Here is a 144,179-nt window from a genome sequence, read left to right as displayed (position 1 = left end):
GGATGGAATTGATACTTGAACCCTGAATCCATCGCTACTGGTATGCTTCCTAGTCGCTTCACAAAAGATTCGAATATAAACAAATCCGTAACGCCTGAATCTAGCAATGCATGCGTGGCTACACCTGCAATATATATCCTCCATGCGACAAAACATACCATCATATCTAATTGTGTTGAAACTAAAAAAAAAATTTCTTGCCGGCAATTAACCCAAAATCCTCAAAAAATCACTGAATTAACCCAAACATAAATCCCCAAAATTCGAAATTCAACCTCAGAAAATCTAAAATTGCAAATTATCCCTCAAGAATTTGAAAATAGCTCATTGGTCCTTGAATTATTCGAAAACTACAATTTGACCCCATAAAATCATTGGTCGATAATTTTTTTCTCAAAATAATTACATTCTTAGTCTCAAATAGGTAGACCATGCATCCTAATTCCTTCTAAGTCATCAATTCCAATAATTAAATCCTCATACAAGCATAAAACCCAAGCAATTGTACAATAATTTAAAATCTTAAACCAAAGGGTTACCGGTAATAAGTGTCGAGTCTGGTGCTGCCTCAGCCTCCTCATCATGCATCACATAAGCTCGACCGATATTGGGGCCCTTGTTCCTAGGGAAATCCGTTTCTTTATGGCCCTCCTGTCCGCACACAAAGCATTTGAAGGTTCCCCACCTGCACTCGCCGAAGTGGAACCCGCTGCACTGGGGGCACGGCTGCCTGTCATCAGGCTTAGGTGCCCCTGGCGCCTGAGGAGGTCTCTACTGCTGCTGATGTGGCCTCCTAAACTGCCCTTGGGGATTATGATGCCTCGGCGGCCTAGTAAACTGCCTTTTCTGCGGCTGGAAACTGGGCTGAGTCTGCTGCCGCTTCCTAGGCATCTCGAAGTCTATGTCCCGCTGTGTCTGCCCTGCTTGAAAAGTACAGGAAGTGGCCTCATCAACATGACGTCCCGACGAAGAGTGGGTCTCAGTCCATCTAGGAAATGCCTCAGCTCTGGGCGGCATCCCCTGCTATCATGGGCACAAAATGGCAGCCCCTGTCAAACTTGCGGATAAAATCCGCCACAGATAAGTCCCCCTGTCGGAGGCTCATAAACTCCCTCGTCAGGCGGCCCCTGACGTCAGTTGGGAAATACTTCCCGAAGAACATCTTTCTGAATCTGGCCGATAAGTGCAATTTGTGCACTTAAATTATCCTTATAATTCGTATAAATTGTTACTTTTTGGGCGGAATTATGTGTCTTTTGTTTTTTTGATGTTCTTGCAGGAATCTAGGTAAGGCTACTGCATGAGCGTGAGAAGGAGTGAAAATGATGTTTAGAAGAAAATTGTGAGCATGGCCCAACTCTGCAGCAGCGAGACCCGCGCATATGCGCCGCTCAGAGGCGTGCATATACGCGAGAGATACACCGAAGACAAAACACAACAGAGGGCCTGGCGCATATGCTCCACTCAAGGCGCACATATGCGCGCAAAACTCCAGATGCACAAACCAGAAAGACCCGCGCATATGCGTGGAAAAAGGGCGCGCATAAGCGCGCGACGTGAATGCCAGATTGTTTAGGTTTCCTCGTGGGCTTTATAAGGAGTTAATAAAAGAGAAAAGAGTGCCGACATAACAGAGGGAAGGGAGAAAATTCAGAGCGCATGTAGTACAGAACGCGAAGAACGAAGACGCTTAATCCAGACACAGAGACGCACTTTCATCTCACTTCAAAACGTTTCTAATTCGGTTTTTTACTTTTATGTTTTTAATGGTTACAAACAGGTTTTGTACTTATTTAGATTTGAGTATGAACTAATTTTATTTTCTAGAGATAGAACCTATGTTATTGACGTTTTGAATTTTCATTTAATTAATTTATCGTGTTTATTTGTGATTTCTTGTCGTTAATGCTTTTGAATTACTGACCATAATTTGATTGATCAAATAATTAAGATCTAATACTCGAGAGAGGGGATTGAAATTAGGACAAGGGAAATCACATCGTTAGATGTTTATAACGTGCTAAAGACTTATAACTCTGACGCATACATAAAGAAAACCTTGTTTGCATTTATTACGTGTTACGTATTTTTGAATAGACATATTAAAATCAGTAATAGGTAATACAGTTCTATTTATCACTTGAAAAAGGGAATAGGAAAATTGCGAGTTCTTGGTTAGTAAACATGATGCAATTTAATAATATGTTTGTCTATTTTAATTTTGCATAGGGGTGACCAGACGAAATCATCTCTAGATTAATTTACTCACTAAATTTCAACTACATGCATAAGATTTACCTGATTCGTTATTTTATTTGAATTAATTATCAACTATCTATTTGATTTCTCTAAATAAATTTGAACTATATCAATTATGGTACTTAATATTTAGTTTTAAATAATTACTCCTTGTAGGATCAATATCTGTACTCATACCAGTACTACAACTTGACATCGTACACTTGCGGTAGTGAAAATACGCAACAAGTTTTTGGCGCCGTTGCCGAGGATTAAACTATTTAATTGCATATTAATATCGTTACTAAGTAGTATTGACTTTAATTTATATTTATTATTATCTTTATTTATTTTTTATTTATTATGTTAATCTGTAATCTTTTCATTTTTGCAATGCATGCGAAGATATCAAAATCCTGACTTGCTGATTTTTGATCCGAAACTCGAACGAACTGCTAGGAGATTAAGGAAAGCAAGAAGAGAAGAAAATCAAGCAATGGCTGAAAATAGAGAGGACACAAGATATAACCCGCCAGACGCTATACCTATCAGAGATCACTTCAAACCAGTGATCAACATGCATTATTCTGGCATTGCTTGGGGGACAATAAATGTCAACAATTTCGAGTCGAAGCCCGCACTAATAAACATGGTTCAACAGAACCAATTTGTGGGAACTGCCACTGCTGATCCTCACGTTCATTTGAGGACTTTCCTGGAGATCAAGGATACGGTAAAAATTAATATTATTCATGATGATATTATTAGACTGCGTTTGTTTCCGTTTTCTCTCAGGGACCAAGCAAGATGATGGCTCCAATCATTGCCGCTTGGGAGCATCACAACGTGGCAAGAATTGGCAAAAAAGTTTCTGTCTAAATATTTTCCCCCTGCCAAGTCTGTGCAGTTGAAGATTGAGATTAGTACGTTCAGGCAGACTGACTTTGAGCAGCTTTATGAGGCGTGGAAAAGGTATAAGGAGTTGTTGCAAAGGTGCCAAATCATGGTTTTGAAGACTGGGTACAAATTGAGATTTTTTATAACGGGTTAAATGGTCAGACACGAACAACAGTGGATGCAGCGGCAGGTGGCACGATTTTTGCCAAGTCTCCTGCTCAAGCCTATGACTCACTTGAGAAAATGACTATTAATAGCTACTAATGGTCGTCTGAGAGGTCAGGAGTAAAGAAGACAGCTGGAGTTTATGTCGTGGATCCTATCACATCACTCACTGCGCAAGTATCAGCACTGACTACACAGATAGCAACCATGAATAAATTGAGTACATCAAACACTGGGGGGACAATCGTTTTTCGTTGAAGAATCGCAAATTCCTGAAGAAGTGCAATACATCAATAACAAGAACTTTGGAGGCTATGGAGGATATCGAAGTAACCCTACCCCTAACACTTATCATCCTTGTTTGCGAAACCATGAAAATTTTCTTACGCAAATAATAAGAATGTGTTGAATCCTCCACCGGGGTTTAATACATCAAATGGGAAAGGGAAGCCATCATTTGAGGATTTAGTTGGGACATTCGTTTCTGAATCTGGAAAGAGGATGGCTAGGACTGACTCTAGGCTTGACAACCTAGAGACACACATGGCGAATATTGGTGCTTCCTTGAAAATCCTCGAGTCGCAAATAGGGCAGATAACGACTTCTCAATCAGCAGGTGCAGTACCAAAGACAGCAGATCAAAATCTGAGGGAAGTGAATGCCGTTTTTATTCAGCATGAGGAGATTGGTAGGGTAAACTTAGAAGACAAAAAGGCTGATCACACACCCATCCAGGAAGATAAGTCAACGCCGAGCAAAAGGGTCCGAGGTAAGTAAAGTGAGAGGTATGACTCAAATCAATGCATTAATATTTCTTTACTTCTCTACCCCCAGAGTTTTTTACAATTAAATGCCGAATTTCAAAAGGGAATGGGTCTTGAAGGTCTCAAGAACCTACACACTAACATTGAGTTTGCAGATCAGGTGGATGGTGAATTTACTGAAGTAACATGAACAAATCATCCTCATAAGCCGCAAGATCCCGGCGAATTTATTGTGCCATGTGAAATAAGGAGTCATTTAGTGGAAAAAGCTATCCGTGTCTCGGAAGCGAGCATGAATATAATGCTAAGTTCTCTCTATGAAAAACTTGGATTAAGCAGGATGAAGCCCACAGGACTAAGCTTACAGATGGTAGATAAATCGATCAAGACACCGTTGGGTATTGTGGAAGATGTTTAACTTTGGATCGATAAACTGAAGGTTCTAGCAGAGTTCGTGGTACTTGACATGGAGAACAGTCAGAACCTTCACGTCATTCTAGGATGACCATTATTGGCTACTGTTGGAGCCATCATTAACGTAAAACGAGGAAAGTTGACCATGGAAGCTGAATGTCAAATGGTTGCAATAAAGGCATCCAATAAATCATTGGACCCACCATGAAAAGGATTAGTTATAGTCAAACTGATGACTATAAACCAAGCACTGTGTGGGAGGCAACCCACAATTATTTTATCATTCTTTTTGTTTTTATTTTATTTTAATATTTTTTTTGTTAATTTTAATTTTCTCTATTCAAGTATTGATTTGAAGTATTTTATTTTTGCAGGTATTTTTAAAAATAAAAATAGAAAAATTGATGGACAATATGCTTCACGCACATGCGCGAAGCCCAACTCGGAAGGCAGAGGATGCCGCGCATATGCGTCACTCAGGGCGTGCATATGCGCGCGACCTTATTTAAGAAAAATAAACAAAGAATCGCGAACCCTTCCTCAGAAATACACATAGCCACCCTCCTCAGAAAACAATCCGCCTCCCTCCTCTAAAAAAACATCACCGCCGCTGCACACCTCGGAAAGCCAACCGCCACCTTCAATCACCGCCACAACTTCTGACCACACTCTGATTTTTGGTCACTTTCTCGTGCCAGTAAGGATTTCATTCAGATTTTGTTCAAATATTTGGAGTAGTTAGAAATTGGTTCGATTTAGTTGAGGAACTTGTGATATTGTGAATTTGGTACTTCGAATAGTTCTAAATAATTTTGTGACTGGGTTGTACGTTGCATTGCTAATCAGATTTGTTGGTGTGGTGAGATTATATTTGCTCTACTACTCGATTATTTGAATTTAGTGTGTGGGTGACAGCTTTGGATTATTAATTACATGGTGCCGAAAAAGAAATGGAAAAATGGTGCCTCTTCCTCATCAATTTTTGACTCTCATAGGTTCTGGAATGAGGAAGCCCAACAAGTATATGATAGCTCTATGACAAGGCCCATCATCCCAGAGAGGGAATTCAATTTGTCAATTCCACGTGGTGTTATAATAGAGGAACTGGAACGCCGCGGATGGGTTGAATTTGCACAACACCCTTTGGATGTCGTAATCTTGGTTGTGCGAGAATTCTATGCAAATATCTGGATTCGTCACAACGAGTCTAAAGTCTTGCTGCGAGGTTAATTGGTGTCATTCGACTCTCGAACGATCTATATGATATATCAGATGCCCAGCCTCGACCATGACGAGTACAGTGAATTTCTCGAAGCGAGTGTTGACTATACAGAGGTCATCCGGAGTGCCGGACCATATGTCAAGCCGGCGTTGCCTGGAAAATGAGCTCGAGCGGGCCTATTTCTTTAAAGAAATCCGACATGGGCACTAACACAAGTTCTTGGACATCCTTTGTATTAGCTTGGATTCTCCCGTCCTCGCACTATTACGATGTGACCAAAGACAAAGCTGCATTGGTCTATGCTATTCTGATGGGAAAATCCGTTGATTTGGGGAAAATCTTCTATGGATCGATTATGAGAGCCGACGCAAAGTTAGCCACGGTTGCTCTTCCTTGTCCTCTTATCGTTACCGAACTATGCCGACAGGCCGGCATATCATGGGCCCCTGATGAACCAGTGCTTAAGCATAAGGCCCCCATTGTTGCCTTCTTTGGAGCCGCCTCTTATATTCCCCATGAGTTTCCGGACGAAGAGGAGATCCCAAAGCGCAGCTTCCATCACGACCACCATCTGCAGCTGCCAGACAGAGGAGGGGAGACAGATATTGGCGACTAGAAAACGAGATGCAGAACCAGAGGAGGTTACTGGTTGAGATGGTATACTTGTGTTAAATATCTTTTGAATCAAATAATCACCAATAAAGTCCTTTTTAATCTGTGTAAGTAAATCTGTATGTTAATGAAGTGTGGGTTAAACTGAATCGAAAATCTCTTGAGTTTATAAGGCAAGTAAGTGTTGTGAACCTATTTGAGCAGTCGATTGGGTAAATGAGCATTGACGCTAACACACGCACGTGACTTTTGAGTAATCGTAAATTACATGAAAATAGATGAGTTGGAGGCGAATATCACTTTTGCATATCCATGACTTTATTTGTTAGTGTTATTTCTTCTGTGAATCTTATTTTTATTGTTAGTTTTCCTCAGAACTAGCAAAAGTTCAAGTTTGGGGGGATTTGATAAGTGCAATTTGTGCACTTAAATTATCCTTATAATTCATATAGATTGTTAGTTTCTTGGGCGGAAATATTCGTCTTTTTTAATTTTTGATGTGCTTGCAGGAATCTAGGTAAGGCTACAGCATGAGCGTGAGAAGGAGCAAAAATGATGTTTAGAAGAAAATTGTGAGCATGGCCCAACTATGCAGCAGCGAGACCCGCGCATATGCACCACTCAGAGGCACGCATATGCGCGAGAGTTACACCAAAGACAAAACACTACAGAGGGCCTGGCGCATATACGCCACTTAGGGAACGCATATGCGTGCAAGAAAGAAATCCAGATGCACAAACCAGAAAGACCCGCGCATATGCGTGGAAAAAAAGCGCGCATATGCGCGCGACGTGAATGCCAGATTGTTTAGGTTTCATCGTGGCCTTTATAAGGAATTAGTAAAAGAGAAAAAGTGCAGACATAACAAAGGGAAGGGTGAAAAAGTCAGAGCGCACGGAGTGCGGAACGCGAAGAATGGAGACAGAAGACACTTAATCCGGACAAAGAGACACACTTTCATCTCTCTTCAACACGTTTCTAATTCGGTTCTTTACTTTTACGTTTTTAATTATTACAAACAAGTTTTGTATTGATTTAGATTCGAGTATCAACTAATTTTATTTTCTAGAGATGAACGTAATCGTGGTTGAACCTATGTTATAAACGTTTGGAATTTTTATTGAAATAATTCATCGTGTTTATTTGTGATTTCTTGTCGTTAATGCTTTTGAATTACTGGCCATAATGCGATTGATCAAATAATTAAGGTCTAACACTCGAGAGAGGGAATTGAAATTAGGACAAGGGAAATTACATCGTCAGATGTTTATAACGTGCTAAAGACGTATTACTCTGATGCATCCATCAAGAAAACCTTGTTTGCATTTATTACGTCTTACGTGATTTTGAATAGACATATTAAAATCGGTAATAGGTAACAAAATTCTATTTATCACTTGAAAAAGGGAATAGAAAAATCGCGAGTTCTTGGTTAGTAAACATGATGCAATTTAATAATATGTTAGTCAATTTTAATTTAGCACAGGAGAGACCAGACGAAATCATATCTCTAGATTAATTTACTCACTGAATTTCAACTACGTGTATAAGATTTACCTGATTCATTATTTTCTTTGAATTGATTATCAACTATCTATTTGATTTGTTGGAACTTTTCAAGTTCGCAATCTTGATTTTGATGGTAACAAAATTTGTTAATTGTGTTACTAATGATCTACCTTAGTTGTGCAGCATCTAAGATCACCTACGAGTTGTTTACATCGCTGAACTTAAGACCCAACTGATCGCTCAAAATGAATCAGTTCAACTGGCTACGTCATTTGAGCAGTACAGCTGATTGACCAGTTGATAGGTGATTCAGCAGGAAAACCTCAGAAGCCTGGCCAGCCAAAAGAGTGTTCAACTGATGAAGAAACCCAGCTGATTAGTCCAATTGAAAGAGTGTGAAATCAGTTCAACTGACAAGTCAACTGATTTCATCAGCCCAACTTAAAGATCAGTTCAAAATGACCAGTTTGAAGAATCAGTTAGAATCGTTCAGTTATGGACGATGATAGATTCCTTCGAGTGGATTCCAGCTGTGCGAGAAGGTACAAAGCAATTGTCCAGTCAAAGGACAATAATGGACGTTGCATCAAAGCATTAAAGACAAAACGCTTCAGATGGACAGTCAAAAAAACGAGACAGATAGTCCAAGAAGCCGATTCAAATGCAACGAATACAATAAATGAGTCTCACTGTACAATCAGCTTCCTTCGTCTATATAAAGAGAAGATAGGTGAAGACTTAAATATGTGAGGGAGCACATATACAATACTAGAGAGAAAAGGGCACTCTTAGTTGCATATCAGCTTTCAGAAGCACTTAAGCCCAGAGGGAATTCTTCATCGTTGTATCAACTTAGTTTAGAAGCCACTTTTCCTCAGTGTGTGAGAACATTCTTGTTCAGTTCGCACACACATACTTACTCTCAACCACCCAATATAGTCTTGCACAAAGACGTTAAACTTGTGTATGTAGTCTCTCACATAGACGTTAAATAAGTGTTGACTGAAAGTGTTGTTTTCAGTCGTAGCTAGGAGTTTAGTTTAGGCAGTAGATAAGTCCTAGCTGAGTGGGCTTGTACACATAGTTGTATAAATCAAAATCTTCTAGTGTATCCTATCCGTGGAGATAGAAGGGGTGACGTAGGAGCAGTTGAAGTCTCCGAACATCCATAAACATATCTTGTGTATTTAAGTGATTAACTATCACTTTAAAATTGTTTTGATTAGTTAGAGTGTGGTAAAAACTGAACATCCATAAACATATCTTGTGTATTTAACTGATTAACTATCGCTTTAAAATTGTTTTGATTAGTTAGAGTGTTCGTGTGTTCAGTTGTTACCATAACTGAAATACAAGAATGTAAAAACTAATATGTGTTCTTTCAGTTAGTCAGTTTACAAAAGTTAAAATATTTTCTAACATTTCAGTTTTCTTTACGAAGGATTACTTCGAGTTTCTTCCGCTTGGTTTAAAAACAAACTCGATTTAATTCATCGGTGTTAATATTCTCAGAACACGAGCTATTGAAGCTCATTGAAGGTGGTTGTGTGCGAAATGCCTTCGAAGGCGCTAACACACTCGATCCATCATGATTTCTCTAAATAAAGTTGAACTATGTCAATTATGGTACTTAATATTCAGTTTTAAATAACTACTCCTCGTGGGATCAATATCTGTACTGATACCAGTACTAAAAATTGACACCATACACTTGCGGTAGTGAAAATACGCAACACTAGTCCACGTGAGAGCAGCCACATCCACTGCATGTGCAGCTCCCTCCCACCATAGGGACGCATCATCCCTCATAATATAAATTACGCAGCTGGCCCGATCGCCATCCCTCATCTGCAGATACTCAAAATGTAACTCAAGAGACCTAATACATCCATCTGAAACGAATGGATCGGTGGTAGCCCCGAACTTGTAAGGCCCGAGATTTCGATTATTGTAATATGCCATGAATTATAGATAATTGAGATGCAATTATAGATGGATATGAATAGACTGAAAATAAGGAAGAAAAGATGTAAATATATGTGCAAAGAGGTGTACGCGACGAGATGCGCGAATCATGCGCGGAGTGGGCAGAAGACCCCGCGCATATGCGCGGCGTGAGGACGCGCATATGCGCGAGGTGTCCAGTAGCCTAGTGGAGTGCTCGGCGCATATGCGCGACGTGAACAGTGCATATGCGCGAGCAGGGCAGAAAGGGCGCACATGCGCGGCAGAAGGCGCGCATAGGTGCCAGTTGATGTGTGCGGAGACAGTGGGTCTCGCGCATATGCGCGAGTAGTCCAGTAGCCGGACAGTACTTCCGGCGCATATGCGCGGATCTTGGGGGCGCATATGCGCCAGTCATGCAGAAGGAAAAATTGACATTTGGCCTCTTGCATGCAATGTGTATATATATATATATACGTACATTGAATTCGGCAGAAACAAAAGGAAATCGAAGGAAAGAATCGTGAAGAAAGCTTCAGAGAAAGAGTGAAAAATCTTTACGCCTTTTGTGAGAAATCCGCCCGTCCGATTTTGAATCTGACTTCGGTACTGAGTTTCTACCGACGTAAGCTACAACTGGACGTAAGTTTTGCTACGTTTTGATATGTTTTGAAATTATGCTATGTCCAGAATCAGATACGATTCATATATAGCGTTCTTGACATGTTAGACAGCGTAGAATCGAAGTCAGATTAAGAAACGGACTGAGTATGGAATCGTTATAATTTTCAGAATGAGATTGACTAGAATTGATGTCAGATTTGTACGGTGGTTGATTGTAAATTATGGGAATTAGTATATACTAGTTTGATATCACAGATATCGCAGGATTGTACTATTGTACTGTCAGAATTTGATAAAACAAAGGTATAGTGATTTGATTAGAATATTGATACAGTATATGGATATTGTCATTGCCAGATTGAACAGTGACAGACTTTGAGTCGAGACTTCGATTGTATCAGAGCGACAGCAAGAAAGGTATAAATAAATGTTGATTCGGGATTGCACAACTCGAGTTAGGTTTGACTTGAGTTTCCCTAAATCACATACTTTATTTTATTGCATTGATATTTGCAGATTATCAGATTGATATGTTAATCTATTGACTTAGAGCAGAGTCAGAGTTTGAGTCTAGGGTAGATCAGCCTAGCTAGGGCAGAACCGCCGAGTCTTTGTCAGAACCGCGAAGACTCTAGACTTACGGTGTATCGATGAGCTTAGATGTAGATCGACGTCTATTGTAGACATTCGATACAGCATATCAAAGTGTAAATTAGATTGGGATCCCTAGGTTAGAGATAAGATAAGAAGTCATTGGCTTAAATACAAATTCGTATTTGTTCATGTAGTCAGATTGGATACATGTTTTAATGATTGTTTATTGCTTTTATATATGTTTTATATGATTGCATTGATACATTGTTTATACTGGGATATTTATATCTCACCGGAGTTATCCGGCTGTTGTCTTGTTTGTATGTGTGCATGGCAACAGGTGTTACAGGTTCAGGGTCACAGAGGTGAAGAAAGATCGAGATTAGAGTGGTGACTCCGGACTTGGATATAGATAGGTTTCGTTACTTGATTGTAGTAGTTGAACCCTAGTTTTGAAACTAGATGCATGTTATACAGAATTTGTATTATTATACTGGTTTGTATAATAGAGTGATTCCATTACCTTCCGCATTTTAAAAAAAAAATTTAGACCCTGTTTATTTTAATTGATTAAATTAGTCCCAATGACGATTAAGAAATGATTAGCGTCCGGGTCCCCACAGAACTCCTTCGAGTTGATCCTACGGAGCTGCTCAAAATCATCTGTCTGAGGCCTAGGAGCCTGCTGTACCTGCTCCAGTAGCCTAGGAATACCCTCCAGAACTCGGGTGGCTGGTTCCCCTGGCGGTGGTGGTCGTGGGCCTCTGCCACCTCCTGGAATATCATCTTGTCTATCAATGCTGGGGTCGCGTCTGGGACGCATGATTTGAATGCAGTCCAATTTATAAGAGTAACCCATTATGCAATTAATCTAGTTTTTAAAATAATAAACTTTAAATCGTAAAAATGATTAAAAAATTACAGTAAATCATCGTAAATCGTAAATCATATAAACATGTAGGTGATAACAGTCAATTGTTTAAAACATTTAAAACATAAAGCTTATAGACATGAGGCTTGAAGACTGAGTGGCAGAAGCTGACGGTGGCACAACCCTATACAGGACCCTTGCTCTTATACCAGCTATAACATCTACTCATTTTAAAAGTGCAGAAATATATATTTTTTTTTATAAAAAAGCTCGCATTTCCAGAATAGCATTTAAAATAATCAAATTTTCACTGACAATAAAAATAGTGTAGTTTAAAATAACCAACATCATCCAAGATCAAACATAAACATGTACGAGTAAAAAAACGTAATATCATCAACGTATAAAAATGTTTAACTCCTCAAAAAAACTCATAAATCAAATGTGGAAAAACATGCGGTCCTCGGGTCATCTCACCGTATCAAGGCTGCCTGCTCAGAGTTCATCGCCTCCAGTCTCCTCAACATCAAGCTCACCTACATCACACATGCCTAGTGAATCTAAAGACTCAACACACATGTATCAAGAATAACAAGTACATATAATGGCACACAACAGTGAAAAATATCATACTCAACATATCTTTCATGAACATAAAAGCATAACGTACGTGTCATGTAAAATAATATCCTATCAAATCATGTCATCTCGTGTATCATATAAGTTATACATTTTCTTTTTAATTGAATTCAGATCATTAGTTGTGACTTTCATATCAACTCTATCGATGGATCCATCTACATGTAACCACGGTACCGGGCGGCGGGGACATCAGCGACAGAATTACCCGTCCACTAAGCCTTGGCCTCAGCTCATCATATCTCATGTCATTGTATACATATACATATTCAGCCACAACCAATTTTCATACTTCAAAAATATCATCATATTCACTACTTAATAAAAACATGCATTTTACGTAACCTTTCCTTAAAACCATGAATGCATCATTTATACCATAATTGCATAAGAATAATAAACGCCATGCATAAAAATTTAAAATATCATAAATTTGTGCTTAGGGAGCTGCCTGGACCAAGATCTCACCCCGGGTGCAAAATGACCATTTTGCCCCTGGAAATCCAAGAATTACCGTTTTACCCTGGACCTCTAAAATTTACTCGAAACTTACCAAACTTCTTAAAATGTCCCAAAACATATTTAAAACCATTCTTAGACATAATCCCGAGCACATTCCATAACTTAACCTAATCGTTTTAAAATTTAGACCGATGTCTCGATTTTAACCTGAATCGACTCGAAACTTAACCGAATTTTACCAAACTTAAAACATGACTTAACAACACCATACCAGACCTAAATCCACTCAATTCAAACCCATTAAAATAAGCAATCGTGATAAAAAAAATTTGATCATAAAAATGGTAAATGAACTGAAGCATGAGGTTCTCGGGTTCCTACTACTGCCGACCCAAGATGGCTCACTGGTCCCCGCCCTCAGTCCCGACCTCATCAGTACCTACAACAATCAAGTCTAGTGAGTCTAAAGACTCAACATGCATATATCGTAGATAACAAGTAAATATATCATAAAATTTCATGCCGTGTAAAAATATCATGTTGTAAAGCGTAACGTGAAAATATCTTGTCATGAGTAATTTTAAATACGTGCATAACTGAACTGAAAATCATAAGTGAAATGCTACTCGATAGAGCCCTGTCATGAAATAGCATATAATTTTCTGTTGATAAGAAGTTCAACGCAAGTGGCCCATAACGTGAAATGAATCGTCTGATCAGACTATACCACATTACACTGGACGATAGAGATCCACCAATACATGAAAATGAACCGGTCAGTGACCACCGGATGAAGTGATAATCCCATGATAAGCTGCAATCCCATCAACGTGAAGTGGCCACAAGCAATATCGCATATATCTCAAAAATGAACATTTTATATTTTTATGCACGTAATATAATTAAATGTCCTGTATTATTTTACCAAAAGGGTTGGATCGTTCCCAGGCTCGCTGTGACGTAATTCTAGCATGAAAAATATGCGAATGATTTAACTTGACCAAAACTTCGTAATTGAATCCAAAAACGAGACAATTACGCCCAATGACTTAGTATTTAATCATGACTCTGTGCCAACCCGAACCAACACCGAACCATCATTTAGTCATGATTAAAATACACCTAAAATGATGACATAATACTCTTAAAATTATAGTACTCGAAATTTGTGGAATGGAGGCCAAAAACATAAAACGCTCTTTCGAGAGTTATTTTGGCACATTGCACCGTAAATTCTCGTACGGCCTCTAAACTTAACCGAATCACAAACGGCCAAAAACATGACCTTTATAACTAGATGAGGCACTGTACAGTCCAAGGCCATAGTCTAAAATCCAACCAAGAACTCACGAGCCTCTGAACCGGAGCACCAACTTGCTGTCAAAAATACAGCAGCAACGCTTACGCTCGCATTCTTCGTTATCGAGACTATCGGCCATTGAGGCTTGAACCACCAACCAAAGCCTCTTAGCAACATCCTAAGGTATGGTTTTAACCATGGCTAAGGGCCCTAGGCCAGCCACAATCCAAACAACACCAGAACAACCCGAACTCTTCACCCGATAACCGCATATGCACGCGTGGGGTGTTGCAATTGTTCTTGTTGTCATGGACCATTCAGTGGCCATTTGATTGACCATGGCATGATCTAGACATCAAGAGGTATGGTATGAACCATGGCTAAGGGCCAGAAGCCAACCAAGATCCACACCAAACCAAAAAAACAAAAACAAACTTACACAGAAAATTAAGAAAACAGAACCCTGGATCACATGCATTGTTTTGTTTTGAAACCGGGGGGAACCGTGAACCAAGCCATGAAAGGGCATCTTGGTCATGTCTTAGACATGCCAAGGAGAGGTTCGGACCATGGCTATAGCCCCTAGGGCAGCCGAGATCAGAACACACGCCTTAGCCACGCAAGATTCAAAGTTTAAGACTCGAAATGGCAGCCGGGACAGTTGCTGTCGAAACGTGCTGCAGTGGGCTAAAGTGTTCAAACCAACGGACCAAACTCTTTCTAACACGCCCTAGGACATGACCATAAGCAGCCTTGGGAGCCTAGGATCGAGCCAACCTGTAAATCAACCAGAACGAATACCAACGTGAAGCATGAAGTGAAACCGAAAATCTCTACAGAAATTCGAAAGTGTTGCTGCCTTGTATCGGTTTTTTCGTGATTAAATCATGCACATGTGATGTTAAAATTTCAGTATATGACTTGATTGAGGAGTAAATAAAAACATATACATGCCTGGATGTGTTTTGAAAGAAACACAAATGAAAACAACGACGCGGTGCGGCGGAGACGGAGTGTTCTTCACTTTCTTGTTTCTACTCGATTTTCCCTCTTGTTTTATCAAGGCTCTCTCACGATTTCTCTACTGAAAAAGGCTCTGAAATTTCGAAAATGGAGAGAAGAAAGTGTCTAGGAAATGAAGGAAAGTTTGCAAGATAAAAGGGAGAAATGAAGCTTTCTATCTTTCTAATGTGTGAGATAAGGAATGATTGGTATCAAAAGATTTTTGAAGGAAAATAAAGGTTGCACTTGGTCGAATTTTTGGTCTAGGAACAAGGGAGAAAATTGCTTAATTATTTATTTGTTGGTGATTTAAAAGTGGAGGAAATTATCTACCTAGAAAAGATTAAGGAAAGATATCAAGGAAATGAGTTGAAAAACAAATTTTAAGTCTAGAAGGGAGGGGCCGATTTTATAAGATAATTGAGGTGAGAATATTGCTTAATTATTAATTATTGAAGATTTAAAGTTGAAGGAATTATCTATGTCAAGAAGGGAGAAAGAAAGATACCCAATATTATGAGTTGACAAATTTAAATCCTACAAAGTGAAATGGCCAAAAATTGTAGGGTAATGGGAGGGAAAATATTGCTTACATAATGTATTTTAAATGTTTAGTATTTTATCTACTCTTTAAATATTTTATTGAATTAATAAATTAATTATGGTATAACATTACCTTACATGCATGGCTAAATCTTTAAATTACTTAAATAATTCCTTAAACCTTATTTTACATTAAATTAACTTATTATTTATCTTAAATAAATTCTAGGAATGTTTTCTTAATATTAAATTTTATCTCAAAACTCCAACTCCAGTCCGGCCTCACTTATTTAACCGAAACGATAAAACCATACTTAGCGATTAAAAATAAATAATCATGACTAACAACTTTAAAATGCTTTAAATAATAAAGAAATATTTTTAATTCAAATACTAAAAATTATGCATGGCTTATACGTAGTGCGATCTACGGGTTCTACAACTCTCCTCCCCTTAAAAGAAATTTCGTCCTCGAAATTAAAACTTACCGAATAACTCGGGATAACGACTCCTCATCTCTGGCTTAGACTCCCACGTAGCTTCCTCCTCTGAATGATTAATCCATTTGATTTTAACTCGCTTAACCAGCTTGTTCAAAAGCTTCTTCTCCTGTCTGTCTAAGATCTGCACTGGTCTCTCTTCATAAGACAGGTTTGGAGTAAGCTGCAATGGCTCAAAGTTCAAGACATGCGAAGGATTTGCCATATACTTCCTCAGCATAGAGACGTGGAACACATTGTGTACTCCGGCCAGATTCGACGGAAGAGCAACACGATAAGCTAACGCCCCAACCCTGTCGAGGATCTAAAATGGTCCAATGAATCTCGGACTGAGCTTTCCTTTCTTTCCGAACCGCATGACACCTTTCATAGGTGCTACCTTCACAAAAACATGGTCGCCCACGGCAAACTCTAAATCTCTCCTCCTTTGATCCGCATAACTCTTCTGTTGACTCTGAGCAGTCCTCATCCTATCACGGATCTTGCCACGGCAAACTCTAAATCTCTCCTCCTCTGATCCGCATAACTCTTCTGTCGACTCTGAGCAGTCCTCATCCTATCACGGATCTTGACTACTACATCGGCAGCCTGCTGAATAATCTCCGGACCCAATTCTGATCTCTCTCCTACTTCATCCCAATGAACAGGAGATCTGCACTTATGACCATGGTTTACCAAAACGGGATCGGAACGGCCGGAACGGCCGTTCCGGAACTGGAACGCTGCCTACCTTGACAGAGTTCCGGTGTTTGGAGGTTTATGATGTGGGTCAGCGTTCCATGCATGAAGAACGGGGATTTAACGGGAAAACGGAACGGGCTAGGCTTTAAACGGAACCGGAACGCAATTCGCGACGGTTTTGTTACGAACGGTCGCTAGTAGCGACGGTTTTATGTATGTAGCGACGGTTCTGTACAACCGTCGTCGATTTATATAAATCGGCGACGGATTTAATATAACCATCGCTATATTTCGCGACGGTTAAAATTAAACCGCCGCTAATTTAAAATCGACGACGGTTTTATGAACACCGTCGCTAAATTTAGCAACGGTGTTTCATAAAACCGTCGCAAATTCGAATAAGCCGATTTAATAATGCACGTATCTTTGCTTTCTAGTACAAATAATGCAATTATAGGTCCTATTGCACATCGTATCTTTGCTTTGTAGTACAAATAATGCAATTTTGAGCACATGCATTGTTTGGATAAAACCGTCGCAAAATTAAATTTCTTATTTAAATCAAATAATCTATTTAAATGATATTTTTTTAATTTTTATATTTCTAAATATTTTCCAAATTTTTTAATTTTTATATATTTATAATAGTTTTTTTAAATACCCGTTCCGCGACCGTTCCGCGAAATTTCATTGTAACTGGAACGGTAGCATCCGTTCCGATCTCCGCGACCGTGACTGCGAACCATGCTTATGACCATACAGTGCTTCAAACGAGCCATACCAATAGACTCCTGGAAATTGTTGTTAGAGGTGAACTCTACTAGTGGCAAATTCGACTCCCAACTCCCTGAAAAGTCGATGACACAAGCACAGAGAAGATCCTCCAAAATATGGATAACTCTCTCTGACTACCCATCTGTCTGAGGGTGGAAAGATGTGCTAAACAACAACTTCGTACCCACTGCTGAATGCAGACTCTTCCAAATTGCGGAAGTGAATCTAGGATCTCTGTCAGATACTATAGAAACGGGAATACCATGAAGTTTGACTATCTCTCGGAAATACAACTCTGCATACTAAATCATGGTGAAAGTCGTCTTAATAGGCAAGAAGTGCGCTGATTTGGTAAGACGGTCAACAATCACCCAGATAGCATTTGATCCTCTGACTGACTTCGGAAAACCGGTCACGAAGTCCATGATAACATTCTCCCACTTCCACTCGGGAATAGGAAGAGGCTTGAGCAAGCCTGCTGGTCTCTGATGCTTTGCTTTCACTAGCTGGCATTTCAGAAACTCGGATACAAAATGCCTGATATCCTTCTTCATTCCGGGCCACCAATACAACAACTGCAGATCTTTGTACATCTTCGTACTCCCAGGGTTAATAGAGTACGGCGACATATGGGCCTCGGATAGAATATCTGCTCAAATAGAATCACTGCTAGGAACCCACATCCTGTCTCGGTATCTCACAATCCTATCGCTAACTATATACAAGATACTGCCCTTGTCCTCATCCCTCTGCTTCCACTTTTCCAACTGCTCATCTGTTGACTGACCACTACGAATACGGTCTAGAAGAGAATAGTGAATCGTCAAAGTAGATAGACGGGGAAATCTACCTCGAGTATAAGTCTCTAGGTCAAACCTCTGCATCTCAGACTGAAGAGGCCTCGAAATCGCTAGATGAGCCATCACTGCGACTTTCCTGCTTAGTGCATCCGCAACTACATTAGCCTTACCCGGGTGGTAGCTAATGTCACAGTCATAGTCCTTCACTAGCTCCAACCAAAGCCTCTGACGCATATTCAGCTCTTTCTGCGTAAAGAAGTACTTGAGGCTCTTATGGTCAGTAAAGATCTGGCACTTCTCTCCGTACAAATAATGCCTCCAAATCTTCAAGGCAAAAACTACGGCGGACAACTCTAGATCATGGGTAGGGTAGTTCTTCTCATGTATTTTCAACTGTTGAGAAGCATATGCTATCACCTTCCCATGCTGCATCAACACTGCGCCTAGACCGAGCTTCGAAGCATCGGTATATAAAACAAATTCTCCGAGCCCTGACAGCATGGCCAATACTGGTGCAGAGATAAGAGCTTGCTTCAAAGTATCGAAGCTCTTCTGACACTCGTCGCTCCACACAAATTTAACATTCTTCTTTGTCAACGACGTGAGTGGAACTGTGATAGAGGAGAATCCCTGAATAAACTTCCGATAATATCCTGCTAGCCCAAGGAAACTACGGATCTCTGATGCATTATGCGGCACAACCCAATCTCTGACTGCTGAAACTTTCGCTGGGTCTACCTCAATACTGCAGCTAGAAACGATGTGGCCTAAGAACGCCACCTTCTCTAACCAGAATTCGCAGTTACTGAACTTTACGAACAACTTATGCTTCTATAGGGTCTGCAAAACTGCGGTCAGATGCCTGCTGTGATCCTCATGATTCTTAGAGTAGACGAGAATGTCGTATGTGAATACTATCACAAACTGATCAAGATACGGCTGAAATACGCGATTCATGAGATCCATGAAGATCGCTGGCGCATTTGTCAAACCGAATGCCATCACAAGGAACTCAAAGTGGAAATAACGAGTCGTAAGGCAGTCTTGGAAACATCGGAATCTTTCACCCTCAGCTGGTGATAACCGGAACGCAGATCAATCATAGAGTAAACCGAATCTCCCAGCAACTGATCAAATAAATCTTCAATCCTCGGAAATGGGTATTTGTTCTTCTATGTAACCCTGTTCAACTCCCGGTAATCAATACAGAGCCTCGTACCATTCTTCTTCTTCACAAACAAGACTGGCGCGCCCCATGGTGAAAAACTCGGGCGAATGAACTCCTTGTCAAGAAGTCCTGAATCTGCTTCTTAAGTTCTGCCATCTCTGTCGGTGCTTTTAATATTGGATTCGTGCCTGGCATAAGCTCAATAGAAAACTCCACCTCTCGCTCGGGTGGCATACCGGAGACGTCCTCAAGAAAAACGTCTAGAAAATCTCTAACAATCGGAACATCTGAGGCTGACTGACTGGGTGCCTCAGGGACAGATATAAAAGTCTCTAAAAACGCCCGACACCCTCTATGCATGAGCTTCCTAGCCTGGACACAAGATATCAAACGCGGTAAATGAAAGCACATGTCTGGTTCGAATAAGAACTGCTCTATCCCAGGCGGTCGGACTAGAACGGATCTCCGCTGAAAGTCGATCAAAACTTTGTTCCTTAGTAGCCAGTCCTTACCCAGAATGATATCAAACTCTGGCATCGGCAAAACGATGAGATCCGCATAAACAAGATTGCCATGGAGCTCGAGGTCTATGTCTTGGATCACATTAGTAGCTGCCATCTTCTCTCCCGAAGGCAGTACTACTGAATAGACTATATCTAGCCCAATGGTCTTGACCTTGAAAAAATTAGTAAAGGTCTCCGAAATGAATGAATGAGTATCCCCTGAATCTATCAAGGCTTTCGTAGCTGAACCCGCTATAAAGATTCTCCCTGAAAGGTTGGAACGTCAAGCTGAACCCAATAATTACTAGAACTAACTTATAGACATGGAAAGGTCAAAGTTCTTCTAACCTAATTCCTGAAAGTATCACTGATTAGAGCATACAATCCTATCGCAATTTCTAAGTTCAAAATCTCAACCCAAAGCATAAATTCCCAAAACACTGATTTTTGAATATTAACTTAAAGTTTTAAGATACCTGTCATGAGCATGGTGTCTGGGTTCGTCTCCGCTGCATGGAGGGCAAAAACTCTGCCTTGGGTAGGCAGACTCCCCCGAGGGCACTGCTGCAGTAGGTGGTCTGGGCTACCACACTTATAACACTTCCCTGAGCTATACATACATGCTCTGGCATGGCGGCGTGTGCACTTAGGACAGACTGGGTGCTCAAAGGTCCTCGGGCCTGCGTGTCCCTGCTGCTGTTGTCCTATGTTTCTGGGCGGGCCGTGATGAGGCCTCTTATGATGTGGCTTCTGCTAAGGAGGAGGGCGGTGTGGCACTGGGACTGGTCGCTTGCCCTGGCGATCCCTCTCAATGTCAATCTGATCTTGCTCTGCAGCAAGAGCTCTGGAAACAGCGACTTCAAAGGTAGTAGGGCTTGCCACACTAACATCACGGTGCAAGATCGGCCGTAAACCATCCAGAAAGTGCCTCAGCTTGGCACCGACATCGTTCGCAGGTCAGGGGCACAAAATGACAGCCCCTCTCAAACTTACGGATGAACTCCATAACAGTCAGCTCTCCCTGCCTCAGGGTCATGAACTCCCTGGTCAATCTAGAACGCACTTTGTCAGCAAAATATTTGGAGTAAAATACCTCTGTGAATCGCGTCCAGCTCAGCGTAGCCAAGTTCAAAGCTACTGATGCTCCTTCTCACCATAAGCGGGCATCTCCTCCAAATAGATATGTCGCACAACGAACTCTGTCCACATCCCCAAGCTCCATAAACTCAAAGATAACCTCGAGGGACTTGATCCAGCCCTCGGCAATCATAGGATCGGAAGTCACTGAGAACTCCTTCGGCCTCATCTTCATGAAGCGCTCATAGGTAGTCTCGGGCCCTGTCGGCCTGGCTGTCACCGCGTTGTTCCCCGAAATCTGTGCAAAGAACTGAGTCATCCCAGCTAACATCTGGCATTCATGTCCGGTGGAGGTGGTAAATCTCTCTCCTGCCTCTGATTCTCACCGTCCTCCTGGAGAGGCTCATCCTCTTTCGTGCGCTCAAGAATGCATCTAGGAGGCATACTGTTCCACACATAACCCATACGTAACTAATATGCATAATCTCTATTATTTCTTTAAATTTAAATAAATACTACATAATCATAATCTTGACATAAAGTATTTCGTGAAAACATGATGTTCAAATATTTCATGCTTTAAACAAAATGCGTAAACTTAAAACTTACAGCCCGAAGACGTGACTTCGTGAGTTTCTCGAGATCAGTAGTAGTACAACCCTTTCAAGAACATAGGCTCTGATACCAGCTGTAGAGGATCGAAATTCGTATTTGAAAAATTGCGGAAAAATTTAATATTTTCTTTTAAAATAATTAATATGCCTCATTCATAAAATTAAAATGATAAAAGATTTAATGTTCAACATAGCAGCGGAAGTAAATGTCTGTTTTGAAACAACAAATTTAAAATAAGCAATCGCGATAAAAATGGTAAATGAAATGAAGCATGAGGTCCTCGGGTTCCTACTACTACCGACCCAGGATGGCTCACTGGTCCCCGCCCTCAGTCCCGACCTCATCATAACTACAACAATCAAGTCTAGTGAGTCTAAAGACTCAACATGCATATATTGTAGATACCAAGTAAATATATCATAAAATTTCATGCCTTATAAATATATCATGTCGTAAAGCGTAACGTGAAAATATCTTGTCATGCTTAATTATAAATAAGTACATAACTGAACTGAAAATCATAAGTGAAATGCTGCTCGATAGAGCTCTGTCATGAAATAGCATATAATAATTTTCTGTTGAGAATATGTTCTATGCAAGTGGCCCATAACGTGAAATGAATATTCTGATCAGACTAAACCACAGTATACTGGAGGTAGAGATCCACCAATACATGAACATGAACCGGTCAGTGACCACCGGATGAAGTGATAATCCCATGATAAGCTGCAATCCCATGAACGTGAAGTGACCACAAGAAATATCGCATATATCTCAAAAATGAACATTTTATATTTTTATGCACGTAATATAATTAAATGTCCTGTATTATTTTACGGAAAGTGTTGGATCGTTCCCAGGCTTGCTGCGACCTAATTCTAGCATGAAAAATATGCGAATGATTTAACTTGTACCAAAATTCGTAATTGAATCCAAAAACAAGACAATTACGCCCACTGACTTAGTATTTAATCATGACTCCGTGCCAACCCGAACCAACACCGAACCAACATTTAGTCATGATTAAAATACACCTAAAATGATTACATAATGCTCTTAAAATTACAGTACTCGAAATTTGTGGAATGGAGGCCAAAAACATGAAACGCTCTTCGAGAGTCATTTTGGCACATTGCACCGTAAATTCTCGTACGACCTCTAAACTTAACCGAATCACGAACGGCCAAAAACATGACCTTTATAACTCGATGAGGCATTGTCCAGTCCAAGCCATAGGCTAAAATCCAACCAAGAACTCAAACGAGCCTCTGAACCGGAGCACCAACTTGCTGTAAAAAATACAGCAGCAGCGCTTACTCTCGCAAGCTTCGTTTTCAAGAATATCGGTCATTGGGGCTTGAACCACCAATCAGAGCCTCTTACCAACATCCTAAGTATGGTTTGAACCATGGCTAAGGGCCCTAGACCAGCCACAATCCAAACAACACCAGAACAACCCGAAACTCTTCACCCGAGAACGCATATGCACGCATGGGGTGTTGCAATTGTTCTTGTTGTCATGGACTATTCCAGTGGCCATTTGATTGACCATGGCATGATCTATACATCAAGAGGTATGGTATGAACCATGGATAAGGGCCAGAAGCCAACCAAGATCCACACCAAACCACAAAACCGAACACACACTTACATAGAAAATTCAGAAAACAGAATCGTGGATCACATGCATTGTTTTGTTTTAAAACCGGGGGGAACCGTGAACCAAGCCATGAAAGGGCATCTTGGTCACAGTCCTAGACATGCCAAGGAGAGGTTTGAACCATGGCTATAGCCCCTAGGGCAGCCGAGATCAGAACACACGCCTTAGCCACGCAAGATTCAAAGTTTGAGACTCGAAATGGCATCCGAGACAGTTGCTGTCGAAACGTGCTGCTGGGGGCGAAAGGGTTCAAACCAACGGACCAAACTCTTCCTAACACGCCCTAGGAAATGACCATAAGCAGCCTTGGGAGCCTAGGATTGAGCCAACCTATAAATCAAACATTACGAATACCAACGTGAAGCATGAAGTGAAACCGAAAATCTCTACAGAAATTCGAAAGTGTTGCTGCCTTGTATCGGTTTTTTGGTGATTAAAATCATGCACATGTGATGTAAAAATTTCAGTATATGACTTGTTTGAGGAGTAAATAAAAACATATACATGCCGGATTTGTTTTGAAAGAAAAATAAATGAAAACAACGACGCGGCGTGGTGGAGACGGAGTGTTCTTCACTTTCTTGTTTCTACTCGATTATCTCTCTTGTTTTCTCAAGGCTCTCTCACGATTTCTCTACTGAAAAAGGCTCTGAAATTTCGAAAATGGAGAGAAGAAAGTGTCTAGGAAATGAAAGAAAGGTTGCAAGATAGAAGGGAGAAATGAATCTTTCTATCTTTCTAATTTGTGAGATAAGGAATGATTTGATATCAAAAGATTTTTAAAGGAAAATAAAGGGTGTACTTGGTCGAATTTTTGGTCTAGGAACAAGGGAGAAAATTGCTTAATTATTTATTTGTTGGTGATTTAAAAGTGGGTGAAATTATCTACCTAGAAAAGATTAAGGAAAGATATCAAGGAAATGAGTTGTCAAACAAATTTTAAGTCTAGAAGGGAGGGGTCGATTTTATTAGATAATTGGGGTGAGAATATTGCTTAATTATTAATTATTAATTATTGAAGATTTAAAGTTGAAGGAATTATCTATGCCAAGAAGGGATAAAGAAAGATAACCAAAATTGTGAGTTGACAAATTTAAATCCTACAATGTGAAATGGCCGAAAATTGTAGGGTAATGGGAGGGAAAATATTGCTTACATAATATATTTTAAATCTTTAGTGTTTTATCTACCCTTTAAATATTTTAGTGACTTAATAAATTAATTATGGAAGAAAATTATCTTGTATGCATGGCTAAATCTTTAAATTACTTAAATAATTTCTTAAACCTTCTTTTACATTAAATCAACTTATTATTTATCTTAAATAAATTCTAGGAATTTTTTCTTAATATTAAATTTTATCTCAAAACTCCAACTCCAGTCTGGCCTCACTTATTTAACCGAAACGATAAAACCATACTTATGCGATTAAAAATAAATAATCATGACTAACAACTTTAAAATCCTTTAAATAATAAAGAAATCATTTTTAATTTAAATTTTACTAGAAATTATGCATGGCTTATACGAAGTCCGATCTACGGGTTCTACATTCTAGGAGTGTGATATTCTATGGGTGGCGGTGCCTCGGCCCATGCTAGACCGTGCTAATGACCCATGATCAGTAGTGGTGCATGGATATGGGCCGAAACCTGTGTTGGTTCAGCCTAATGACCCATTATCGTTACAGAAATAATTAGCAAGCGGGGGCCCGATCGAGCACATACATAACAATATACATGATTTTGAAGGAAAGAACATATCATGCAAAAAATAATTTCCTACAACATACTTCATAAACATAAACATTGAAACGTCTATTACTCGTTTTCTTAAAAAGTACTAGAATTGTTTTTCTATCCTACAAGATTCGGCCAAACTAAAATAGATACATATATACTTTAAAATACCTTGCACCATTTTAAAAATCAAAAAACTAACTATATTTGAAAATCCAAAGGAAATAATTTAAAAATATAAAAGCGTCAAACGTTTGCAAATCCTAACTTAGCTATAAATCTAAATCTATAAACATCTCAAAAACCACTAAAAATCATAAAAAAAAGTCGTGAAAATCTTTAACATAAACTTAAAATCATAAGTGCAGAGATATGTGTACCTTCAGTCCAGTAAGATCAACCATCAAGATCTCCACTAGCATCAACATCATACTCACATGCATCGATCACACCTAGTTAGTCTAAAGACACAGCAAACCATAATCTTGATAACAAATAATGCGTATAACATCACATGCAACATTGAAAATAATTTTACTTAAAATAACATTTCATAATCATGCATAAACTTAAACATTTTCATATCATCATAAACATATTTATATTCATCATATACGTATATGTATTCCTTTTCGTTGAATTCATATCGTTAATTGTGACTTTCATATTAGGGGTCGATAGATCCATCTGCATGTTACCACAGTACTAGGTGGCGAGGACATCAGCGACATGCTCACCCGACAATTGATCATTGGCCTCACATATTACCATATCATCGTATTCGTATTAGTAACAATTACTTCACTTCCTTCATCATTTCATATTTCCATCATTTATTAAAATTCATGCATATAATAATCATTTTTCTTTTGAACCAAGCATGCAACATATTTTTTAGCGTTAACGATTCATCACAAAATTCCATAAAAATTTAAAATAATCATTTTAACATATAAAACAACATTCAGAGCACTGCCATGACGTTTACTATTTTCTAAGTGTAAAATAACCGTTTTACCCAAGACTTAATATTTCTCGATTTTGAAATAAATTCCATAAAAATTTAAAATAATCATTTTAACATATAAAACAACATTCAGAGCACTGCCATGATGTTAACTATTTTTTAGGTGTAAAATGACTGTTTTACCCCTAGACTTAATATTTCTCGATTTTGACTTTTTCTTGCTTTCATTGACTTTAGACCATCCCAAATAATTATTTAAGATTAAATTAAATTTCTCATAATTTTATTTAGCTTAAAGTCTAGGCTTTCTAATTATTATTTAATTATTAATTCGGAGAGCGTTTAATTCCCGAATTAATTCAAACTTTAATATAAAATTTCCAAATCTTAAACATAGACTTTTTAATATTTAATTTACCCTTATGAACCATGATTCAACCCCGTTGAACCAAGTGTCAAACCTTAACCCATAGAAACCCTAAAATCGAACCATTCTGGCATACCTTCGAACCAACTCACGGTTTTATCGAGCCAAGCCCGAGCCACCTTGAGACATTTTCTAACCAGACCTCCCCTTACCATAATGAACCCATTGGACCCCTAGGGCTCGACCCTAGCCCGAGCCGAAGCCACCTACACTAGAAGCAAGCTGCGGTCGGGACACCCTAATACACTAAGACTCTTGTAACTTGGCTAGGACTCCTACCCTCGAGCCACCAACGAGCCCAGTCCCCACGTGAACCCTCTCAGGACCTTAGAGACATAACCTAGCCCAGCCCAGCCATGACCACCCTGACAGAGCCCCAAACCCATGCGCACAGCTGCACATCACACGAGAAGGCTCGAGAAGTGTCCTAGCTTGCTTGGACTCTTCCCAGCCGCTTTTCTCATGCTAGGACTCCTCTCCTGACCCAACCATGTCCCAGCCAAGCTCAGGTCGAGCCAAAGCCAAGCCATTCATGTTTGTTCCCTCAAAATCGAGCCTTGACACAAAACATGCAATAATCGGTTCCATCTTGTTCTAGTTCGGTGCTGCTACAAAACCGTGCATCTTATGACCCTTAAAATCATGTAAAAACGTTCCCTATTGATCCTTAATCATGATAGCCCCTTCATGTAAACATATATAATGTTTTTGGAACACAAATCAAACTTTAAACACATGTTTTATGCATAAAATGAAAATAATGAAAAGGGGTTCATGTTTTTCATGCAAATCATGAAAAAATACATATTAGGATGTGATAGATGAGAAAAGAGAAAATTATGGAGTGCCTATGAAATTACGTTGACGATACGAAGAATAGCGACGAGAACCCTAGGCTGAATTCCTCTTGCAAAATTCGAAGATTTTCCTTGAAAAAAATCGAGTGTCTGCCATGTGTTTGAGGGGAAAAGAGTTTGTGTGATGTTGGAGAGGTGGGCGTGAGTTTTAAAGAAAAATGAGGTAGGGTTTTAGGCTTAAAAATTGATAATAAACTTGTGTGCAAGCTTGGGCCCATTAGCAAGATATAGTAGGCCCAAAAGTACATTTAAAAATTATTTCGTTTAGGAAAGTTAGTGAAATTATTAGCCGAGTTGTCAAAAGGTTCGTATTTTTGTTGAAAATCGAATACCGATAAAAATTACGTCTCGGCATATAAAATCACATCAAAACTCATTATTTTCAAAAATAACAAAAGCATCAACCTTATTTTAAATAATTAAAAACAATTATTTAATAAAAATATTTTCCATTTTTCAGCCCTCGTTCTTCGTTCCTCGATTGCAACTCGAATAACCTTTAAAAATATATTTTCAAGCATTCAAGTAGAAAACTTCTTTAAAATCATATAACCATATCAAACAAATCATTTTAACAATTAAAATAATTTTATTAGCTATTTTTCATTTTCACGAGATTCGCGTGCAGTTGGATTACGTTGTCTTAATTTTGGACCTTATAGACATCCTTTCTTATTCTTAGGCACTGAGATTCATCTATTTTCCATGGTTTACTGACGTTAGTCCCTAATTTTATTCCTCTAATGGAGCGAGGCAATATAGCGATTACATCCTCACTGCATAAAGGTCATATCATATATTTGGGATTCCCTCCCATATCCGGTGGAATACTCACAGTGTCATAAGATAGTTCACATGATCGTCATGTCAAAAAGGGAAAAACAAAATAACAATGGTTAACCGAAATTTCAAAGAAACGAAGGAGTTCATAACAATTTAATGATTTTAAATCAAACCCACTTATAAATAACAAGCGTGACAAACAAATACTCGCTTACGAAAGAATATATATATAACAAAAGCCCACTCACGAACGACAAGCGTGAAAATTATAATATAGCAAAAACCTACTTATGAAGGACAAGTGTGCAAATTATAATATAGCAAAAACACATTTATGAAAGATAAGTGTGCAAACTATAGCTAAATTCCACTTATCTCAGATTTGGATAGATAAACTTGAAGGGTTTATGTACTGGTAGTTCGAAATTCCTTGTGGGTCTGGACTGCAAGAGGGCTTCACTACTCGGCAGAAATTGGAGAGGATAGTTTCGAAAATTCTAGAGAGAAATTTTGAATTTGAGGTGTGAAATTTTCGAAGGGAATGAGTTAGTAATTATAGGGATGGGTTCAAAATCTTACCATAATTCGATTGATGTTCCTTCCAAAATTTTGAGATAATCATTACATAATTTGAGATATCCATTCTATACTTAAAATCGAGCCATAATTAGTTAGATTTTGTTTATCTCATGTATAAATTTCGAAATTCGCTCATGGTTGAATGTAGACTACTTCTCATACATATTCATGACGTATCTGGACCGTATTGCAAATTTGCTAGATTCCTTATTGAGAAAACTGACTTGTATGCAATATTTCTTTTCAATTATGTTGATATCCATCACTAAATTCGAAATTAAGGTGTATCTCTTGCACTGGATTTCGAATTTAATGTACTTATTGGCTTGGAATCTCAAATGACATGTATTATTTATTATTTTCGAATTTATTATAACTCGAAAATAAATTATTATGTATGTCTATATTTAATTAATTAGATGCCCAAAATTTGGGTTCTCACAAGCTCAGGTAGAGCTCCTAGGATTGAAGATGCATTCGTATTTTGTGACCTAGGCTTTTTGATCATGTGCAGTGAGGGAGTTTTCTCTGAATCACTAGTTGACAGAACCAGTTTTCTCTTAAGCTTCAGAGCAACAAATTTAATCTTGACAATTTTCTCCTATTTGATAGCTACCTCATCTTCTCCATCCTTCTTCGAATGAACATTCTGACATTATAGATTTTGAATTTCGTGACTGTTGAGGTCAATTCTAGAGGAAGCCCAGAGTTCTCAGTCAGCCTGCTCAGCTGAAGTGCAAATCCTTTCGACTGCTTCGTCGATTGCACCATATTCTTCAGAATTGTGAACAAGATAGATGACCAGTTCATCTTGATGCCTTTGACAATGGCTGTCATTACTTTAAATTTTTCAATGGTTAAGGCTGCAAAAGAACCATCCTTTGCCAGGATTCCCTTGGCAGCAATGTCCGCCAACAGCTGAAATTCTGGCTTCAGTTCCCTTTTGGCTTTATATACCTTGACCATCTTCCCACTAGCTGAGAGAAAGGTATGTATTTGTTCAATATCTGCAGCATCCACTTTGCAGAAACTTGAAAGGCCTTCATCTGGTAGAATAAAGAGGTTTCTGAAAAATTCTTCATCAACAACCATGTAGTGATTGTTGACCTGCATCTGTATAGATGGATAAAAGCTCTGGAGAGTAATTTTCTTGAGTTTTCAGCCCAGAAATTGACCAAGTCTAGTGGATTCGATCTTCTAAAAGATATTGTGAACTGATTCATCTATATTGAGGAAATCGATGGCAACATCATTCAGCAAATACGCAGAGTCTGGGTTGCCATTGCATTGAATTTTCTATAGACGGAGAAGATAATTTGCAACTGATTGCTCTGTAGGTTTGAGAGTTAGAAATATTGAGAATACTTAAAAGTAAAGCTGAGAAGATGGTTACAAAACATGTTTCGTGACTTTAAAATTTTCGGACACCTGTCAGTCTGTGAGTATTTTGATCTTAAATTCAGGTTTTTCAATTTTTATATTTATTTTAAAAACTGAAATTAAGCAGTTACGCAATAACGTGATTTAGTTAAAAACAATTTTGAAATAACGAATTTTAATCAGTCACAAATCTCATTGCAGAACTTAACTGAGCTAAAATTCCTTCACTTATTTGATAATATCATTTGGTTCGAGTTCTGACTGATCAATTTGAAACTGGCTCAGTTCAATTCAAAAACAATTTACATCTGTCTTATTATTTAACTAAATAAAATTCAACGTTCCCCCTAAATTAAGCATTAAGACGAGTCAATAAGCCTTAAAATATTTCTAAAGTAAGAAAACTAGTCTCAAGTAAAGACTTAATGAATTTGTCCACTGCTTGCTGTTCAGTTGATATGTATTCTAGCCTAATGTTCTTCTTTAGAGCACGATCTCTAATGAAGTGATGTTTGACGTCAATATGTTTGGTTTGCTTGGTTCTGGAATGGAGAACTAGATTGTATGTAATGGTGATTTTTCAGCAGTAACTCTATAGTCTTTCAGTTGTTACTGAATCAAGAGCAGTTGGTCACAGCAACTTCCAGCAGCTGGGTATTCAGCTTCAGTTGTGAAAGTTGCAAGTGGATGTCTGCTTCTTGCTAAACCATGAGATCAATCTGTCTTCTAGATATCTGAACTGAGTTTTGTGATATTCTTGGTATAACTGAATTACTGAAACTAATAGTAGATAAAATAATGTAAAGATTCCTATATATTCAAAAATAACTTTTCATTGAGTTCTAAAGAGGTAAGTACAGATTCATACCAACATTTCAAATGAAAAAATACAGACGTCCCTCAAACTATCAACTGACTTAAGACACTTGATCGACTCTTTTTTCTTTTCAACTGGTCCTTTATCAGTTGGTTTGTCTGGTTCACTCTGTTTCTTGCTACTTGTTCCTGTTGCTACTATCTTATGTTCTTCCCTTTTTTTGTCAACATCCGTTGCTTTGGAGAAGATAAGGAATGCTGAACTAACCTGTGCAGATACCTCAACCAGCTGATTTTATACAATGCCAATCTTCTTTGATAGGCTTGTATGTACAAAATCAATCTGGTTGCCGAGTAGTTTCTGGGATGAGAGCAATGTAGGGATTGTAATTGATTCTCTTTTCATCTTTTCTACTGTATCAAAGAGAGAAGATACATCCTTAGTCAGATTCTTCATGTCCTTCAAAGTGTGATCTTTCAATGTGTCCAGACTTAAGGATTAGACTTGAGATATATTTGATCCAAGATCTATTAGATGTGATAAAATACTGTCCATCATCACATCAGCTGCTTGTGGGAGTTCAAGGGAGAATTCTTCAGTAGGAGCCTTTTCTTTTCCTTTTCCCTTTCCCTTCTAAGTGAATTCCACTACGGCTAACTGACCTGAGTTTGCATCTTGGTCTTTAACTTCTGCCAGTTCTGCTACTATTTCTTCTTGAACTGATTGACTCTGAGGCTGATCCTGGGTATTAGTTGTAGCACTAGATGGGAAACGTTCACTACTCGTTTAGAAAACGTACTAGATTTTTTTTTTAAAACTTCACATGAAGATCGGTCGAACATACGTGTGTGTGTGTGTCTATATATATAAATATATATATATATACATACTAGGAAAAATCACGTGCAACATACGAAGAAATACAAATAGGGAAAAACAAATTTTTTTTTAAAGAATAACTTATGTAATACTACTAATGTGAGAAGACACCAAATTTGTTTAAAAAGAATCATTCATATAATACTACTGATGCCAAATAATTAAGAACTATTCAATATTTTTCCTATTACACGCCGCTGGATATTTTTTCAAGCTTATCACTTTAACTTTTACTTCAATGCACGTCTTCTTCTTTGAGTAAATGCAGCAATTTTCTTGTCATCTTCGATTTCAAAACTTCCATCTATTGCACGCTTTGGTACTTGTATGTCATCTGACATAGTTGTACTTTTTGGTGAATCTGTATTTTTTTCCTTTTGCGATCCTGGAAACTGTTTGTCGTCGTTTACTTTCCAGGCTGTTTGGTGTCGAAGATATCTAGGAACGTCCTTTGTAAGGCTCCCAATACTATAGACAGTTCTTTTTTCTGTTAAAAATTTCTTGATCCATCTTGAAAAGAAACACATGCTCTTCCTTGATTGAGTTGTCAAAAGCAATGTGAAAATTTGTCTCATCCAGTCCCTGTTATTAAATAGTTTCAATGGGAAGTTTAATAATAAACATTTGGAAACTTGACAATAGGATTTACACCAATTATGTATACTTTATTGAGTAATTCAATATATTCATTCACTGAGTATTTAGTTTAGCTCTTCTTATATCTACTGTTAAGCCATCGTTTCTACTTCGGTAAATAGCATAGCCATCTTCCCCTTGAACGATTTTTTCGCAAAACTTTCGTGGATAATGACTCTTACATTGTCCGGCAATCATGCAAGAGTTTGTTCTATTCAAATATCCACAAGGTCCATGCATCATACGCTGCGTTACAAGGTCAAATAACCTTGGATTTTGCTCTTTGTTAGGTAATTCAGCCGAAACATAATCGTCGAATTGATCAGCACTGTTTATCTTATATGATTGCTTCAAGATTATCAACATGTGGATATGGGGAAAACCTCTTTTTTTGGAATCCAACTACGTAAACATAGCTGAAACCAGTCCAAATATCGCTCTATGAATTATTTCTTTTTTCAAATCTTGGACCTTTGATCGAAAAACTTTAGTTATCAAATCGGGCCGATCTTGAGGTTGTTGACTACCCAATAAATTATATGTAATTTCTTTCCACTTTGGATTACAAGTCATTGTTATAAAGAGATCCGGTGTTCCAAACCTTCTTACCAATGCCATTGCATCTAAAAATAAGTTTTTGTATGTCTCTTGGACCTCCAATGAATGATGCATGAAGAAAAGTTATTTTTCCAATTTCATTTCCTCTTGTTTCTCCACAAGTGACGCTATCCACAATGCCTTGATAATACTAAGATCTCAATTCAGCTTTATTGTTTTTGCAATAATTCAAGTGTGTCGTTTCAAGTTTGATGTACATATCAACTGCATATTGTTGCAACAATCTTCTCGCATATAAAAAATGGATGGGTTCTTATTCCTTATCTAAAATTTGTAACAATAGTGCTCTCGGCAAGAAACCATCTTGTTGTTATAGTTTCTAACAGCTGTTAAGATAGTAAACATAATTTTAAAATTCAGTGTATAAAAAATCTATGAGCATGGAACATTAATATCAAATTTAGAAAACCACAATTTAAATTCAAACACATGGTTCAACTAAGATTCCCTTCAAATAATTTGTAAGTCATTCTATAGTGACAGTAAAACTTTCTCAATAAAAAAAACATAAACAATTACAATGATAAAAATTTATGGGAAATTTGAGGAAAATACCTCTCTGTTTTGTTTGAAGAATAGATTCCACGGAGGAAAAATTTGTTGAATTCACAATGGCATGATTTTACTAGAGAACAATACTCGCGTCCATAAATTTCGGAATGTTCTGGTGCCATCCATTTTCTCCATTTGGAAAAAGAAGTGGATATTGAAAGGGATCATAACAACCAAAATAATGCTTTATTATGTGTTTATGTCCATCAGTCGCATGAAGTATTATGTCTCTATCATATGAAATGATTATTTACCTCTACCCAAATATCAGCAACTTGATCAGCTGTAGGATTGTTGTAGCAACATTGATCTACTCCAGCATTCTTGCATATTTGAAGTGTTGCTTCTTAAATAGAGGGAAAATCATTTATTCGATGCAATAATTCTGCATATGGATTTTTTTTCATGACATCAATCAATAGCTTCATAGTATCTTCACAAATATCAGCATTGTCGAATACACCCATCCTATTAGTCAATTCGTTGTAGCTATCCCAAAAATACTGTTGGAAATGAGACGATTTTCCTTCATGGGGAGTTAAAGGTGGGAGTGTATGGAATACATGTCCTAACACTCTAAATGTGTAGATTCCACGTCTCGAAGAAGCAAGATTAGTATCCCTTTTAACACCAAAAGAAGTGAAGAAAATATACTGTTATATACTCTGATTTATTTTCGAAAATCCTCGGCTTCTTGAGATTGTGTGTCGATAAATAGTAAAAATAATTCGTGTGGAATGGTTGTGGTTGCTAATCTGATTTTTCTATTATCACAGCAAAAAGTGGGGCGCTCAAATTCAAATTTTTTTGCCCCGTAGTGATGACACACGAGCATTGAATTTATTTCACGTAATCCAATTGTTCCTACATGTAATGGGCAAGGGAAAAAAAATAATTATATGATAATTCCAGAAAACATAAGAATGTATAAGTATATTTGGTAGCGGATTCATGAGGGCATGAATGATAAATAATTAATTATTGTACCTTGATGTTTAACAGCTGTGAGTAACGTGACATTATCTTTCTCTTTTCTTTTCTTTTTTGGCTTTAATGCATTCTTAATATTTTGAGGACATGTTTGAAGCAGCAAATCCGAATGTTTGAACACCGACTTGTCTTTGTTTGAAGTATTTTCTGGAAATATTTCTGTAAATAATATAGTCTGCTGCATGATTTTAAAAAAGGATGTAACGGGAAATTTTACTATATATGAAACTTATCATAAAAATATACTTTGAGACACCTTTTTTTTTTTGGCACGTCATCAGCAAGCATAGAGCTATCATCATCAGATAGTACCCTTTTCGTATAATAAATAAAGGAAAATAAATTATATGGTAGCTACATATTATAGTATTAAAAAATAATAATAGTAAAAATGAAGAGGTAGAAGATAAATTTTCGTCCCATTTCAAACTTTTACATCGAAAATGGAAATGCATAGAAATGTTAATATAGGTGTAAAATTTTTTTGTCAGAAATAATATTGAGAAGATAAAGTACAAAATGATAATAAGAAAATAAATATAAGTATTTATTATATTTTTTTACAATATAACAATTTATCACAATGGGCAAAACAATGATGAAACAAAGTGTGGAAAACCTGCTTGACTTGGAACCTCTTTCTTTCCTTTTCTTTCTTGGATTAGATGTGTTCTCAGTCCTTATTATGCCTTTTCGGCACTTGCTACAAAATGGATTTAATATTAATACAGTTGACGACATCAAGTATAAAACGCGGGGCAATTAATTATTTTATGTGATCGGTGAGGCTCATAGTAGCCTATAAAGAAAAAAATATATCTTGGTATTTTGATTCTGATGGCATAGTAGCGATAGCCTTATAGCTATTACCTTCGAATAAAAACATGTTGATAAAAATAATTTCAGAATATTATATCATATCACAATAGTGACAATCATGGAGTAAGAGGAGATTGATTTGTGTGAACCCATTAGCTACTTCGTTACATTAGTGAGAGATAAATGCAAAATGTTACAATATTAAAATGATGATAAAAAAAAATGAAATATTTAAATAAATAAAAAAACTAAATGCTCCTTGGGAAAAATGTTAAATGCAAACCTTTTGGATGAGGCAAGTGAAGGTGTTCGACCCATGGATAACTTTTCTATGGATGAGCAAATTAGAAATAATTGATGAGGAAATTGGAGTTAGCAAATTAATTCAACTAAATCAGTTATATGTAGGAGGAAATAAAATATTACTTATCAAGATTCAATTCACTCTAATTTCCTGTGATTTATTGTGTTTTGCTAGACTTCCAATCCCTCTGTTTTCCAAGAAAATATAAATGTTTCTAATCATGTATATATCACAAAATTTACTCAAATTTATAAAAATAAAGATGTAGCTTAGAGACAATTTTCAGGAAATAATATTTCATTTTTCTTTGACGATCTAAATTTCCATACATCTAACCAATCAAAACATGACTAAAGCTAACCAATCACCAAACTGAATAAAGATATGTATTAAATTTGTTACATTAAAGTATTACCAATCCTCAATTGAAAAAACCACAAATAACACTGATCTCCCTATAAACACAACAAGCTTGAACATTGAAATAGAAAAATATTGAAAACAACACAGTTTTTTAAAACCACGAAATTGGTGCAGTCACGTTGATGAGCCAATTAAAATTGCAAAAATTGCTTCATTTCACGTTTTATTAAAATAAAAAATCACCAATCCGTATTTCATCAACCCTAACGGTCACCCCACTGTTCAATTAATGAGCAAGAATAAAAGCGTGCCAAATGGAAGCTACAAGTGAGAGGACACCAATAATTATCTATATTATTCTCAACCACAAAGAACAAAGATATAATAAAAATCCAAATGTCAATCTAAGAGGATATTGCCTAAAGTGAAATTAATCAAACAATACTTGGGCATCCTAATCTATGTTTCTTGAAGCATACCTTGGTCTCTACTGTTTTAATTCGGAGATACGAGTTATTTGTTGGAGTTGGGAATTGTGGTCGTGGATGTAATAAGAAGAAAATGGAATTACTACATTGTTTGTTGACAAGAAATTTATTAAACATGATATTCTGTGTTCCACATCGTTAGAAAATTGAAAAGAAAAATGAAAGAAGCAGAACAACTAAATTAAACCCAGATATCATGGAACGATCCGATCATCAGCAAGTTTCTGCCACGGACGGAAATGTTCTGTGTTCCATCGTTAGGAAATTGAAAAGAAAAATGAAAGAAGCAAACCAACTAAATTAAACCCAGACATCATGGAACGATCCGGTCATCAGCAAGTTTCCACCACGGACAGAAAATAGGCAGTATGGTTTACGAGAGAGAGTTCCAATTTTGGTTTACGGGTCAAAGAGAAGCGATGTCATAGCCGAATTAAATTTATTTAAAATTAGAAATATCAAAATTAATTACCTGTATATTTTTGGAATCAGATTGTGAGAGTCGAATTGAAATCACGTAGCAGTTTGGTGTAAATGAAGAAGCGACGGAAAGGGAAAGTGCGGGGTGTGATGGAAGAAGCCTGAGTTTGGTGTAAATGAAGAAGCGACAGGAAGGGGAAGTGGGGCTGTGATGGAAGAAGCCTATGGGAAATGTTGTTTTGTATTTAAAAATGATAAGGGTGAAAGTGTCAATTCAAATTTTAAGAGGAACACTTAAAGGTGAATTAAGGGTAAAAGTGTAAATTCACAATGGTTGATGTAGATACTTATGTTCACCTTCATTCCAGTCAGATCAACCATCAAGACCTCTGTTGGGATCGGTTAGGGGGATCACCGTTGAACTACAATAGCTCGGTTCTTGAAATATTGAACACCGATGTATTAAATCCAGTTTGGTGTTCAAACCAAACGAAAAATACTCGAAATAATCTTTCGTAGAAACCGATTAAATATTTTGTAAACCATTTAAAATATATGCAAGTTGAATGAGTAAAAATATTTTAGTTGAAGCATTTCATCAAACACTTGGTATGCAATATTTTGGTATTTGAAGAACACATAAAATGCTTCAACAATGCTTCTTTAAAACTATGAAAATGAAAAGTAAATGCAATAAACAAATAGACACGAATTTGTTTATGGATGTTCGGAGATTTAAATACTCCTACGTCACCCCTTCTTTCCTTTGGGAAGGATCAACTAGAAGACTTTGATTTATACAATACTTTTTACAAACCCATTCAGCTAGGACTTACCCACTGCCTAAACTGAACTTCTAGCACTCAAGATTGTAGGCAGCACCTCACAATCAGCATACTGTTTAATGTCTCATATGCAAAGACTACATATACAAGTTTTACGTCTTTGTGCAAGACTCACTCAACTAAACTTGAAGTTCAACTCTCTTGTATATGTGTGAGTGATTGTGTATGAGAAATTTTCCTTTACATTGTACATCTCAAATGTATCCTCACACAAGGCTTTTGTGCTCTCAACTAGCTGATTTCTTCATGCTAACTGCCCATGCTTTGAATCCTCTTCAAAAGCTCTTGTTTGATCTTTATGTTGTATTTATAAGCCCCAAAAATGATATATACGTTAGACACAAGAATATGACCGTTTGAAAAATTTTTGTACTGTTTCTGAGATTGCAACGGTCAAATTCAGCATGTTAGTAATTTTCCCGACTGGTCAACTCAACTCAACTGGTCGTTCAGTTCAACTGGTCAGCAGCTGGTTCAGTTCAGTTTAGTTCAGTTGGTCAGCTGCTGGTTCGGTTCGGTTCAGTTCAGCTGGTTCAGTTCAAATGGTTCAGTTGGTCTGATTCAACTGGTCTTCAGCTGGTCTGGTTCAGTTCAACTAGTCTGGTTCAGTTCAATTGGTTCGGTTCGGTTCGGTTCAGTTCAGTATCAGCTGGTGTGCTGAAATCAGCCTAACTTATTTCAGTTTGAGCAGAACCAGTAGATTCATCGTCATTTATCAGCATCTTAAGCTTCGATTCAGAATTTAAATTTTGAAGATGATTTGTAGATCTTCGTCTTATCTTTCCAACGCATACTGAATCCATTCATTTAGATAACCGAGCTGAGAGATATAACCAAAATACCGCAGCTGCTCAAACCCAACTGATTGTTGTTTTCGTGTGATCAGTTCGGTAATTGAGCGATCAGTTAGACCATAATAACATCCGATATTGCCGAACTGACGTGAAATACGACTTGTTTCAAATTGCGTTTTCTGATCGGTCCAATTGGCGGAATGTCATTTGCATCATCCAGTTAAGAGATATCATCAAAAACCGAATCTTGCCAGAAATTCAGTTTGTGCAGAATTCAGTTTCAACTTGTTTCTTGTGTTTGCAACTTCAAACTTGAGTAAATATGTTAGAAACACAATAAAAAGTTTTGTTAACATCAAAATCAAGATTGCGAACATGAAATTTTCCAACAATATTCCCCTTTTTTATGATCACAAAACTTGGATAAACAATCAACTCAACTAACATATTTCTCCCCCTTTTTGTGTGAATCAAAAAGTCATATTTTCAAAACATTTAAAAAAAAAAAATCTCCCCATCAATATTTAAATATAATATACTCATTAAAATTATAATGAGTTCTCCCCTATATTTTTGAAATTTTGAAAATTATAAAAGATGAGGGATAACTAACCAATTTTCTCCATGGCTCATTTTCTGCTGCAGCACATATGCTCTGTCTTAAACAAATAAACTGTATTTTCTCATGCATAACTAGGCTGCAAATTTTATACCGCTGTAAACCTCTACAAGTCTAGTTTGCAACGCAAAAAGCGGTTCGTCATTTGGACACTAGAGCCAGGAGATATGTCATTTTTCCCACGGTCGCTGCAAGCTGCGCGAAAATTCAGTTTAGCATATATATGTGTAAAAAATCTGAAATTTCGAATTTTAAACATCAAAATCAGTTTCAATGTTCTTTCAAGAACAACTCTCTCTGACACCACTTGTTGGGATCGGTAAAGGGGATCGCCGTTGAACTATAATAGTTCGGTTCTTGAAATATTGAACACCGATGTATTAAATCGAGTTTGGTGTTCAAACCATGCGGAAAATACTCGAAATAATCCTTCGTAGAAACTGATTAAATATTCTGTAAATCATTTAAAATATATGTAAGTTGAATGAGTAAAAGTATTTTAGTTGAAGCATTTCATCAAACACTTGGTATACAATATTTTGGTATTTGAAAAACACATAAAATGCTTCAACAATGCTTCATTAAAACTATGAAAATGAAAAGTAAATGCAATAAACAAATATACACAAATTCAGCTTGCTGGGCATTTTCCTGACTGGTCAAATGTTTATAGATGTTCGGGGATTTAAATACTCCTATATCACCCCTTCTTTCCTTTGGAAAGGATTAACTAGAAGAATTTGATTTATAAAACACTTTGTACAAATCCATTCAGCTAGGACTTACCCACTGCCTAAACTAAACTCCTAGCACTCAAGATTGTAGGCAGCACCTCACAATCAGCATATTGTTTAATGTCTCGTATGTAAAGAATACATACAAAAGTTTTACGTCTTTGTGCAAGACTCACTCAACTAAACTTTGAAGTTCAACTCTCTTGTATATGTGTGAGTTATTGTGTGTGAGGAATTTTCCTTTATAGTGTACATCTCAAATGTATCCTCACAGAAGGGTTTGTGCTCTCAACTAGCTGATTTCTTCATGCTAACTGCCCATGCTTTGAATCCTCTTCAAAAGCTCTTTTTTGATCTTCAATATGTTGTATTTATAAGCCCCAACAATGATATATACGTTAGACACAAGAATATGACCGTTTGAAAAGTTTCTGTACTGTTTCTTAGATTGCAACGGTCAAATTCAGCTTGCTGGGCATTTTCCCGACTGGTCAACTGGTCTACTCTGGTCAACTCAACTGATCGTTCAGTTCAGTTCAGTTGGTCAGCTGCTGGTTCGATTCAGTTCAGCTGGTTCAGTTCAATTGGTTCAGTTGGTCTGGTTCAACTGGTCTTCAGCTGGTCTGGTTCAGTTCAACTGGTCTGGTTCAGTTCAACTGGTTTGGTTCAGTTCAGTTTCAGCTGGTGTGCTGAAATCAACCTAACTTATTTCAGTTTGTGCAGAACCAGTAGATTCATCGTCATTTATCAGCATCTTAAGCTTCGATTCAGACTTGGACTTCTGAATATGATTTGTAGATCTTCGTCTTATCTTTCAAACGCATACTGAATCGCTTTGTTTCGATAACCGAGCTGAGAGATATGACCAAAATACCGCAGCTACTCAAACCCAACTGATTTCTGTTTTTGTGTGATCAGTTTGGTAATTGAGCGATCATTTAGACCATGATAACATCCGAATTTACCCAACAGACGTGAAATACGACTTGTTTCAAATTGTGTTTTCTGATCAGTCCAATTGGCGGAATGTCATTTGCATCATCCAGTTAAGAGATATCATCAAAACACCGAAACTTGTCATAAATTCAGTTTGTGCAGAATTCAGTTTCAGCTTGCTTCTTGTGTTTGCAACTTCACACTTGAGTAAATATATTAGAAACACAATAACAAATTTTTTTAACATCAAATCAAGATTGCGAACATGAAATGTTCCAAAAACCTCCATTATCATTATTATCATAATAACCTGCATCAATCACACCTAATGAGTTTAAAGACTCAGAAAACCATAATCTTGATAACAAATAATATGTATACAGATCACATTCAAAGTGAAAATACTTTTACGTAAAATAATATTTTCATGATCATACTTAAACTTAACATAAACATTTTCATATCATCATAACATATTCATATTCATCATATTCATATACATATTCCACTTTCCTTTCGTTGAATTGAGATCGTTAATTGTGACTTTTGTATTCGTATTCGTATTGGGGTGATGGATCCATCTACATGTAACCACAGTACTGGGCGATCGGGAGATCAGCGACACTCTCACCTGTCAACTTATCCTTGACATACGTGTTAAGATATCATCGTATCATCGTATTATTCACAATTACGTCACTTCCTTCAACATTTCATATTTTCATCGCTAATAAATATTAAACATGCATATATCGTTTTTGTTTTAAAACAAGCATGTATAATATCTTTTAACATTATCATTTCATCATAAAATTACATAAACATGTAATATGATCATATTAGCATATAAAACGACATTCAGAGCACTGTCATGACATTTACTAATTTTTGGGTGTAAAATTACCGTTTTAACCCTAGACGTAAAATTTCACGTTTTGGAGCTTTGCTTAATTTCGTTGACTCTAGACCATCCAGTATAATTATTTAAGCTTACATAAATTTTCTCGTATTTTTATTTGTCTTAAATCGATAGCATTTTATTTATTCTTTAATTATAACATATTAATATGTTTTAATCCCAATTTAAATCCAACTTTAATATAAAATTATTAATCTTAAAACTTAGACTTTTAATATTTATTTAGCCCTCGTGAACCATGACTCAACCTCCGTTGAGCGATGTTTTAGCCATTAGAACCCTAAGTTTCGAACCACACTAAGACACCATGAACCATCTTGCGATTTCCATGAACCATGCTCGAACCACCCCAAGTCAATCCCTGACCAGCCCCTCTAGGAACCCTCCTGGGCCCTTAGAACCCCTAGGACTTGAACCCAAGCCCCAACCGAAGCCACAACAACAGAACATGCCATGGCCGAGAAACCCTCCAGCGATAGGACTCTATGCTTCACGCCAAGGACTCTAGCCACTGGACCAGCCCCGAGCCCCGACCCTTGTGCACCCTCTTAGGACCTTAGTAACTCAACCTAGCCCAGACCGAAGCCGCCTAGCTGAGCCCTTTACCCTGCGCGCGCTGCTCATTCGCGCGCCTTTCTCTCGGGTGGTTCTCGGGTGGAGTGCTAGGACTCCTTCCCAGCCACTTGTCCGCTAGGACTCCTTCCTTGACTCAGCCCATGACCCAGCCATGACCCATGCCAAGCCAAGCCAAACCATGAAAATCCTATCCTTTAAACCGAGCCCTTGATCACCAACCGAGAGATTGGTTCTAGCTTTTTGTTCTATTCTCGTGTGCAGTTTTTTTGCTTCCTAGAACCCTTTAAAACGTGTAAAAACAACACAAGTTCAACCCCTAATCATGGCAGCACCTTTAAGAACATATAAATCATGTTTTGGAACATAAAATCATTAGTTTAGCACATGCATATGCATAATTACGAAAATAATAAGAAGTGTAATTTGTTTTTCATACAAAACTTAATTAAATACATATTATGGTGTGATGATTCGTAAAGGAAATAATATGGTGTGCCTTTGCGTAATTAACTCACAAATAAGCGTTGACGAATCGAAGAACGACGACGAGAAGCCTTGGGCGAATTTCCTTGACAAAGCGCCGATGATTTTCTCTTGTTTTTTGGTGTGTGCCGTGTTATGCTTTAGAGAAAAGATTCTTTGTGTGTGAGGGAGGTGGGAGACGTGAGTTTTAGGTTTGGTTATGGGGTGGGTTTGCACTTTAAATAGTATTAGAACACTAACAATAGCTTTGGCACATTAGCAAGGTTAATTAGGCCCAATAAGCCTATTAGCGCTAAATAAAATTATTTTTCTTAATAAAGTTTGTGAAATTAATAGCCAAGTTGTCAAAACGTTCGTATTTTTTATGAAAATCTAGTAATTATAAAAATACGTCCCGGTGTATAAAATCACCTCAAAACTCCTTATTCTCAAAAATAAGAAAAAACATCACCCTTATTTTAAATAATTAAAAACAATTATTTAATAAAAACATTTTCCATTTTCAGCCCCCGGTCTCCGTTCCTCGATCGCAACTCTTAAAAATACATTTTAATTCATTCAAGTAGAAAACAACTAAAATATCATATAAACATATCACATAATCAATTAATTAACTAATTTCCATATTCCCTAGATTTGCATGCAGTTGGATTACGTTGTCTTAATTTTGGACCTTACAATTACGCCCCCCTTAAATAAAATTTCGTCCTCAAAATTTTAACTTACCGAATAGCTCCGGGTAGCGACTCCTCAAGTCCTCTCAGTTTCCCAAGTAGCTTATTCTTCCGAGTGATTCAGCCACTTGACCTTGACCATTGTAATGACTTTGTTTCGGAGTCTTCTTTCTTGTCAAGCCAAGCTTTGGACATGTCTTTCTTCATAAGTCATATTTGGAGTTAATTGCAAAGGTTCATGATTTAGTACATGTGATGGGTTCGACATGTAATTTCACAGCATCGAGATATGAAACACATTGTGTACGCCAGAAAAGCATCGGTGGCAATGCAACTCTATAGTCTAGTGTTCCAATTCTCTCCAAAATCTCAAACGGCCTTATGAATCTTGGACTAAGTTTTCTTTTCTTGTCAAATCGCATAACACCCTTCAAAGGTGCTATTTTCACAAATACGTGGTCTCCCACTGCAAACTCTAGGTCCATTCGTCTCTTGTCAGCATAACCTTTCTATTGGGTTTGTGCAGTCTTCATTCTATCTCAAAATTTGACTACTAGCTCGGCGGTCTTTTCTAACAAGTCCGGACCAATGTCTCTTCTTTCGCCAACCTCGTCCCAATGAATAGGAGATCTACATTTCCCTCCATAAAGTGCCTCGAAAGGAACCATCCCAATAGATGATTGATAGCTAATATGTATGTCACGCCCCGAGTCCGAAGCATCGGTGACATCCGGCATTGTTTAACAATTAAATTGAAAACAATAAAGCCTCGTATCAAATCAAACCAGTCTTTTTCATAAATGAAATATTGTCTTACAATGACAAAGGAATAAAATACATCAGAGTTTCTAATAGCGGAAACGAAAGAAAAGTAAAATGTTGAATTCTGATCTTGATCTCTGATTCACCAACCCCAGAAAGCATCTTGCTCTTCCTCATTCAGTTGCTCTTCATTCTTATCTGAAATTTGTAAGGGGTGAGTGTTTTGGGAAACACTCAGCAAGTGGGGGTCGATCGATTCCAAAGATACATATAGAACTTAATTCCTTAAAACATTTCTTTAACATACTTTCAAAACTAATATTCTTAACTTGGCACAACGGAAACGAATCGAATAAGAGACAGAACTTATCAAATGATTCAGAACAAAACAGAAGCAATACAGATCATTTCAATTCGGAACAGAACATATCAAAACAGACAGAACACTGTTACTCATCTCATTTCCATGGTCAAATTGTCCCCAATATGTTAGTCCTCTAAGGGGTGAGGCCAAACTGAATTATCCTCTCAGTTTGGCCATCAGTCTGAGGATGATAGGCCGTGCTGAGCGTAACTTTGGTTCCCATGGCCTTTTGAAAACTTTTCCAAAATCTTGAAACGAATCTTGGATCTCTATCAGACAATATACTTGCCGGTACTCCATGCAGTTTCACTATATTATCCATATACAGGGTAGCTAACTTATCCAAGTTATAATTCATCCGTACTGGCAAGAAATGGGCAGACTTGGTTAATCTGTCAATGATTACCCAGATTCCGTCATGACCCTGCCTCGATTTTGGTAACCCGACTACAAAGTCCATGGAGATATTATCCCACTTCCACTCGGGTATTTCTAATGGCTGCAGAAGCCCTCCAGGTCGCTGGTGTTCCGCTTTGACTTGTTGACAGACTAAACACTTTGCAACAAAGACCGCTACGTCTTTCTTCATTCCATTCCACCAGTAGTTATTTTTCAAATCCCTGTACATCTTGGTGCTTCCTGGATGTACTGAAAATTTTGATTTATGTGCCTCGGCCATCACCTCTTCTCGAATTCCATCGATGTTTGGCACATATAATCGCCCTTTCATCCAAAGGATACCATCTTTATCAATTTGAAATTCTGGAATTTTTCTTCCTGAATTTGTTCCTTTATCTTGAAGATATTGGTGTCTTGACTTTGTTTTAGTTTGATGGTCTCTTGGAGACCTGGTTGCACTGATAATGACGATAAGCTCACTTTTCCGGGGTTCCTCCGACTCAATGCATCTGCCACTTTATTTGCTTTTCCCGGATGATAGCCGATTACCAAATCGTAATCTTTGAGAAGTTCCATCCACCTTCTTTGCCTCATGTTTAATTCCTTCTGAGTGAAAATGTACTTAAGGCTCTGGTGATCAGTAAAAACTTCGCATTTTACTCCATAGAGATAGTGCCTCCAGATTTTAAGCGCGAATACTACTGCGGCTAGCTCCAAATCATGAGTGGGGTAATTCTGCTCGTAGGGTTTCAATTGTCGTGAGGCATACGCAATTACCTGACCCTCTTGCATAAGCACACACCCTAACCCTCCCTTTGAAGCATCACTGTATATGGTAAAATTCTTACCATCCTCGGGAAGAATCAGTACTGGTGTGGATGAGAGTTTTGTCTTCAGGGTTTCAAAACTCTTTTCACAAGCTTCATTCCAAATGAATTTCGAATTTTTCTGAGTAAGTTTAGTGAGTGGGATAGCTATTGACGAAAATCCTTCTACAAATTTTCTATAATAGCCTGCTAATCCCAGAAAACTTCTCATCTCTGTCACTGTTTTAGGTTGATGCCAATCTTTAATTGCCTCCACTTTCTTAGGGTCTACTGACACCCCTTGTTCTGAGATTATATGACCTAGGAACGCCACACTTTTCAGCCAGAATTCACACTTCTTGAATTTGGCATAGAGTTCTTTCTCTCGTAATGTTTGCAAAGTAAGACGCAGATGCTCACTATGTTCTTCCTCACTTGGTGAGTACACCAAGATGTCATCTATGAACACTACCACGAACTTATCGAGATACGGTTTGAATACTCGGTTCATAAGATCCATGAATGCTGCAGGAGCATTGGTTAGACCAAACGGCATTACCGTGAATTCGTAGTGCCCATACCTTGTCCTAAAAGCAGTCTTAGGGATATCTTCTACTTTGACTTTTAACTGATGGTAACCTGATCTGAGATCAAGTTTTGAGAAAACTTTAGCTCCTTTTAGTTGATCGAAAAGATCATCTATTCTCGGGAGTGGGTACTTATTCTTTATGGTGATCTTGTTTAGCTCCCGGTAGTCGATACATAGCCTCATGCTTCCGTCCTTTTTCTTTACAAAAAGCACTGGGGCTCCCCACGGTGATGCACTGGGGCGAACCTGCTTCTTGTCCAGTAGCTCTTGCAGTTGTTCCATCAGCTCTTTTAATTCAGCTGGAGCCATTCGGTATGGTGCTTTAGAGATTGGTACAGCACCAGGGACCAAATTGATTTCAAATTCTACTTCTCTATCGGGTATCTCTCCCGGTAATTCTTCGGGAAAAACGTCTGGAAATTCTTGGACAATTGGAATATCTTCCAACTTTGGGACTTCTTCCTCTTTGACTTCATTAATTACTGCCAGATAAATCTCTTCTCCTCCTTTTATGGCCTTCCAGGCTTGCGAGGCAGATAGCAGAGATTTTCTTTCCTTAGATTTCCCTTGATATACAACTTCTCTCTTTGTTGGATTCTGAAGTCTAATTTCTTTCTTCTGACAGTTTACTATGGCATGGTTTTTAGCTAACCAGTCCATTCCAAGAATGATGTCAAACTCCACCATATTGAGTTGAATCAATTCTACTTCAAACATTTGTTTGCCGATACAAATTTTACAGTTTCGATATACTTTGTGAGTTTCGATTATTTTGCTAGCCGGTGTTGCTACTCTTAGCTGTTTGCTAAGAATATCATGCTCAAGTTTAGGCTTCTTAGCATATCTTCTAGACACAAACGAATGTGTGGCACCACAATCAAACAAAGCATATGCAGGCATTTTATTGAGTAAGATGGTACCTGCCACAACTTCGTTGCTATTATCGGCTTCCTCTTGGGTTATGGCATACACTCGAGCATTTGTCTTGTTTTCATGTTGTTTGCTGGGCCCCGACCCTTTGTCCTTGTTGTCTGGACAGTCTTTGATTCTATGGCCCACCTTTCCGCACTTGAAACAAGCGCCTGTCTTCCGATAACATTCTCCAATATGTTTTTGATGACATGTATCACACCATTTTCCTTCGGTGTTACCAGTCCTGCCAGAACTTCCCTTGAAGGACCCTCCTGAATAATTTGGTTTCTTGAACTTGAGATTATTCTGTGTGGATTGATTGTTCATCGGTCTCTTGTTCTTGTTTTCTTCTTCACGTCGCTTGATATCGGTTTCTGCGCTCATTGCAGCGCCCATCAAGTCTGCAAAGCTGCTTGGTTTGTACACTGTCAGTGCCGACTGAATTCGACTGTTGAGTCCCTTCTTGAAACGGTGCATTTTTAACGTCTCATCTGACATGATTGTCGGGACGTAAGTTCCCAAATCGTTGAATTTTGACGTGTACTCCATTACCGTCATATCTGGTGACTGTCTGAAATTCTCAAACTCATTCAACTTTTGTAGACGAAACTCGGCCGGATAGTATTGTTTCAGGAATTCCCTCTTGAAAATTGGCCATGTGATATCTTCTACTTCTGCTAAAGGTAGCGACACAGTTTCCCACCATTTCCTAGCTCGATCCTCCAAAAATGGGGTTACAACTTCTACTTTTAATTCTTCCGGTATTTCTAGCAAATGTAGTTGTGTTTCCACGTTCTTGAGCCAGTTGTGACTGACTTCAGGGTCTGGGTTCCCATCAAAAGTTGGAACTCGATTCCTCCTCAGAGATTCGTAGTGATACTTGATCCCACGAGGTTGAGGTTCTTGGGGTGGTTGGATGGCATTGGCCAGTGGATTCACAAATCCTTGTAATGTTGCAGCGACGATAGTTGCTATTGCCATCCTATCCTCTTGACTAAGGTTCACTCGGGGTGGTGGTGGATTATTGTTTTGGTTGGCGTCTCGAGCGTTACGGTTGTTTCGGGGTGGTCTGCCTGCCATTTCCTATAAACACGTATTTTTTTATTAATTTGTTTGCCATAACATTTAATCAAAGCAACAATTTCATTAAAGATTTTTGCATACAACCAACGATTAAATAATCCCAGATACAATCAAAATTTATTCTAGAATTTCTTTCTCCCTATTCATCTACTACTTCGCCGTCTCCTACCGCCTCGTTAATTTCTTCTTCTTCTTCTATTGGATTTTCTTCCAATTGCTCCATGAGTTCTTCCATGTTGACCATCTCATTTTGTAGATGCTCGATGTAATTCTGCAGTTGCGTGTTGTGGTGATCAAGGTTGTTCACTTGGGCTTGCAGTTCTTGTATTGTTGTTTGGCTTACTTTCTCATTGATTTCTTGTTCTCCAATCTTTTCCTCAAGACGATGTTGAATACTGAGAAGGCCATCACTTCGGATTTGGAGCGTAAGAATCCTATCTTGCGCCTTCTTCAGTTCTTGTTTGGTGATCTCATGCTGTCGTTCCGACTCTAGATGATAAGCAGCGTATCTTCTGACATCATCGCGTAATTTCTTTTCCTCAACTCTGGCTTCCCGAAGGTCTTCCCCTATACATATATTGTTTCCATCCAATTGGTAGTTATCTCTCTCGAGCTTATCATTTTTATCTTTTAGTGATTTAATTTCTGACTCCTTTTCTCGAAGTTGACTCTGAAGTTCATTTATAGCGTTTTGGAGGTCCATGTTGTTCCTATAAAAAAAACATTTTATAGATAAGATACTTATCAAATTTTTTTAAACATGCAATAATATAAGTTGATAGAAAGTTTCAAAATAAGTTGGTACACGTGATATTTTTCTCAGTTACAATTTATTACAATTCAGATACTTTAATATAATGCTAATCTAGTCGAACAACTCTCCGCTGTCGCTGTCGCTGTCGTCCACAAATACTTCCATGGGTACCACTTCCTCCTCTGCCATGTTTTCTGCCACAAGATGTAAATAGTTGTTCTGATCCTGCAGTCCGTCCATAGTGGCGTGGATCCTTGAGATGTAGCGCTCTTGCTTTGAAATAAACTGGTTCTGACGCTGACGAGCCTGAGCAGCGTGATCCTTCTCTATCTCTATCCTCTCGAGTAGATCCATGTTGAGTGCCACCAAGCGCGCAAAACGAGTTGCATTAGTCGGTGTCTGCATCATTTGGCTCTCCGCCACATCCAAGTGATGTGTGAGTCGCTGCACGTCCGACTCCAGCATAATCCTGATCTCAGTAAGCTCTTGCTTTTCCAATTTCTCCTTGGCGAGTTGCGCCTTCAACGTTGCAATTTCCCTCTTCTGATTGTCTATGGTGAGCTTACGCATGCGTAGGGCAGCCTGGGCACGAGTACGGGGAGCATCCATTTCCTAGAGTAAATGGAGGTAAAATATCAGATTCTCATCAAAGATAGAAAGGCACAAATAATAAAGTTGTCGTGGAAATTTTTGACGCTGAATATTTTCGGAACAATTGAAGGGATAGATTTTTGGAAGCTGTTTGAAAATTTTAGGGAACAGATGAAGGTTGGTTTCAGATTGGGATGTACTAGGCTTTTGCCAAAATTTGACTTTGTCAAATTTTGTCTGTCAAAATCCCAGCGGGATTATGAACCTGGCGGCTCTGATACCACTTAAATGTCACGCCCCGAGTCCGAAGCATCGGTGACATCCGGCATTGTTTAACAATTAAATTGAAAACAATAAAGCCTCGTATCAAATCAAACCAGTCTTTTTCATAAATGAAATATTGTCTTACAATGACAAAGGAATAAAATACATCAGAGTTTCTAATAGCGGAAACGAAAGAAAAGTAAAATGTTGAATTCTGATCTTGATCTCTGATTCACCAACCCCAGAAAGCATCTTGCTCTTCCTCATTCAGTTGCTCTTCATTCTTATCTGAAATTTGTAAGGGGTGAGTGTTTTGGGAAACACTCAGCAAGTGGGGGTCGATCGATTCCAAAGATACATATAGAACTTAATTCCTTAAAACATTTCTTTAACATACTTTCAAAACTAATATTCTTAACTTGGCACAACGGAAACGAATCGAATAAGAGACAGAACTTATCAAATGATTCAGAACAAAACAGAAGCAATACAGATAATTTCAATTCGGAACAGAACATATCAGAACAGACAGAACACTGTTACTCATCTCATTTCCATGGTCAAATTGTCCCCAATATGTTAGTCCTCTAAGGGGTGAGGCCAGAACATGGTTTTATACCCACCAATGGGGGCCAGACAGAACATGGTTTTATACCCACCAATGGGGGCCAGACAGAACTACAATTCTCGTCCCATTTCAATTTGATTCGTAACAGTGCAAACAGAATTCAGACAGAACTTTTCAGATATTCAGACTTCAGAGTTATTCGTACTGACACAGCGGAACCAAGAATTTCGATGCACAAAGAGAACACATAATCGATCGAAATTTTAAAATAGAACACAGTCATTTTCGAAAATGACATACTAGCATGCATGTCACGTTATTTCATATCAAAGTTAAAAATAAAAATGAATTATATAACAAAAGCCCACTTACAGTATTTTGCAAACTTTGCACAAGATTCCTCTCGAAAATTCGGCAGTACCTCGGCGTAACTCCAATAAACGCAGTCTTCGTTCGGGCAGCACTCCGACACTGGATAGCAACTCTGGCCTGCACGAAATGTCCTTCTCCTTCCTTTCCTTGCTTGGCCGAAATTTAGGAGTGTAAGGGGAAGAGGGAGCCGATTTTTTTTTGAAGGCTTTTTGTGATGGGTTTCTACAACATATAGTGCCCTATTTATAGGTGAAAAAAAAACCTTTCATCCACCCCATGGCCGATTTCTTGAGGTCCAAGAATAAATTTATTGTGGTCAAGCTATATCTCAAGCACCAAGGGTCATTTCCTGCATGATTAATGTGTCCTAACCCTTAGCTCCTCCCGCAGCTTCTTCATAGATCATCTCAATGGTCATTTCTTGCATACTTAATTTGTCTTGACCTTTAGCTCATCCCTTAGCTTCTTCCTTGGTTATCTCAAAGTTTGCTTATTGCACATTTAACTTGTCCAAACCTTTAGCTCACCTTTTAGGACAATCATGGTTGAGCTTCCTTGAGCTGAAAGATTGTGTCCTTGAGCTGGGGTTTTACTCCTCCCTTGGCAACACTTCAATGGATACGGTTACTTGTAGCTTGGCCGCCTGTTGAGCTAATCCTCGAGCTTAGAATCTACTTTCTCGAGTTAAATTTCATGAGATTTAAGTTATTATTTAAGTTGTTTAATTGAAACAAAAATTACTGAATCATTTTAAATAATTTTTTTATATTACTTACTTGATTTGCTTCGGTCGAAATTTTCGGGTTCTCACATCTCTCCCTCCTTATTGAAAGTTTCGTCCTCGAAACTTGCATTAACTTGATCATTCAAATAGGTGAGGGTATTGCGACCGCATCTTCTCTTCGAGTTCCCAATTTGCCTCTCTTTCAGTATGATTTGACTATTGTACCTTGACATAAGGTATTGTCCGGTGCCTCAACACTTGGTCTTTGGTGTCCACTATTCGGATAGGGACTTCTTCATATTTGAGTTCCTCGTTCAGATTACCTTCGATCATTAGAGGTGTAACTTTAAGTACATGATTCGGGTCCGGGACATATTTTCGTAGTTGTGAGATGTGGAAAACATTATGTATTCTGGACATCTCAGATGGTAAAGCCAGTCGATAAGCTAAAGTTCCCACCTTGCCCAGTATTTCGAACGGTCCCACATATCTTGGGTTCAACTTGCCGGATTTGCTGAACCGAACTACTCCTTTCATGGGAGAGACTTTGACGTAAGCTTTTTCTCCGATCTCTAGTTCCAAAGGCCTTCTTTTCAAATCAGCCCAACTCTTTTGTCTGTCCTGAGCTGCCTTGAGTCTTTCTTTGATTATGGCTACTTTATCGACAGTTATTTGAATGAGCTCTGGCCCGGTGATAGCTTTTTCTCTGACTTCATCCCAGTATAAGGGCGACCTACACTTCCGACCATATAGGGCCTCATATGGGGCCATCTCAATGCTACTGTGATAACTGTTGTTATAGGCAAATTCAATCAGAGGTAACTGTTCGCTCCAATTTCCAGAAAAATCCAATGCACATGCTCTCAACATGTCTTCAAGGGTCTGAATTATCCTCTCAGTTTGGCCATCAGTCTGAGGATGATAGGCCGTGCTGAGCGTAACTTTGGTTCCCATGGCCTTTTGAAAACTTTTCCAAAATCTTGAAACGAATCTTGGATCTCTATCAGACAATATACTTGCCGGTACTCCATGCAGTTTCACTATATTATCCATATACAGGGTAGCTAACTTATCCAAGTTATAATTCATCCGTACTGGCAAGAAATGGGCAGACTTGGTTAATCTGTCAATGATTACCCAGATTCCGTCATGACCCTGCCTCGATTTTGGTAACCCGACTACAAAGTCCATGGAGATATTATCCCACTTCCACTCGGGTATTTCTAATGGATGCAGAAGCCCTCCAGGTCGCTGGTGTTCCGCTTTGACTTGTTGACAGACTAAACACTTTGCAACAAAGACCGCTACGTCTTTCTTCATTCCATTCCACCAGTAGTTATTTTTCAAATCCCTGTACATCTTGGTGCTTCCTGGATGTACTGAAAATTTTGATTTATGTGCCTCGGCCATCACCTCTTCTCGAATTCCATCGATGTTTGGCACATATAATCGCCCTTTCATCCAAAGGATACCATTTTTATCAATTTGAAATTCTGGAATTTTTCTTCCTGAATTTGTTCCTTTATCTTGAAGATATTGGTGTCTTGACTTTGTTTTAGTTTGATGGTCTCTTGGAGACCTGGTTGCACTGATAATGACGATAAGCTCACTTTTCCGGGGTTCCTCCGACTCAATACATCTGCCACTTTATTTGTTTTTCCCGGATGATAGCCGATTACAAAATCGTAATCTTTGAGAAGTTCCATCCACCTTCTTTGCCTCATGTTTAATTCCTTCTGAGTGAAAATGTACTTAAGGCTCATGTGATCAGTAAAAACTTCACATTTTACTCCATAGAGATAGTGCCTCCAGATTTTAAGCGCGAATACTACTGCGGCTAGCTCCAAATCATGAGTGGGGTAATTCTGCTCGTAGGGTTTCAATTGTCGTGAGGCATACGCAATTACCTGACCCTCTTGCATAAGCACACACCCTAACCCTCCCTTTGAATCATCACTGTATATGGTAAAATTCTTACCATCCTCGGGAAGAATCAGTACTGGTGTGGATGAGAGTTTTGTCTTCAAGGTTTCAAAACTCTTTTCACAAGCTTCATTCCAAATGAATTTCGAATTTTTCTGAGTAAGTTTAGTGAGTGGGATAGCTATTGACGAAAATCCTTCTACAAATTTTCTATAATAGCCTGCTAATCCCAGAAAACTTCTCATCTCTGTCACTGTTTTAGGTTGATGCCAATCTTTAATTGCCTCCACTTTCTTAGGGTCTACTGACACCCCTTGTTCTGAGATTATATGACCTAGGAACGCCACACTTTTCAGCCAGAATTCACACTTCTTGAATTTGGCATAGAGTTCTTTCTCTCGTAATGTTTGCAAAGTAAGACGCAGATGCTCACTATGTTCTTCCTCACTTGGTGAGTACACCAAGATGTCATCTATGAACACTACCACGAACTTATCGAGATACGGTTTGAATACTCGGTTCATAAGATCCATGAATGCTGCAGGAGCATTGGTTAGACCAAACGGCATTACCGTGAATTCGTAGTGCCCATACCTTGTCCTAAAAGCAGTCTTAGGGATATCTTCTACTTTGACTTTTAACTGATGGTAACCTGATCTGAGATCAAGTTTTGAGAAAACTTTAGCTCCTTTTAGCTGATCGAAAAGATCATCTATTCTCGGGAGTGGGTACTTATTCTTTATGGTGATCTTGTTTAGCTCCCGGTAGTCGATACATAGCCTCATGCTTCCGTCCTTTTTCTTTACAAAAAGCACTGGGGCTCCCCACGGTGATGCACTGGGGCGAACCTGCTTCTTGTCCAGTAGCTCTTGCAGTTGTTCCTTCAGCTCTTTTAATTCAGCTGGAGCCATTCGGTATGGTGCTTTAGAGATTGGTACAGCACCAGGGACCAAATTGATTTCAAATTCTACTTCTCTATCGGGTATCTCTCCCGGTAATTCTTCGGGAAAAACGTCTGGAAATTCTTGGACAATTGGAATATCTTCCAACTTTGGGACTTCTTCCTCTTTGACTTCATTAATTACTGCCAGATAAATCTCTTCTCCTCCTTTTATGGTCTTCCAGGCTTGCGAGGCAGATAGCAGAGATTTTCTTTCCTTAGATTTCCCTTGATATACAACTTCTCTCTTTGTTGGATTCTGAAGTCTAATTTCTTTCTTCTGACAGTTTACTATGGCATGGTTTTTAGCTAACCAGTCCATTCCAAGAATGATGTCAAACTCCACCATATTGAGTTGAATCAATTCTACTTCAAACATTTGTTTGCCGATACAAATTTTACAGTTTCGATATACTTTGTGAGTTTCGATTATTTTGCTAGCCGGTGTTGCTACTCTTAGCTGTTTGCTAAGAATATCATGCTCAAGTTTAAGCTTCTTAGCATATCTTCTAGACACAAACGAATGTGTGGCACCACAATCAAACAAAGCATATGCAGGCATTTTATTGAGTAAGATGGTACCTGCCACAACTTCGTTGCTATTATCGGCTTCCTCTTGGGTTATGGCATACACTCGAGCATTTGTCTTGTTTTCATGTTATTTGCTGGGCCCCGACCCTTTGTCCTTGTTGTCTGGACAGTCTTTGATTCTATGGCCCACCTTTCCGCACTTGAAACAAGCGCCTGTCTTCCGATAACATTCTCCAATATGTTTTTGATGACATGTATCACACCATTTTCCTTCGGTGTTACCAGTCCTGCCAGAACTTCCCTTGAAGGACCCTCCTGAATAATTTGGTTTCTTGAACTTGAGATTATTCTGTGTGGATTGATTGTTCATCGGTCTCTTGTTCTTGTTTTCTTCTTCACGTCGCTTGATATCGGTTTCTGCACTCATTGCAGCGCCCATCAAGTCTGCAAAGCTGCTTGGTTTGTACACTGCCAGTGCCGACTGAATTCGACTGTTGAGTCCCTTCTTGAAACGGTGCATTTTTAACGTCTCATCTGACATGATTGTCGGGACGTAAGTTCCCAAATCGTTGAATTTTGACGTGTACTCCATTACCGTCATATCTGGTGACTGTCTGAAATTCTCAAACTCATTCAACTTTTGTAGACGAAACTCGGCCGGATAGTATTGTTTCAGGAATTCCCTCTTGAAAATTGGCCATGTGATATCTTCTACTTCTGCTAAAGGTAGCGACACAGTTTCCCACCATTTCCTAGCTCGATCCTCCAAAAATGGGGTTACAACTTCTACTTTTAATTCTTCCGGTATTTCTAGCAAATGTAGTTGTGTTTCCACGTTCTTGAGCCAGTTGTGACTGACTTCAGGGTCTGGGTTCCCATCAAAAGTTGGAACTCGATTCCTCCTCAGAGATTCGTAGTGATACTTGATCCCACGAGGTTGAGGTTCTTGGGGTGGTTGGATGGCATTGGCCAGTGGATTCACAAATCCTTGTAATGTTGCAGCGACGATAGTTGCTATTGCCATCATATCCTCTTGACTAAGGTTCACTCGGGGTGGTGGTGGATTATTGTTTTGGTTGGCGTCTCGAGCGTTACGGTTGTTTCGGGGTGGTCTGCCTGCCATTTCCTATAAACACGTATTTTTTTATTAATTTGTTTGCCATAACATTTAATCAAAGCAACAATTTCATTAAAGATTTTTGCATACAACCAACGATTAAATAATCCCAGATACAATCAAAATTTATTCTAGAATTTCTTTCTCCCTATTCATCTACTACTTCGCCGTCTCCTACCGCCTCGTTAATTTCTTCTTCTTCTTCTATTGGATTTTCTTCCAATTGCTCCATGAGTTCTTCCATGTTGACCATCTCATTTTGTAGATGCTCGATGTAATTCTGTAGTTGCGTGTTGTGGTGATCAAGGTTGTTCACTTGGGCTTGCAGTTCTTGTATTGTTGATTGGCTTACTTTCTCATTGATTTCTTGTTCTCCAATCTTTTCCTCAAGACGATGTTGAATACTGAGAAGGCCATCACTTCGGATTTGGAGCGTAAGAATCCTATCTTGCGCCTTCTTCAGTTCTTGTTTGGTGATCTCATGCTGTCGTTCCGACTCTAGATGATAAGCAGCGTATCGTCTGACATCATCGCGTAATTTCTTTTCCTCAACTCTGGCTTCCCGAAGGTCTTCCCCTATACATATATTGTTTCCATCCAATTGGTAGTTATCTCTCTCGAGCTTATCATTTTTTTCTTTTAGTGATTTAATTTCTGACTCCTTTTCTCGAAGTTGACTCTGAAGTTCATTTATAACGTTTTGGAGGTCCATGTTGTTCCTATAAAAAAAACATTTTATAGATAAGATACTTATCAAATTTTTTTAAACATGCAATAATATAAGTTGATAGAAAGTTTCAAAATAAGTTGGTACACGTGATATTTTTCTCAGTTACAATTTATTACAATTCAGATACTTTAATATAATGCTAATCTAGTCGAACAACTCTCCGCTGTCGCTGTCGCTGTCGTCCACAAATACTTCCATGGGTACCACTTCCTCCTCTGCCATGTTTTCTGCCACAAGATGTAAATAGTTGTTCTGATCCTGCAGTCCGTCCATAGTGGCGTGGATCCTTGAGATGTAGCGCTCTTGCTTTGAAATAAACTGGTTCTGACGCTGACGAGCCTGAGCAGCGTGATCCTTCTCTATCTCTATCCTCTCGAGTAGATCCATGTTGAGTGCCACCAAGCGCGCAAAACGAGTTGCATTAGTCGGTGTCTGCATCATTTGGCTCTCCGCCACATCCAAGTGATGTGTGAGTCGCTGCACGTCCGACTCCAGCATAATCCTGATCTCAGTAAGCTCTTGCTTTTCCAATTTCTCCTTGGCGAGTTGCGCCTTCAACGTTGCAATTTCCCTCTTCTGATTGTCTATGGTGAGCTTACGCATGCGTAGGGCAGCCTGGGCACGAGTACGGGGAGCATCCATTTCCTAGAGTAAATGGAGGTAAAATATCAGATTCTCATCAAAGATAGAAAGGCACAAATAATAAAGTTGTCGTGGAAATTTTTGACGCTGAATATTTTCGGAACAATTGAAGGGATAGATTTTTGGAAGCTGTTTGAAAATTTTAGGGAACAGATGAAGGTTGGTTTCAGATTGGGATGTACTAGGCTTTTGCCAAAATTTGACTTTGTCAAATTTTGTCTGTCAAAATCCCAGCGGGATTATGAACCTGGCGGCTCTGATACCACTTAAATGTCACGCCCCGAGTCCGAAGCATCGGTGACATCCGGCATTGTTTAACAATTAAATTGAAAACAATAAAGCCTCGTATCAAATCAAACCAGTCTTTTTCATAAATGAAATATTGTCTTACAATGACAAAGGAATAAAATACATCAGAGTTTCTAATAGCGGAAACGAAAGAAAAGTAAAATGTTGAATTCTGATCTTGATCTCTGATTCACCAACCCCAGAAAGCATCTTGCTCTTCCTCATTCAGTTGCTCTTCATTCTTATCTGAAATTTGTAAGGGGTGAGTGTTTTGGGAAACACTCAGCAAGTGGGGGTCGATCGATTCCAAAGATACATATAGAACTTAATTCCTTAAAACATTTCTTTAACATACTTTCAAAACTAATATTCTTAACTTGGCACAACGGAAACGAATCGAATAAGAGACAGAACTTATCAAATGATTCAGAACAAAACAGAAGCAATACAGATAATTTCAATTCGGAACAGAACATATCAGAACAGACAGAACACTGTTACTCATCTCATTTCCATGGTCAAATTGTCCCCAATATGTTAGTCCTCTAAGGGGTGAGGCCAGAACATGGTTTTATACCCACCAATGGGGGCCAGACAGAACATGGTTTTATACCCACCAATGGGGGCCAGACAGAACTACAATTCTCGTCCCATTTCAATTTGATTCGTAACAGTGCAAATAGAATTCAGACAGAACTTTTCAGATATTCAGACTTCAGAGTTATTCGTACTGACACAGCGGAACCAAGAATTTCGATGCACAAAGAGAACACATAATCGATCGAAATTTTAAAATAGAACACAGTCATTTTCGAAAATGACATACTAGCATGCATGTCACGTTATTTCATATCAAAGTTAAAAATAAAAATGAATTATATAACAAAAGCCCACTTACAGTATTTTGCAAACTTTGCACAAGATTCCTCTCGAAAATTCGGCAGTACCTCGGCGTAACTCCAATAAACGCAGTCTTCGTTCGGGCAGCACTCCGACACTGGATAGCAACTCTGGCCTGCACGAAATGTCCTTCTCCTTCCTTTCCTTGCTTGGCCGAAATTTAGGAGTGTAAGGGGAAGAGGGAGCCGATTTTTTTTGAAGGCTTTTTGTGATGGGTTTCTACAACATATAGTGCCCTATTTATAGGTGAAAAAAAAACCTTTCATCCACCCCATGGCCGATTTCTTGAGGTCCAAGAATAAATTTATTGTGGTCAAGCTATATCTCAAGCACCAAGGGTCATTTCCTGCATGATTAATGTGTCCTAACCCTTAGCTCCTCCCGCAGCTTCTTCATAGATCATCTCAATGGTCATTTCTTGCATACTTAATTTGTCTTGACCTTTAGCTCATCCCTTAGCTTCTTCCTTGGTTATCTCAAAGTTTGCTTATTGCACATTTAACTTGTCCAAACCTTTAGCTCACCTTTTAGGACAATCATGGTTGAGCTTCCTTGAGCTGAAAGATTGTGTCCTTGAGCTGGGGTTTTACTCCTCCCTTGGCAACACTTCAATGGATACGGTTACTTGTAGCTTGGCCGCCTGTTGAGCTAATCCTCGAGCTTAGAATCTACTTTCTCGAGTTAAATTTCATGAGATTTAAGTTATTATTTAAGTTGTTTAATTGAAACAAAAATTACTGAATCATTTTAAATAATTTTTTTATATTACTTACTTGATTTGCTTCGGTCGAAATTTTCGGGTTCTCACATCCCTCCCTCCTTATTGAAAGTTTCGTCCTCGAAACTTGCATTAACTTGATCATTCAAATAGGTGAGGGTATTGCGACCGCATCTTCTCTTCGAGTTCCCAATTTGCCTCTCTTTCAGTATGATTTGACTATTGTACCTTGACATAAGGTATTGTCCGGTGCCTCAACACTTGGTCTTTGGTGTCCACTATTCGGATAGGGACTTCTTCATATTTGAGTTCCTCGTTCAGATTACCTTCGATCATTAGAGGTGTAACTTTAAGTACATGATTCGGGTCCGGGACATATTTTCGTAGTTGTGAGATGTGGAAAACATTATGTATTCTGGACATCTCAGATGGTAAAGCCAGTCGATAAGCTAAAGTTCCCACCTTGCCCAGTATTTCGAACGGTCCCACATATCTTGGGTTCAACTTGCCGGATTTGCTGAACCGAACTACTCCTTTCATGGGAGAGACTTTGACGTAAGCTTTTTCTCCGATCTCTAGTTCCAAAGGCCTTCTTTTCAAATCAGCCCAACTCTTTTGTCTGTCCTGAGCTGCCTTGAGTCTTTCTTTGATTATGGATACTTTATCGACAGTTATTTGAATGAGCTCTGGCCCGGTGATAGCTTTTTCTCCGACTTCATCCCAGTATAAGGGCGACCTACACTTCCGACCATATAGGGCCTCATATGGGGCCATCTCAATGCTACTGTGATAACTGTTGTTATAGGCAAATTCAATCAGAGGTAACTGTTCGCTCCAATTTCCAGAAAAATCCAATGCACATGCTCTCAACATGTCTTCAAGGGTCTGAATTATCCTCTCAGTTTGGCCATCAGTCTGAGGATGATAGGCCGTGCTGAGCGTAACTTTGGTTCCCATGGCCTTTTGAAAACTTTTCCAAAATCTTGAAACGAATCTTGGATCTCTATCAGACAATATACTTGCCGGTACTCCATGCAGTTTCACTATATTATCCATATACAGGGTAGCTAACTTATCCAAGTTATAATTCATCCGTACTGGCAAGAAATGGGCAGACTTGGTTAATATGTCAATGATTACCCAGATTCCGTCATGACCCTGCCTCGATTTTGGTAACCCGACTACAAAGTCCATGGAGATATTATCCCACTTCCACTCGGGTATTTCTAATGGATGCGGAAGCCCTCCAGGTCGCTGGTGTTCCGCTTTGACTTGTTGACAGACTAAACACTTTGCAACAAAGACCGCTACGTCTTTCTTCATTCCATTCCACCAGTAGTTATTTTTCAAATCCCTGTACATCTTGGTGCTTCCTGGATGTACTGAAAATTTTGATTTATGTGCCTCGGCCATCACCTCTTCTCGAATTCCATCGATGTTTGGCACATATAATCGCCCTTTCATCCAAAGGATACCATCTTTATCAATTTGAAATTCTGGAATTTTTCTTCCTGAATTTGTTCCTTTATCTTGAAGATATTGGTGTCTTGACTTTGTTTTAGTTTGATGGTCTCTTGGAGACCTGGTTGCACTGATAATGACGATAAGCTCACTTTTCCGGGGTTCCTTCGACTCAATACATCTGCCACTTTATTTGTTTTTCCCGGATGATAGCCGATTACAAAATCGTAATCTTTGAGAAGTTCCATCCACCTTCTTTGCCTCATGTTTAATTCCTTCTGAGTGAAAATGTACTTAAGGCTCTGGTGATCAGTAAAAACTTCACATTTTACTCCATAGAGATAGTGCCTCCAGATTTTAAGCGCGAATACTACTGCGGCTAGCTCCAAATCATGAGTGGGGTAATTCTGCTCGTAGGGTTTCAATTGTCGTGAGGCATACGCAATTACCTGACCCTCTTGCATAAGCACACACCCTAACCCACCCTTTGAAGCATCACTGTATATGGTAAAATTCTTACCATCCTCGGGAAGAATCAGTACTGGTGTGGATGAGAGTTTTGTCTTCAGGGTTTCAAAACTCTTTTCACAAGCTTCATTCCAAATGAATTTCGAATTTTTCTGAGTAAGTTTAGTGAGTGGGATAGCTATTGACGAAAATCCTTCTACAAATTTTCTATAATAGCCTGCTAATCCCAGAAAACTTCTCATCTCTGTCACTGTTTTAGGTTGATGCCAATCTTTAATTGCCTCCACTTTCTTAGGGTCTACTGACACCCCTTGTTCTGAGATTATATGACCTAGGAACGCCACACTTTTCAGCCAGAATTCACACTTCTTGAATTTGGCATAGAGTTCTTTCTCTCGTAATGTTTGCAAAGTAAGACGCAGATGCTCACTATGTTCTTCCTCACTTGGTGAGTACACCAAGATGTCATCTATGAACACTACCACGAACTTATCGAGATACGGTTTGAATACTCGGTTCATAAGATCCATGAATGCTGCAGGAGCATTGGTTAGACCAAACGGCATTACCGTGAATTCGTAGTGCCCATACCTTGTCCTAAAAGCAGTCTTAGGGATATCTTCTACTTTGACTTTTAACTGATGGTAACCTGATCTGAGATCAAGTTTTGAGAAAACTTTAGCTCCTTTTAGCTGATCGAAAAGATCATCTATTCTCGGGAGTGGGTACTTATTCTTTATGGTGATCTTGTTTAGCTCCCGGTAGTCGATACATAGCCTCATGCTTCCGTCCTTTTTCTTTACAAAAAGCACTGGGGCTCCCCACGGTGATGCACTGGGGCGAACCTGCTTCTTGTCCAGTAGCTCTTGCAGTTGTTCCTTCAGCTCTTTTAATTCAGCTGGAGCCATTCGGTATGGTGCTTTAGAGATTGGTACAGCACCAGGGACCAAATTGATTTCAAATTCTACTTCTCTATCGGGTATCTCTCCCGGTAATTCTTCGGGAAAAACGTCTGGAAATTCTTGGACAATTGGAATATCTTCCAACTTTGGGACTTCTTCCTCTTTGACTTCATTAATTACTGCCAGATAAATCTCTTCTCCTCCTTTTATGGTCTTCCAGGCTTGCGAGGCAGATAGCAGAGATTTTCTTTCCTTAGATTTCCCTTGATATACAACTTCTCTCTTTGTTGGATTCTGAAGTCTAATTTCTTTCTTCTGACAGTTTACTATGGCATGGTTTTTAGCTAACCAGTCCATTCCAAGAATGATGTCAAACTCCACCATATTGAGTTGAATCAATTCTACTTCAAACATTTGTTTGCCGATACAAATTTTACAGTTTCGATATACTTTGTGAGTTTCGATTATTTTGCTAGCCGGTGTTGCTACTCTTAGCTGTTTGCTAAGAATATCATGCTCAAGTTTAAGCTTCTTAGCATATCTTCTAGACACAAACGAATGTGTGGCACCACAATCAAACAAAGCATATGCAGGCATTTTATTGAGTAAGATGGTACCTGCCACAACTTCGTTGCTATTATCGGCTTCCTCTTGGGTTATGGCATACACTCGAGCATTTGTCTTGTTTTCATGTTATTTGCTGGGCCCCGACCCTTTGTCCTTGTTGTCTGGACAGTCTTTGATTCTATGGCCCACCTTTCCGCACTTGAAACAAGCGCCTGTCTTCCGATAACATTCTCCAATATGTTTTTGATGACATGTATCACACCATTTTCCTTCGGTGTTACCAGTCCTGCCAGAACTTCCCTTGAAGGACCCTCCTGAATAATTTGGTTTCTTGAACTTGAGATTATTCTGTGTGGATTGATTGTTCATCGGTCTCTTGTTCTTGTTTTCTTCTTCACGTCGCTTGATATCGGTTTCTGCACTCATTGCAGCGCCCATCAAGTCTGCAAAGCTGCTTGGTTTGTACACTGCCAGTGCCGACTGAATTCGACTGTTGAGTCCCTTCTTGAAACGGTGCATTTTTAACGTCTCATCTGACATGATTGTCGGGACGTAAGTTCCCAAATCGTTGAATTTTGACGTGTACTCCATTACCGTCATATCTGGTGACTGTCTGAAATTCTCAAACTCATTCAACTTTTGTAGACGAAACTCGGCCGGATAGTATTGTTTCAGGAATTCCCTCTTGAAAATTGGCCATGTGATATCTTCTACTTCTGCTAAAGGTAGCGACACAGTTTCCCACCATTTCCTAGCTCGATCCTCCAAAAATGGGGTTACAACTTCTACTTTTAATTCTTCCGGTATTTCTAGCAAATGTAGTTGTGTTTCCACGTTCTTGAGCCAGTTGTGACTGACTTCAGGGTCTGGGTTCCCATCAAAAGTTGGAACTCGATTCCTCCTCAGAGATTCGTAGTGATACTTGATCCCACGAGGTTGAGGTTCTTGGGGTGGTTGGATGGCATTGGCCAGTGGATTCACAAATCCTTGTAATGTTGCAGCGACGATAGTTGCTATTGCCATCATATCCTCTTGACTAAGGTTCACTCGGGGTGGTGGTGGATTATTGTTTTGGTTGGCGTCTCGAGCGTTACGGTTGTTTCGGGGTGGTCTGCCTGCCATTTCCTATAAACACGTATTTTTTTATTAATTTGTTTGCCATAACATTTAATCAAAGCAACAATTTCATTAAAGATTTTTGCATACAACCAACGATTAAATAATCCCAGATACAATCAAAATTTATTCTAGAATTTCTTTCTCCCTATTCATCTACTACTTCGCCGTCTCCTACCGCCTCGTTAATTTCTTCTTCTTCTTCTATTGGATTTTCTTCCAATTGCTCCATGAGTTCTTCCATGTTGACCATCTCATTTTGTAGATGCTCGATGTAATTCTGCAGTTGCGTGTTGTGGTGATCAAGGTTGTTCACTTGGGCTTGCAGTTCTTGTATTGTTGATTGGCTTACTTTCTCATTGATTTCTTGTTCTCCAATCTTTTCCTCAAGACGATGTTGAATACTGAGAAGGCCATCACTTCGGATTTGGAGCGTAAGAATCCTATCTTGCGCCTTCTTCAGTTCTTGTTTGGTGATCTCATGCTGTCGTTCCAACTCTAGATGATAAGCAGCGTATCGTCTGACATCATCGCGTAATTTCTTTTCCTCAACTCTGGCTTCCCGAAGGTCTTCCCCTATACATATATTGTTTCCATCCAATTGGTAGTTATCTCTCTCGAGCTTATCATTTTTTTCTTTTAGTGATTTAATTTCTGACTCCTTTTCTCGAAGTTGACTCTGAAGTTCATTTATAACGTTTTGGAGGTCCATGTTGTTCCTATAAAAAAAACATTTTATAGATAAGATACTTATCAAATTTTTTTAAACATGCAATAATATAAGTTGATAGAAAGTTTCAAAATAAGTTGGTACACATGATATTTTTCTCAGTTACAATTTATTACAATTCAGATACTTTAATATAATGCTAATCTAGTCGAACAACTCTCCGCTGTCGCTGTTGCTGTCGTCCACAAATACTTCCATGGGTACCACTTCCTCCTCTGCCATGTTTTCTGCCACAAGATGTAAATAGTTGTTCTGATCCTGCAGTCCGTCCATAGTGGCGTGGATCCTTGAGATGTAGCGCTCTTGCTTTGAAATAAACTGGTTCTGACGCTGACGAGCCTGAGCAGCGTGATCCTTCTCTATCTCTATCCTCTCGAGTAGATCCATGTTGAGTGCCACCAAGCGCGCAAAACGAGTTGCATTAGTCGGTGTCTGCATCATTTGGCTCTCCGCCACATCCAAGTGATGTGTGAGTCGCTGCACGTCCGACTCCAGCATAATCCTGATCTCAGTAAGCTCTTGCTTTTCCAATTTCTCCTTGGCGAGTTGCGCCTTCAACGTTGCAATTTCCCTCTTCTGATTGTCTATGGTGAGCTTACGCATGCGTAGGGCAGCCTGGGCACGAGTACGGGGAGCATCCATTTCCTAGAGTAAATGGAGGTAAAATATCAGATTCTCATCAAAGATAGAAAGGAACAAATAATAAAGTTGTCGTGGAAATTTTTGACGCTGAATATTTTCGGAACAATTCAAGGGATAGATTTTTGGAAGCTGTTTGAAAATTTTAGGGAACAGATGAAGGTTGGTTTCAGATTGAGATGTACTAGGCTTTTGCCAAAATTTGACTTTGTCAAATTTTGTCTGTCAAAATCCCAGCGGGATTATGAACCTGGCGGCTCTGATACCACTTAAATGTCACGCCCCGAGTCCGAAGCATCGGTGACATCCGGCATTGTTTAACAATTAAATTGAAAACAATAAAGCCTCATATCAAATCAAACCAGTCTTTTTCATAAATGAAATATTGTCTTACAATGACAAAGGAATAAAATACATCAGAGTTTCTAATAGCGGAAACGAAAGAAAAGTAAAATGTTGAATTCTGATCTTGATCTCTGATTCACCAACCCCAGAAAGCATCTTGCTCTTCCTCATTCAGTTGCTCTTCATTCTTATCTGAAATTTGTAAGGGGTGAGTGTTTTGGGAAACACTCAGCAAGTGGGGGTCGATCGATTCCAAAGATACATATAGAACTTAATTCCTTAAAACATTTCTTTAACATACTTTCAAAACTAATATTCTTAACTTGGCACAACGGAAACGAATCGAATAAGAGACAGAACTTATCAAATGATTCAGAACAAAACAGAAGCAATACAGATCATTTCAATTCGGAACAGAACATATCAGAACAGACAGAACACTGTTACTCATCTCATTTCCATGGTCAAATTGTCCCCAATATGTTAGTCCTCTAAGGGGTGAGGCCAGAACATGGTTTTATACCCACCAATGGGGGCCAGACAGAACATGGTTTTATACCCACCAATGGGGGCCAGACAGAACTACAATTCTCGTCCCATTTCAATTTGATTCGTAACAGTGCAAACAGAATTCAGACAGAACTTTTTAGATATTCAGACTTCAGAGTTATTCGTACTGACACAGCGGAACCAAGAATTTCGATGCACAAAGAGAACACATAATCGATCGAAATTTTAAAATAGAACACAGTCATTTTCGAAAATGACATACTAGCATGCATGTCACGTTATTTCATATCAAAGTTAAAAATAGAAATGAATTATATAACAAAAGCCCACTTACAGTATTTTGCAAACTTTGCACAAGATTCCTCTCGAAAATTCGGCAGTACCTCGGCGTAACTCCAATAAACGCAGTCTTCGTTCGGGCAGCACTCCGACACTGGATAGCAACTCTGGACTGCACGAAATGTCCTTCTCCTTCCTTTCCTTGCTTGGCCGAAATTTAGGAGTGTAAGGGGAAGAGGGAGCCGATTTTTTTTGAAGGCTTTTTGTGATGGGTTTCTACAACATATGGTGCCCTATTTATAGGTGAAAAAAAAACCTTTCATCCACCCCATGGCCGATTTCTTGAGGTCCAAGAATAAATTTATTGTGGTCAAGCTCCATCTCAAGCACCAAGGGTCATTTCCTGCATGATTAATGTGTCCTAACCCTTAGCTCCTCCCGCAGCTCCTTCATAGATCATCTCAATGGTCATTTCTTGCATACTTAATTTGTCTTGACCTTTAGTTCATCCCTTAGCTTCTTCCTTGGTTATCTCAAAGGTTGCTTATTGCACATTTAACTTGTCCAAACCTTTAGCTCACCTTTTAGGACAATCATGGTTGAGCTTCCTTGAGCTGAAAGATTGTGTCCTTGAGCTGGGGTTTTACTCCTCCCTTGGCAACACTTCAATGGATACGGTTACTTGTAGCTTGGCCGCCTGTTGAGCTAATCCTCGAGCTTAGAATCTACTTTCTCGAGTTAAATTTCATGAGATTTAAGTTATTATTTAAGTTGTTTAATTGAAACAAAAATTACTGAATCATTTTAAATAATTTTTTTATATTACTTACTTGATTTGCTTCGGTCGAAATTTTCGGGTTCTCACATCCCTCCCTCCTTATTGAAAGTTTCGTCCTCGAAACTTGCATTAACTTGATCATTCAAATAGGTGAGGGTATTGCGACCGCATCTTCTCTTCGAGTTCCCAAGTTGCCTCTCTTTCAGTATGATTTGACCATTGTACCTTGACATAAGGTATTGTCCGGTGCCTCAACACTTGGTCTTTGGTGTCCACTATTCGGATAGGGACTTCTTCATATTTGAGTTCCTCGTTCAGATTACCTTCGATCATTAGAGGTGTAACTTTAAGTACATGATTCGGGTCCGGGACATATTTTCGTAGTTGTGAGATGTGGAAAACATTATGTATTCTGGACATCTCAGATGGTAAAGCCAGTCGATAAGCTAAAGTTCCCACCTTGCCCAGTATTTCGAACGGTCCCACATATCTTGGGTTCAACTTGCCGGATTTGCTGAACCGAACTACTCCTTTCATGGGAGAGACTTTGACGTAAGCTTTTTCTCCGATCTCTAGTTCCAAAGGCCTTCTTTTCAAATCAGCCCAACTCTTTTGTCTGTCCTGAGCTGCCTTGAGTCTTTCTTTGATTATGGCTACTTTATCGCCAGTTATTTGAATGAGCTCTGGCCCGGTGATAGCTTTTTCTCCGACTTCATCCCAGTTTAAGGGCGACCTACACTTCCGACCATATAGGGCCTCATATGGGGCCATCTCAATGCTACTGTGATAACTGTTGTTATAGGCAAATTCAATCAGAGGTAACTGTTTGCTCCAATTTCCAGAAAAATCCAATGCACATGCTCTCAACATGTCTTCAAGGGTCTGAAAAGAGATTAAAAAAAGAGAGAAAGAGGTCGAATGCGATGGAAAAAACGAGAGAAAAGAAAAGGAAAAATAGTTCAAAAAAATATAGGAAAAAGATAAATATATGATCCAAAAGAGTGAGATTGAGATATAGTTGATTTTGCATAAACCCTTAAAATACTTATTACAAAAAGGTTTTATCATATTGTCATGATATAACCATTCAATCTCGAGCATTTTTATTTCTTCTTTGTCGGATTTTGGAGGTATCACGATGAGGAGACAAATGAGTTTCGATGATGGGAAAATACAATGTGTTGATCTGTCTGATTTCAAAAGTAATCAAAGTGAGATAAGAGTGCTTGTCAATGTAACTACCATGAGGCATGTTTTACTTCCAAATCTTAATTCTATGATGCTTTGTTTTCAAAATTTGGGACAAAGAGTTGCCAATATGGTATTAAAAGATATGATTTAATTTCAACTCTTTTTTTCTAATTTTTATGGATTTCAGAGCAGTGAGAAATTTTATGCATTAAGCTTAAATATTATTGAATTTGATTTCTCAGAAATTGTTAAATCAATGAGATTTAGTGGTAATAAGGATTTATAGTAGACTTAAATTCTAGTGAGGTGTCTGCAGATTGCATAGTTGTAGAATGTGAAAATTTTTATGTAACATATTTGAGGCGAATAAATTTTTCGGGAAATTTGGCTTCAGTCCCCAGCCGCCTTTTTTCTTTGTTTTCAGTCCCTAGGTACTTTTTTAGTACCACATTTCCACATGAAGTGTACCACATTTCCACATGAAGTGTACCACATTTTGTATGAAATAGTACCACAATTTTGTGGGTAGGGAGTGAATGCAAAGAAATATTATGATTGGGGATTTTTAAATAACTTCCCCTAAATTTTTCATTTTACATACATCTTAGCATGACTTACTTGCTAGAGAGAAACATAGTTGAAGTTTGATGGATTACTTTGGTGTAGCTAGAACCATAGATATGTTACATAGTTACATGTGCTTGTTACATACGGAAAGATATATTGAGTGGGATTGCGAAAAATGAATTGCATATAAGAAAATAAAATCTAGATTAGATTCTTATGTCTTATATAAACTATTACTTATCTCTTGCGAGCAACAATCAAACACTTTGTATCAATTTTTTTTGTAGTCGACTAGGTGTAAGAATGGAATAAACATAATTTTTGTGATGTTAATTAGATTTATGTAATTATTACATCCTAGTATCATGAAGTTTATCTTGTGTATAGAAAAGTTTGTGTTGCTTGATTTTGTGAGTGTAAGATATACAAGTCAGTACTTCAATAATATTATTTTACCTACACTCCGTTCATTGCGTTTCATATTATGTCAAAACTTTCGTACATACTAGATATTTAATTTTGGTTATGTCATGCTGGGTGTATATCAAGCCCTCCGAGCCTGTTATTTTTGTTTGTGGAATATAATATGTCGACATCCTACGAGTGTTCATCTAAGGCAACAAGGGACTGCGTTAGCTAGGTCCAAGGTTGTATCGGTTGGCTCGCATATGTTGTAGTTTTTGAAGTTTTATGTAATCCTCGCAGCCTTTTCGAGCACATACTTCCGGTTTCATTTAAAATTAAATATGTAACTCGAATTTTTTGTTGTAATTAAACCACGTACGCAATATAATATGAAAATATTTCACTGCTAACCAATTAAAAGTAAAATATCAAAATACCATGGTTTTCACACTTCATTCTAAACAATTATAAAAAGTCTCAAGATTTATTATAAAATTAAAATAAATAAAGCTCGCTGATTTGGTCACACAATGCTGTAAAATAAATCAAAGAGCGCAAATCAAATTTTACCGTAGCCTTCGCTGCTGTCTAGTATACTCCCAAAGCGCAATGGCACCACTGACATGAACATTAAGGGACCTCACCACTCCAAGCTGCGGAATTTCCACACAAGCATCCAATATATGGATTATGTCCACCGGTATTCCTTCTTCTCGTGCCCAAGAACCAAGACCTGTGAAACAATGAACAATGAATGCCATGTTCTATGAGATTCTAAATTTAGCATGTCTATTATAGATTGTTCAGGAGATGCACCATGGCAAATCTTAAAAAGATGATTGATTCGGGCAACTAACGTTTATGTGGTCATTATTCACTAATCCATGTGTTAGTTTACCTTTTCGACTCCAGAATCTAAATGGGGTGCTGGAATGAGGTACATCAAAAGCAATTATAAGGAGAGAAAAAATAACACAACTGAATTATCTGAATTATATGGTTTGATCATGATGCCTACACGTCACCGAACAAATGCTCAAGGGACTACAACTCAGTTATCCTTCATTAAAACATAATTGTCCGCAATCCTACATCCTTCATTAAAACATAATTGTCCGTAATCCTACATAGATGAGATCATTTTATATCATTGAGACCACCAAAATACTCCAAGTAACATAAATTATTAAATTGAATAAAAAGACCAACTTTTTGATGATATCAAATTCAATTTTCTGAATGCATTTGAATTCCAACTAATTTGAACCCAGGTTGTGACAAAGTAAACATAGAAAACTACTCAATTATTTCCTTTACCAACTACTAAAGCATAGCCATTGAAAAGAATTCCAATTTTAATTACTTTCAATGAAACGCCCAGCATATTATACAGTAGCAAAACCTTGAAAATATCATACGAAGCATTATTTTAATTTATAATTCAAATAATATTCATCATTTCAACACTATATCAACATCCAGTCGAATGATGGATCGAAACGATAAGCTGGTGTGGCCAACTTACCGTTTTGATAGGAAAATTGTACTTGTCAAGTGCTATGCTGTTTGCCGTTTGCTCCAGACCAAGGATAGCAAATCCCTCTTTCTTCTTTTTTTCCAAGAATAATTTCATGTTTCTTGGTGGTACTTCCACAATAGGAACCCATTTGTCTGCCGTCACACTGAAAATTAAATGGCAAAGCTGCTAAGTTTGATGAACCACACACACTCAAATGATATGAGATCCTGGATGATTCTTGAATTTCTGTTATACACAAAACCAATAGAATTTTGAAAGAAAAAGACTGACAATCAGTCGCAGTTGAACACAACGGTCTTCAACAAAGCATAATTGTCAGTTTTAAAATATGAAACTCGAGCAAGGCAAACAAGGTCATCAGAAACTGAAAAGAATTATGGATGCACGATGCTCCAAAAACAAAAATACAACCATCCTCTAAAATATTTGAAAACAGCTAGACAAGAGGTCTATTACAAAAAATTTGTGAGAACTGGAAACGACAAGATAAAAAAAGAAAAATAATAATCAAAACCTTATAAGTTGAAACTGCTTGTCAGTTAATATGGTTTTGTCTGCAATAGCTAGTCCAGCGGCTCTAAACACCTGCCATGAGTTAAGAGAATAATATACAACAAGAGTAGAGAGCAACATGATAAATTGAGCTTCCAAAGTGCAGAAATAAGGGAGAAATGTGACAGTCAGAATCATGACGGCACAAAAAACAATGTAAAGTACCAAGACTCTGCATATCACACCTCACAAGTTCGTGCCAATCCAGCAAGATTAGGTATTCGATCAATAAGTGAAGCAAAAATGAGAATCTGTTGTCTGCTTGTTTTTAACTTTTCTGCTATCACTCCCCTTGAATTTAGCAACTGATCAAGAAGCTGATCTTCATTTTCCATATCTGCATTTGGGAGCAAAGTGATGATTTTAATTTCTAAGGAAAATCAGCTGAGAGGAAAATTGAATAACCACATCATCTCAAAGCTCAAGCTATTAGCAGACACTAAATATTTTAAGAAGCTCCCTAGTCTTGTGTGGAATTCTTTCTAGGTCCCTGGATAATAAAACCTTTTTTTCTGAATAGTTTGATGTGAAACTATTAACTATGATCACCTTATTAAAAATTTAAGCTACCAGAGAAAGTGAAATTTATATTTTCAGCATCCAACATACCTAAAAGTGATCTGTATGCCGTGTTTTCAGAAGAAGCAGATGCCGAGTGTTGCAGCTCATGCTTTGAGAAAGTAATTTTTTTTTGAAAGTCTAATAGAAGTTCTTCTGGCTTCTGGTCCAATACTTCACTGCCTTTGGGATCTTCATCCGTGCAGAGGCTCTCATTCTTGATAGCAGCTGCATCTGTAGCCATTGAGCTTCGGAGATCTTCGCGTGCTTCCTGAAAGAATTGATCATTATAGCAAATCCATGATCATAGTAAAACAGAAAACAAAAGTCCTTACATTTAGAAAGTGAATGACCCGATCCATGAGTGTCGTTGGAACACATTCAAATTCATCTTCCTATAAAAATTGAAAATATAGAAACTTAGATAGCCAAATGCAACAAAAAGAAAAGGTGTCAGTAAAAGTTGCTTCTCAAGCACAAAAGCTTTCACATATTCTCGTATCAATGAACTAACACTTAATGTTAATGAACAAGACTTTTGATAGTTTCCTCAGAAATTTCGATAAGAAAAATATGGATAAGGACTTTTTAGTTCTAATACTGCTTCGTGGAAAATACTCCACAATCACAAAACAGGTCTTATCTTAAAAGACAATGCAGCTTTCTATTTTCTTTATTTCTTTTTTTGTGTTCTCTTTTGAAAAAGAAGAGCAGCAAAGAAGGTAAACATTATTAATATCGACTGACCTCAACCCTATTTGCAAAAATCCCATGTGGGGATACAGATTTTGTTGGATTAAACTCATCCAGATAACCCTCCATGGAAGATCTCAACCTGCAGCAGTAGCCCACAAAAAATTCGTGATGATAGAGGTTCTAAACCTACAACAAGAAACAGTGAAAGGATACTTCACTAATTTATACTTCCAGAGATAGCAGGTATTTATACAAAACTTTAAACCTGGCTTTGTCTAGGGCGAAAGAAAAAAAATTCTAAAATCCCCTAAGAAAGGAAAGTGACTAAATAAAATACACTTACAATCAACCATGGCATTTTTTTAATAATCAGATTCCCCAACATCCCCACTCAAACTATTGAATAGATGTTTGTCATTTTCAGCTTGTCCGATAGAAGTTCAAAATTGCGTTTGGCAAGCTTTTTGTTAACATATCCGCCTCTTGGATATGAATGGGAATGTAACATAGATCAATCAGACCCTCAAGTTTATGCTTAGTGGGGTTCCTGTCAGTTACAAAATATTAACATTTTATACGATCATCCACGCCCCTGGAGATTGTTTTAACCCATAAAGTGATTTCTTCAGCTTGCACATTTTCCCCCCAAATTTATTCTCAAAGCCTGGGGAAGCATCCGTAAACACTTCTTCCTCCAATTCGCCTTGACATCTAACTAATATAATGGCAATCCAGATTCACATCTAGTGAGAGCAGTACATGAATTGTATCCAGTTTTGCTACTGGAGGGAGCAAAAGTCTCCAGATAATCAACTCCATGAGTCTGTGGGAACCCTATAACATCCAACCTCGCCTTATATCGTTCTATTGACCCATCTAAGTTAAATTTTACCGTGAAACCCATTTGCAACCCACAATTTTTTTGGCTTCAGGCAAGTGTATTATTTCCCATGTTCTCCAAGGCATTGATCTCCTCAAGGACAACCTTCTCCCATGCATTTATAGCTTCCTATATTATCTGAAAAATATCCACACTAGGGAGAGATAAAAGCAAGTAGGATTTAGAAAGATTTTTGTATGACAGATGATTATAATGAGGATGTCGAGTATATGATCTAACACCTTCTCTAATAGCAAAAAGAAGATCTAAAGACGATGGCGATTGTTCGCACGGGTTCAAAACATCAGTGGCCTTTGGATCTGGTTTCAGATTAGATTCCTGGTCATGCTGGAATCTGGTATTTTGTGTAACTGGAAGATGTTTTCTGTCACGCCTCGAAACCGAGACGTGTCATCGGCGTTGTTTAACAATTTAAAATCGTGTAACAACAAGCCATGTAGTGCATCAAATAGTCAAAAGTCAGTCTATTACATAAATCAATAATTGTCTTTACAATGCGATTAAAACGAAATGCGGAAACGTAAAACACGATAATAGCACAAAAAGACCGAATGACAAGACTTGTCTTGAATTGGATTAGCTTCATCACCATCCCTAAAAATATTCTTGTTCTTTATCTTCGATTTGTTCCTCGTTCTTATTTGGGACGGGAATATAAGGGGCGAGTATTTGAGAAATACTCAGTAAATGGAGGTCGATTGGGCATAACAAATATCAAGATTATAATTATACGAATACGTTATCATAATTCAATCATAAGCATGTTGAATCGAATACGAACAAGATACAAACATAGTACTGAAAATCATCTCCTTTTCATGGCTTACTGATCAGTCCCCTATATGTTACTCCTCTAAGTGGCGAGGCCAAAAGAATAGTTATTATATCCCAGCGCATCAGGGCCTTAAACAAAACATATCAAATATCGGAATTTCTCGTCATTTCTAATTCGAATCATTACAGTACATTTCAAATATTTCAAACATGCTTTCAAATATTATAACTAATATCCAACAACAAATTGTTCAAGAATTTTCATAACAAATAGGAACGAATATATCATGCCGATCGAATTTCAAGAAATATAAATAACGTATTTTTAAGCAAATGTGGACATACTTACAAAGAACAAGTATATCGTATATATATCAAGTAGTACACTTATGAAGTGCAAGTGTACATAAGAGTATAGCAAAAACCCACTTACTTGAAAGATTGTTCCAAAATCTTGGAATGAACAAAACCAATGTGACTTTAGGTCTCCCCCTCCATGCCAAAGGCTGCACGTAATTTATTCTCCTCCATGACATAATTCATCTTCAATGCAAAACTAAAATCAACTTGGTACTTTGTCTCTTTGTATAGTAAAATTTTGGGTCTTCACATCCTTCCCTCCTTGTTTAAAGTTTCGTCCTCGAAACTTGAATTATCTTAGTCTTTGAAAAGGTAGGGGTGATGTCTGCGCATTCTTTCTTCAAGTTCCCAAATAGCATCTCTTTCGGTATGATTAGACCATTATACTTTGACATATGGAATGGTTCGTCGCCGCCAAAATATTTGGTCTTTGGTGTCCACTATTCGAGGAGGGACTTCTTAATACTTCAGTTCCTCGTTCGGATTTCCGTTGTGAATCCTTGACATGCCTGGTGGTAAAGCCAACGATAGGCTAGGTTTCCCACTTTTCCTAGTATTTCGAAGGGTCCGATATACCTCGGATTTAGCTTTCTATATTTGCTAAATCAAATCACTCCTTTCATAGGGAAACTTTAACATAAGCTTTTTCACCGATTTCAAACTCCAACGGTCTTCGCTTTTAATCAGCTCAGCTCTTTTGTCGATCTTGAGCTTTCATGAGTTTTTCCTTGATAATAGATACTTTATCAACAGTTACTTGAACAGTTCAGGTACCATGATAGCTTTCTCTCCTATTTTAATACTTGCATGATAATTATTGTTATCAGCAAATTCAATTAAAAGGGGTGTTTTTACTTCAATTTCCTCTGAAGTCTATGGCACATACCCTAAGAATATTTTCAAGAGTCTGTATTTTTATTCGCAATTTGTCCAACAGTTTGGAATTGACAAGCCGTGCTGAGAGTGATCTTGGTACTCATGGTTTCCTGAAAACATTTTCCAAAATCAGAAAAAAACTTTGGGTCTCTGTTGGACAAAATTCTTGTCGTAACACTATGTAGTCTTTTTGGCTTAGCGCATTAGATATATTGTTATCCTTGTGACATAATCTTTGAATAGTTCGATCCACCGTCTTTGACTCATGTTTAATTCCTTTTGTGTGAACATTATTTGATGCTTTGGTGATCGGTAATATCTCATTTGATACCAAAGAAGTTGATTCTCCGAATAGTTGGCACAAATATAATTGTGGCTAATTCAATATCACGTGTTGGATAATTTCTCACATTATTTTAATTTCTGAGATGCATAGGCAATTACTTGTCCCTCTTGATTGAGAACACATCACAATTCTCTTTTGATGCATCATTGTAAATTGTGAAATTCCTGCCTCATTCGAGAAGTACTAATAATGGCGTAGAAGCGAGTTTCTTTTTTCAGGATCTAAAACTCTTCTCACATTCTTCACTATACTTGAATCCTAGAGTTCTTCGGAGTGGGCGGAAGAAAATCCTTCAACACATTTTCTTAATAGTCAACTCTTCCCAGAAAGCTTCAAATTTCTATTCCAGTTTTCGGTCAAGGCTAGTCCATGATTGTCTCCACCTTCGTGACCCACTGATATGCCCGTTTCAGAGATTATATGACCCAGGAATATGACGTTTCTTAGTCAAAATTCACATTTCTAAAACTTAGTATATAGTTATTTTTCTCTGAGTATCTGCAGAGTAAGACGAATATCTTCCTTGCAGCCTTCCTCACTTGTTGAATATGCAAGAATTTCGTTACCACAAAATTGTCGAGGAATTTCTTGAACACTTTATTCATGAGGTCTATGAATGCTGCTGGAGCATTGGTCAGACCAAAAGGTATTATCGTGAACTCATAGTGTCCATACCGTGTTTTGAAGGCTGTTTTACGAATATCCTCTGCCTTCACCTTTGGTTGTGGTAGCCTGACCTTAGATTGAGCTTCGAAAAGATCTTAGCTCCTTTTAACTGATTGAAAAGGTCATCTACTCTTGAAAGATGACATATGTTCTTGATCTTATTGAGTTCTTTGTAGATCGACACACTATTTTCTACCTTTATCATTCTTCTGTACCAATAAGATTGAAGCTCCCCAAGGAGAGGCACTTGGTCAGTTTTGTTTTTGTTGAACAAATCTTGGAATCTATCTTTTAGCTCCTTGAGTTCAACTGAAGCTATTCGCTAGGGTTAGTGCAACACAAGCTATCAAACTACTTTCGAATTCTACTTCACGGTCTAAGATAATTCAAAGTAACGCTTCCCGAGCTCTCGTACCACAAGAATATTTAATATTTTGAGCTCGATTCCTTCTTTTGCTTCTCTCATTATTATTAGTTAGACTTCTTAGCCATACTCCATGGTTTTCTAGGTCTGAGAAGCAGAAAGAAAGGATTTTTATTCCTTATCTTTTCCATGAAATATGATTTATTTTTGGATTGGAGTTTGGCATTCTTACCCCGACAATCTACCATTGCATGATTCTTGTCCAACTAAGCAATTCCTATAGTACACTGAATAAAATCGGCATTGAATATATGTGTATCCATACTTATTTTATTCTATATTAATTATCACGATTACTATCTAAAAACATAAAACCAATATAGAATCTTAGAACATAATTCTTTATCAACCTTTTGGCTTAAGTCCCAAAAATACAGCCATATGACAGATGGTATGAGCGAAGAAAGAACTTGCAGCGAATAGAAGAACCCGACACCTCGCATGACCAAGCACAACTCCCGGCTCCTGGTAAGGATCTCACAATCTCTGAATTTGACATTCCTATAGCATTACGGAAAGGGAAACGTTCTTGCACTAACCATCCCATTTCAGATTTTCTTGGTTATGCACACTTGTCACAAGCTATGCAGGCCTTTGTATCTCAACTAGCCACCGCGGAGATTCAAAAGAACTTTGAGGAAGCATGGTGTGACAACAGGTGGAAACAAGCTATTTTAAACGAAATGCAAGCTCTTGAGAAGAATGAAACTTGGACAATTGTGCAGAAACCACCAGAAAAAAAATCAGTAGGCTGCAAATGGGTATTTACTATCAAATACAACTCCGATGGGACTATTGAACGGTACAAAGCAAGACTCGTCGCAAAGGGATATACTCAAACCCACGGTATTGACTTCCACGAAACTTTTGCTCCGGTGGCTAAGATAAATTCCATACGTATTCTTTTGTCCCTCGCTGTTAATCTTGATTGGCCACTTCTGCAACTTGATGTGAAAAACGCATTTTTAAATGGGGAATTAGAAGAAGTTTACATGGATCTACCACCTGGGTTCAACACCAATCATAAAGGTAATTCGTGTAGGTTGAAGAAGTCATTATATGGACTCAAGCAGTCACCAAGAGCTTGGTTTGGGAGATTTATGAAATTTGTCCAAAGCCAAGGTTTCAAGCAGGCTCAAGTGGACCACACGCTGTTCTACAAACGACAGTCAGCTGGTATTACTATCTTAATAGTCTTTGTTGATGATATTGTTCTAACCGGGAATAACAAACTAGAGATGCAGAGAATTGAAGCCGAGTTAGCCAAGGAATTTGATATGAAGGATCTCGGTAACCTCAGATTTTTTCTCGGGATGGAGATTGCTCGAAACAAAGACTCCATCTCTGTGTCTCAACGTAAGTACACCCTCGATCTGCTGAAAGAAACTGGCATGTTAGGCTCAAAACCAGTTGATACTCCAATGGACGCAAATCTGAAATTGGTGATTAACTTGGATGACAAACAGGTTGACAAGGGCAGTTACCAACGGCTAGTGGGCAAGCTGATTCATCTCTCACATACACGCCCAGATATTGGGTTTGCGGTTAGTTGTGTAAGCCAGTTTATGCACTCTCCTTCAGAAACTCATATGAGAGCCCTCTACAGAATTCTTAGGTACCTAAAAGGGAATCCGGGTAGAGGCCTTTTATTTCGATCTACATCCGGATACTGTTCCTTTGTCTGGGGGAATCTGGTCACGTGGCGTAGTAAGAAATAGAACGTCGTAGCTAGAAGTAGTGCTGAGGCTGAACTGCGATCAGTAGCTCTTGGAACATGCGAAGGATTATGGATACAAATGTTCTTGAAAGAACTCGAGCTGGAGGCAATAGGGCCAATTCTAGAATTCTGCGACAACAGTGCAGCAATCTCCATTATCCACAATCCAGTTCACCATGACAAGATTAAACACGTAGAGGTTGACAGACAATTCATCAAAGAAAAGATAGACCAAGGAATTCTTGAAGTAAAACATATCTCCACAGAAGAACAAACTGCTGACATCCTAACAAAAGCTTTGTTCAAGCCAACCTTTGAAAAATTTGTAACCAAGCTTGGAATGTACAACCTGTACAATCCAGCTTGAGGGGGGGTGTTAGCGTGTAGTTAATTATTTGATTCGGTAGATTTAGTCTTATCTCTTTGTAACAATTCATCCTATTATTTAGGAGGTAGTTGTATCTTCTAGATAGATGGTATCTAGGTTTGTTATGTAGGTTTCTCTATATAAAGATGGAAAACTCAAGCTGTAAAACATAAGAATCGTTTCATAAATATACAACATTTTGTTCCAGGTTTTTCGACTCCTTTTTTTAAACTTTCAATGACAAATAGGAACGAATATATCATGACGATCGAATTTCAAGAAATATACATAACGTGTTTTTAAGCAAATGAGGACATACTTACAAAGAACAAGTATGTCGATATATATATCAAGTAGTACACTTATGAAGTGCAAGTGTACATAAGAGTATAGCAAAAACTCACTTACTAGAAATATTGTTCCAAAATCTTGGAATGAACAAGTTGGAGTTTTATACCGAAAAACCAGTCACTTTGCAAAAATGTTTGCGCCTAATTGAACCGTTGGATCGACCTGAATTTTGGATATGTTGCTCAAAACACGTGTAAGTGTATTCTAAAAGGTGAAGATCGGATTTGGACGTGAAACAATGAACAAAACTTTCTGAAATTGGGCAGAATTTTTGGTACTCGAAATTGCAACTTTTGGAGAGAATTTTTGATGTTGTTTTGATGTGATTTCACTCATTCTTTTGCCACTATTTATAGGCACCAATGTGACTTTAGATCTTCCCCCTCCATGTCAAAGGTTGCATGGTTTATGGTATGTAATAACCAATGTGACTTTAGGCATTCCCCCTCCATGTCAAAGGTTGTATAGTTTATGGCATGTAATAATCAACGTGACTTTAGGTCTTCCGCCTCCATGCCAAAAAAGTTGCATGTAATTTATTCTCCTCCATGACATAATTCATCTTCAATGCAAAAGTAAATCAACTTGGTACTTTGTCTCTTTGTATAGTAAATTTGGGTCTTCACATTTTCTCCTTGCATAGACTGGCCCAAATAGTTTCTCATCATCAACCCATGTACCATCTATAGTTCTAGCATTTATTTCAGTTACAGGTAGCAAGTTAGGTGTTCTAGTTTATTTCAGTTACAGGCAGCAAGATTGGTTGAGTTTTAGAGGCACTTATTCTTACCTCTATCATGAAATCAAAGTTTGGACTTTACAAATCATATCCCGCATCAAATAAAGAGTCTTCCATTTTATTCTCCCCCTGAAGAGGAGTATTAAAAGAGATTTGAGACTCACAAAAAGTGACATCCATTGAAACAAGAAACTTGTGTTTTGGGGTAAAAACATTTATACCCCTTTTATGTTGGAGAATATCCAAGAAAAACACATTTCAATGCACGAGGTTCAAATTTATCACGATGATGAGGGTGCACGCAAACAAAGGCTACACATTCAAACACTTTAGGAGGTAAATCAGAAGTCAAACGCGACATAGGAAATGTCTCATTTAAAACAGTAAAGGGTAATTTAAAATTTAAACTCTTGATGGCATCCTATTCACCAAATAGGTACAGAGAGAATTGCTTCCCCCCATAAGTATTTAGGCACTCGAGCATTAAACATCAAGTAACTAGCTACTTCAAGGAGATTTCGAAGAGGACTTTGAAGGATTGTAATGTGTTTCCCAATCCAAGTGAACATCCTCGGCCGCCATCCATATTTCTTAATCCAGATAACACATGCTTCCGATACTTGGATCCATAGAATTAACGAGGCAAGTCATATAACTGGCACTCTCACCTTCCAAACAGAATAATTTTATGATTTTTTTGTGGTGCAATGACCATACCAAGAAGGTAGTTCACTCTTCCAAGATCTAAATTTGACAACCACAGTTCAAAGCTGGGAATGGAACATACATCTCTCAGCTTGAGGGAGAGCATAAAATTACATGACTGCCAGATAATAAACTGGGAATATTGCTAGATCTCAAATTAGTTAGGCTTTTTTCGGGAAAAAATATAGTAAAGATCATATCCCTTATTTGGGTTATATCCTTGGTTAGTTAGGATTTATTTCCCTTGTTATTAGGCCTAGAATCATGGAGAGTCAACCAACTAGTCGTGTCCTCCTTCCTATTTATTTTCCAGTAATCTTTGTCAAAAAAAATAAGAAGAAAATTCCATCTCAATCTTTATAAATAAAGGGTAAGACGTCGTTTTCATTTATCTTATAGAAAATACAAATTACAAACTAATTGGATACCAACTCCGAACATCTGTAGATTACTGAATCATTGTATTAAGCTAATATAAGTCACAGTCAAGCTAATAAACAACTAAATGTTTTTAAGATTGTACAACTGTGCCCAAAGGCAACCAATATTTGATGTTTTGCCATAATTGAGACAGCTCTTGCGTGTATTCCTTCAAAACATGCAAGAACCCCAAAAAGTTTAAGTTTGAAAATCAAGAATGCCAAAATAAATATGCAAAGAGAGAAAAACCCCGCATGGACTAAAGCAATCTCCCAGATCATGATTAACAAAATTCAGCAATATGCTGCTTGCTGCATTATGTTTCTATACCCTGCACTTGAGGAATAAACTGAAGAGATACATCTTGTTCAATCAAATAAATATTAGAATTTTGTACATTGAGTTCGCATACCTGGCACAGTCCAAGTTATTAGCCAAATAAGATCTCAAATCTACAAAACACTTCTTCTCCAAAGACATTTCAGCAAAGGCACCAGAATCTGAATCGGGCAACAATTTTTGAAGGACTTGAAAGACCAATATCTGCCAGAAAACATATGGGGAACCACAAAAATCATATATAAATAACAAGATGAATAAAATGCCAACATTTCTCATCAGCATGACTGACCTGAGTAAATCCACGTAAAGTGTGATGGTGTGAGGTCAACAAGGGAATTATAGGAGGAAGTAATTCATCTAGATGTCCGTATTTTGTCTCTTTGTTTGCATGAAGAATTATATTGGCTGCTATGAATACATATGACGATAAAGCCTGCATCCATCAAGTGCATTAACTTACATTAAAACATATACTACTTAAAAATACTACTAAATTTTTTTTTCCCAACTCAATTCATGTCTTAAATCTACTAGACCAGTTCCTAAACCAATAATTCCAGACCCCGTATGGCCCCCAAACCCTTGCTGAAAGTTGCTGGAAAAATCTGCAAGTTACCACTCGAAAACCTAGACGCCACCTTCCATATTTTTTTATCCTAGCCTACAACCGACGGGACCAGTCACACACCAGCCCCTCCTAGCCCACCTTAGGACCCTACTGGACCTACCTGACTCATGGCCACAGCCCCATGCAAGCCCCACGATGCACACGCTCGCTAATAGATAAATCATGCACTAAAGAGGGAATAGGGTTAGGGTTTGCCAGGGTAGGTTTTAAATAGATAACACATGCACTAATGGGCTTAATCAAATTTATAAAATTATTAAAAGGGATAATGAGCCCATTAAGCTTTAGAGTAAACCCAACAAGCCAACAAATGCTCTCGAAAATTATTCGTTTAGGTACGTTTTATAAAATATTGCTCGAACCCTCAAAAAGTCATACGAATCGTTAAAATTTGCGTACCGGTTAAAAATATAGTCCATCGGATAAAAATACTCAGCCAAGGCCCATTCTCAAAAATCATATTTAAAACACCTCCTATAAAATAATTATTCAATAAAAATATTTTTCCTGAATATTCCCGGTCTCCGTTCCTCGATCGAGCGCAAAATGCAACTTAAACCTTAATGCATGAAACTTTAAAAAAATCGTGAAATAAATCCTAACCATGCAATGATTATGCATTAAATGCATAGAATCATTAAATACATAATTTAAAATAAAACCGTAAATTGCATTCATTCAGGTTACATCGTTTAAATTTCTTGGACCTTACATACATAGTTCTGGTCGAAAATTACAATGTTTCTATGATGCAATTTTATTCACAAAATTCAGAAAAAGATTTGTATTACTTCACATATGCCTGATAAAAATTAAGTTTGTGACGAGATTCATCATGTATCAAACACAAACATAACAGACTACAACAAAACAATTTTATATAATGCATAACTGATGCAGCACAAATTTAATATTATTTTATTATTTTCCAGAATTATAAGTTGTTTACATAAATTAGAATTCTGTTTATGTTAGTATTGTATTATATTAGGACTCTGCTATTTACATTAGGGCTCTTGGTATCCAAAATTGGCTTAGGACTACTATTCTCTTAATATTATAATTACATTAGGACTACAACTTCTACTCTATCTAAGCATCCACTGTTTCAAAAAAATTGATAACAATCATAATAATATTTTTTTCAAAATAATACTACTTTTTCTTTCAATTGAGACTTTTACTTGTTTCATTTGAAACATCTTTATTGCTACACCAAAATTGGCATCAGTTACAGAATTTCACCTGGACACAATGACTAGGGAAGGATCTAGTAGGAAATGACCTTCGACGACACACAACGGCTCAATAGCATCAAAGAATTAATTCGCAAACTCATGCGATGATAGCCGTATTGATTGCAGGTGAGGCATGATGAGTGGAGACCACTAGATTTAGCAGAGGATAAGTGGACAACAATTAGTGACAAGGCTACAGCGAGGTAATTGGTTGCCAACAGAACTCTGAGCATGCAGATATAGATTTGCTAAACACAAGGTGACACTCGGGAATCCAAACATCTTTTGAAGTTGTTTACCTTGTACTCTGTAGTATACCGAGATCTTAAGTATGGCAAGCCAGTCCTATCTAATTTTACACTACTCAAAATATGCCTAGGAATATTTTTACATCAAAAAATTGAAATGATTTGGCCAAATGTGATTCCCATGCAAGTTCATCTCCGGTTTGATTTCATTATCGGTATGTGTGATAATACAAGGATGAGAATCAGGAGATGATATGAAAGAATTATATCCATATCCTAGCTTGTCGTAAAATTGATAGTAGCTTGTGAATCAAATTTTTTTTTTTTGGATCAGAAACTATCATTTATTATTATAAAATAATTTAGGTTACATAACATGGATGAGCAATCCACAAATGAACTCAAGAAATACAATCTAGACACTCTTCAATAGCGAATAAAACATCAATCCCTAGCTAGGTCGGATAAATGGAAATGATGATACATTGGTACGATCAGCGCCCATCTCGCTACTGTTAATCTGGTTTTCTCCCATAAATCCTCCCATCTTCCATGTCGTTGAAAATTCTATTATTTCGCTCTGTCCATATCGACCAAAATATATAGTTAATAATAATGCACCAGAAACTCCCGAGGCACTTGCCATTGAGATATCCGTGCTCCATAACAAACAAATCTCTCGAAAGTTGTTGAAAAGTCCACTAGGAAGAATGACGAACCACTCCTCCGATCGCATGGTCGCATGGATCCCCTATAGAACTACCATCAAGTTTTTTTTATTTGATAGGAAACTATTTTTATTAAATTCAATAAAGATTACATAATATGTACGGATGAGTATTTCGCAACATAGTTACAAGACTGCTAACATAAGGAACACTTCAAAAAGAGCAACATACTAAAATCAAGACCATACAAATTTCCAATCCCTAACAAAATCCGAAACACTTAAATGGTTGAATTGGTCCAAGTTGATCATCCAAGATGCAACCCTAAATTTTATTTTCTCCCAAACTTGTTCGATAGACTCCGACGCATCCATAAAAATTCTGCTATTCCTTTCCAACCAAATTGACCAAAACATGCAATGAACTATCATAGACCAGAATTTTCTGAATTTGTTCGCGAATGGACATCCCGAATCGACATGAAATAAGTCTTTAGCTTGCCTTGGAACAGCCCATTGAATTCCCAGTTCTTCTAACACTTTGAACCAAAGACCTCTCGCAAAGGAGCAATGCAGAAGTAAATGATCTTGATTCTCTTCATGATTTCGGCATAAGCAACACCACTGCGGTCTCAAAACACAGTCCCTCCACCTTCGCTACAGTGATGCGCATGCAGGCAACTTACCCAAGGCCAAGATCCACGAGAAAATCCTAATCTTTTGAGGGACATTAATTTTCCAAATGTTATTAAAATAACTGAATGAAGGGAAATTAGAAGTAGTGAAGAAGGAATCATAAAAAGATCTAACCGTGAACAACCCTGAAGCATCCCCCAACCACACTCTATAATCCTCAAGACCCGGCTGCAATCTAACACTCTCTGGAACTCTTAACAAATCAGTGAACTCGAGTAACTCTCCGTCAGTAAGATTTCTCCTGAATCTTACATCCCAAGTAAAAGAAAAACTACCCCCATTACTAACGACTTCCACAAAATGACTGATAGGTTTATTGGTATTATAAGAAATACGAAACAAAGACGGGAAACGGATTGAAAACGAAGGTATGGACAGGTGGCTGGAGCCAATGGACTATGAAAGTTCTAAGCACACCCGGAGACAAATTTGAAAAACCAAAATATCCAGCAACTCCATATATTTATGCCGATGAGTGGATCTAATGAGACCACTAGGATAAGTTAGTCGAACAAAGGATAAAATTTGATAGAGAACTCATTCAAGTGTAACCTTAATTTGTATACGCTTTATTTCATTTCTTGTAGAGCATAAAAACCAAAGTTTCAGGAAATGCATGGATTATGGAAGTGTAAAGAAATTGTCTATTATATCCTTCTCTTCCAAGCACTCAAAAAAATGTATTTATCAATTGTTTATGGAATAGATACCCCAACAATCAAAATAAAGAAAGAACAAATGTGGCGAGCAATAAGACCATAAAAAAATATGCGATCAAGAATGACATGAACATAGAAAACCAGGGGGCCTAGGCAGGTGAAAAAATGGAGCTAGTGGTATTCCTTTCTCACCAAATTCCAAGCTTGCTTAGAAGAAAGTAGAACATTTGTACCAAGCGACGGAATGAGCGAACTTGAGAATCCTGTGCTATAGGAATTTGAGCAATTTCGATCAAGCACAAATGCCTCAAGACCATCGAAAATAATGGCATATTCCCCACCTAGTATGGTCAAACAAGAAGCCAAAGGCAAATCATGGTACCAAATATCACGCCAAAAGGAGATATAATTACCAACTCCAATCCTCCACTAGATGCAGTTTTCAACTTGAGCTTCTTGTTCTTCCTTGTATATATGTGCTTGAACAACCGTTTATCTGATCTCTCCCTTCTTTCCGAAAGGGCAAACTCAAGTGTTGTAGGTTCAAGACTAGCAAAAGATTCTCCCTAACCTCTTGAAATAAAAAATCTCTTACATCGAGATATAGTTTATCTTCTTCTTTACGACCAATCTTCCCTTGAAGAGCAACTAAAGATACATCACCAGACAAAAAAGACTCAAGTTCGTAGAAATGAACAACCACAGATGCTAGCATTCTTTGCAGGAGAATTATAGCATCTATAGCTTTCCGGAGAGTTGGAATAACCAAGAAAGACACATGCATTTAAGATCACAGCGTTAATCTTGTCCCTTCGGTGTGAATGAACATGAATACAACCGAAATCTTGTGACAAAGAGTTGAGGTAGAAAGCATGAAGTGCAAAACGTGGATAACATATAAAAGGAATGAGGAAATACGTAAACATTAATTTTCTTCCTCTCAATCAAAAACATATTATACATCTATGAAATAAGGGAAGACAACATATCACATCTCCTGAATACCGTAACAATAAAAAATATATATATGTTAAATCGGCAGCCTATAATTGGCCAATTAACGGCTACAGCGAAACAATAATATTTTACAATAATCTACAGAATTCAATAGTAAATGATACAAAGAGGTTCGAGTTTGATAAAAAATAGCAGACAACATCAGCCCAGAAACATTTTGGAACACGCAAAGTAAGCATAAAAGCTTGTGCACTTCAAGATTCATTTATAGAACAGCTATGGTGTTGAGTAATCTTGCTAATATAAAGGAGAGTCAGGAGATTGTTAGAAAAACAAGGTGCACATAATGCAAGGGACATGGATAGTACGGGAAGAGATGGGTCCTTTCAAACCCCAGAATAGGAATATGAGGCTTGTTGTCAACCGAACAGAGATAACAGTTGAAGGCATTAGATTGTGGAGCATAGAGGGATTTCTAGCCACAAGGGTGTTAGGGGTAACAGAAAGAAAGGCCGAGCCAGATTACCTTTTTGAAGAGAGAAGCAAAAAAATTTCTATGGAGAGGGAGTGGTAGATGGGGTATATATTTCTTGCTTTTTTGTTTAGCTTGTACCGTTCGGATAGCATGTTTATATTAGCAAACACTGACCGTGTGTTTGGGGCTATTGCAGTGAGTGCAAAGGCGAAATAAGAAACTAGTTAAATGAGAAAGGAGTTCTCGCCGTGTATGATATTTGTGGATAGCCATTTCACTAGCCTCAGAACGATCTAATCCTATGATAACATGCATTTGTGCTTCTTGACGGACCTATGAATATGCTCCTCTAGATTTAGTAAGGGAGAGGAAGCTAAAACCCAACCAGTAACCTGATACAGATTGTGATCAAGACCGGTAAGGAATATAAAGACCAAATTTTCATCAGTACATCTCCTCAATTTCTCAATATCCATCGGACACTCCATCTCGTTAGGCTGATAACAATCAAGTTTGAAGAATATCAAGTTCAATTCATTGTAATATTCTGCAAGAGGGTGGCCCGCTTAGTGTGATTGGAATGATATCTTCAAGAATATCGAGCTCAAGTAATTGTAAAATTGATGGTTAGATTAAACCATGACTTTGAAGAACTAGAGAATCATACAAATTTTGGTAATGAGCTTCTTCACAAGAACCAAAGCTATCATAGATGTGGTGCACAGCAAATATACAAGCACTAGGTTTCCATTTTGAAGCCTTTGTAATGCCTCTATGTCATCAAACGGACGTAGAAAAATATTTTGTGACAAAACTAGATATATATAATCGCATCGATCTCGCATTAATGTGGTGCAATGATACCCCAAGAACAAAATTTGTTGACATCAATTGCTAGTAACAATCTCCATCATTTTAACATATGGGGCTGAGTTAAAATAGAAATATTTTCACAGAAAGCTAAAAAAAATGAAATATTGATACTCCTTACAGTTAAATAAATTAAAGATCCACAGACAATCATTGTAAATAAATTATTCTAAAGGATGAAATCTCAATTTCAACTTATGCGGTAAATAAACTACTAATGCTTCTTATCAAAAAAAAAAAAAACTACTATTGCTACTGCATTAGGAACTAAAGTCTAAGCAAGCCAAAATTAAGGAAGTTTACATTGTTCGTGCAGAGAAGCTATCTAATCAAAATCCAAAGCCAGAAATTTTGGTTTTTGGGCTTCAACCTTTCGTTCAAAAATAAAAAAGATAAATTTCACTAATGTATCCAGGTATCTGGAACACAGACCAGATGAACTAGATTATGAAATATTTGAATCATGATTTTTACTTAGTATAATATTATTGTATTCAAACTCAGTCGGGACTCCAAAAAGAATTTCAAACCTGAAAACTGCTTTTATATTTTTCAAAAAGCCAAGATCAAGAAATTGTTTCTCAAGGTTATAGCTTAGGTATCCAAGCTGGAACACTGTTATGTGATTGTGGATCGGGGGAAGTTTGTCAATTATTTTTCAAACTCATCCTAACACAGAAGATTTTGGGTTAAGACTTAAACTGACAACCTTAGGATGACATTAAAATCGTTGCACTTCTTTAACAACTAGTACATTTGTGTCATAATGGCCTGGATCTGGAGAATTGGCTAAACAAAAGTAAAAAAATAAAAAGAACTCACTAAACAATCAAAAAACATAAATATTTTAAACGCATATTTTTCCCCACCTGAGGCCGCAAATCATAATTCCTAAGCTGAGAAACCAAAAGTTGCCCAACCTATTAAGAGAACAAAGGAGAGCCTCAGAATTGCATAGAAGTTAAATAATTTTAAAACTGAAAACTAGAACTTGAACCAAGAAAATGAGTCAAAATATAAATGAAAAACAAACTGCGATGTCCAAATAACGGATACAAAAAAAATCACCATATCAGACTATTTATATAACAGTCAAAATATTCAATTGTTAACACACACATTCCCACACACTCAATTGATCCTGTGGTCAGGCCGTTAGGGATGTAAACACATTGATTGAGCATGCAAGCCTTTGAGCTAGCTGATAAGGCCAAATCGTACAAATATTTTAGGGATTTAATTTTATAATATTTGCCTTTATCTAGAATTTTTATCCCAAATTATGTGATTATTTGAATTAATAATTTTATATTTGAATAAAAGTGAAAAGTGTTTAAATTAGGAGATAAAATAAATTTACTAGATTTCAAAGGAAATAAAATATTCTTATTCCTTGATGATATTGAATTTTTGGAAAAATCTATGTAAATCTTGACAAATATATTATCTACACTTTCTTTACTTGATATGGGCTTAAAAAGAATTAAAGAGAGGCCCATTGAGGAGAATAAGAGGGCAGAAGCCTACAAGAGAAGGAAGGGGGCTGCGATAACAGAAGCACAGAAGGAGACGGAATAGGAGAACATCGCGGAAGAAGAAAAAAAGGGGAGGAAGAAAGAAGGCAAAACCAGCGAGGAATTCCTCACATGCTACAAATTACAGAGATTCTCTTTCCATTCCTTCTTAATCATGTTTTCTGCATTGAATTTAAACAGTGAATTGCAATTTTATTTTAAGTTTATGGAGTAGATTTTTATAGACTAAGGCCATGATAGGGCTGAGACATATTATTTTTTGATGTTTTGAGTTTAATTCAATTAGATTATTTATTTTATTCGTTGATTGATGTCGTTTATCACGTGTTCTTTTAATCTGGCCAATTAAATAGAATATTTGTTGGTTAATCTAAAACCGGAAGGCGATAGATTAATATTTGCTTCACACATCAATCAACACATGGTTAAATTGACTAGAAATAGTATTCGATTTAAGTGTGCGACTTTAGGTTGAAAAACTGGAATTTCACAGCGATCTAATGCGGTTGAATCTAATTAAATTCAGTTAGGAATAATTGGACAGTTAGATTTAATTAGGTTTATTAATTCGAGGGATCGTTTAATGAATAATTTTGGGAATTCCGTCGTGAATTAAATAATTAATTTATTGAATTTAAATTTGACACGTGGATTATAAGTTTGTCTCGGTACCGTTGTGCGCCTTAGTCGTCTTTAAATAATTTGAATTTTCGTCTAATTTAATAATTTGGATTTTTTTGTTTTAGTTAATTTATTTAAATTGTTTGATTTAGTTTTAATTAATTTATTATCCCTCAATTGACTTTATTAGCCTAAATTAGGAAAAATAATTCATATTCTAGTAATTAAAACATCGATCTCTGTGGGTACGATACCTGGACTCATCTCCAAATACTATTACTTGACTTAGTCCGCTTGCTAGATTTATTCCCAACCGAAATCGTCGGTCAAGTTTTTGGCGCCGTTGACGGGGATTGAATTGTTTAATATTAGAATTTATTATTTTCTTGAGATTAGGTTTTATTTAATTTTGTTGATTTTACGCATATTCGAACGTTTTAAGTTTGTTTCTTATTTTCAGGATTTATCTAGCTGTGCATGAGTCGTGCTAAAGGTGACACAGAATTGGAGCCATTTGATCCAGAGATTGAGAATACCTTTCGAAGGAGACGTAGAGCACAAAGGGAGAAATCCTCAGACTCTGACGTGGAAGAGCAGTTCAAACAAGAGAAGAAGGTTGAAATAGCAGGGACAGAAGCAATGGCCAACGAGGAGGATGAGCGCACTGTCTATGATCTTACTAGACAAACTACTGGAGGTTATGGTTCAAGCATCACTCGCCCTACTGTGGAAGCAAATAATTTTGAGTTGAAGCCATCCATCATTCAAATGATACAATATCAAGTGAGATTTGGAGGATCGCAGACCGAGGATCCTAATGCACATCTGGAGGGATTTCTATCCATCTGTGATACAATCAAATTCAATGGAGTGAGCACAGATGCAATAAGATTGAGAATATTCCCTTTCTCTTTGCATGGTGAAGCAGCATAATGGCTTAGAGATCTACCAGCTGGCTCTATTACTACATGGAATGGTTTGGTGGAAATGTTCATGAATCAATATTTTCCACCCACCAAGCTAGCACAACTGCGTATGGATATATCATCTTTTCGCCAGAAGGATGGGGAGACACTACATACAGCTTGGGGAAGATTTAGAAAGATGTTGAGGAGGTGTCCTCAACATGGTTTCTCTTCATCTGAACAAGTTCAGATTTTCTATAACGGAGTTGATCCTTCCGTGCGTTCCATGCTAGATGCGGCAGCCAATGGTAGCTTATACAGGAAGATTCCACGAGTTGCACTGGAAATAATTTCAAATATGGCAGAAAATAGTGCAGGTTCGCCGGACATTAAATGAGAAAAGAAGGCTGGAGTTCTTGAAATGGATGTCTTGAATGCACTTACTGCTAAGATTGATGGGTTGGCCCATCAATTCTCTCAGCTGCAGTCAAATCAAGCAAATCAGGTCCAAGGAATAGTCATCGAGGAACAACCCATTTTTGATGAAGAAGCAGTGAATTTTGTGGGGAATCAATGGAGACAGCAATCCAATCCATACAGTTCCACATACAATCCAGGATGGAAGAATCACCCTAATTTCTCTCGGAAGAATACGGAGAATTCCCTTAATCCAACACATATTCCTCCACTGCCCATTCCTCAACAAATGAGACAGCAAGGAGTATTGGTACCTACAGCACCTCTAGGATTCAAGCAAGAAGATCAAAAATCATTTTATGAGGATTTTATGATGAAACATGTTGTGGGGATGGAGACGAGACTGCAGAATCATGACGCTATCTTGCGAAGGTTGGATGCTCAAATGGGTCAAATAGCCAATCAATTAGCAAATCGACCCCTTGGAACACTACCAAGTGATACTGAGAAAAATCCGAAAGGAGTGAATGCAGTGAGTACAGTGGTCAAGGCCGAGGAAGAGGAGCCAAAGAGGCAGAATTCTACAGATATGGAGGCAAAGAATGATGGAGGAATGAAACCAAAAATGGAAGATGCTAAGGAACAGAACACTTAGACTACACGGAAGACAGGTAAGAAAGGTAAGGAATTTGATTCTAATGATAATATTGATATCAATACACTTCCTTTTCCTCAAAGAGCAAGGCAACTACAATTGGATCAACAATTTTCGAAATTTCTTGAAGTTTTTAAGAAATTGCACATAAATATTCCTTTTGTAGAGGATTTGGCTCAAATGCCTTCTTATGCTAAATTTTTGAAAGATATTTGGACTAAAAAAAGAAAACTTGTTGATTTTGAAACTGTTAAGCTTTCTGAGAAATGCTCAGCTATTTTGCAAAATAAATTGCCTCCAAAGCTTAAGGATCCAGGTAGTTTCTCCATTCCTTGCACTATAGGTTATTCTAATTTTAACAAAGCATTGTGTGATCTTGGTGCTAGCATAAATCTTATGCCTTTTTCATGCTTTGAGAAATTGGGAATTGGAGAAGTTAAACCAACCACTATTTCCCTTCAACTTGCTGATAGGTCTATTAAATATCCTACCGGAGTTATAGAGGATGTTTTGGTTAAAGTTGATAAATTTATATTTCCAGTTGATTTTGTTGTGCTAGACATGGAGGATGATCGTGAGATCCCCCTTATTTTAGGCCGTCCTTTCTTAGCTACTGGAAGAGCTCTCATAGATGTTCAAAAAGGTGAGTTAGTTTTGAGGTTGAATGATGAGAAGGTAACTTTTAATGTTTTTCGTAGTATGAAATATCCTGGATCTTCTGATTGTTATAGAATAGATGTTATTGATGATATTGTTGAGTGTAGTGTGCAGGATACTTTGATTGAAGACCCACTGGAAAAGCTTTTGGTTAGCCCAAAGTCCACGGAATCCAATAGAGAAGAAGTAGAGGAATGCATGAACTTTTTAGAGGGATCAAAGCCACTGCCAAGATCGGTGAATTCGAAGATTGGGGAGCTTGGACATATTCCAAAATCACTTAAACCTTCAATAGAAGAACCCCCATTCCTCGAACTCAAACCACTCCCTCCTCATTTAAAATATTTATTTTTGAAGGAAGAAAATAAACTGTCAGTAATTGTTTCTTCTTCCTTGACAGGTGATGAGGAAGATAAGCTCTTGAGAGTGCTGAAGGATCACATATGTGCCATTGGATGGAGCATAGCTGACATCAAGGGAATAAATCCATCCATGTGCATGCACAAAATTTTAATGGAGAAGGAGCACTCTCCCACTACTCAACCTCAAAGGAGATTGAACCCAGCTATGCAAGAAGTCGTCAAAAAGGAGGTAATCAAACTCCTTGATGCAGGTATGATCTTTCCTATATCCGATAGCAAGTGGGTAAGTCCTGTGCATGTTGTTCCTAAGAAAGGGGGAATCACTGTTGTTGAAAATGAAAATAACGAATTAATCCCCACTAGAACTGTGACTGGGTGGCGTGTTTGTATTGATTATCGCAAATTGAATGATGCCACAAGGAAGGATCACTTCCCCTTACCTTTTGTTGATCAAATGTTAGAGCGTTTGGCAGGTCATGCTTTCTATTGTTTTTTAGATGGTTATTCTGGATATATGCAAATTCCCATAGACCCCGAAAATCAAGATAAGACCACTTTTACTTGTCCCTATGGTACATTTGCTTATAAAAGAATGCCATTTGGTTTGTGTAATGCTCCTGCTACTTTTCAACGTTGTATGACGTCGATTTTTCATGATATGGTTGAAAAGTATATTGAGGTCTTCATGGATGACTTTTCTGTTTTTGGTTCTTCCTTCGACTCTTGTTTGATTAATTTGTCAAAAGTGCTAAAGAGATGTGAAGAAACGAATCTTGTACTTAACTGGGAGAAATGTCATTTCATGGTAAAGGAAGGAATTGTCCTTGGTCACAAAATTTCTGAAAAAGGTATTGAAGTGGATAGAGCTAAGGTAGAGATCATAGAAAAGCTTCCTCCTCCCACTAATGTCAAAGGAATTCGTGGCTTTATTGGGCATGCAGGTTTTTATAGGCGATTTATCAAGGATTTCTCAAGTATTACTAAGCCTTTAACTAATTTGCTAATGAAAGATGTTCCTTTTGTTTTTTCTGAGGATTGTTTACAAGCTTTTCAGGTATTAAAGCAAAAGTTGACCACAACCCCGATCATTGTTGCACCAGATTGGCATCTACCGTTTGAACTCATGCATGTAATCTATTATGCAAGCATGACACTTTCAGGAGCTCAATTGAACTACTCCACCACAGAAAAAGAGTTGCTGGCTGTTGTTTTTTCTTTGGACAAGTTTCGGCCATACCTTGTAGGGAGTAAAGTGATAGTCCACACGGATCATTCAGCTTTGAAGTATCTCTTAAACAAGAAGGATGCCAAGCCAAGATTGATAAGATGGATCCTTCTACTGCAAGAATTTGACATAGAGATCGTGGATCGCAAGGGGACTGAAAACCAAGTTGCTGATCATCTATCGAGATTGGAAAAGCCCGAGGAAAGTAAGTATGTAATTAGAGATGAATTCCCTGACGAGAAACTTTATGTCATCTCTAATTTACCATGGTATGCTGATTTTGTCAACTATTTATCATGCAAATTTATTCCTTCTCATCTTACATATCAGCAGAAAAAGAAGTTCTTTTCAGATTTAAAATATTATCTTTGGGAAGATCCTCTTTTGTTTAGAATTTGTGCAGATGGCATTATTCGTAGGTGTATTCCAGCGGAAGAGGTAAGTTCTATACTTTCTCATTGCCATAGTGGTCCAACTGGAGGAAATTTTGGGGCAAGTAAAACTGCTACAAAAATCCTTCAAGCTGGATTCTACTGGCCTACACTGTTCAAGGATGCACACACTTATGTTTTGAATTGCAATGAATGCCAACGTGTTGGTAATATTTCAAGGAGACATGAAATGCCATTGAATAATATTTTAGTCTGTGAACTGTTTGATGTGTGGGGAATTGATTTCATGGGGCCATTTCCAGATTCCTTAGGAAATAAGTATATTTTGGTGGCTGTGGATTACGTATCCAAGTGGGTGGAAGCAAGTGCTTGTAAAGCCAATGACTCTAAGGTTGTGATCCAATTTTTAAAGAAAAATATTTTTGCAAGATTTGGCACTCCTAGAGCCATTATTAGCGATGGGGGAAAACACTTTTGTAATCGTTATTTTGAGTCTCTGTTAACTAAGTATGGGGTTACGCACAAGGTGGCAACACCTTATCATCCTCAAACTAGTGGTCAAGTAGAAGTGTCAAATAGGGAGATTAAGAAAATTCTTGAGAAGACCGTTGGATCTTCGAGGAAAGAATGGGCTAGTAAATTGGATGATGTATTATGGGCATATATAACAGCATTTAAAACCCCTATAGGAACTTCCCCTTTTCGTTTGGTCTATGGAAAAGCTTGTCACCTTCCTGTTGAACTAGAGCATAGGGCATTATGGGCTACTAAATTTTTGAACTTTGATGTGCAAGCTACATGTTATCAGCGTCTTCTACAACTCAATGAGCTGGAGGAATTTCGTCTTGATGCATATGAGAATGCGAAAATCTACAAAGAAAAGACAAAGAAGTGGCATGATGCAAGGATTGTGCACAGGGAATTTGAGTCTGGACAAAAAGTTCTTCTTTATAACTCTCGTTTGAAACTCATGCCAGGTAAACTTCGTTCCAAATGGTCCGGGCCTTTTACTGTTGCTGAAGTTTTTCCCTTTGGTGTTGTAGAAATCCGTGGAGATTCTGGAAATCCCTTTAAGGTGAATGGACATCGACTGAAAATTTTTCATGAAGGAATTGTGGAGCAAGAGGAGCCGAGTACTCCTTTGCACGATCCAACCTAATCTATAAAGGGAGTTGTCTAGCTATAGACAAGAAATTTAGCGCTTGCTGGGAGGCAACCCAGTGATTTATTTTATTTCGTTTTAAATTTTTTATTTTTTTTACTTTTTCATTCTATTAGGTTAATTCTCTGTGATTTTGGTGTGTGTAGGGAATATTGGAATAAAGCAATATGATTTAGATTCTGGAAAAACTAAACTGTTGAAATAAAAGATTTCCAGCACTGAGGAATTCTACCATCTACATGTAGCACTCCATGGAATTTAAAGCACACTGCCAGGGAAGTGTTCTCTTACTATTCTACATCCAACTTCTATATTCTTTTTGAATGGCATGACACTGAGGGCAGTGTAAATCTAAAGTGTAGGGGAGATTTTATTTGTGTTTGTTTTATGTCACCACACTTAGCATGTGCTTCAATGTTTAATCCTCGAGCATGAAAATTTTTTTTTTTGGTTATTCTTTGAGAAACTGCACTTGTGATTACATGACACACTAATTGACTTTCTAGATTTTTGAACACTCAAGAAATTACATCATACCTAGAATTGATTGAGATGAGCAGTAGTTGTAGCCGAAGGATTTGAGCACAAACTAGTTTTGTATCATATTTTGAGACATAATCTATGCACTTTAGGTCATACTTATATGAATTAATCGTGAATTAGTAAAAGGTGAGCTCATGAAAAAAAAAATTGAAAAAAAAGAGAGAAAAAAAAGAAACAATCTAGAACTTGTCTGATTATCTTTCGAGGCGAAAATACGGAGGAGAATGACTTAGGGATGATTTAGGCGATCTTTGGACCGTTTGAGCCTTTCGAGCCTACCAAATGCATCATTTATATCCCTAGTATCCTCTTTTGAGCCTATAAAAAATCGAATGGAGTGTGTCAAAGACATACAATTAGCCCCCATTCGTATTCCTTCAAACTCCCACATCAACTACCCATTTTTAGCTCATACACTATTCCTCTACCTTAATTTTGAGAGAAATAAACCCCTTTAGCGCTTTAAAATTTTCAATAACTCTCATGTGGTGATTGATAAGAAAAATTGGAGGAGTTTAAAAAAAAAATCATGAAGAATGAGAAAGGAGTTGATGAAAAGATATATATAATTATAAAAGAAAAGAAGGAGGATTGAATGTTGTATGATGTGGTGATTGAAAAATTAAAAGGGAATGTTGTTGAAGATCGAAAAAATATTGGGGAATATGAATGAAAGTACAAGGAAGATGAAAAAGTTAGCTGGAGGAATGATGAAATTCAATGAGGAGGAAGATAAGAGATGAAGGAATGCGCTGAAGGAATAATTGTTTATTTTCTCTCATTTTGAATCTCCCAACCTTTATTGTAGCCGTGAGCCGTGGCCTTACATTATAAGCTTAAAAGACCTATTGACCGGGTCATATTCCTCCAACATTTAGTGGAGAAAGATATGAAAGATAAGCTTATGGAGAGTTTCTTTATATAAAAAAAAAATCCAGAAAATATGAGCATTCCTTGAACTAAAACATCTTTGAGGAATATGAGTTTTGACTTCCACACTACACACGTCTCATTATCTTGATCTTTTCTAGTGAATGCTTGAGTTTTAAAGTTGCAACGAAAGTGAATTTTACGATTTTCGAAGTGTGATATTTTGATTGAGTGTGACGGAATTTGGTAGGTTGAAAAGTGTTGATTGTGTCATTTGTTCTGATGAATCATTGAATATTCCTCGGTTATATTTTTATTCTCTAATTTGCTCGAAGACGAACAAAGGCTTAAGTGTGGGGGGATTGATAAGGCCAAATCGTACAAATATTTTAGGGATTTAATTTTATAATATTTGCCTTTATCTAGAATTTTTATCCCAAATTATATGATTATTTGAATTAATAATTTTAGATTTGAATAAAAGTGAAAAGTGTTTAAATTAGGAGATAAAATAAATTTACTAGATTTCAAAGGAAATAAAATATTCTTATTCCTTGATGATATTGAATTTTTGGAAAAATCTATGTAAATCTTGACAAATATCTTATCTACACTTTCTTTACTTGATATGGGCTTAAAAAGAATTAAAGGAGAGGCCCATTGAGGAGAATAAGAAGGCAGAAGCGTACAAGAGAAGGAAGGGGGCTGCGATAACAGAAGCACAGAAGGAGACGGAATAGGAGAACAGCGCGGAAGAAGAAAAAAAGGGGAGGAAGAAAGAAGGCAAAACCAGCGAGGAATTCCTCACACGCTACAAATTACAGAAAATCTCTTTCCATTCCTTCTTAATCATGTTTTCTGCATTGAATTTAAACAGTGAATTGCAATTTTATTTTAAGTTTATGGAGTAGATTTTTATAGACTAAGGCCATGATAGGGCTGAGACATATTATTTTTTGATGTTTTGAGTTTAATTCAATTAGATTATTTATTTTATTCCTTGATTGATGTCGTTTATCACGTTTTCTTTTAATCTGGCCAATTAAATAGAATATTTTTTGGTTAATCTAAAACCGGAAGGCGATAGATTAATATTTGCTTCACACATCAATCAACACATGGTTAAATTGACTAGAAATAGTATTCGATTTCAGTGTGCGACTTTAGGTGGAAAAACTGGAATTTCACAGCGATCTAATGCGGTTGAATCTAATTAAATTCAGTTAGGACTAATTGGACTGTTAGATTTAATTAGGTTAATTAATTCGAGGTATCGTTTAATGAATAATTTTGGGAATTCCGTCGTGAATTAAATAATTAATTTATTGAATTTAAATTTGACACGTGGATTATAAGTTTGTCTCGGTACTATTGTGCGCCTTAGTCGTCTTTAAATAATTTGAATTTTCGTCTAATTTAATAATTTGGATTTTTTTGTTTTAGTTAATTTATTTAAATTGTTTGATTTAGTTTTAATTAATTTATTATCCCTCAATTGACTTTATTAGCCTAAATTAGGAAAATTAATTCATATTCTAGTAATTAAAACATCGATCTCTGTGGGTACGATACCTGGACTCATCTCCAAATACTATTACTTGACCTAGTCCGCTTGCTAGATTTATTCCCAACCGAAATCGTCGGTCACTAGCGACATATTTCAATGCAAAACCTTACAGTTTGAGTGCGAAGAAAGGTATAAATTCTTTTTCCAGATGTTAGGCATTAATCATTGCAAAACCATATATTTCACCTCTTATTTTTATCCACGACTCTTCAATTTTACTTTCTAAGGATCAAGCTATGATCCATTCAGTCTTCCACTAACATCTTGTTTCTTCTCTTTCAATATTTTCTGCAACTAATCGCAAAATTTAAGAAATCTCCATCTAAACTGGTAAATTTTATTTGCCACACAAATTTAACAAAAGAATAACCAATTTTTTCAATAATAATTCTTGAGATTTCACTCATTATGCGGTGAACAAGAAAATTCAAACCCAAGTAAAACTATCTATCTTCTCGGTGCCACGAAATTAAAGTACCGTCCACGTTAGCTAATATATACTCTCCTATAGTTCTGCCAGGTTGAACATGTGGTAGTTAGGAATAAACATTTGCTAAAACTTTAGGAACTCATTACCTGTCACACCTTTATTTACAACAGAAATCAAGAGGTATTTGCAAATAACCTATTTTTTATTTTAAAGCATCTATAGTATATTCTAAAGAGGTAGCGCCTTATGGTAACTAATTTGGTATGAGCACTTCAAAATTGCAATTAACACCCTTATTATTTAATTAATTTACGATCTTTATATTTTTAATTTTTATTGTTTTGAATTAATTTAAAATAACACAAAATTTAAAATAAAATCAACTACTGTATTTAACTCTAAAAAATATTAATCATAAAAAACAATTGTTTGCACCGAATCACCAGTATAAATTACTTTCAATTGATGTTTGCATGCTTTTTCTTCTCGGTCGGAGTATTCAAGTAATATGAGTTAGTATTTGCATCCTAAACCTTGCTTAAAACAAATGAACCATGTCTTTGAAAAGGATGTAAACATGAACCGAGACTGGGGAGAGCAGTCTGGTGATTCATGCAGGTCCCAACTTCGCCATCCTGTTGGCCAACTCAATGTCAAATATCCATTACATTAGTTCGTGGAGAACCAAATAAAACACATTTTTTACACCAACCAAATAGCCAACTTTGAAATGACACCTTTCAGCAATCATTGTACTGAACGACAAGTTTTAAGCAATCCTCTTATCGTAGGTGAATTCGAAAAAAAGGCTTATAATAAATGTTCTAAAAAGTCTGGAAAAGCGCAGAAAGCTTGAAATCTGGCAAAAGCATGGAATAACCAAGCAATCACAAAGCATGAAAAAACACAATTAAGCGTGAGCTTTCTAGATAATATTTTAGTTAACTTTAATTTTAAGCTAACGTATATTATTTTTGAAGAGAAAAATTTGAAAATGCTCTCTGTCTATCCTACCTTTCGTCTCGTTCGGGCCTTCTCATCGATCATCCATTAACGTCAGCTTCTCCGACCAGCCGTTCCTAACATTCCGAGTCACCGGCGACGGCAGCCGGCCGTGGACAGAATTTTTTCGCGTCTGGTTTTTCGGGATTTTACGACTTTATTGTAATGGGCGTTATCAAGAAGAATCGCGTTATTTTTAGGCATGCACCAGCGGATAGCAGATCAGGTTTACGAGACGAACTCATTAAGATTGAACATAAGCTATTCTCGTTGCGACTGGGTAATGGAGGGACGTCGATTTGGTGGTCTGAAAGAACAAGGAACTCGTGCTATATGCTGGACTTTGAACGAGAGGAAGCCCGTTGGATAAGTTTACGATTCCAGGAAGCTACACTTGCAACATTGTCGGGATCAGCTTTCTACAGATTCAGAGGTAGGAATGCGGTATTCACGATACAAATTTTTAGCAACAAGCGTGGAAGATTCTTGGAGCTCTCAAAATTTAATCCACGAGGAAGGAAATTAACCACCATTGTGCCAAGCGGATTCAGGTCAGCGGGATGGAGAAATATAGCAACTTCGTTGGGGAAGTTGTTGTCTGGATATCAGCAAACGGTTAATAATCTCGTAAATAATGGCTCGTACCACGGAAAGGACCTTAGACACAAGCAGTTTGATATGAGATTACAGAGGAAGCATCGCCAAGGAGAGGGGAATTTACTGGATGGCAATGATAGACAATATTCGAGGAAGCCATGGGAGGAAGCAATCATTGTCACAAAAAGAAGAGTAAACATCTCTTGGGAAAAAATTCAAGCTGCTCTTGAGAAAAACACAAAGGGCAAAGTAGAACTCTTTTCGTTCCAAGCAAATAAGGCGGTGTGGTGGCCTAGAAATGCTGGAGACTTAGCGACATTTCTGAAACTGAAAAACGGTTTTTTCGATAATGGGATCTCCTTGGACTTTGAGGCATGGAGAGATGACATTAATTCGGCTGATATTGTAGAGAAATGCTGCAATGGTTGGATTAGTATTTATGGATTATCTTGGAGATTATGGACACCAACTAATCTTAAAATCATTGGTGACAGTTGTGGGGGTTTGATGGAAATAAATGCCGATACCTTATTATTCAGAGATCTTGGAGCTGCCAAAATTAAGGTTAAGGGTATTGAAGGTGGTTTCATCCATAGTAGACTGAAAATACTGCTGGAAGGAGAGGTAAGAGAGATAACTATCCGGGTTGAAACCTTTGATCTTTCGGCTTATGATATTTACGAAAAACAAACTTATGCGCAAGTACTGGTGAATGGCAAGAGGACTGTCGCGGGATGGGGCAATACGAATATCAACAGAAAAGCGCAGCACAATGGGACTTACAAAGTCGGGAACATTACAGGGGATATCCAGAAAGAAGTTACATCGAATCTGGTACCTGAAAATGAAGCTGTGGAGAAAGAAGATGAGGCGGTTATCGGTATGGGAAGACGGGAGGAAGAGCAGGGGTTGAGGAATATGGGGGAGGAAGACAATGTTTCAACAAATTGTAGCGGATACTCGACAAAGTTTGGGGGAAAGGTGACTAAGATCTTACAGAGAATTATCCCTAGAGACATTGCTGCTTTTGGCAACTCTCCAATCAACTCTATGGAAGATAAGGAGCCTGCGGACCAAGCCTTTGGGGAAGATATCCTCAGCAAAAAGAAATTATTGCCAACTTTCGGGAATACTTATAGCATGCGTTGAAAACAAGGCTGAAGAGGAAACTGACAAGTGTATTTATTTAGAAAACATAGGCAAATCGAAGGGGACGTGTGAATTGGATGTCAGTGACGAGTTTGAATTTGAGGATTCACTTGATGACCCGCTGGAAGTAGACTCAGTTTCAGGCGAATCAGATTATCAGAATTCAATACAATCTGAAGGGAGTGCGGCTTTGGAGGACGCTGTTGACTCGTTGGCGGGGCTGTTCTCATCTCCACAACAATCAATTATTTCTCCTAAGTCACTTAACACGGTAAACACGAAGATTGCTGTGGGTCAGGTACTTCCATGTATTAACTCTTCTTCTTTTTTAAAGCATTCCTTCAACCTTCAAACTATTCTTCCAGCTTCGTTTTCAGCTTTGGGTTTGTCCAGTGGGTGTTTAGGGGGAGGGTTGGGGAGTTCAGATGAAAAGCCGGGAATCGAGAATGGAATTTTTGAAAGGACTGAAGGGGTTAGCACAAATACTGAGGAAGGGAGGAAGGAGGTAGTGGTTACAGATGGTAATTGGGGGAATGGGGTCAAGAAACCAGATCTTTTGTTGAGCAGGGAGTTAGACAGACTTAAGTGGGGGGTCAGTTACGAGAGAGGTTCAACCTCGAAGGGAGTAAATGTGTCATCATGAAGATTTTCTCTTGGAATATCAGAGGAGGAGGGGCGGCTAGTAGGAGAGCACTTGTTCGAAAAGTGATACGTCAAGAAAATCCTGATATTGTGGTACTCTTGGAAACAAAAAAGGAGAGGATAGATCGAAGCTTTATTGCAAGTGTATGGAAACCGAGATTTGTTGAATGGGTTTGCCTACCGTCGGTGGGAAGTGCGGGGGGAATTGTAGTAATGTGGGATCCCAGAATTGTGGAGGTCGTTAACAATTTGATAGGAGAGTTTTCAGTCTCAATCGAGATTCGTTGGCAAGATGGAATTAGCTGGTGGTTCTCGGGCATTTATGGACCTGTCAGACCGAGAGATAGGGAATTTTTCTGGGATGAATTAGCCGGACTGCACTCGATTTGTGGGGATAGGTGGTGTTTGGGAGGATATTTTAATGTGGTCAGGAACTCTGGGGAAAAGCTGAATAGCCTATCCCTCACCACGAGTATGTCATGCTTCGACTGCTTAATAGATGAACTACTCCTTATTGATCCACCGCTTCTTAATATAAAATTTACTTGGTCTAATCTTAAGGTGGAACCAATCTGTTGTCGGCTTGACAGATTCCTAATTACACGAGGTTGGACTGAAATATTCCCAACATTTAGACAATCGGTTCTACCAAAGATTACTTCGGATCATTGCCCGGTGATATTTGACACAGCGAAGTTGAGGTGGGGTCCGGCTCCGTTTAGATTTGAGAATGTTTGGTTATCTCATCCTAAATTCAAGGAGTTGATTAAGACATGGTGGAATAATGGTAATACTAGCGGGTGGGAAGGCTACAAATTTATGAAAAAAATGAAAAAGATCAAAGAAGAGATTTTGAAATGGAACAGGGAGGATTGGGGAGAAGTGAGCAACAGAATTAAAGATCTAAGCTTCAGGATTGAGCACTTGGAGGAAAAAGAAGGAAACGGTTCGTGGACTGAAATTTGTCAAGAAGAAAGGAAGAAGTTAAGATGTGAATTGGAACAATTGATAATACGAAGAGCCCAAATGGAAAGTCAACGAGCCAAACTGAAGTGGATGAAGGAAGGGGATCATAACTCGCGAATCTTCCATTCTTTGCTAACTAACAGAAGAAATAAAGCAATGATTGACAAAGTGGAATTGGAGGATGGGTCTGTGGTCGCTGAGGAGTCACTAATCGAGAAGGAAATCATAAGATTTTATCGGAACTTGTATAGGAAATCGGAAGGGGCGGTAAGGGAGTTGGACGGGGAAGGGGGGGAGTTACAGGGCTTGGAGTGGGGGGAAATAGGATTAACGCAAGCAGAAGGGTTGGAGTTGCCTTTTTTGGAGGAAGAGGTAAAAAAAGCAGTGTTTCAAAGCGACGGTGCAAAAGCACCAGGGCCAGACGGTTTCACAATGGCATTTTTCCAACACAATTGGGATACGGTGAAAGATGACATAATGAAAGTTTTTGCTGAATTCTTTGACAATGGGATTGTTAACGGAATAACTAACGAAACTTACATTTGCCTAATTCCGAAGAAAAAGGACGTGACCAGGATCAGCGACTTCAGGCCTATTAGCTTGATTACGAGCTTATATAAGATTTTGGCGAAGGTTTTGGCTAATAGACTGAAGACAGTCATGAGCTGCACAATTGCAAATAATCAAAGTGCTTTTATTAAGGGAAGACAGATCCTTGACTGCTGTCTTGTCGCAAATGAGGTTGTCGAGGTGTATCGAAAAAATAAAAAAGAGGGGTGGGTGTTCAAAGTGGACTTGGAAAAGGTTTATGACAATGTTGACTGGAATTTTTTGGATTATGTGCTAAGGAAAAAGGGATTCGGAGAGAGATGGCGGAAGTGGATCATGGGGTGCGTTTCGAGTGTATCGTTCTCGATATTCATTAATGGAAGACCACGAGGTAAGATCAAGGGAGAAAGGGGAATTAGACAGGGAGATCCATTATCTCCTTTTCTCTTCAATTTCGTAGTAGATGGATTGGGAAGGATGATTGAGAAGGCAAAAAAGGAAGGGACTGTACAGGGACTCGAAGTTGGCAAATATAAAATTCACGTTTCGCACATTCAATTTGCGGACGACACCTTATTTTTTGCGAAATCACATGAACATTTGTTAGCTGTCGTGAAGATTCTCAATACCTTCAGCAGTATTTCAGGTTTGCGAATAAATTGGGAAAAAAGTGAATTGATGGGTTTGAACAGACCATGGAATGAAATTGAGGAATTGGCAGATGCAATTGGATGTAAGAAAGGAAATTGGCCGATTAGATATTTGGGGATTCCATTGGGAGGAAACCCGCGGGATATGGTCTTTTGGGAACCGGTGATCTCCAAGATGGTAAAAAAATTGGCAAGTTGGAAAAAATCGTTTCTTTCGAGAGGGGGCCGGCTAACTTTGATAAAGGTTGTTTTGTGTGCTATGCCATCTTACTTCATGTCAATTTTCACAGTGCCTAATCATGTGGCTTTGAAGATGGAAAAAATTATGAGGAACTTTCTGTGGGATGGGGCAGACGGGGAGAAACATTGTCATGTTGTGGGGTGGAAGCAAGTGTGCAAACCAAAGGATATGGGAGGAGTGGGGTTGGGAGATATTCGATTACGGAACAAAGCTTTACTTGGAAAATGGTGGTGGAGAGGGTCGGTGGAAAAAGAAACACTTTGGAAACAGGTTATCAACAGTATTTATGGTCTTCATGATAATGGATGGGACTTGGGGCAGGCGGAAAAAGCGACGTTCAGAAGTCCTTGGAAGTGCATTTCTCGATCTTTCCCGGCTTTTCATCAGTTGGTTCGAGGAGCGTTCAGAGAGGGCAATATCATTCGTTTTTGGGAGGATGAGTGGGTGGGGGGAGTCTCGTTTAAAGAGCGTTTCCCTTCTTTGTTTCGTCTTTCGAATGTCATTAACAAACCGATCATTAATTTTTTAAGTGGCAATTCTAGTCAAGACAATTCTGTTATCAGTTGGGACTTAACTTTTAGAAGGAATCTGAGTGATACAGAAGTAATTTTGTTTGCTTCTCTGTTAGGGGTCTTAGATACGGTGAGGATTCAGCGGGGAGTGGGGGACTTTAGGGTGTGGTTGGGGGATTCATCGGGTTTGTTTTCTGTGAGATCTTTCTACAAATCTTTCTTCACAAGTCACCATTTAAACCCATTTTCTTTTGTAAACAATATCTGGGAAGTACCTGTACCTACAAAGGTCCAAGTGTTCTCGTGGATAGTGGCGTTGGGGAAATTACAGACTTGTGAATCTGTGCAAAAAAGATAGCCGGAATGCGCCTTAAGTCCGAATTGGTGTTGTCTTTGCCGGGAAAAAGAGGAAGATCAAGATCATTTGTTACTGCATTGTTCATTTTCTTACAGAATTTGGCTTAAGATCTTAAATCAGCAAGGCTTTCTGTGGAGTTTTCCTTGTAAGGCAACAGAGATGTTTTCAATGCAACCAAATTGCCAAACAGGGAAACAACATGCGAGATTCTGGTTGGTGATTGTTCATTGCACATTTTGGTCGATTTGGTTGGAAAGAAATAGAAGAATTTTTGAAGAAAAGACGGCGTCGCCGGAAGAAATCTGGGAAACAATCAGATTCAGGGTTGCAAGTTGGTTGGTTGTAATGCCTGAGTATAAACATCATTGTCTCACGGATTTGGTCAGGGATTGGAATTTTGTATGGTCTTGATATTTGTGTTGTAATAGTGTTCTCTTTTAACTGTGGCGGATTACTTATCCGTTGTTTGTAAACATTTAAATCATTTTAATATAATATTGTTTCGTCTCAAAAAAAAAATATTATTTTTGACAATTTAATTTTTGAATTATAAATATTTGATAAAATAATATTTCAAAAATAAATCCCAAAGAAACCAAAATATTCTTTAAGATTTATACATATATTCTCAAATTTTATATGTTTATGCATTCTTTCATCGACTGATTACTTAATATAATTAAAATTATAATTAAAAAAACGTTTTTTTTTCTTGATGTGGGATTCTAGAGTGGTCGTGGTCAGCGATAATCTGATTGGAGATTTTTTGGTGTCGATTGAGATTCGGTGGAATGACGAGATCAAATGGTGGTTCTCAGCCATTTACGGACCATGCAAGCCAAGAGATAGAGAATTCTTTTGGGATGAATTAGCGGGCTTGAACTCTATCTGTGGTGACAAGTGGTGTTTGGGAGGAGACTTTAATGTGGTTAGAAGAAACACGGGCGAAAAGATGGGTAGCGATTCAAATACCATGAGCATGTCATGTTTTGATAATCTGATTGAGGAATTGGGTCTACATGACCCACCTTTACTGAATGCAAAGTACACGTGGTCAAATTTTAGGGCCAATCCTATTTGTTGTCGCTTAGACAGATTCTTTATTTACGGGGGTTGGATGGAAATTTTCCACACGTTCAGACAGACGACGCTTCCTAGAATTACATCGGATCATTAACCGGTGATGTTTGATACCACTAAGTTGAGATGGTATCCTGCTCCGTTCAGATTTGACAACGCTCCGTTGTCTCACCATAAGTTTAAAGAATCAGTTTTGGCATGGTGGAATAATGGAATCAGTCAGGAGTGGGAGAATATAAATTTATGAAGAAACTCAAAGGAATCAAAGTGGAGGTGTCCTCATGGAATAGAGAGGTCTTTGGAGATGTGAATGTCAGATACATGGAGTTGCTTAACAAAATCAAAAAGTTGGATGAGTGAGAGGCCGGAGGAACTGGATCGGATATTCTTAATGAGGAATGAAGGGCGGCAAGGTGTGAACTGGAAGTTCTGTCGATTAGAAGGTTCCAGATGGAAAGCCAAAAAGCAAAAGTGAGATGGTTGAGGGGGGATGGGGACCAAAATTCCAAATTTTTCCATGCTTTACTGAATAATCGAAGGAATAGATCAATGATAGACAAGGTGGAGTTGGAGGATGAGTCTGTGATTACAGAGGAGAAAAATATTGAAGAGACCATTATCAGTTTCTATACGAATCTTTATAGGAAATCGGATGGGGAAGGGGCGCTTTTTGACAGTTTAGAGTGGAGTCCATCAAAATTTTTTTGAATAGCAAATCAACATGTGTCTATTTGGGAGAGAGAGAAAAATTTGAACCATGTCTTTTCCCCCCAAGTGTGACGTCAGTTGGCTGCCAACCTTTGAACTGCTACTCCGGTGACCTTCGCCGGCCTCTGTCGCCCATCACCGACCATCTCCGACCACCGTCCATCCTCATCGGCGACTCTTTATCTTTCATTTCCGTTGTTTTTCCGCCTTTTCCTAAATCTGCCCATTTCCGACCAGATTGATAAACATTTCCCCTCACATTCCGACCACACTTTTCTCACCTTTAAGCCCATTCCTATATCCTTCACCCACTAAAGCCCTACTCTGTTTCAAGATTCTCTTCCACCATCTTTGAAGCCTTCGACACTCGAAAATGGCGAGGAGGGAGAGTAGTAAGTTTCAAGGTGGTAAGGCTGCTGAAGAAGTGAGAATAGAGCAAAAATTATTTCTGCTCTCTGGGGGAAAAAGGTTTGATTCGATTCGGGTAATAGAAAGAACTCGGAATGCAAGCTACATGCTGGAACTAGACCGTGAGAGTGCTTACTGGCTGAGGAAGATAATGTGTGACTACATTATCAACCCAAAATCATATTCAACATTCCACAGAATGCGTTGGGGAGAAGTTGTGGTTTCTGTGCAGAAGTTTGTCAACAACAGAGGAAGCTACATTGAAGTGTCACGTTTTGAGAAATCGAATCAGCGACAGGCGTATTATCATTCCGAGTGGAAGGTATGAAGATGGCTGGAGACGCATGGTGTTTTATGTTGATAAGCTTCTGAGTAACACAAAGATGAAAGCAGCATACCAAGACAAGGGCAAACAGCAAGCTCAACAATCGATGCTTCAGGGTTCGTCGAATCAAAGCAACACACGGTCAGGGAACATTGATGCCCGCTCTGAGTTTAGACAATGCTTGAAAAAAGAATGGAATGAAGCTTTGATTGTTACGAAAGACTGCGTTAATGTCTCCTGGGAAATGGTGACAGAAGCAATTGGAAAGGCAGTGAAGAAGAAGATTGAGATTTTTCCTTTCAAGGCAAACAAAGCAATGTGGTGGCCAAATAGTAGGGAGGATCATGACTTCTACCTGAAAATCAAAAGATGCTTCTTCGAAAAGAGGATATCCTTATCTTTTGAACGATGGAGGAGCGACATCAACACGGAAGAGGAAGTGTGGGAATGTTGCAATAGTTGGATTAGGATCATCGGTTTACCATGGGATATGTGGACAACACAAATGCTCAAAAACATAGGGGACATTTGTGGCGGATTGGAGGATATTAGTCAAGATACAATCTTACTTAAGGACTTGGCAGCAGCCAAAATCAAAGTAGTGGGTTTAGAAGGGGGCTTCATTAACAGTTCTTTGGAAATACAGACATCACGCGGCCCTATGAATATTCGCATCTACGTAGACTCGACAAACATTGCAGCGTATGATACGTACGAAAAAAGGTCCTATGCTCAAGTAGTTGTGGATGGTAATCGAAGGATAGCTGGCTGGGGAAGAGTTAATAACACTGCTACCAGGAATTCAGAATTTCAAGAACAAGCTGGTGTGGGGGATCGTCAAGAGAATACAAACAATCACATTCAGAATTTAATTGAAGAAGAAGCGGGACAACAGCAAGCATTTAGCACAGAATTGGTATCGGGGGGAGGATCTCCTTCGATATACAAAGGAAGGAACTACAGCAATACCCAACTCATTCAGGGAATGGAAGTTTTTGTTGGAAATCAGCATGAAAATATTCACAGTGGCGGAAGAAAAGGGATTAGGGGAGCTAAGTCAAGTGAGTCAGCACCGGTGGGCGGGGGAAAGCACATTAATATTCTTAAAAGGGTTAGTCCGAAAGGGGTTGATCAATTCAGCAAAAGTGTGGTGAATTCATTGACTGCAGTTCACAACGAAAAAACACAGCATAGTGTTTGTTCCAATGAAACATACAAACAAGAAAGAATATTCGATGTGGTTTACTCAAGGAAGAAAATAAGACAGAGACCTGTTGATTATACTATAAAGGATCATGATGTCACAAAGATAGATACACAGTGGATGGAGGATGGACAAATCGCATAGCAGACAGAGTGATACATGGGAGGACACGGATTCAAAATGGCTCGAGAAAGTGCGGTGGAAGAGGATAGCGAATACAGTGATGTTGAAACTCATATTTCAGAAAGCTCAGACGCCATGACACATACCAGTTTGGGATGGGAGGACATAGGAGATCTCTTTGCAATAAACTCTGATAAGGTACACACCAAAATACCACAGACTCATAATCAGGTACCCAATCTTCCTTTTGATCCTTCATTGCATCCTTCTTCGTCCTTTTCTTTCGGTCGACTTCCAGGGCAGGGGAGGGAATTAGAGAGTATGGAGGGTAATACTGGTTTGTGATAAGTCGGGTATGGCGGAGATAAAAATCCATGACAGTGATCGTAACAGTGAGGGGCAGATGATAGTGATTGATCATGGAAAAGAGGTTGGATGTTTGGAAATGTTGGGAGTACAAAGGGTGGAATTGGAGGCTAGGTTATTGCCGGTTGGAATAAGTGTGCGGGGTGAAAATGTTGCTTCATGAAGATTTTTTCATGGAACATTAGAGGAGGAGGTTCGGCAACAAGGAGGGGGTTCATTCGAGATATGTTGAGGAAGGAAAAGCCAGACTTAGTTATTTTACAAGAAACGAAAAAAGAAGCTGTAGACAGGAGATTCATAGCCAGTTTGTTGAATGGGTTCAACTACCTTCAATTGGAAGATCGGGTGGAATTTTGGTAATGTGGGATCCTCGAGTGGTGTCAGTTAAGGACAACTTGATTGGAGAATTTACTGTTTCCATTTGCATTGAAAAAGACAGAGATGAAGGAAGTTGGTGGTTCACTGCAGTTTATGGCCCATGCAAAGCACGACTCAGAAATCTTTTTTGGGATGAATTGTCGGGTCTGAGAGTACTGTGTGGGAATAGATGGTGTGTGGGAGGGAACTTTAATGTTGTGCGATCTTTAACTGAGAAAATTAACAGTCAGACAAGGACAACAAATATGGATTGCTTTGATACGTTGGTGCAGGAATTAGAATTGATTGATCCACCTTTACTGAATGCGAAATTTACATGGTCGAACTTGAGGGCCGAACCGATTTGTAGCAGACTAGACAGATTCTTGTTCTTGGGAGGGTGGATGGAGTTATTTCCATTTCATCGGCAATATGTACTGCCTCGAGTAACTTCGGATCATTTTCCAATTATTTTGGATACACAAAAATTGAAATGGGGGCCTACTCCATTTAGATTCGAGAACATGTGGCTGGAACATAAAAGCTTTAAAAGGAATTTTGCGACATGGTGGAATAACACACACTTTCAAGGTTGGGAGGGATACAAGTTTATGAGAAAGCTTAAGTCTGTTAAGGAAAATATTAAGAAGTGGAATGGCGAGGTGTTTGGGAAGAATGAGATGAGGGAGGCCTGAATTGAAAAACAGAATCGTTGCTTTGGATGAAAGAGAAGCTGAAGGGAGGGAGAATGAGGAGGGAGTAACAGAGAGAAAAATTTTAAAATGTGAGATGGAAGAATTGTTGTGTAGAAGAAACCGAATGTTATATCAAAAAGCAAAATTACTTTGGTTAAAAGAGGGAGATCAAAACACAAAGTTCTTCCATTCACTGCTGAATCACCGAAGAAGCAAAGGAATAATTAATAGACAGGAAAAAGATGATGGGGTGGTTGTAGAGGATGAAGAGCAAATAATCAGTGCCATCACAGATTATTTCCAGCAACTGTACAGCAAGAGAAATGCAAGCAGATTTGGGATTGATGGGGTTGAATGGAGACCTATCAACGTTGATATGAGAGCCGAAATTGAAAAACCATTTTGCGAGGAAGAAATTAAGAAGGCTATTTTCGAGTGCAACAGATGCAAATCGCCAGGACCTGATGGTTACTCGTTTGCTCTATACCAGGATTGCTGGGAAGTTCTCAAGGGTGAATTAATGAAGGTGTTCGAGGAGTTTTACGAAGGGGGGATCATAAATGGGATAACGAATGAAACATATATATGTTTGACACCAAAGAAACATGATTCACTAAGGATCAAAGATTTCAGACCCATTAGCCTTACAACGAGCTTATACAAGATAATTGCTAAAGTTCTCGCGGCAAGGCTGAAAACGGTATTGACATACACACTGTCTGAATCCCAGAATGCATTCATGGAAGGGAAACAAATTTTGGATTGTTGTCTCATTGCAAACGAGATGGTGGAAGAAGGGAGGAGAAAGAAAAAGAAAGGTTGGGTCTTCAAAGTTGCTTTTGAAAAAGCATATGACAATGTGGAGTGGGATTTCCTAGACTTTGTGCTACAGAAAAAGGGCTTTGGAGACAAATGGAGAAAATGGATTAGAGGATGCGTATCTAATGTTTCTTTCTCAATAATGATCAATGGGAAACCGAGGGGAAAGTTTAAATCAAGTAGAGGTCTACGACAGGGAGATCCGTTGTCACCATTTTTGTTCAATATGGTGGTTGATGTTTTGGGCAGTTTGATTGACATAGCAAAGGAGGTGAATTTAATCAAAGGTTTTCAGGTGGGCCGAGAGAAGGTGGATGTCTCACATATACAATTCGCGGACGACTCACTGTTTTTCGTTCAAGAGAAAGTGCATCTAGATTTTCTGGTTCAAATTTTGGGGTCGTTTTGTGCTATGTCAGGACTTAAGATCAATTGGGATAAAAGTGCATTGTTGGGTTTAGGTCAAGATGAGGTTGAAGAGGAGCAGATTGTTGCAATGTTGGGTTGCCGAAGGGAAACATGGCCTATCACTTACTTGGGAGTTCCTTTAGGAGGCAATCCCTCGAAGCTTTCGTTTTGGGAACCAATTTTGAACAGGATTAACAAGAAATTGGCAACCTGGAAAAAAGGTTTTTTGTCCAAAGGGGGAAGACTCACTTTGATTGCTGCGGTGTTAAATTCATTGCCTATTTATTTTATGTCACTTTTCAAAGTGCCGAAAGGAGTAGCGGCTAAGATGGAACAAATGATGCGAAATTTTCTGTGGGATGGCAGCGAAGGTGAATCACACTGTCATTTGGTGAGGTGGAAACAGGTCTGTAAACCGAAAGAGATTGGAGGATTGGGGATAGGAAACATTTGCTTGAGGAACAAATCGCTTTTGGGAAAATGGTGGTGGAGGTTTGGGGCTGAAAACGAACCGTTGTGGAAGAGAATAATAAGGAGTAAATATGGGTTACAAAAAATGGTTGGGATGCGGGGTTGGCGTTGAATGTTACGTTTAAAAGTCCGTGGAAATTTATTTCAAGCATTTACCCGACTTATCACAGACTAGTGAGATTAGTGGTTAGAGGAGGAACTAATATCAGATTTTGGGAGGATATTTGGTGGGGGGATGTAGCTTTTCGGGATTTATTTCCTTCTTTATATCTTATTAGCTCAGCTCGTAACTTGCAAATATCTTATTTTTTTGCTTTCGACAGTGTGTCAAACGATTATTCATGGGATTTTCATTTTCGTAGGCTCCTTTCAGATGATGAACTTGTTCAGATGTCTTCGTTGTTAGGTATTTTAGACATGGTCAGGATTGTCGAAGGGGTGGAGGATTTTAGAGTGTGGGAGGGGGATCCGTCAGGGAGGTTTTCGGTAAAGTCATTTTACTATTCCTTTTTTCAATCAATTAATGATGTCCAACCCTTCGCTTTTTATAACTTCATTTGGAAGACTCCCATTCCATCAAAAATTCAGATTTTTTCTTGGTCTGCAATTCTTGGTAAGTTGCCTACATCAGAGTTGATGCAAAAGAGATGGCCTAATTGTGCTCTTTCTCCGAATTGGTGTGTTTTGTGCCGTAACGAGGTGGAAACACAGGACCATTTGCTGATACACTGTAATTTTGCTACCCAATTGTGGTCAAGAGCTTTGAAGGAGTTGAAATTCATGTGGGTTACACCGAAGACAACAGCTGATCTCTTCAACACTGATCTCGGACATCCGGTTGGAAAAAGAGGAAAAAAATTTTGGCGAGTGGTCATCCATGGTGTATGCTGGGGGACCCATTATCCCTTTTCCTGTTTAACCTAGTGATTGATGGTTTGGGGCGGTTGGTAGACAAGGCTAAGACAGAGAACATAGTGAGATGACTGGAAATTAGAGAGATAAAATAGAAAATTCATACTTCCAATTCGCGGACGACACCTTGTTTTCCGTCAAATCCGTGAGGCATATGATGGCTTTAGTGGAAATAATAAATTTTTTCAGCATCAAATCGGCCTTCAAAATCAATACGGAAAAAAGCATTGTGTTGGGATTAAATTTTTCGGATGAAGAGGTCGATGGTCTGGGGTTAGCGGTTGGGTGTAAAAAAGAGCAGTGGCCGATTAAGTATCTCGGGGCACCGTTGGGAGGCAACCTGAGGAATCTTGAGTTTTGGGAACTTGTGGTTTCAAAAATGTCCAAAAAACTTGGAAGTTGGAAAAAGGCATTTCTCTCAAGAGGCGGTCCTCTTACACTGATAAAGTCGATGTTAAGCACGATGCCAACATATTTTATGTTTCTCTTTAAAGTGCCAATCCGGGTGGCAAAACAAATGTAAAAATTATGAGGGATTTTCTGTGGGAGCCGATGGGGAGGCACATTGCCATGTCGTTGCTTGGGAACAAGTTTGTAAACCTAAAGACTGGGGAGGTTTGGGCTTGGGGAATATTCGTTTGAGGAATAAGGCGCTTCCAGGGAAATGGTGGTGGAGATGCTCAGTGGAAAGGGATTCTTTGTAGAAAAAAGTTATTGTAAGCATTTATGGTCTTCAAGATAACAGGTAGGATGTGGGGCTGGCTAGGAACTCGACCTTAAGAAGTCCTTGGAAATTTCTCTCGTTCTTACAAGGCTTGTCATCAGTTGATTAGGGCGGAGCTCAAAAAAGGGATTCTCATTCGTTTTTTGGAGAATGTTTTTTTTTTCAAAGAGCGTTTTCCATCTCTTTTTCATATTTCCTCTTCTATTAACAAATCGATTAGCCATTTCTTCTCGGTCGCCAATCTTCAGGGTAATTCCAACTTTCAATGGGATGTGCGTTTCAGAAGAGCGTTAAATGACGTCGAATTGGGTGAGTTCAGCACAATCTATTAGGGGTCTTAGAATCAGTTAGATTGAGTTTGGGCACGAAGGATGTTCGGGTATGGTTGGGGGAGTCTTCCGGTATTTTTTCTATTAGTTCTTTTTACGCCTCTTTCTTTCCAACTTCCCTGTATTCATGTACTCCTCTAACATATGGAAAGTACTTATCCCGCGTCGTGGATTGTGGCTTTGGGGAAACTGCCGACTTGTGATGCTTTGCAAAACGTTGGCTCAGCTACGCCTTATGCCCACAATGGTGTAGTTTATGCCGGAAACAATAGGAGAATCAAGACCATTTATTGTTGCATTGTTCCTTTAGGAGTGGTATTTGGATCAAAGTTCTGCAAGAATTGGGTTTTGAATGGACTTTTCCAAGTCAGTCACAGGACTTGTTTCTTATGGAGTCGGGATTGTTTACCGGGAGAAGAATGAGGAGTTTTTGGTACTTCGTAGTTCATTGCATTTTTTGGTCAATTTGATTGGAGAGCAACAATAGAATATTCACAGACAAATCGGAGTCGATGGACAACGTTTGGGAGAAGATCGAATTCAGAGTTGCGACTTGGACGACAAAGATGCCAGAGTTTATTCACCTGCTTATCTCAGATCTAGTTAGGTATTGGAAATTTATTTGCTCCTAACGACAGTGTAGTTGTAGTGTTTCTTCCCTAAATTGTGAGGTGTCTTGCGGATTGCTCATCCGCTTTCATTGTAAAACTAGTTGTTATTATAATAAAATCATAGTTTTCGATAAAAAAATAATAGAAGTGATAGGGACAAAGAATAAAGGGACTTCTTACTAGTAAAGGGAACTTCAAGTACACATGGATAGCAAAAGTTTCCATGTACTGTCGAACTGAGGGTAAATTGTTTCTCTGCAAAGCCATGAGAATGGAAACCATTAGGTCGAGAATAACAAAATGTTACAAAAGAAAAAAATAGAAATTATTGTGGGGCTCAAGCATAAGTACCAGCTTAAAATAAACATCAGTAGTATGTATTCAAGAACTGAAGCAAGAACACAAGTTCAATTTCAACTGGCTTAGTGGATTGATATATAACTTTTATGCATTTCAAGAAAGCACAAAACAGCAGTTCCAGAAAGAACAGAACTGTTTCATTCGAGATGTCACAGCAGCTCACAAATGTTAGCATAGACCTCCAATACGATCAACAACAAAAACCAAATAAAACCATTTATTTTCTTTTGTAGCCACAATTTCTCGGTTGATAAAGAAGCGAGAGTGGGAATTTAATTTATTAAACATACCCTGTAAAAAGTAATTTGATACTAATTAATCATCAGATTCAAACTTTCACAATATAGTAAACATAGCAAAAAGAAAACGGAACAACGAAATTTAAAAATATAACCATTAAAAGCAAGAAAAAATGTGAATAATCATTTTTTAGTTTTTTAAAATTAAAGTTATTCCACCCGACAAGATGGAATCCCCTACTTCTATGGCACAAAACGTTTTCAAAATCAGTCAAAAGATTAGGTTCTTATTCAAAGATCAAGAATTATCACATATGCTTGAGAAGGCATTTTTTAATGGCGCAGTTTTTTGTAAGTGCAACAATCATGTCCATGGAAATTTTAAGAGTGATTTGCCACAAGTGACAACAATCAGAATTGATGAGCTTTCAAGAAAAATAACTGTTATATGGTAACTCATAGGTGGCATTGGCCACTATTTATAAGTTATCCAGGGTAGTCGTTAGAGGATTATGACAAGATTTCTTCAATATTTCTGACAACCGTGGTATCCAAAGAAAATTTTGAATTTTTGTTATTTATTACTCTTAACCGCTGGAATATCTTAAACCACACATGCGCCACTGCCCTCATGCATCCAAGGAAAAAAGAAAATCCAAGTGTTCACCACTCAACAGGTCAGCTACATAAAGGTTGTTGAAAGAATAAAATGCTAACGTTAATTGTTGTATGCAACTTAGATGTAACTTGCTCAACCATATCCAGATCAACAAATCGTGACAAAACACAAATCATCTGCCATACACGAACTTTCCGCCTATGAATCTGCCAAAGAAGAAAAGCATAGCCAATGAAAACAATGATCAGAAACCAAATTGACAACGGTGTCCATCAGCATGAAGCAATTAGTTTAAGAGGGTAAAGAAGCGTCTAAGCATTTAACACCACCCTCTAATCATGTAATTTTTCACAAGATAATGGACATCATAAAAGTTTCCAGTGGCATGTCTATATTACAGATGGTTATGGCCCAGATGTTCACATTTCACATCATTTTTATAGAATTTAAGGGAAAGATAAGTCTCGGTCAAAAAACAGAAGGCATTCAGCCGGAAATAAGAGATTAACAATCACTTGATAATTCATAAACCTTGCTGAGCGCTATGTTTTTGGGAGTCCACTAGGAGAAAGCTCTTAAGTGGGTGCAACTGCTGGTAGAAAAAGGAACTCACCGCACTATATTTCTTATACAACTCCTTAGAGATATCTCTATCACTTTCCTGTCAAAAAATGTATAATTTGTTTCAGGGTTACAGGAAATTGATGCACTAGCACAAAAAAATCAAGCAAAAACGAGGCAGAGGAAAGATGAAGTGAAGCAACTGAAGTAAACCTAGATATATTATAGTGCCAAGGTTGTTTTTAAACTCTAATCAAGGAGGGAAATGTAAATTCTTAAAATAGGACTTTCCATAACTTGGAAAAATGGTAAACCAAACAAATTTTGAATCAAGTTAGCAAACTTAGCAGACATCATTAATACATCTGAATATTGGATTCATACATAAAACTAAGATGGGAGCATAGCATTAACTTCAGTTTTCAATAAAAAGATAAGCATCGTAACAATAACTAGGATTGGAGGATGTTTTCAAGAGCCTTTTAATGGAAAGGCCAAGTCCACAACATATCACCACACAAATAACAACCAAACGCTCTAAATGACTATGCATGTTTTCTTCTGTCCAGATGTAATTTTCCTTCATTTTTTAGCAAAGAGATGGGATGGCAGAGAAGGCATGCAGTAAGGGGTAAGAGAAAAAGAGGCAAGAAGAATAAGAATTTTAAAAACAGAAATTGATACCGCAAAATTAAGAAGTTCTAGCAAAAATGATTTTCCAGATGCCGTTGCAGCAAGGCTGTTTTCAATTTCTTCTGTCGTTTTGACCAAATCAGCCATGTCCGCCAGTTTGGAAAACAAAACAGCAACAGATACACGTGCATAAAGCTCCGTGTTAATGAATCCCTGGTTAGAGAAGCATCACAAATTTCACTAGAGATATCCAAGCAACCAATAAAAAAAATTAGAAATCAGAATTTCATAGGATACAGAAAAACATATTGCCGTCTATTTCATGATCAGCTTGAAACATGTGCTATGAAGTTAATAATCACTGTTGCTCTATTGGAGAGATGTTAATCAGTCAACTGAAAATTATTAAAATAGAACAGATTATCGCAAAAAAATAAATGAAATCTACCACAAGATGGGAACTTTACAAAGGATGTGCTAAATCCCACAAGATGAAACTTGCAAAGGATGTGCTAGAGGTATCAATGTATTTCACTGCTTAAAACATGGTAAACGCTACAAAACCATCATTAATACACTCAGTTTTTAATTGTGTGTGATTCTGTGACATACTTCAGTTAAATCAGGGTCTAGGCTTCTTGACAGAACTGATACTTCAATTCTTGCATCATAATTTTGGGACAATTCAGCTTCGAAGTCCTCATCAAAAGCCACTGATATAAAAGAAATCAAACAGACGTTAGAAAAAAAACATATGACACAGGAGGAAGTTCAAGCTATCTTATAAATATGTTGCTCATGCAGCACAAAACTAAATGAAACAGTTAAGCAGCAACGAATGATATTGCAGTCAGAGCACTAACAAAATACAGAGCGAACAAGAAGCGTACCAGAACCATATAATGTCAGCAACTTCAGCTCTTTCATATAGTATTTTAAGGTATGAGGGTATACCAACCAAAGCCCAGCTAATTGTAACACAGCAAGCCGAATAGTTCGAGGACTTTTTGCGCCTTCCTCAAGAATTTTCTCGACAAACTGCAGAAAACTTATCTCTGTTTCACATTAACATGTCCAAGAAGCTATTCAGGTACAAGATGAATAGAAAGGATACCACATACCCACTTTAATGGCCCAGGGGAACAGTCAAATTCATGCATTCCCTCATCAGCGAACACTGAATAATGTAGGACACAAGATAACAGGGAAGCAATAGAAGCTACTCTCCTTTTGTTGCAGCTGACATGCAATATCCATGACGAACGAACCAAAAACCACATCATCTAAGAGGAAAAAATTTATGCTAATGAATATCCTAACAGAATAACCATACTGTAAAGGGAAAAAATATAAACTGAAATTGGTAGAAAAAAACTCTAAGCTTGATAATTTTCTGATTATATGATCCTGATTTCATAAAGCAGCCAAGCAGACACCACTGGTATTATGTGCTTCAAGGTCATGGGTCTAACTTGGATTAGACCGGCTGGGTTTTAGGTGATGGGAAAATCGAAATAGACGGGGCAGGTTTGGCTAAACCCAAGCCGTTGTCATCCTAGTTTATAGTTCTCAAGATTTGGGCCTCCCTACCCATGGTGCTGTGTAAAGCATCCTACCGCTTAGGTGGGTTGATTTATCATTTGGAAACAGGTCATACTAATTCTAATGCAATTTAGGTTTATATCTATAATGTAATTAGGTTTCTAGTTCCATTGTTCTTATCGAACTATCAATCTTCTCTACTTGAAGAAAACTCGTCCTCAAGTTTCTTATTGAACAAAGAAAATGATTTTATGTTGGATGATGACTCCCGAGCTTCTGGGTTGGTAAATATGCTATTTTAAATCTCAAGATTTGTGTTCTTAAGAAATAAGGGAAACTATAGAAGACAACCAAGAAAACACACTCTTCATCTGAATTTGCTTTGGGTCATCTTATCGATGAAAAGATAGAGATATCAATATTGATGAAACCAATAAAGATATAGAGGGATACAAATCTGAAACTTTTAGAAATGGTGATAATATAGTTGAGGAAAATTGAATGACGTTTTTTCACTTAATTATGCCAAGTATTTATTGATGAACTTTTGATTCACATAATTGATTCATAATTTGTGGAATTAATTTTTTTTTACGATATACTAAATTCATTTTGTATATGCACATTGAAAAAATAATGCTTGGCACGCTTTACTTCGATAAAGCACACCTCGTCTTGCGCCATGCACCAATGGTTCCACACCTTAGTGCATCTCGTGCCATATATAATTATGACTAATATACTTAAAGACACTGTGTTACCCTAAGTAATAAGAATATTGATCCCTCAAATTCTCCCAGCTAATTACAGCTATAATAAATGGACAGTTTTCTTTATTTAGGGACCAAATTTTCCCGCATATATTAATCACAAAAATGAAATTTACACCTTCTATAAATACATTTATGTACAGAATATGGGAATTCTCATCGCGTGATTATAGAGTTGTTCTTTTTTAATAAAAGAATTGACCGTATTATAGATGGTCAACAATATCCTCATATTAATTTCAAATTAACATGAACTTCTAATTTCCTTGTGATGCCAAGTATCATGAATAAATGCACTTAATGTACCCCTTTTAACATCAAAACCAAGAATTCTTTCCCTCAATTCTCTATGTTCGGTATACAAACTGTATTGTATAAATAAATATGAATGACCTAAAACCTTGCAATATACTTCCACTTGCTGCTTATATTCAAACCAACTCTTGACCAAATATGCACTGAAAACCATCTCAATCAGGGAAGGCATTTCTTATGAACATGTTGACTAGAAGACGAACAATTTCTGCTCTAGGAGATCCTTAATAGGACAAATGATAAAACAAGAAAGCAGACCTTGATAGTGATGCCGTCGCAAGAGGTGGTCATGGGATTTGTTCTTCTCAAAGTTAAGAATTCCATGCATAATTTGACTGATCTCAGCATGGGTAAAACAGAAAATTCTCCAGCATTTTCAAGGCTGCAAACTCAGTTGTAACGAATTAGCAGAGGTCCAAAGATTCTACGCACGTAGCAGTTAGCACATAAACAAATATTGTTTGCCCTAAAAAAGCCTTAAGAACATATGGTTTTTTTTTTCAAATTCCAACTAATGGGATGTAAACTTAACTTTAATAAGTAGGATAATATGCACCAATAAAAGAAAATGATTATGACCCATAATTCTTACTAGAACCTTGCATTAGAACAAAAGAAATACTCATATTAAAGTATAATAAGAAATTTTGGAAATCAGGCGTTACTCTCTTATCCCAAATTTTCTACTACCGCAAACCTTTTAAAAATTTTATGGAGGACCCCTCAACATTCAAAAACAAGTTGGATATCCTTGCCTGTCATTTGCAAACCACGTCCAAGTTGCTCATTAAAAAAAAAGTTGTTAGCAAAATAACTGATCTGCAGAGGGACTATTTTTACAAGCAAAATCAACAACCATGTATAACAACTTGATAGCTTACCTTCCAACAAGATCATCAAAAATCTGTCTGACCATCGAGTCTGAGAAGTAAATTTTGCACCTCCTCATACAAACTCCATTACGAAGTGCAAACTTGGGCAGCGACAACACAGATTCTAGACAGCTCCACTGTGTACAAACCATTACTTAGTACCCAGATCTCAAAAGCATAGCATAGATTCTCAATAACTAATAGGTCTATAGAAGAAGGTGAAACATGAGAGCGAAATAAAGAGATAGTAAATATAATATTCAAAAATTACAAGCATAACAAACATAAATGAAACGCCAGAAGAAATGTCGACGCTGAAAAGCACACGCCTTAATGGCATTCATAAGCAAAAAAAAACATATCTTTTGCCCTAGCACGTCATGCTCAAATGTTCAAACACTGATCTATTTCATGGATTTATGACTTCTGCATAACTTTTTTTTTGATAGAAAAGTAACTTTATTATAATAGTGAAAAGTTTTATGACTTCCGCATAACTAATGCAAACCAAAGTATTTTTTTCCTATTTAATTGCAATCCGGGAATAAAAGTTCCACTTTGGCATCAGCCCTTGCCTACTTACAAACTTTTAAGAATCCCGAAAGCACCAACAAATGCAACCTAGGCTTCTGACACATTCATAAATATAAATACCAGAAAAGTCCCAAAATCTAGTTGAGCTGTTTCTTATTGCACATAACTTATATGTGCGCTTCAATGCTAACAAGAAAATACTAACTCTTAAAAAACATCTAATATGTCAAAAAACAACATTTGAAACTCGAACAAAAAATTCTGCTCTACAGTGGTGGAGCCTGATCGTGGTTAGTTACTTTTGAGATAGGATCTTGATCATGAAATGTTTTTGTTAGGAACTTAAAATTTCGGCATTTCAAATAAATACGTATCAGATACCATGCCTTGTCTGTGCAAATGTTGCCAGCATGCGAGAGAGGCAGAAATAAAGGTAATATAAATGCGGATCAAATGCCATGCGTTGTCTGTGCAAATGTTGCTAGTAAAAGGGGTACTGCATGAGTAGAGGTAACTTTTAAAGAAAAACACACAGGAGGCTAAGCAGATATCAGTAGCAAATTATATGATAAAAATTACAAGGGAAGAAACTTATTTCCCAGCCAAACAATACATTGAACCACTAATACAAGTGAAGACAAAGTAAAAGTGACGAAATTTTGGCCAAAGAAGGGAGCAATGAAAAAGGAAGTGTAATTTTCTACTTTCTTGTAAACCATATATGTCACAAACCTACAAGAACTCTAATTATATACAGACTTTTTTACCTTAATTACAGGTGCTATCCCTTAATCGTGGGCATGGCATAACGTTTAGCCCAACTAATTAGTTAACTTATTTAGGAAAATAAATTACAATATTTTAATTCTAAATTTCTAACAATAAGGATATTACAGGACAGAATAAGAAAGGATTATGTTAAAGGGTATTGATATTAAAGTCTCACAGTGCAGCAAAAGAGCAATTTATAAATCCTAAGAAAAATATTTGAATCCAAGAAAGCCTGTTAATAAGTATTTAACATTTTCAAAATAGCAGACCCCAAGAATAAAAACAACAAATGCACATAATATAGATTGTCGAGGACTAATCAGCTATTGTATGGTTGCCTCACAAAATAGCACTGCCATTGACTACGAGTCATACACAAACAACAATTAATAGATGTATTACCAAATGCCATAGACCAAATACAGATAAAAAGAATCACCTTCCAATTAATCAAAATTGCCCGCCGTGTTCGTGCCAATTTTCCCCCGTCAATAACACTGTTGATGTTATGGAGAAAAGTGCTGATAAATAAATCTAACAGAGCTTCATCATCTACTTCTGATGGAGATGAGTTACTATTACTCAAAATAAGATCCAATGACAAAGGAGAAAACATTGTCACTAAATTCTTTAATGCATAGGAACATGCTTCATAGGCAGCCGTGCATATTTCTGCTTCAACCTGATTTAAAAATGTGACAAAAAAATACAAACAGCACAACAATTTTAGGAAGTTGAAGACGAACTGAGATTTTAACATGAGAGGTTATCACTTCTAACTAAAAACAAAAATCTAGCATACCTCGGATTTACATGCTGCAGACGTGATAATCTTCCAGCAAAAGCTCCAGAGCAATGTATGAGCAGAATCAAGTGAAATATTTGTTCTGAACTGTGCACACAACCTCAAGACAGATGCCAGAGACTTTACAGATGTTATCTGTCAAACCATAAGTAAAAAAAAAAATGAAAACCGGAAAATCTCAGAGAAATGCATAATAAGAGCGTGAATGCACTCGTGTAGTTGTAAGAGTAGCTCAACAAGCAGCAGACCTCAAGATGGAAGCATCCAGAGCATTTAAATGAGGGGGAAAGTTTATTAACAGTACGATAGATGTGGGAAAATCTCCCCCCAATCAAAGAGGATTGTGTGTATAATTGTAATTATTTGGTCAATGTATATCCCAGATTGTGTGGGATTTACATAAGAGTAAATATTCTCTATGGTTTAATCTTCCTAATTTAAGATTTTGTTAATGATATATATAAATCGTTGTAATCATCATTGCTGATGATATAAGAGTTATGATTTTGTCTCTAAAATATATAAATAGAAAATGATCATAGATGTCGAAGAAACATGATAACAATAAGAAAAAGCGAAAAAGGTTGTTACAAAGATAATCTAAATGGACGCACAGCTTCCAAAACAGAAGTACATGAAGAACTTAACAACCGACGTTGACTTTGGCCCCCCAGCCTCCCTCTGACAGAGCCTGGAAGAGCCTTGTTCTTTGTGACCACAGGCGACCAGAAAATGGAACATGATGATTTGGTGAAAGAGACTAGTTCTTCCTGTGAAAATAATTGGCACAGTCAATATCAAAATTGTTATTTTAAGGTGATAAAGGAACCAAATACAAGGAAAGATTCATACCAGAACCAACAACAATACACTGATGAACTTGTCAAAAAAATTTATTTCTTTCATAAAGTTAGGGTCATCCAGCTTCCCAGGAAAGCCAGGATCACATATCTTTCTATTCGAGACTTGAATGCGAGCAGAATTCTCCAGAATTACTTGAAGTTCCTCAATCAAGCTTGAAACAAGGACGAGAAATTTCACTTCCACCCACTCTACATGGTTCTTATTCTTGAAAATATCACCACCATAATCTAGAATAAACTGCATAAAAACAACAGCAACAAATTCCAGAACATATAAGAACACCGGCATACACAGCTAGCCAACAATAGTTTCAGATTCAATAAAATTGATTCCGGAAATGAGATAAAATAAATAAACTATCATTCCAGAGGAAATGGAAAAACCACATCCATAGCTAATCTGCAAGATTTTGAGGCTCAATAAACTGATGATGGAAATCGTTTAAATGTTAAGGTGGTAAAAAAACAAGAAACTGAAGTAATTGTTAGTGAAAATATTGTTGTACAATACAAGATCCATAGAATCATATATAGAAGAAATTAAGTGAAGAAAGGAAATAATAAATCCATTAAACTTCGGGATTTACGCAATTCTATTTACAAACAACGCCATCAAATACATCTAGAGTATCATGTATATAATCTGCCTACACTGCCGCTCAACATGAACTATATAGGTTGAATAATCAGAATCTATCCATAAGTTTCTCAAATGCCGGCTTTATCAATCCGTTTGTCAACATGTCTGCAACTTGTGTTGAAGTAGGAACATACGTAAAGCATAGAATTCTTTTTTCTCAATCTTTTCTTTGATAAAGAGCTTATCGACTTCAACATTTTAGTCATGTCATGGTTCATTGGATTGTAAGAAGTGTCAATAGCATTATTTTATCACGGTGGAGTTTCATTCAAGACTTTAGTGAACCTATGAAACCAAGCTCAAGGAGATCGCTTCAGACCATAGAGAGAGATCCTCAACCTGCGGATTTTGTTGGCAATATCTTTGGACTCGAATCTTCGAGGTATACTCAGTAGATTTCTTCTTCCAAATCACCATTCAAGAAGACATTTTTGACACCAAGCTGATATAGGAGCCATTCTAAATTTACAGCAATGGACAGGAGTACAAGGACCGTATTCAGCATTGCTACAGGCACGAAGGTTTCTTGATAATCTATCTTATAGGTCTGAGTATAGCCTTTTGCTACAAGCCTTACTTTAAATCTTTCAATGTTCTCATCAGCCTTATGTTTGATTGTAAAAATCCACTTGCAACCAACAGTTCGTTTCTCGGGTAAAAGTTATGTGATCTTCCAAGTGTAGTTCTTTTCAAGGGCCATTATTTCATCAAAGACAGCAGCTCACCAGTTTTGATGTCGGAGAGCTTCGGTGATGCTTGATGGGATTTGTGCCTGGTCCAAACTCACAACAAAGGCTCGATATGTAGGAAATAAAAGATCAAGAGAGACAAAGTTACATATGGGATGTTGAGTGCATGATCTAATTCTCTTTCTCAATGCAATGGGTCTATCATCAAGATCATCGATATTAGATAAGTCAGAGCTTGGTGTACCTTGATGTTTTCCATTGGATCTGGGATTGGGGAAGTCTTCTTAATTTGCTGAACATCGGTGTTGTCCTGATAACACCCAAGTTGAAGTGGCATCCTGCGAGAGTAAGCATGATCAAAAGGTAGAATATGATGTTAAGGATGTTGTTGCGAGTTACATGGTGGGATTGTGTGCATTGGATCAAGTATAGGATGTGTCTCGAGTTCAGTAGGTATGTTGAAAGGTTTCATATTCTGAGGCTTACTCATAACATTCTCCCGCTTGACCGAGGAAGGTGGAAAGAAAATCTCAGCCTCACGGAAAGTGACATTCATGGAAGAATACAATTTCCAAGCGGAAAGGAGAATAGCACATATATCCTTTCTTATTAGGTGAATACCCTAGAAAGATACGTTTGAGAGAACGTGGATCAAGCATGTCCGATGTTGGGAATGAATGTGAACGAAGCACGAGAAGCCAAAGATGCGCAAGGGAATGTTGTGGAGAAGATGGGAATATGCGTGAACTATGAGGATTAGGGGTCTGGACCTCAAGGACTCTAGAATATATCTGATTGATGATGTAAGTGGCTGTAAGGACAGCATCACCCCAGAAATGATGAGGGGGCATTGTGGGTAAACAATAAGGACCAAGGCACCTCGAGGAGATGGCGGTTTTTACGTTCTACCACCTCATTTTGCCGAGGGATGTCAGTCAGCGCAGGAACTTTGATGAACAATTCCCTCAAGTGGCTAGGTATCTCCAAGACGGAGTTAAAGAAATCATGTGCTCGATCAGTGCATAAGATTTGGATATTGGAGGAGAATTGTTTGGATCATAGAAATAAGAGGACCGGAGTCAAATGAAGGTGGAGGCTTTGAGAAGGACTTCATATTAAAGAGGTACAAGCCCACACAACAATCAGCATTGCCAATCGTCATCCCCGATGCTAGGTCGTGAAAATGCAATAATCAGTCGAAAATATTGTAGAGCAATTTAAATCCATATTCAAGACATTGACTGATAACAAATTGCAATGAAGTGCCGGAATGAACAACACATTGTGTAAACATAAATCCGAGGATAACCATATGGAACCCTAACCATCCTGGTACAAGACCTATATGCGACCCTTACTAATTTAGGAACATGAAATGGGTTTTAAGAAGTGAAAATTTTCAACTGGCCAGACATATGATCAGACGCACCCAAATCGATTATCCAATAAGTTGACAGATCATTATGTGATGGTAATGCAAGGGGGATGTCACCTTGAATGGCAGCACTGTCAGTGACATTGACAGGAGGTGATGATGGAGTGATTGCTGTCCAAACAATTGATGAAGGACAGCAAGTTGTTCCTTGGTTAAGTGCACTGATGCTGAAGTAGGCTGGTCAGAAACAGCAGCATCGTGTGCTTGGCGTTCTCGTGCGGGCTTCCAATCGGCTGGTTTTCCATGTATGTTCTAGCGAGTCTCAATATTATGAGTAGGTTTCTTGCAAACCTCGCACCGAGGACGGTCTGGAATCTTTCCTTTAGTGATATTTGAGGACTGCCCATTGCGGATTCCTTGAGCAGTAGAAGCATCACTGGAATTGGAGGACAGTTGCTGGTGGAGTGTGAGGGCAGAACCTTCAGAGCTGTCGGACTTCAGAGAATGAGGCGCGCAAGATAGGCAATGATTTGGTGATAAGAATTCGACCCCTCACATCCAGATTAGTATTCAAGCCCATCAAGAACTTGAAAACTCTTCTGTTTTCCACAATGGATTTGTATAGCTTCTCATCCATCGAGCACTTCCAATCATGCGCCTCAGACAAGTCGAATTTATGCCAAAGGCGGGTAAGGGCAGTGAAATAAGCCAAAGGCGGGTAAGGGCAGTGAAATAATCTGTGACCGTAGAATCATTTTGTCACATATCGTAAATGGCCGAGTCAATTGCAAATAGTCCTGTTGTATTGTCTCTACACAAATACATTTCTCGAGCAGCTTGCCAAATTTCACTGGCCGAGGAATAGAGCAAAATGTTTCCCCGATCTCAGGTGTAACGGAATTAATTAACCACGACATGACCAGGTTGTTCTTAGCCTCCCACGCCTTGTACTTAGCATCGGTTGAATCAGCCTGTGACACCAAGCCGTTGAGAAATCCTTCTTTGCCACGGCCGCACATAAATATCAACACGGACTGTGATCATGGCAGAAAATTTCGGCCATTAAGCTTATGGCACGTGATGAAGTACAGAGCCTAGTGGCCCAAGCCCTGGGTCGTGATCGCTAGAGAGGATGCAGCAACGGAGGATGAGGTCATTCCGTATTTCGTCATTGGCCTTGTCCGACTTTTGATACCATATTAAGATACACAAAAGCTAGCTCAAGGAGGGGATTGTCCAAGTCTATATATGCAAGTCCCAAGGATTTTATCCAACAGATCTGGGACAATTAACAAATCCCTCACGCTCAGGAATGAAGATCTGGAGTTTGAAGTTTACAAGTGACCCAACTATGAGCAGAGCGGGTGGCCCACTATAGGAAGTTCAACACAACGGTGGAACCTGGGCAAGGATTAAACATGGCTCTGATACCATGTAGATTGTGTTGGAGTATCAGAAGAGAAGAAGAAGTTTGTTTTTGTATTCTTTCGTCGGTAAATGCCCTACCTTAAATACAAAATATAAATGAAAGTATAACACTCTAACGTAATCTAATTTAGTCTAATCTAACCAATGTTTAAAATACAAAGAATAAGATGACATCTTATCTAAAAAGACAAGTCCTATACTAACAAAATTTCGGATTATCAACATTTTTTTTGATACGAAACTACTTTCCTTTAGAATAATATGGTGGATTACAAAGGATAGTAATCCTAAGAACTAGAGTACAAGTAAGGAATTAAAAAGAGAGATCTTAAATCAACAACAAACATAACTCCAATCCCTAATCACATCCGCAATAAGTAAATGCTTAAACTCCGGTAACATTGTTGTCCACGTCGCGACCCTGAATCTGATCTTTGCCCATACTACGTCAAGAGACTCTGCCGAATCCTCAAACAATCTACCGTTTCTCTCCAACCACAGAGACCAAAAGATGCAGTGCACCGTCAAGACCCAGAATTTGTTATTCCTTCTGCCGTCTGCCAGATCCGTCTGCATGATAAATAAGTCCCGAGCCTTTCTTGGAAATGTCCAATCGAAACGAAGCTCTTGCAGAACTCTTGTCCAAATTGCACGTGAAAAAGAACAGCGCAACAGAATATGGTCTTGGTTTTCTTCATTACTCCGGCATAGATTACACCATTGTGGTCTTAAAGCGCAATTTGGCCACCTTTTCTGCAAAATGTCGCTAGTTGGTAGTTTTCCCAACGCTACTATCCACGAGAAGACTTGGACCTTGAACGGGATCCGTATTTTCCAGATATTAAGAGAAAGGTAACCAGATTTCGCCGCCGACGATGAAGACCGGCGCCGGTGACTGTAGAGGGCAGCGACGCCAGCAACAGAGAAGCAGAGAAGGAAACGGGAAAGAAGCGCGGGAGCGGAAAAGAGGAGAGAGCATTTTTTAAAAACTTCTCTCTCTAGGGCATTTTTTCCTTTTTATCAACATAACTCATCCTTCCAAATATCAACAACATACATAATAAAACACGACATGCATTAGACATTTTCCTCTTTAGCATATAAAATATATATCTGTCACCTTAATTTTTTCAAGAAAAACTCTACACATTTTCGAAAGAAAGACACCATCACATAAATAGTCAACTTTCTCCTCAATTATTCCTAAAATCCTAAATTAAAAATCCTGAAAATATTTTATGAAGAGTGGCTCAGAAATTTGCTCCAGTCATCGGTCATAGTTGCTTGATCAAGCACACAAGGATTCAGGTTTGGCAGGGCACCGGGACCCGAAGGTTGACATCCGTAGCCTGTAATCAGTCAAGTCGGTAAAAGCACCCTGACCAGAAGGCCGATATCAAAAACTCGTAAACAGTCAAGTTGGCAAGGCACCTCGACCCGAAGGCCGGCATTCAAATCCAGTAATATCAGTTGCAACTTTGCCACAAATCATTAAAAATCTTTAAAAAAGTTCATAAATAACTCGCGCACACATGCTGCCAGGAAAACACAAATATCTAATATTACTCTTCTTCACAACCAAGAACTTTGCTACGAAAAGTTTCCCTATATTCTCTTCTTTTTAATTTCAAAAACTCAAGCACAACACCATGATTCCTTCCCAAAAATTCTTTTCGCCATCTCTCTTGTTTTAGTTTTTAAGCTTAAGCCACTTGTAGCCTAACAAGTAAAAAAAATTTAAATTCTTTCCAGTTTCATCCCTCAACATTTTCATCAAAATAAAAATTTCGACATGCTGGGGCAATGAACAAATTCCCGGATCAGAGGTGGATAGCTCAGGCTACGACTGAGCCATGGCAGCTTGAAGGGTGCGCAGCACCTGCGCTCTCCCTCGCACTGCCAATCCTGGTCATGAGCCACAAGCCACCTCGATGTCCTGTGACACCGCCTCCTCAATCTCGACCAGCCCCCTGTCCATGCACACTGCCTGAACCCAACAGACACGTAGCGCACGACTCCACCTTCACAAACACCGTAAGAAAATATTCAAACTTAAACACAGCTGCACTTATAAGTACCGACCAGCATGGACAGTTCTCCCCATCATGAACCAAAAACGTCCAAATGTGGCAACTTCTCCCCATGAAAACATCAGATTTTTCGAAAAATATAACATCATAAACATAATAAAATTTCATAGAATGCCTTAAAATACAAATTTTAATAATTTGGCATATGCATTATGTGGATTGACCGATTGAACATAAATTTTTTCATTCTTGCCTGTCTTTCCAGGAAAATAAGATCCAACTCACAAAACACATAGATGATAGAACAGTGCATTGTAGGACAAAAGAAGACTTATCATAGTTATTACTGTTTTATACATCAAACCTTGAGAATTGGGTCCAAGTGTTGATCTTCCACCACAACAAGAAAGAGAACTCGAGCCCAACGTTTTGCTTGAAACTCCCAAGATTTTAATTCTTCATCGTCATATGTAACAAGAGAATCTAAAGGGTGCTTATAACTTATAAAGTCTGGGGGAAATCCATTAATAGCCGTCATGAGAGGCAAATTAGCACCACGAAGCCATTTTTTAACATCATATCTCAAGTAACCTGAAATAGAAAATAAGAGCAAAAGATACATAAGATCTACCAACACAAATAACTATTACTGTTCAACGAGAGTAAATACAGGAAAAATTCACAACCACCATTTAAACCATACCACCAACATCAGTATATTCGCGAGGCAGACTTGCAATGAAGCGTAAAAGAATCTCAAGAGGAACATCGACTGCAGTCACCGCTGAAGACGCAGAAGCCAGAATCCTTTCACAAACTATAAGCCATAACAGGATCAGAATAGTAAGCTTTTCAATATTCATAATTTTTTACTTGGGAAAATTTTAATTAGTAAATAGAGACCTTTACTACGGTAATTAGGATTAAAATGTTGTTTACTACACTCAAGAATAAAGCGCAAAACATCCAATAAGTCAGCTCTATCATTTTGATAAAAATTTGGTGCGGATTCAGCCAGGACCTCGTCTGAGTTGGCATAATTAGATCGTTCAAATTCATGATTATTTTGGCACATAATTCCACTGGAAGCTGAAGCAATGCACTCTGCAAGGCACATCAAGCCAGCTCGCCCAAAAGAGTGTAACTTTGGAGCAGATGCCAGGTGGACTAAGAATGAAATATGCTGCCTGTATTACATGATATTATTTATATCACACTTCTTGAGTTTTAAGTTTATAGTGCATATAACGCAATGAGAATTACAGGGACCAAACAATTTAACGCCAAAGGATTAGAACAGCCTAGAGAGAAGATAACCAAAATATAACCAAGAGGAACATTGTATTTATTATTATGCTTTTGGTTACAAGCCAATAGTTGAAATCCCACAAACAAATGAGTCACATAGAAGAATAATTACCAAAAAAAGCAGGTTATATTGCAGTAGCCTATAGAGAAGTCATTCAATATAATTATTTTGTTTCTTGTTTCCCTCTTTGCAAACCACGCCATGATTGTTAATACAGGGAGGTATTTAAGGGTAGAGACAATTATTATTTCTCCCTCAACCAACAACAGACAAGGAGATAGTTATTTGGACTCCACAAATTATTAGGTGCACTCCATTTTCATTTCATAGTCGACAAACTACCCTTAAATTTAATAATTCCATAAGATCCTATGTATTTCCAGTACACTATTTTTTTTTTTTTTTGATAGGAAACAATACTTTTATATATATAATAATAATGATCGTGTTACATAAAAAGCGGATGAGCAATCCGCGAATTCAAAGAAACTAATACAATATCGTCAAGACAATACAAACTTCCAATCCCTCCCATACTTCATCGACGGAGGCCGACGAGCCGCTGAATATTCTGTTATTTCTCTCGAGCCAGCTTGTCCAAAAAGTGAAATGAACGATCAGATACCAGAATCTCTTTACTCTTGTCCCTGCTGGAATTCCGGGCTCAATAATGAACACGTCTCCTGCCCTTCTCGGAAAGATCCAATAAAATCTCAGCTCTAGCATCACCTTTGTCCATATTCCTCTTGAAAAAGAACAATGTACCAGTAAATTATCCTGATTCTCCTCGTTGTTTTGACATAACGTGCACCATTGCGGACTTAAAGCACAGGTTGACCATCTTCTTTGCACCGAGTCTGAGGTAGGGAGTTTCCCTAAAGCCACAATCCACGAGAAAATTTGAACCTTTTGCGGGATAGGTACTTTTCATATATGATCTTAACATGAGAAAACTGGGAAATTTTTTTTTTTTATACGAAACTATTTTCCATTAAAATAAGAAGTTGGATTACAAATTTACAACGGATAGTAATCCTAAGAACTGGATTACAGATAGTAAAGAATAAAATCAGAAATCTTAAATCAACAACATACAAACTTCCAATCCCCGATCACATCCGCAATAAGTAAATGTTTAAACTCCGGTAACAACGTTATCCACGTTGCGACCTTGAATTTGATCTTTGCCCATACTTCGTCCAAAGACTCTGCCGAATTCCCAAACAATCTACTGTTCATTTCTAACCACAGAGACCAAAAGATGCCGTGCACCGTCAAGAACCAGAATCTGTTGTTCCTTCTTCCATCTGCCCGAGTCGTCTCCATGATAAATAAATCCCGAGTTTTTCTTGGAAAGGTCCAATCGAAACGAAGCTCTTGCAGAACTCTTGTCCAAATTGCACGTGAAAAAGAACAGTGCAACAAAAGATGGTCTTGGTTCTCTTCATGTTTCCGGCATAGATTACACCATTGCAGGCTTAATGCGCAGTTGGGCCACCTTTTCTGCAACAAGTCGCTAGTTGGGAGTTTCCACAATGCCACTATCCACGAGAAGACTTGAACCTTGTACGGGATCGGTATTTTCCAGATATTGTCGTGGTAAGGAAATGAAGGGAAAGCTGTAACCGGGAAAAAAGAAGCGTAGAAAGACCGAACAGAAAAAAAACCCCGATGTATCCCCCCACCACACTCTAAAATTAGTCGTACCCCTCACCAACCTAACCGTGTCTAAAATCCCCAAAAGTTCACTGAATTCTCCTAATTCTACCTCATTTAAGGCTCTCCTGATATCAGTTACCTCTAAAAAAACTGGTGATAGGTTTATCAATGGATGTGGAGATTCGAAACAGAGATGGAAAACAATCTTTGAACGACAAAACACCGCCCCCCCAGATATCTTCCCAAAATCGAATCAAGTTCACCCCTTTTAAAACCGCCCTAATCAATAGATGAAAAGTCGAGTACGATCGAGAAATAAACTTCCAGGGGCTTTTAAAGATCGAGTTCCTCGCCAACCTCACATCCCAACCGTTATCCTGTAAACCATAAATACTCTTGATAACTCTTTTCCACAAAGAATCTTTTTCCACCGAGCATCTCCACCACCACTTTCCAAGAAGTGCCCTGTTCGTCAAGCAAATATTCCCCAGCCCCAGTCCTCCCCTGTCCTTTGGCTTACAAACTTGCTTCCACCCAACTACATGGCAATGTGCTCCCCATCCGCTCCGTCCCATAAGAAATCCCTCATCAATTGTTACATTTTTTTCGCCACCCCAATTGGCACTCTGAAGAGAGACATATAGTAAGTCGGCATCGCCCCTAAGACAACCTTAATCAAAGTGAGACGACCACTTCTTGAGAGAAAAGACTTCTTCCGACTTGCAAGTTTCTTTGACATTTTTGATAATACGGGCTCCCAAAATTCAGCAGACTTAGGGTCACCTCCCAAAGGTGCCCCAAGGTACTTGATCGGCCAATTCTCTCTTTGCACCCAATTACTCGTGCCATAGCCTCAACTTCCTCTTCCAAAACATTTAATCCCAAGACAACGCTTTCGAAAACTGTGAAATTATTAAAGAGAAATAAAGAATCATAGAAAGATCGGACCGAGAACAAACCCGTAGAATCCCCCAACCAAACCCTGAAATCCCCTGAACCCAACTCTAACCTGACTATATCTAAGACTCCCACTAGAGTAGGAAACTCCCCCAGCTCGATATCATTAAGATATCTTCTAAAACGCACGTCCCATCGATAAGTTTGACCGACTCCTACATTGACAACCTCTAAAAGCTACGAATAGGTTTATTAATCTCGGAACAAATCCTAAACAAAGAACGAAAGCATTCTTTGAACGAAGGAGCCCCTCCCCCGCCCAAACATCCACCCAAAACCGAATGAAATTTCTCTCTCTCAAAACCGTCCCACTCAAAAGATGAAATGCCGAGTAAGCACGAGAAATGCATTTCCATGGACTTCTGAACGTCGCATTCCTGGCCAATCCCAAGTCCCACCCATTATCTTTAAGATCATAGATGTTTTTTACAACATTTTTCTACATCTCCCTTTATCTTGTACCTCTCTACCACCATTTCCCTGGTAATGCTTTGTTTCTCAAACAAATATTCCCTAATCCCAGCCCTCCCCTGTCCTTGGGTTTACAAACCTGCTCCCATCCAACAACATGACAATGTTTGTCCCCGTCCGCTCCATCCCATAAGAAATCCTACATCAATTTTTCCATCTTTTTGGCCACTTGACTTGGCACTCTAAACAAAGACATGTAGTAAGAAGGCATTGCGATTAACACCGATTTTATCAAAGTCAGTCGCCCCCTCTTGATAAGAACGCCTTCTTCCAACTTGAAAGGTTTTTTGTCATTTGGATAGGACAGGTTCCCAAAACTCGGAATTCGTAGGCTTACCTCCCAACGGTACCCCGAGATACTTAATTGGCATATCATCTTTTTTGCACCTAATTGCTTGTGCCAAACCAACCACTACCTCATCCTCGAAATTAATCCCCAACACAACACTTTTTTCAAAATTAATCTTCAAACCTGATTTAAGCCCGAATAATTTGATTATTTCCAATAGTGCCATCACATGCCTTTTTGTTTGTACCAAAAACAACGTATCATCCGTAAATTGGATATGCAAATTTCTAAGTTTCCCCTTCCCACCACTAATCCTCTTACTTTGTTCAAATCCTTTGCCTTGTCGACCAACCTACCCAAAGCATCAACGACTAGATTAAAAAGAAAGGGGGATAAAGGATCCCCTTGTCGAATTCTTCTCTCCTCTTTAAATTTTCCCCTCGGCTTTCCGTTGATAAAAATTGAGAATGAAACATTAGACACACACCCCTTATCCACATTCTCCATCTATCTCCAAACCCTTTCTTTTATAACACAAAGTCAAGAAATCTCCAGTCCACGTTATAATACACTTTTTTTCCAAATCAACCTTAAGCACCCAACCCTTCTTTTTCTTCTTACGGTATTCCTCAACAACTTCATTGGCAACAAGGCAACAGTCCAGAACTTGTCTTCCTCTGATACAAGCACTCTGGTTCTCGGCGATTGTACCGCTCAAAACTTTCTTCATTCTGTTAGTCAACACTTTGGCTAATATCTTATACAAGCTCGTTGTCAAGCTTATTGGCCTAAAATCATTGACCTTAATCGCGTCTTGTTTCATAGGAATGAGGCAAATATAAGTCTCATTTGTAATGCCGTTTATAACTTCTCCTTCAAAAAATTCAGCTAAGAACTTCATTAAATCCCCCTTAACTGTATCCCAATTCTTATGGAAAAAGGCCAATGTGAACCCGTCCGGCCCTAGAGCTTTGGATCCATCACTCTCAAACACTGCCTTTTTTACCTCATCCTCCGAAAAAGGAATCTCCAGCTCCTCCGCTTCAATCGTATCCAAAGGGCACCATTTTCCAACACATCAAATACTCCCCCATCCCCCTCTGATTTTCTATACAGTTTCGTAAAGTATTTGACAATGTTTTCTTCAATCTGTCCCTCTTCCGTAACCAATGACCCATCCTCCAACTCCACTTTATCTGTAATCGATCTGCTCCTTCTGTTATTCAACAAGGAGTGGAAGAATTTTGAATTTTGATCTATTTTCCTCAACCATCACTTTCGCTTTCTGACTCTCCAATTGAAATCTTTTGAACGCCAAATTTTCCAACTCAAATCTTGCGGCCCTTCTTTCGGAATGTAAATTTTCAGACCAGCCTCCCTCAGCTTCTAACTCATCCAAGTGGTTTATCTTGTAAGTCAACTCCGCATATCTGACACACATATCTCCGAAAACCTCTCTATTCTAACTTGAAATATGGACTTTCAGTTTTTTTAATCTTTTCATAAATTTATACCCTTCCCAACCTTGAGTCACCCCATCATTCCACCATGTCTGGACCAATTCTTTAAAGTTATGATCTGACAACCAAATGTTTTCGAAGGTCCCCATTTCGACTTAGTGGTATCAAACATCACCGGGCAATGATCCGAAGTTATCCTGGGTAACACCGTTTTACTGAAATGAGGGGAAATATCCCTCCATCCATTAGAGATGAGATATTTGTCTAATCGGCAACAAATCAGAATCGCCCTGAAATTTGACCACGTGTACTTTGCATTCAAAAGAGGAGGGTCATGAACTCCCAATTCTCCTATCAAACTGTCAAAATATAACATACTCGTAGTGTTCCGTATACCTGACGTCCTGACCACAATAAAATCACCTCCCAAACACCATTTTTCCCCACAAATAGAGCTCAATCCTGCTAATTCATCCCAGAATCTCTCCCTCTCTCTAGGCTTGACCGGTCCATAAATCGCTGAAAACCACCACTTGATGTTGTCATTCAATCTAGTTTCAATTAACACCGAGAACTCCCCTATCAAATTAGTACTGACCACCACCACTCACGAATCCCACATCACTAGTATACCCCTCGATCGCCCATCCGAAGGTAGACAGACCCCATCCACAAATCTAGACTTCCACATACTAGTCACAAACCGCTTGTCAACCTGTTCCTTCTTTGTTTCCAAAAGCACCACTAAGTCGGGATTTTCTTTACGTATGACCGTTCGAACTAGCTCTCTTCTTTTTGTCGTCCCTCCTCCCACGATATTTCCAGAAGACCAGAACACTATTTAATCTTCAAGAATTTAAAATTTTTTTTTATCAGAAACTATTTTTATTTTATTAATAAAGATTGTTACAATTACAGTGGATGAGCAATCCAGAATATGAGCAATTTAAAATTCAATCATTAAAAAAAACATTCTCGTCGCATTTGACCATCCTGCAACATCTGTCATGATCCCCATAATTTTCTTGGCTATTTTCTGTTTTTTTTCAAATAAAAATAAACTTCTTTTTGTATGATGTACTTCTTTGCTCCTCTGTAGTAATTCTTGTGCATTTTTTAGTAAGGAAAAATTTTCAATCTCGTAGTAAAATAAAAAATTCAACTCGAAAAAAGAAAAATAAGAGTGTCTCTAAGAAGAAATAAGGACTCAACATCACACGGCAACAAGAATAAATATTCCTCTTTTAGTTCCAAGAGTGAACAGTTTGATAAATGATATTATCCCACAGAAGGACACAATGATCCATAGATTCCTTTAATTAGCAAAAGGTCCTCCATCGGAACAATTATATCTGCATTGCTACGTATTGATTCGCATATTGTCACCTAAAGATTCTATTTTTCTAAAAGTATATCTCAGCTGGACAATATCAACACATACACAATGTTAAAAGTCAAGAAGTGATAATCATGACTTATGCTGAAGAAACAAAGAACTATCATGTAGTTACACCAAACCTCTCGTCCAAGACGCTGGCATATTCAAATAGAAATCTAGCTGTGGCTTTAATTGCCCGAGAGGAGTAGACTTCTTTTGAACCTGTTTAAGAAAAACATTAGGCATATAGACTGCGTATCACCATTCATAGAAAACAAAAAAAAAACGATTGGTGAATCAAATGAGTAAGCAGATGCTGAAACGAACATACCAAAATTTTTGTGCTGCACAGGATCATTTAATGCCTGTATAAGTGGACCAAGTATAAAGTTCATGGGCACCAATTTCACGGAAGACCCGCAGTTTTTCCAGTCAATGTCCAAAAATGACTCCATGATAAGGCATCTCACTGAAGTAGACAATTAAGGATTAGCTTTTCAACAAGAACAATAGGCAATGCACCGCCCACATACAAATGAAATTCACAAGTAAAATTATGACAAAGGATCTCTACCTTGAGGGTTATCATGGCAAAAGCCACGCTCCCATAAAATAGCTAGCCATTGAAAAGTTTGCTCTGTAGATGCCATCTGGTTGCAATAAAGCTTTCCATTTTCAGAGTTTGTCGAATCATCATCCGAGAACAAAGACCGGAGCCACAGTATAATCTGCAAGAACGAAAATAAGTAGTAATACAAGAGAAGTTTGATCTTCCTGCTTCAAGAAAGTGAACATCATGAGGCAAAGAATGTCTTGAGGAAAATTGCCATCAGCTGAGTAATTTCTTACTCAAACCCAAGGTAGACATTTCATAAGAGTTCCAAAAGAAGTACAATTATGATTCCATATCCGGCAGTTTAGGAATGCAAGCTTAAAATTGCCGTAAATATAATAATGCGAGCATACCTGGTGATTCCATGCTGCTTCAACCAAATGGGTACCATACTCTTCAAGCATTTCGTACAGAAATACAAATGCCTCCCACCTTTTCCAACCGGTTAAATTGGAGTTATTATCATGGCATACCCTCCCAACACCCAATGACTTGGCTTCATTGTCAGCCCACCGCCCTCTTTTGCTAATGAAGTGGGAATTCAAATTTTTCTCATTCGATAGTTTAATTGGAATGCCAGTGGATAATTCCATTTTCTTGCTCAAGTTTAACGTCCTTTTCAATATTTGCAGTGACTGCTTCCTCACGAAGCCATCCTTGTCAAGCTTAAGAATTAAAGTAGATATACAGGGTTAACACAGAAGAATATATAGTAAGAGTAAGATTTAAAGTGAGAAAGGGGCACGCTTACCAAGCCTCTCTTTATTTCATCCCAGAATGCCTTGTCAGCTCTTAAATCAAATATCGCCTCTTCTGCACCCACATTTGCATCTTGATGGTCATCATTTGGCCGCGAAAAGGATAAACACAAAGAAAGTATATCATATGCATCTCTTCTCTCCAAAGAACCCGAAGAAAACAATAACTTGCAACACTTCCAGAGTTTCATTACAAAATTTTTCCTGTAATGACAATAAAACTTGTCTAAAATCGAAAAGCTGAGCTCTACAAAAAAGCACATACAATATAATATATGAAGCTCCTATTTTATGTTTTGCAAATATAACATGTGGAATATACCTGGTTAAAACATGATTCTTCCCGCAAACTGAGACTTCAAAAATACGCTCGCATGCCAATGCTTTAAATAAAAGTGGAAGTAGAAACCTGACTGCAGAGCTTCGATGCTCGACACTTTGAGAAAGCATGTGTACAGCCAAATTAGAAAGATCCCAAAGCATATTTCCAGCAAAAAGTTTCGCCCTAGACCCATTTGCTAGAGTTGAGCTGAATAAAACTCCTCTCTCGTGTTTGTTTGAAAGAGAAGCATCCAATGTTAAGTTTAATATATTGTAAGATATAGATAGTGGAATATCATATGACCGAGATATCTCAAAAACATTGTGACTATCCTTCTCGGTCAATCTGTCATTAAAATCTTCAAAACAGGTCCGGCTAGATTCCTCATCACAGGAAACCTTAAAATTTGAATCTATACTCCATTTATGAATTCCAAGTTGTTCACTTTCAAACATTCCCATAGACAGGCTGATAGATCTTAACAGGGGCAGCACCATTGTTGCTTCAAGAACCTCCCAACTGTTTGTTTCGGTTACAAGATCAAGAAACAAACTTGCAACCTACCCAAAATAATGTTTTAAGGATGAAAAAGATAATCAAAACATGACAACATCAAGGAAGCAAAATGCTTTACCTCGTTAAATATCTCAACGTCATCTGCATGTACTATCTCTAACAAAGGAATCAAGATTTTCCAAATAAACATTTGCATATGATCGGCATCTGCAGAAGTATCAGAAATTGTTCTGTGAGGAATTTGAATGTAAAATAAGAGAATGAAGTATCTTCCTACAAGTTTAAAAACATTTAAGTGAAAGCCAACCGACATTCTCATGATAAAATTGTGGACTTAAAGTAATATAAGATGACATCATACTAATGTGAGATCTCTTAAATGAAGCATATTTTGTAATAATCGTAACCAAAAGCATTCAGCTTAAATCATCTATCCCCAACTCACAAACTACCTGAAGTAATGTTTTATGCCTAAAAGTTTTTTCGATTGTATGGGCATGAACAAAATGTGGTAGTCTTTTCTCGATTGTAATAGCACTCATGTTGCGGATTACTCATCCGCTACTATTGTAAAATTATTATTTTATCAATAAAGTTTAGTTTCCTATCAAAAAAAAAATGTTTAAAATTGTAAATGCAAAGTAACATACATTGATTTATGAAGTCCGAATCTAGAATACACGATAATACGAGGAAGAATCATAAACTTATAGTTCAGAAAAATTTGGACTTATGCATCATTATGGACAGTGACAACAGCGGAAGAGTTAGAAAATGGCAATAAAAAGGTAAATGCATTCAACAGAAAGACTAATTTTTTTGGTAGCAACACCATACTTCAGCGATTAATGTGAAGGCTGTGCAAATCGGGTTGACATAATTTGGAGGTCAACTTTACAAGTTCATCCATCCCATTTGCTTGCACATTTCCTTGCTGGATATAGGAGCTTATACTAGAATACATTCTATCATTCTATGGTGGATAGTTTGGATTACGAGTAACTTCAAGTTAAGTAGAAGTTCTTTCCAACATTCAAAATTAATTTAGGACGCACTATAAAAGGAAATGCGACAAATGAGTAACAGTAGTGACTCGTGTAGAAGATGTGATCAATTTTGCATGTAACAGAAAAACCCACCTAACGTCTTTAGAAGGTGACATAAGGCAGCCACATAGGATCCAACAAAATTACGCCATTCGATGTCAATCATCTCACTTTTTATAGCAATTCCCTACATGACAAAACATCAGTGTATATGTAAAATGGTGAAGTAAGTTATCGTTCCAAAAATTTAGCAAGGAGGTCAATCTAGTTGGTTCACACCAAAGAAAACTTTATTCAACGCAGTTCAGCACTTCATTCAGGACATAACAGGCTAGTCAATTGCATTTATAACTCAGAGTATGCCGTCTCCACTGATCACTGGCAGTTTGTCTTTTGCGCAATGAACAGCACCGGAAAGAATGCCTAAGGGTAGAATAAATTTTAGAAAAAAATTATAAATATCGGCATTATTCAGTGAAATTGTTTTTTATGATCTCCTTCCACTTTCTCCTTACAAGCTTCAGTCGTTTCTGATTTCCATTACTAATTATCAGAGAAAGCATGCTCTCCATCCTTCAAGAAAAAGTATATATCTTTAATTTTTTTCAAAAACCATATGTGACAGTTCCTCAAAATGCATAAAACCACTTAATTCCTCGGTCCACATAATGATTCCTCTCCTAACTTCCACTTCCATTGAAATTGCTGACAATTTAATGAAAGCACAAGAAAGGATTTAGGGGAAAGAAGCAAGAAATTAATACAATTTACTGAGTAGATGAAAGTAACAAGAGCTGTACCTGGATGAGCTGGGGAAATTCATCGACGAGGCTAGAGAAGATTGAAGATGGTGAATCGGCTGCTGAAGCCAGGATACAATCCAGCATCGGAGGAATCGCTGCCGTAGGAACACGGCGGAAACTGCTCCGAAGTGAAGTGAGGAGAGGCTCCATGGCTTCCAGATAACAGACAAAACCCAAAATCGAGTGTGGAGGCTTAAACCCTTCGAGGGAAAGCGCGGTTTAGCCTTTTTAGTTGGTCGCGCAAAATTATATTATTATTATATATCTCGTGCGATCGATATTTATGCTCGATGGGTGATAAATCGAGTCTTAAAATAGTACTATTTTAATATTTTACGAAAATTTCAGCGATTGATATTTATGCTCGATGTGTGATAAATCGAGTCTTAAAATAGTACTATTTTAAGATTTACGAAAATTTTGAAATTTTTTTATTATATAATTTAGTATAAAAATATAACTCATAAAAAAATAATGGTCACCGTTCATACTAAAATAAAGTTCAGAACCATAAAAATCCAAATTTAAAAACATCCATCATGATTTAAAATTTTAGCATACTAGTCACCAAACCGTGAATAGCAAGTAATACGTAATAAAATTCATGCAATTTTAACATAGTTCGTAGATAGAATAATATAAGCATAAATATGTATAACGCGACTTTCTTACGTAAACATTTTCAAAAAATCATATTTTCATGCTCGTCATAGTAATCGTAATTGTAAATCATATTACGTAGAGTTCAGTTCAATGCAAGTTACTCATAACATAAATTGTTTGATCAAATTAACTACAATATTGGACCGGCAGGGATCACCACAGTCATTGGACTGGATGTCCACTCCCTAACGTAATATAATTCCTCAGAAGAGGTTGGAGAGGTCCCCGGACACATTCTCCGGCTTCCAAACCGTAACATAATTTGGCCACAAGACAAACTTCATACCTCAAAAATAATTATTTTGCATGTCATACATACATACTTACGAACATCGTGAATCTCGTGGGATCGTCCTTGGACATACTACCCTTGTAAGGTCCAAAAATTAAGACGACGTAATCTCAATTGCATGCAAATTTAGGAATTTTGGAAAATGAGTAATTAATTAATTTTAATTGCTTGTGTGACATGCATCTTTATATGTTAAATAGGATTTTATTATCATCATGCATGTATTTTTAAGAATTATTCAAGTGACGATCGAAGAACGGGGACCGAAAGCTGAAAAACGTAAAAAAAAAATTATGAAATAATTGTTTTTAATTATTTAATATATGGGTGTTGCTTTTTCATATTTTTGATATTATGGGGTTTTGAGGTGATTTTATACGCCGAGACGTAATTTTTATCGATGTTGGTTTTTCAACAAAATGCGAACTTTTTAGTAACACGGCTATTAAATTCACAAACTTATTTTATCAAAACCATTTTATGATTTAATTAAATCATAATTAAGACTAATGGGCTTAATGTGTTTGGCTTGATAGGCCTAAGCCTAGTTAGTAAATTAATTAGTAT

The 144,179-nt window shown here is 38.0% G+C and overlaps 4 protein-coding genes and 1 long non-coding RNA gene across 6 annotated transcripts; all 5 read right to left on the bottom strand.

The window, feature by feature from the left end:
* Positions 1 to 33,487: 33,487 nt before the first annotated feature.
* Positions 33,488 to 35,507, bottom strand: LOC140814688 (uncharacterized). 2 transcript variants are annotated; one of them, XR_012114140.1, is made up of 4 exons: positions 35,422 to 35,507; positions 35,049 to 35,115; positions 34,800 to 34,961; positions 34,204 to 34,676 (listed from the first exon to the last, which is right to left on the bottom strand). It is a non-coding gene; the product is annotated as an uncharacterized lncRNA (long non-coding RNA). The 2 variants fall into 2 exon arrangements; XR_012114139.1 differs by lacking the exons at positions 34,204 to 34,676; positions 35,049 to 35,115; positions 35,422 to 35,507 and adding exons at positions 33,488 to 33,586; positions 33,816 to 34,197 and having other exon boundaries at positions 34,800 to 35,040.
* Positions 35,508 to 45,174: 9,667 nt separating this feature from the next.
* Positions 45,175 to 48,688, bottom strand: LOC140815543 (uncharacterized). The gene is made up of 4 exons (XM_073174623.1): positions 47,617 to 48,688; positions 47,145 to 47,400; positions 45,882 to 46,541; positions 45,175 to 45,211 (listed from the first exon to the last, which is right to left on the bottom strand). Exons 1-4 carry the CDS (start codon positions 48,686 to 48,688, stop codon positions 45,175 to 45,177), a joined length of 2,025 nt encoding a protein of 674 aa, XP_073030724.1.
* Positions 48,689 to 55,485: 6,797 nt separating this feature from the next.
* LOC140815541 (uncharacterized) lies at positions 55,486 to 56,481 on the bottom strand. The gene has a single exon (XM_073174622.1). It carries the CDS (start codon positions 56,479 to 56,481, stop codon positions 55,486 to 55,488), a length of 996 nt encoding a protein of 331 aa, XP_073030723.1.
* A 6,796-nt stretch (positions 56,482 to 63,277) lies between these two features.
* Positions 63,278 to 64,273, bottom strand: LOC140815540 (uncharacterized). The gene has a single exon (XM_073174621.1). It carries the CDS (start codon positions 64,271 to 64,273, stop codon positions 63,278 to 63,280), a length of 996 nt encoding a protein of 331 aa, XP_073030722.1.
* Positions 64,274 to 70,117: 5,844 nt separating this feature from the next.
* On the bottom strand, positions 70,118 to 142,883 carry LOC140813581 (uncharacterized). Its single transcript, XM_073172151.1, is given in 36 exon segments — positions 70,118 to 70,423; positions 70,426 to 70,444; positions 71,237 to 71,393; positions 71,766 to 71,836; positions 71,989 to 72,140; positions 72,413 to 72,632; positions 72,697 to 72,756; positions 73,109 to 73,196; positions 82,116 to 82,246; positions 82,335 to 82,478; positions 89,353 to 89,403; positions 116,211 to 116,285; positions 117,347 to 117,454; positions 117,862 to 117,909; positions 118,494 to 118,655; positions 119,055 to 119,155; positions 119,333 to 119,480; positions 119,564 to 119,725; positions 121,328 to 121,451; positions 121,951 to 122,078; positions 123,686 to 123,928; positions 124,049 to 124,186; positions 124,666 to 124,821; positions 124,904 to 125,152; positions 131,441 to 131,667; positions 131,780 to 131,893; positions 131,980 to 132,263; positions 138,740 to 138,821; positions 138,931 to 139,068; positions 139,174 to 139,327; positions 139,566 to 139,877; positions 139,964 to 140,174; positions 140,293 to 140,852; positions 140,927 to 141,015; positions 141,948 to 142,041; positions 142,655 to 142,883. Coding segments are annotated over 36 exon segments (5,499 nt in total). The 5' UTR covers positions 142,808 to 142,883; the 3' UTR covers positions 70,118 to 70,277.
* Between the last annotated feature and the right edge of the window lie 1,296 nt (positions 142,884 to 144,179).

The sequence above is a fragment of the Primulina eburnea genome, chromosome 15 (genome assembly GCF_022965805.1).
Source record: "Primulina eburnea isolate SZY01 chromosome 15, ASM2296580v1, whole genome shotgun sequence".
Classification (NCBI taxonomy): domain Eukaryota; kingdom Viridiplantae; phylum Streptophyta; class Magnoliopsida; order Lamiales; family Gesneriaceae; genus Primulina; species Primulina eburnea.
The sequence above is the reverse complement of the archived record's forward strand: the minus strand, read 5'-3'. Positions and strand labels throughout refer to the sequence as shown.

Coding starts and splice junctions, on each gene's coding strand:
- LOC140815543 (XM_073174623.1), bottom strand. CDS start 48,688: ATGGCAGGCAGACCACCCCGAAACAACCGTAACGCTCGAGACGCCAAC. Junction 47,401..47,616: donor TAGCAACGAAGTTGTGGCAG/GTACCATCTTAC, acceptor TGTTTGAAGTAG/AATTGATTCAACTCAATATG. Junction 46,542..47,144: donor AAAGAGGAAGAAGTCCCAAA/GTTGGAAGATAT, acceptor GTACTCACCAAG/TGAGGAAGAACATAGTGAGC.
- LOC140815541 (XM_073174622.1), bottom strand. CDS start 56,481: ATGGCAGGCAGACCACCCCGAAACAACCGTAACGCTCGAGACGCCAAC.
- LOC140815540 (XM_073174621.1), bottom strand. CDS start 64,273: ATGGCAGGCAGACCACCCCGAAACAACCGTAACGCTCGAGACGCCAAC.